The sequence below is a fragment of the Echiichthys vipera genome (genome assembly GCF_963691815.1).
Source record: "Echiichthys vipera genome assembly, chromosome: 13".
NCBI lineage: Eukaryota > Metazoa > Chordata > Actinopteri > Perciformes > Trachinidae > Echiichthys > Echiichthys vipera.
The window spans coordinates 2,203,117-2,347,295 of record NC_139838.1 but is presented as its reverse complement, the minus strand read 5'-3'; the positions used below and the strand labels follow the sequence as shown (position 1 = coordinate 2,347,295).

At 42.3% G+C, this 144,179-nt stretch overlaps 5 protein-coding genes and 1 long non-coding RNA gene across 11 annotated transcripts in view; 3 read left to right on the top strand and 3 right to left on the bottom strand.

Annotated features, from left to right (window-relative positions):
- Positions 1-1,858, bottom strand: part of mgat1b (alpha-1,3-mannosyl-glycoprotein 2-beta-N-acetylglucosaminyltransferase b) — a 21,189-nt gene extending 19,331 nt beyond the window's left edge. Inside the window, exon 1 of the mRNA XM_083925670.1 lies at positions 1,467-1,858. The gene's annotated coding sequence lies outside the window, so the exon portion shown is untranslated. The remainder of the gene's footprint in view (positions 1-1,466) is intronic.
- A 23,380-nt stretch (positions 1,859-25,238) lies between these two features.
- On the bottom strand, positions 25,239-75,713 carry vars2 (valyl-tRNA synthetase 2, mitochondrial). The gene is made up of 30 exons (XM_083925629.1): positions 75,517-75,713; positions 75,173-75,371; positions 70,270-70,351; positions 70,077-70,177; positions 62,439-62,560; positions 62,264-62,330; positions 60,839-60,936; positions 60,673-60,754; positions 59,161-59,280; positions 55,239-55,347; positions 55,065-55,153; positions 51,944-52,034; positions 51,681-51,808; positions 51,447-51,550; positions 50,491-50,572; positions 50,245-50,321; positions 49,991-50,078; positions 49,595-49,688; positions 47,829-47,899; positions 47,619-47,744; positions 47,401-47,505; positions 45,529-45,597; positions 45,357-45,435; positions 41,979-42,109; positions 37,288-37,440; positions 36,275-36,520; positions 32,295-32,406; positions 31,987-32,189; positions 30,188-30,337; positions 25,239-26,613 (listed from the first exon to the last, which is right to left on the bottom strand). The coding sequence occupies exons 2-30, from the start codon at positions 75,356-75,358 to the stop codon at positions 26,536-26,538; spliced, it is 3,243 nt and encodes a 1,080-aa protein (XP_083781755.1). The 5' UTR covers positions 75,359-75,371; positions 75,517-75,713; the 3' UTR covers positions 25,239-26,535.
- Positions 75,714-76,081: 368 nt separating this feature from the next.
- ppp1r11 (protein phosphatase 1, regulatory (inhibitor) subunit 11) lies at positions 76,082-84,418 on the top strand. 2 transcript variants are annotated; one of them, XM_083926287.1, is made up of 4 exons: positions 76,084-76,105; positions 76,227-76,340; positions 78,567-78,675; positions 80,201-84,418. In XM_083926287.1, exons 2-4 carry the CDS (start codon positions 76,263-76,265, stop codon positions 80,386-80,388), a joined length of 375 nt encoding a protein of 124 aa, XP_083782413.1. In that variant the 5' UTR covers positions 76,084-76,105; positions 76,227-76,262; the 3' UTR covers positions 80,389-84,418. The 2 variants fall into 2 exon arrangements, with proteins under 2 accessions (XP_083782414.1, XP_083782413.1); XM_083926288.1 differs by having other exon boundaries at positions 76,082-76,340.
- An 11,631-nt stretch (positions 84,419-96,049) lies between these two features.
- Positions 96,050-98,980, bottom strand: LOC310955981. Its single transcript, XR_014593459.1, has 6 exons — positions 98,670-98,980; positions 97,934-98,056; positions 97,716-97,740; positions 96,953-97,045; positions 96,598-96,646; positions 96,050-96,465 (listed from the first exon to the last, which is right to left on the bottom strand). It is a non-coding gene; the product is annotated as an uncharacterized lncRNA (long non-coding RNA).
- Positions 98,981-99,928: 948 nt separating this feature from the next.
- sacm1la (SAC1 like phosphatidylinositide phosphatase a) lies at positions 99,929-134,710 on the top strand. 2 transcript variants are annotated; one of them, XM_083925803.1, is made up of 20 exons: positions 99,929-100,027; positions 109,561-109,658; positions 109,866-109,940; positions 110,044-110,171; positions 115,101-115,250; positions 116,798-116,857; positions 116,959-116,992; positions 117,127-117,228; positions 117,432-117,517; positions 123,773-123,859; positions 123,936-124,004; positions 124,080-124,159; positions 125,672-125,770; positions 125,853-125,991; positions 127,001-127,070; positions 127,156-127,228; positions 127,343-127,436; positions 127,914-128,006; positions 128,091-128,148; positions 129,202-134,709. In XM_083925803.1, the coding sequence occupies exons 1-20, from the start codon at positions 99,999-100,001 to the stop codon at positions 129,336-129,338; spliced, it is 1,761 nt and encodes a 586-aa protein (XP_083781929.1). In that variant the 5' UTR covers positions 99,929-99,998; the 3' UTR covers positions 129,339-134,709. The 2 variants fall into 2 exon arrangements, with proteins under 2 accessions (XP_083781929.1, XP_083781928.1); XM_083925802.1 differs by having other exon boundaries at positions 123,936-124,159; positions 129,202-134,710.
- Positions 134,711-139,843: 5,133 nt separating this feature from the next.
- LOC310955489 (tRNA selenocysteine 1-associated protein 1-like) overlaps positions 139,844-144,179 on the top strand; it is a 14,693-nt gene continuing 10,357 nt past the window's right edge. Inside the window, exons 1-5 of one of the 4 annotated variants that reach the window (XM_083925310.1) lie at positions 139,844-139,975; positions 142,645-142,742; positions 142,820-142,919; positions 143,005-143,054; positions 143,172-143,303. In XM_083925310.1, coding sequence (XP_083781436.1) covers positions 139,952-139,975; positions 142,645-142,742; positions 142,820-142,919; positions 143,005-143,054; positions 143,172-143,303 — 404 coding nt within the window. In that variant the 5' untranslated portion in view covers positions 139,844-139,951. Of the gene's footprint in view, positions 139,976-142,644; positions 142,743-142,804; positions 142,920-142,989; positions 143,055-143,171; positions 143,304-144,179 lie in introns of all 4 variants that reach the window. The other 3 variants (XM_083925309.1, XM_083925308.1, XM_083925307.1) reach the window with 3 other exon arrangements.

Here is a 144,179-nt window from a genome sequence, read left to right as displayed (position 1 = left end):
GCTCATAAAGCAGTCACATGCTTGATGAGTGATAAATAAGTGTGCATAGGGTTAGGGTCCCCCCTGACGTGTGGTGTGGACAGATCCTAAGGGAATCAAAATCTAACACACTACAGTTAAGGGCGCGTTTAGCTGTTACATACCTGAGCTCATTTTTCATGTCAGTGACTTGATTTGACAATGACTTTCAAGGTGTTGAAAAAAACGGTCAGAAACTGGTCTTAAACACGTGAACAAGGTTCTCAGTTATGTCACATTTGTGACATTTCAAAAATAAATGAAAATGTGACCTTAATGAAATGTTTGTGTGATATCAATGAGGGTAGAATAACAGAAGCACCTCTGTGTGATGCAACAGTTCAACAGCACCACAAACATCCTAAATGATAAGCATAATGCTGGAACACTTCCCTCAAATACTTTCTCATTTCTGAAGGTTTATTGCAGGATTAGAACTGGTTTTACCTAGGTGTGCCTAATGACTATGTTTTCCACTGTGTTTTGAACAAAATGATAGACTCAAATTATCAACTTCACAAAGAATGTAACAACCCGAACACTTTGAAATCAAAATACACAGTTTTACTTTGAAAACACACATAAAGCAGTAAATGCAGACAGAGTAAGGCTGGGGAACAATGGGTCAAATTAAGTAGAAAGATCTTAGTATGAGGAAGAGGAAAAGAGTCAAACAAATCCTCATAGTGAGCAGAGAAGTGTCAGGGACATGAGAAAACTATAATGGAGCCAACAAGAAGAGAAGTCCAGAGCTAAGGAGTATAAAGTGGAAAACTAAGCGTACCTGAGCTCGGAGCAGCCGACAGATCTGTCATGCCTCCCTCTCCACTGTAGTGAGATAGGCTAATCTTTGCAGACTGTGGACGAGGGAGGGAGGATGGGCAGAGGGAGGGAACTGTTGCTCTTCTCACAAATTGTACCAGCTGAAACGCTATTCTTCTCTAACCCCCTCCTCTTTCCGCCAGCCAACGTGGAGCTGACTGGTAGGATGATCCAGAGGAGAGGAGGCTGCCCAGTGCCCTGCTGCAGGCACACAGGCTTCAGACAGGGGACCGTCCAGCTAACACTCCATAAGCATACACATTGGAAAAGCAATGAGGCCTGCTAAAACTAAATACTGTTAACTTCACACTGACAAAAGGGTCCACATTGCAAACAGCAGTCACGACCTGTTGAGATAAAGCCAGCTCTTGCTACTCCTCTGAATCTAACGTTAGCTGACACCCTACTGCCGGCTAGCTCAAGCAGAGCACAGTAGCTGTTATCCCGGTTTACTGTCCTCTGTGCTTACTGGGCACATTAACGGCAAGCTAAGCCGTTATGCTGACATGTTGCTAACTAGCCAGCAAGCTAACACCGAGCAGCAGCTGGGAAGGTGTTTCATTCATGCGCCGTCCTGACTACTGACCGGAGCCACGGACGGAGCAGCTAAAGTCGGTCTCACTCACCTCTCACATGCCGGTCTGAACCAGTGGGTACGGCTTTCACCGTGAAAGGAAATGAAGCTCACATCAAGCTGCAGCACTGACCGGCTAGCTGCTAACGTTTGCTAGTCGAGCCACTCGTGTGTTTCCTTCGGTGTAACATTCACAGCACATCTCTACACAGTGGTGCTACACAGTGGCTCCAGTGTCGCCTGCAACTCCATCTCTGGGTCCCATTATTCCTCCGGCTCTGCTCTTGTATCAAACCCCAGTAGCGGCTAATGTTAGCAGGCTCCAGTGTGTACTCCCGCTCCGGTACAGACTTTACACTGCCGCCGGCGTGTGTCTCCACGGTGACATGTTGCAGCTGGAAGTCGTCTCCTCTCTGCTCTGTTGTGTTTGTGTCCACTCCAGCTGGATCGACCACAGGCTGCCTCTTCTCATGTGTGATGACGGCATTTTTCACACTACACTTCCGGATTACTAGCTCGCTTAGGATTGAGTTGACCCGACTCGAACCGGGTCCTATCCGTCCTTTCTATAGACCTGATAACACATATCTGCCACAGGCTTAAAATACATACATTTTAGTTTCCTTTGTTTACAATCTCTGTAAAAAAAAAAAAAAAGAAAAAAGAAGAAAGGTCTAAATTGAAGCAACAGATATTCTGAATTGTATTCCCTAGTTTGGGGCAATGACAAAAAAAACAACAGCAACTGGATCCTAAACATCCCATAATGCAACTCAATCGCATATCTCATTAGAACCCCCTTTGTGTGTCAATTGTATTCTAATAATAATAATAATAATAATAATATAATTGGTTTGGTATAAAGACCGTAACAATTTAACAACATCAAATGCAGTATTCACATGTAACTTTCTGCTCACTGCCTAAGTTACTTTCTTATTTGTTGGGATCTTCCTATTTCTATGTCTTGTATTAGTTTAAAAAAAATAAACGGTTGGCTCCCATAGTTAACTTAACCATACACTATGTCATTCTCTGCTGCTAGGAGTCTCCCACCATCAAAACAATGACAGTGAACTAGTTACGCAACACTTACTACAACTACAACTGAAAAAGTATGGTGGCCCTGGGAGAATACCTATTGTGTTGAGTGTCAAGGTATCTGTAATGTAAAAAGGTGCATTACGTAGTCAATACATTATATATAGGAAGTAACGCGAGAGTTCGTGTGTTAGACAGACGAGATCTGAAACATGTAAGCAGCATGACTTATGCGAGTTGTTAATAAAGCAGACAAGTCGAATTCAGTAAGCTGTGTCGGCCAACAGTTTATTTGACATGGTGTCAGAAGTGCTCTAGGAGAGAACACACACACAGAAATGGCAAGGTTCAAGCCACCGGAAAACTTCAACTTTGAGAAACCGGGAGAATGGCCATCGTGGAGACAGAGATTCGCACGATTCAGGTCAGCTTCCAAGCTAAGCCTCGAGGATGCCGACGTCCAGGTTAGCACGTTAATTTACGCAATGGGCAACGAAGCCGAAAATATTTTCAAGACTTTTACCTTCACGGAGGAAGAAGACGAAAATGATTATGAGACTGTCTTGGAAAAGTTTGATGAGTATTTCATACCAAAACGAAACACAATACATGAAAGGGCATGCTTTTACCAAAGGCAACAGAAACCAGGGGAAATGGCGGAGACATTTATCCGAGCCCTGCACGAACTGAGTGAAAACTGTGAGTTTGGCGATAAGAAAAATGAACACATAAGAGACAAATTGGTCGTTGGGATAAGAGATAAAGACCTGTCCAGAAAACTGCAATTAACTTCTGATTTAACCCTCGAAAAGGCAGTGCTTATGGTGAGGCAAGCTGAAGAGGTAGCACAACAGATAACCCAGCAAGAGCAGCAGGCTCCACTGGCGGTGCAAGCAGTGAAACAAAAGAGGTTCGTGAAGAAAGGAGGGAAACCGCAGGGAGAGAGAAATTTAGAATTGATACAGGTGCTGACGTCACTGTAATGAACATGGAAACATTCAAGGCACTCAAACCAGAAAGAAAGCTGGAGCCACACCATGGCCCATTAGAGAGTCCAGGAGGAACATTGGACATTATGGGACAATTTACAGCTAGCACATTACACAAACAGAGAAAGCACATATTCAATATATATGTAGCTAGAGGGCCTACAGTTAATAACTTACTGGGCAGAGATACAGCAGTGGAGATGGGGCTGGTTAAGCGAGTACAGCAGGTGAAGGCAGCAGCCGTCCACCAGGGCACGATGAAGACCGACCCGGTGAAGATACACCTACGTGACGACGCCGTGCCATACGCTGTACACACAGCCAGGAGAGTCCCCCTGCCACTCCTATCGAAAGTCCAAGCTGAGCTACAGCGCATGGAGGAACATGGCGTGATTGTCAAAGTGACACAACCGACAGAATGGTGCGCGCCAATGGTGCCAGTCCTGAAGCCGTCAGGCGCCGTCAGAATCTGTGTAGGGCTCCAGAAGCTAAATGAGAACCTGAAGAGAGAAACTTACCAGCTACCTACCACAGATGAGACGCTGGCCAAGCTGGCGGGCTCCACCGTGTTCACATCCCTCGACGCTGCCTCAGGCTTTTGGCAGATACCGCTTCACGAAGAAAGCAGAATTCTAACCACATTCATCACACCTTTCGGGAGGTACTGTTTTACCCGCCTTCCGTTTGGGATTAATATAGCCCCAGAGATATTCCAGCGCAAAATGCATGAGCTGCTAGATGGCCTGGAAGGAGTCGCAGGGTACATGGATGACGTGATTGTGCATGGAAAGGACAAGGCCACGCATGACAGACACTTGCAAAGCACACTCGAACGGATGAAGCAAGTAGGCCTTAAGCTGAATGAAGAAAAATGTGTTTATGCACAACCACAGCTACGCTTCCTGGGCCACATCGTGGACGCCAACGGGGTTCGAGTGGACCCAGAAAAGGTGAGCGCCGTCAGAGAGTTGGATGCGCCCACCAATGTACATGAACTGAAGCGTGCATTAGGCATGATAAACTACATGAGCAAATACATACCAGACATGGCAAACGTCGCAGGCCCACTGTACGATCTCCTAAAGGGGAAGATGGCCTGGACCTGGGACCAGCCACAGCAGCGAGCGTTTCAGCGCTTGAAAGAAGCCCTCGTCACCTCGCCTGTACTGGCCCACTATGATCCACAGAGACCGACCGCAGTGTCAGCGGATGCGAGTAGCTACGGGATGGGAGGAGTCCTGCTCCAGCTGCACGGAGAGAGCTGGAAGCCTGTAGCGTACTGCTCCAGAAGATTAACGGACGCGGAAACCAGGTACGCTCAAATCGAGAAGGAATGTTTGGCGGGAGTATGGGCCTGTGAGCGGTTCCAGAAGTACCTGGTTGGCATGGACAAATTTAGACTCATAACAGATCACAAGCCGCTGGTGCCGCTGATAAACAGCAAAGACCTAGACGCGGTGCCTGTTAGGTGTCAGAGACTTTTGATGAGGCTTATGCGCTTCAATGCAAAGGCAGAGTACGCACCGGGCAAAACGTTGGTCATATCCGACGCACTGTCACGCAGCCCGCTGAAGGAGAGTTACAGCACCACGGAAGCAGTCATTGCGAGCCACGTGAACGCAGTGACACACAGCTGGCCTGTCTCCCAAAGCAAGCTGGACCGGATCAGGACAGCCACGCAGGAGGACCCACAGCTCCAGCACGTGAGAAAGCTGATCAGGGATGGATGGCCCAAACGAGTGAGTAGCACTTCACACAGTGTTAGAGACTTCTACGACATGAGAGACTCACTGTCTGAGTGTGAAGGCCTGATCACGCTGGGCTGTCGCATTGTAATCCCACAGGCCTTGAGACAGGAGGTGATAGACCGCCTACACGAGGGACATCAGAGCCTGTCCAAGTGTAGAGAACGTGCTCAAGAGACTGTGTGGTGGCCCAAGATGTCAGGGGACATTAAAAGAAAAATTGACAAGTGCAACTTTTGTCTGACAAACAGACGCACTCAGCGCAGAGAGCAGTTACTGTCAACACCCCTGCCTGAGAGACCTTGGCAGAAGATAGCCACAGACATTTGTGAATACAAAGGAAAACAATACTTAGTAATATCAGATTATTACTCACGGTATCTGGAGATACTACACTTACCAACCACAACTACAGAACAGGTAGTGAGGTCCATGAAAGCAACATTCGCCAGGTTCGGAATCCCTGAGCTTTTAGTCAGTGATAACGGGCCCCAGTATACCAGTGATGCTTGGAAAGAGTTTTGCAGGCTGTATGACATTGAACATTCCACATCCAGCCCGCACAACCCACAAGGGAACGGGCATGCAGAGCGCGCTGTGCAAACTGCAAAGCGCATACTCAAGCAGGACGACCCCCTATTGGCTTTAATGAGCTACCGTGCCACCCCCACCACATCCACGGGAGTGAGCCCGGCAGAAATGCTCATGGGGCGTAAGATTCGCACCACACTGCCGTCCCTAAAGAAAAACCTCATTCCAAAGCAGCCAAACCGTGACCTCATCCGTCGCCGTGATGAAGAAGCCAAACAACAACAGGCATTCTACTACAACCGGAGACACGGAGCGAGGGACTTGCCACCCTTGCACACAGGTGACCACGTCCTGTCCAAGCTGGACGGGGAGAAGGTGTGGAAAGGTCGAGCATCGGTGCAGCAGGAGTGCGGCACGCCGCGCTCATACCAGGTGAAGTCGCCAGGAGGAGGAGAGATGAGGAGAAACAGGCGTCATCTTCAACAAGTGCCGCCACCGATGGAAGAGGAGAACACAGACTCTGGGCAACCTGCCACAGAGCCAGAGCAAGAAACACCACAACACGGCTCTGACCAGGGACTGTGTGAGAGTAATGTTAAGAGTCCTACAGTAACACCAGAAGGACTGACAGTGACCAGGTTTGGTAGAGTTAGTAGACCTGTGAAAAGAATGGACATGTAGTTAAGCAACTCAGAGAACAGTGAATTTAAGTTACGTTTGAGTTATGATTTACATTTTGAAGTAATCTGAGAAGTACAGTATCTTAAGGTTAATGTGTAAAGACAAGAAAGAAAAGCAGTAACTCTTTTAAGTTGTTTAAACTAACAGGTAATAAGGTTTACTAATTACAAGCTTAATGTTGTGACCCCATGTTATAGAAGTATAATAATTTGAGGGGGAGATGTCAAGGTATCTGTAATGTAAAAAGGTGCATTACGTAGTCAATACATTATATATAGGAAGTAACGCGAGAGTTCGTGTGTTAGACAGACGAGATCTGAAACATGTAAGCAGCATGACTTATGCGAGTTGTTAATAAAGCAGACAAGTCGAATTCAGTAAGCTGTGTCGGCCAACAGTTTATTTGACATTGAGTAAAAGGGTGTTATATTGAGTTACACCACAAGATGTAACTGTGTGCTTTTGGGGGCTCAGAGAAGTGGGGACTTCTGGGTAATGCTAGTGTCGTTGTAGCTTGTTGAAGTAGCAACTGTTGTGTTGACATGTTGACTATAAATTCTGTAGGAGCTCCTGAATAAACGAGTATTAGGTTACATCGAGTGAGTCCGAGAGCTTCATGACATGGTGTCAGAAGTGACTTCCCTGGCCGACTGAGAGAAGAAACTAGACCTCCAAACTTGACCAAGAAGACTTTGACGTGCAAGTAAATTCTTTGTTATATGCTACGGGGAAGGAGGCAGAGCCCATATTCAGCACGTTCACATCCCCGAAGATGGGAGGGGATGATTTTGACTATTATGGAGTAGTAGTTAGGAGGTTTGATGAACATTTCGTGCCTAAGAGGAATACTATACACGAGCGTGCATGTTTCCACAGACGCTCTCAGCAACAGGGGGAGAGTGTGGAGGCGTTTGTGAGACATCTTTATGAACTGGCAGAACATTGTGATTTTGGAGCTGCTAAAGATGAACAGATAGGGATCGGATCGTCAGCAGGATCGCGGACAGCGACGTGTCACAGAAACTACAACTGCAGCCGGACTTAACACTGGAAAAGGCCACTGGTGTTGCTCGACAGTCCAAACTCATTAAAGTGCAAAATGCCTGTGACAGATCGACTGAAAATGAAGAAGAAATTCAAGCCATTCGGAAAAAGATATGCTAGTGGTAGAACTAATCCACAGTGTAAAGGCACAGCAAAAACAGATTATGGAAAAGACTGTACAAGGTGTGGCAGAATGTATGATTATGGTGCCTGCCCTGCAACAGGAAAACACTGCCGTAAATATAACAAGATTGGACACTTTTAGGGGGCTGGCACAGAGAAGGGCTATCCTGATGATGACAAATGGATACAAGATCTGCACATTAATGGGAGTACTGTACAATTTAGAATTGACACAGGCTCTTATATAACGGTAATATCAGAAAACACTTACGGGAGCCTGCTACAGCGTCCTCCCTTGAAAGCTACTAAAGCTGTTTTCACGCAGGGCAAATTTATGACTGAGTGTGTAACTAAGGGGGTGAGATACCCTTTCTGGATATACGTGATGGAAGGTCCATTCACCCTGAACCTGCTTGGACGGAAAACTGCTATTAAAATGGGGCTTGTGCACAGAGTGGAGATACTTGAGGCACATGAGGACGTTTTTGGGCTATTGAACTGTGACCCTGTGAAAAAAGTGCTCAGATGCCCAGCCCTATAGCATCACCACACCATCATTGAGGAAGTAAAGGGGGCTAATGACTGGTGTGCGCCTATGGTGCCTGTGATTAAAAAGAACAAGAAACCAAGAATATGTGTAGACTTAACAAAACTTAACAAGGCAGGGAAACGCGAGAGGTTTATTTTACCCACCATGGAGGACATTGGGGGGCTCTGGCCGGTTGCCTTCTGCTCACCAACACTGACAGAGTCAGAGCAACGTTACTCACAGATCGAAAAGGAATGGGCCCCGAGCAGATCCCTGGTTTACCTGTGACTAACCAGGTTCCTCAGTCCTCCGCTCCTGACCAGGAGGAACCCATGCAGCTAGGTTGTAGCCATTTGACTCCCACTGAACGTGAGCGGCGTTTTCGTAACAGGCTATGCATTTATTGTGGAGATCCAAATCACCAGATAGGTAATTGTCGGAGACGGTTAAACTGTCAGGCTCACCAGTCACAGGCGGGGTCCTGGTGAGCCGTTCAGGGGTTCCAAATAATCCCCGCACATAAATCTGGATGTTGTTTTGTCTTGTGAGGGCAGGGAATATTCCCTTCAGGCACTAATTGACTCGGGGGCCGACACTAATATAATTGACTGTGAGTTTGTTACCACTAACGCCATCCCCGTGAACCAGCTGGACACTCCCTTAAATGTTAACAGTCTCAGTGGGAGCGAACTCGCTCAGATCTCCGCTGACACCTTACCTTTAACTATGTCTCTGGCTGGTAATAACTCTGAGTCAATAGCGTTTCACGTTATGCCTTCCACCAATGCTCCAGTAGTTCTTGGTCTTCCCTGGCTTATCACTCACAACCCGGTCATTGACTGGTTAACGGGTCGGATTGTGAGTTGGAGTAGTAATTGTCACTCGTCCTGTCTCCGTTCAGCTCCTCCTAGTGGTCCTAGTGCTCTCAGTTCCCTTTTACCTGATCCTCCTGACTTGTCTTCTGTGCCTCCCGTGTATCACGATCTCGCAGAGGTTTTCAGCAAGACTAAGGCACTATCCTTACCTCCTCACCGTCCTTACGACTGCCCCATTGAGTTGTTGCCCGGATCTACTTTTCCCACTAGTCGTCTCTATAATCTGTCAGCCCCGAACGAGAGTCTATGGAGACGTACATAAATGACTCACTCAAGTCAGGGATTATTCGCCCTTCGTCTTCCCCACTGGGAGCGGGGTTTTTCTTTGTGGCCAAGAAGGATAAATCCCTGCGTCCCTACATAGATTACCGGGGACTAAATAATATCACCATCAAGAATAAGTACCCTCTACATTTGATCAATTCTGCATTCGAGCCGTTGCATGGCGCAACCGTCTTCTCGAGCTCGACCTCCGCAACGCATATCACCTCGTGAGGGTGAGGGAGGGGGACGAGTGGAAGACAGCCTTCAACACGCCACTTGGACACTTTGAGTATCTGGTCATGCCTTTCGGTTTAACTAATGCCCCGGCTGTGTTTCAGGCTCTGGTTAATGACGTGCTTTGGGATATGCTCAACCGCTCCGTGTTTTTTTATCTAGACGACATCCTGATCTTCTCTAAAGACTTGAATGAACATGTGGTGCACGTTCGTCAGGTTCTTCAGCATCTCCAGGAGATTTGTTTATTTGTTAAGGCCGAGAAATGTGAATTTCATGTGTCTTCCGTAGCTTTTTTGGGGTATATTGTGGAGAGCGGACAGGTTAGGGCTGACCCTGCGAAAGTCACTGCGGTGACCGAATGGCCCACACCCACCTCTCGGAAACAACTTCAGAGATTTTTGGGTTTCGCTCATTTCTACCGCCGATTTATCCATAACTACAGTCAGGTAGTTTCTCCGATGACCAGGTTGACATCTCCCTCTACTCCGTTTGACTGGTCCCCTGCCGCCAACAGCGCTTTTCTGAGTCTTAAGAAGCGTTTTTCGTCTGCTCCCGTGCTTGTGCAACCTGACACTGGTCTCCAGTTCATCGTTGAGGTGGACACTTCGGATCTGGGAGTAGGGGCGGTTTTGTCTCAGCAAACTTTGTCCGACAATAAGGTTCACCCACGCGTTCTTCTCAAAGAAACTGTCACCTGAAGAGAGGAACTACGAGGTCGTAAACCGGGAGTTGTTAGCCGTCAAGCTAGCATTGGAGGAGTGGCGACATTGGCTGGAGGGGGCAGAAGTTCCATTTGTGGTCTGGACGGACCACAAGAACTTGGCCTATATTCTGAATTCCCGTGTTTTTTGGTCGTTTTAACTTTACCTTGACCTACATTCCAGGGAGCAAGAACATTAAACCGGACGCACTTTGGCGGCAAGTTGGACCAGCCGAGGAGGAGGAGTCCGGTGTGGAGAATATCGTCCCTTCGTCTTGTGTCATGGCAGCGTTAACCTGGGAGATCGAGGCCACTGTCAGGCAGGCGCAGTGCTCGCATCCCGACCCTGGTGCTGGACCACCGGGACGCCTGTTTGTTCCTGCCAGTGTTCGCTCTCAGGTACTCCAGTGGGGACACTCCTCTCGTCTCTCCTGTCATCCCGGAATCACCAGAACCATTAACCTTCTTCGTCGCCACTTCTGCTGGAAAACCATGGTGCCAGACACTAATGAGTTTGTCCTGGCCTGCACTGTCTAGGCTCGAGGGAAGGCATCTCATCGACCTCCAGTTGGTCTTCTTCGTCCTCTCCCGGTTCCCGGACGTCCATGGTCCCACATCGCGTTGGATTTCCTTACCGGACTTCCTTTGTCACAAGGTAAAGACACCATAGTTACTATCGTAGATCGATTTTCTAAAATGGTGCACTTTGTTCCACTCCCAAAGCTGCCGTCGGGGGATACCTGCGGACATCGCTTCCGACCGTGGCCCTCAATTCACCTCCCGGGTCTGGAAGGCTTTCTGCCAGGCCTTAGGGGCTAAGGTCAGTTTATCCTCTGGGTTTCACCCCCAGTCGAATGGTCAACCTGAGAGGGCGAATCAGGGTTTGGAGACTGCTCTTCGTTGCATCTGTGCCCGCAATCCTTCATCGTGGTCTTCGCAGCTTTCCTGGGTCGAGTACTCCCACAACTCCCTGACCAGCACCGCTACAGGTATGTCCCCCTTCGAGGCGTCGTTGGGCTACTTACCTCCTCTGTTTCCGGCCCAGGAAGCTGAGATAGCCGTGCCATCCGTCCAACACCATCTCCGAAGAGTGTGTCGGATTTGGAGGGAGACCCGTCGGCGGAGCAGAACCGTAAGATGGCAGATCGTCAACACATCCCTGCACCTAAATACAGACCTGGACAAAGGGTGTGGCTGAACTCTCGCGACATCCCCCTGAGTGTCGCTTCTAAGAAACTCGCTCCTCGATTTATTGGTCCTTTCGAGATCGAAGCCTTCGTGAACCCCAGTGCTGTCCGCCTGAAGCTCCCTGCATCCCTCAGGATCGACCCAACCTTCCATGTGTCCCAGTTAAAGCCAGTAACCACTAGCACATTGGGCCCGCCTGCCGTCGCCCCTCCATCCCCCTGTATCGTTGACGGCCATCCGGCGTACACGGTCAGTTCCATCCTAGACGTGCGACGTCGTGGTCGGGGATTTCAGTACCTGGTGGACTGGGAGGGCTACGGTCCTGAGTACAGGAGTTGGGTCTCCAGATCCCTCATCCTGGATCCGTCCCTGATCCGGGATTTCTACCCGGCTCACCCTGGGAGGCCTGGTAGAGTGCCTGGAGGCGCTCTTGAGGGGGGGGGGTACTGTCAAGATCTGGTTCTGTCAGTACCCTCCTCTCTTCCTTTTTGTGGGAGTTTTTCTCCCTCTGTCTGTGTTTCCCTGCATGTGTCTTTCCCTTGTCTCCGTCTAGGTCCGGTAGGCGTCCTCCCCAAGCTGCAGCCTGTTGTGCTGATCACCTTTACCACCTTAAATACCTCAAGCTGACAGGCATGCAGCGCCGGACCGTCGTCGACCCTGTATTGGTAAAACTATTCCCCCCGGATTGGCATCCCCTTTCTCGTTGTGATTATCACGCTCCCCGGCGTAAGTTACTAATGGTGTTTGTTTTCTGTTTTCTCCATAGTTTCCCGTGTTCCCGTTTCCCGTTCGTCTCCTTGATCTTCCGTCGTCTTCTCGTTCCTGTTGTTTCCCTGATCGTCTTTGTAAGTTATTGTATTTGTTTATCTGTAGTGTTTTGCGTTTGTTTGTTTACATTATTAAACGTTTGATTTGTACTTTTACTTTTTGTCCGTGTCTGCATTGGGTCCACCTTTTGTGTTAAACCTGAACCGTTCCTGACAGCGTGCAAACTAACCATAAACCACTTGTCCTGCTGATTACCTTCTATGACCTTGACAAAGAACCTGTGAGATGTCAGCGTTTGTTAATGAGACTAATCAAGTTTAATGTCGAAGCTGTGCATGTTCCAGGAAAGCTGTTAGTGGTGGCTGATACTTTGTCCCGCAACCCTCTGCAAGATAATTGTATGTCTGACACAGAGCACGTCATCAGAGCTTATGTACAGGCAGTGATATCTACAAGACCAATAACAGTTGATCGACTGGATGCTATCAGAGAGGCTACTAGCCAAGATGCAGACCTTCAAACCGTGGCTCGCTACATCAACATGGGCTGGCCTGCAGAGCGGTCACAAATACCACACACATTACACAATTTTAATTATGAAATTATAATTATATAATTAATTATATTTATAACTGATAATGGCACCCAATTCACCTCAGCTGAATTCAGAGAGTTCAGTAAAACATACAACTTTGGACACACAACATCCAGTCCCCACTACCCCCAAGCCAATGGCGCTGCTGAAAGGTGTGTTGCCACAGCAAAACGGATTCTGCGCCAGCCAGATCCTCACTTGGCCTTGATGAGTTATCGTGCCCAATAGACGACAAAACTGTCAGACTTAAAGACCAACAAACTAAAGCTGCCTATCGCTTCTTCTATAACAGATGCCACTCTACAAAACCATTAACTGCACTAAAGCCTGGTCAGTGTGTCAACATCAAGCTCGATGGTGGAAAACTCCTGCAAAAGTTGTTGCTAAGCCATCAGAACCCAGGTCTTATTATGTGCAGACGGAGCAGGGCATGCTTGCCCGCAGAAACAGGAGGCACATTCAGGTGATGCCAGAGAGCATGTGATATGCTATTTTTGTTTGTTAACGATATGGACATGTTTTGAGTTTCAATATTGCCCTGAACAGCAGTTGACATTCGTTACATGAGTCTTTCTAAGTTGGAATCTATGGTAACAGTATTAAGTGTAAATTGTTTCAGAGAGCTCCTTAAGGGCGCACTTACACTGTCCATCTGTACCGTGCCCAAGCACATTTCACAGTTCGTTTGACCAGTGTGGCTTGCCGGCCACGGCCCGTTTGGGAGAGGTGGGCTTTTGTAAAGCACATTTGCACATGTACGAGCACGAGCAAGAGGCCTACTACAGTTCTGACATAATGTTATGTGCGCCTGTTTGGACATAGAATAAAGAAGGACGGACCATGCGCAGACATTTAAAACAATGGCAGCGAAAGGTTCACGTTGGTGTGATGCGGAGTTGGAGTTTGTACTGCAGATTTGGTCAGATGAAAATATCCAAAAACAGTTGAACAAGACGCACAAAAACTCAGAGGTCTATGGAAAGTTTGTAAACAAAGCGACGCATCGCGATAACGTCAATCAATGCGTGTGCCGTGTTAAGGCGTGATGACGTATAGGCAGCAAGAAGCATTCCGCCGAGGCCCAGGTAGTACAAACGGGCCTGGGCCGCGAGGGGAGAGGGAGGGGGAGACAAGTACCCTAAAGCACGGGACAAGGTACGGATGGACAGTGTGAGTGCGCCCTTAAAAAGGGGGAGATGTGTTGAGTTATAGGATGTTATATTGAGTTACACCACAAGTTGTCATTGTGTGGGCTTCTGGGTAATGCTAGCATTGTTGTAGCTAGTTGAAGTAGCAACTGCTGTGTTGACATATTGACTATAAATTCTGTAGTAGCTCCTGAGTAAACGAGCATGAAGTTACATCGAGTGAGTCCGAGAGCTTCATGACACCTATGTTCCCTGCTTTGTATGTGACTGGGGAACAGCAGACCTTCCTTCCCCCTAACCCTGCCCCCAACCCTAACCCTAACCCCTAACCCTAACAAAATGCTGAATTAAATCAACGACCCAGGGAACATAGGGATGACCCTGTGGCCCTGAGAGCTCACAGCACTGCAACTTAAGAACACAAATGCAAATAGACAAAACACAACCAAATTAAGAAAACTTCTTCATCAATTTGACAACAGGTGCAGCATTTAGTAAACACACTAAGAAAAAGTGCTGCAAATGGACCGCAATGAAAATGCGGTGATTCCAGACCAGTGGCAGCTGCTGGTCTTTCAAGGAGGGGAAGCTCATTTTTTCGGCCTACATCATAAATGTGTTTTTTTATTTATATGTAAATTCTTCCCTTCGTTCCTTTAGGAAAATTATCTGTGACCATGTCGTACCAACTAGGCGTCTTTTCCAAGGACTTGACCAGTGTCCTCTCAATGGCAGCAGAGCTAGGCTGCTTAAACAGCCTTGGCCCAGCTGGAGCTGCTGCGCCAGGCTACTGTGAAGTGTGACCACCTGTGAGTGTGAGCGATCGTGACGGGGGGAGCAGCTCAGCAGCTGCCGCTGCTCGTTGGGGAAAGAAAGCGCAGAGTGACAGAACAGAGTCACCAAACACAACGCTAGTCGTTTTTAACAAAGACAAAGTTTCACATCAGTAAAGTCTCCAGATCAGTTCAGAACAACAGAATGAAAAACTCGGTAAATGCTTCGGTGGATGTTCATTCTTCAAGATCGCTGATTCGTTCATTTAGCTGTCGATCAAAAAAGGATTCCGCCTCAGACAGCTCATCCAATCATTATGCAGAAGCAGAGCGTCCGGGCCAGCCCACTGTCCCATAGACCCCCAGAGACGCTGAGCCTCCGATGTGCGGGACAAAGCCCAGTATTTATCCAATGAGCATCTAGTTTGGCTGCAGTGGAACAACTCGCTCTATGCTTCCCCATTGAAGTAAGTAGAAGCTGAGTGTCCGACTGTGTAAAGCGCTGTGGAGCTGTGGGGATGAATGAGAAGGAAGTTGCTCCGGTTACCTGTGATAAGAAGCTGATTCTGAACAAAAGATGAAGGCTTTCTAGCGCGTATTTAGTCAATAAAATGTACACACAGCAGTACATATTTCACCACTTTTTCTTTTGGTGACATTTTAGGGGAAGCTGAGCTCCCTTGCAGTCTGAGAGCAATCGCCACTGAGAGGACACTCAAAAGGGATGCACACATCTGGGCACACTCAATACCAAGTACGCCAAGTCTTGTAGACTTAGTAGTTCAGACCAGTGGTGTAGTCTATGTGATACGCAGGTATACGCCGTATACCCACTGGAAAAGGTCAGTGATTTGCGTCAGTGATTTGCGTATCCTCAGGGGTTTAGTCTGGTGATAGGCCAGTATGCCCTACACTCGCTAGATATTTTTATTTTCCTATATATCCAAGCGATGCGTAAGCATACAGAAAAACATTATTCTGTGGCAGCCTTCACACATTGATTTATTCATTAAATCAACCCAGTCTGTGTTCACGTGATTTTTGGACCTCTGAGTTTGCCGTTGCCCGTGACGACAACAGCAATAAATTCATTTTGCGGGCATTCGGCGAGAGAAATGAAGAGAAAACACCAGACAACACCTTTTCAGTGCTTTTGGAAGCGGCCATGGAACCCACAGCCGTGGAACCTCTGACACTGCAGCTTCAGCAGAGGATGAAGAGAAGCCCGAGGCTACTGTAACCTATTATGATGCCAACCGGTTAGTGAAATTAGCATAGCAGGGATTGTTGGTATATTTATTGTAGCGTCCCCCAGTACATTCACAGATGGTTGGTGTGTGTGTGTGTGTGTGTGTGTGTGTGCGTGTGTAAATCTGTCAACGGATTATGAAATTTAAAAGACATTAAATTTCTAGCACTGAAAACTTTGCATTGAAAACATGTATCTGAATGGGTTTTTTTTTCTTCAAATTCTTTAATTGATTTTTGCAGACCAGAACACAGAAACAGGTAAAATACATGTACAGTACATCTAAAATTAAAACATTTCACGCATCCAACTATAATGAGTCGGTGGAGAAACATGTTTCCATTTAAGGAGAATGTTACGTCTGGCGAGCAGGGTGGTAAAGGCCACGACACGTTGTGTAGTGATGGGCAGATTTTCAGACGGAGGGAGCCCAAAAAGAGCAGTCAGGGGATTGGGTTCCAAATTTGTGTTAAGAGCCTGTTTGAGGGTTTGAAATATATCGGACCAAAATTCAGCAAGCTTCGGGGACGTCCAGAACTGCTTACAGGGGTTGCAAGCATCTCTGTGGCTAGGGTATATCTTAGCCAAGTTAGCGTTGGTAAAATGGGCTCTATGAAGCACCTTCCACTGTAATAGGTCGTGCCTGGCACAAATCACTATTAGGCAGGGTGTATTTGTCCGACATAGATGCAAAGGACGCAAAAACACCTTCGTCATACAGGTCCTAAACTTACTATCTGACAGTAAGTGTGAGCTTACTCGCCTCCATGGTGAACGTGGAATTGTATCTCATGGAAAACTAATGTCAACTGTGGTAGGAGCATGGTCAGAAGTGACTATTGGGTGATATTCACATGCATTCACGCAGTCGAGGAGATTATTATCAATTAAAAAGAAATCATTTCTGGAGATTGTGAGGTGTACAAGGAAAAAAAGGAGAAAGCTTTCCCACGGGGATTTCTAAATCTTCAGGGATCAGAAATTCCAAACTGTGATGCATATGTTTTTACTGTGTGTGCTGATTTGGATAGTGTAATCTGTGTAGGAGAAGATCTGTAAAGAGTCACATCCTGCACCAAATTGAAGTCTCCGCATATGATAATGCGATGACTGTCAGCGTTTGGGATTTTGGAGAATAGCCTTGTAAAAAACTGTTCATCGTCCCAGGTGGGCTCATAAACCGAAACTAAGACCACTGGTATGTTCTGAAGTGTGCCTGAAACAATGACATAGCGGCCATCAGTATCTAGGATTACATTTGTTGGCTAAAACAGGACCCTTTTATGAATGATGATAGCTGCCCCTCTACCTCTATCTGTAAAATTCGAGTGGAATAAGTGACTCATCCACGCCCTCTTAATACGCAGGGTGTCAGCTGATTTGAGATGTGTTTCCTGCAGAAACATGAGATCCCCCTGAAACTTCTGTAAATGTGTCAGGACCTTACCTATTTTGATCGTTCATTCCCTTAGTATTCAAGGAAATCAGACGCAGTCCAGTAACTGTCTTTACAGCATTAGCCATAGGAACAATAATAATAAGTTAGAATGGTACTGCATGACCTTAAAGTAATCTGTAGTAGTGGAGGAAGAGAGTTGGGAGCGAGGGTAAAACATTTTTTTTTTAAAAAACCCGAAAAACCCCCAAAACAAACAACATAAAACAAGACAGTAACAGTGTGACCAATCTGAGGGCTACTCCCATAGAAAAAAAACATGTTCTGAGCTCACTACCTCGAACTAACCACTATACTGAACTTCCGCGGTCTCCTCCATAAACAAACAGACCCTTAAAGTCACATGAGAATAATAATAAAGAATAAAACATAGAAATTGTAGGAGAGTAAGCCTACATTTATTATGGCTAGAATATATTAGTAGCTGAATTTAATATGAATAACTCGACTCGTTAAAATTTAGGATTTAATTTACCTCGAAGTAGGGCACCACACCAAAATAAGACAGGATGTTTATTAAACTTTGGTGAAGGTTTAATACCTGTTAGCATTTAAAGTAATTGATTGTTTAAAATTTTATCAGTCTCATCTCGAACGCGTTAGTTCGTACCACAGCTTTATCAGTGACCATCAATTTCTGCACAGAAGGGAAAACTCTCACAACGACGTAAAGTTATAAACATTTATTTGACTACCTAGCAAGGAGAATACAGGATAGTGCAACACTGAATAGAGAAGTGAAAAAGGGTTAAATGTGGATATAAAAAAGTTTAAGACCAGAGTGACTCAGACCTACGGGGCTGGTTCATAATATTACTGGCGGACTCAAACTGGCTCTAATTAGCCGGCCAACAGAACTCGGATCAGAATTTAATTAATACCATGTTTCAACCAGGAGTTGTATTAAAAGGCCAACCTTACTTTGCCAGTGATATTACAGTCGCCCTGGCGTCTTACAGTACCGATGAAGGTTTCGTAGGTCCGAGTCCCGGTGTTTGGCGGACTTGAGTTCTGGTCTGTAGACTGGGTCAGCTGCGCAGTTGGATCGGCGGGGCTTGTCTGCTCCTGTCCCGGCTTGGAGTCGGAGGTTGTTTGTGGGTTGACAAAAATTCTGACCGGCTCTGAACTAGAGTTTGATGCAATTTGTCGGCCGGACAAAAAGGCAAAGACAGCAAGAGGGGTTTTACTATACTTATAAAAGATGAAAACGTGGCGTAGAAAACTTATAAAGTTGCGCGATAAAAATAGGTTAAAACAAAAATATTTTAACAAGAAAACAAATATAAAGTAACGTCTCCTGCGAGTTTTTGAATAACAAAGTTGAACAAAAGAAACAAAAGAAAACAAAACACAGGAAGCGCAGGAGAGGGGAGAAGAGAGAAATGTTGAAGTAAAAGAGTGAGAGAGATGCAGTAAAGAGAGTGAAGTAAAAGAAAAAAAGATGAAGAGAGAGACAGAGCTGTCCCTTCCTTATCTACGAGAGGAGTGAGAAGGAGGGCTCTTTCTGACCCAACACTCTGGCTCTGAGCGAATTAACTGCTTCATATTCCAGAATTCTAACAGGCAAGATTAAACTATCTCTGGTTGATTTTACGTTATTAATCTTTCTGATATCCAATTTAACCAAAATCTTTAGGCAGACAGTTTTAACAGATACCCCTACTGAGTGAAGGTAAGTATTATTAAAACACAGAATATTTCAGGAATTAGACAGAGATTTTGCACTTCTGAAACCACATAAACATAATCACAACAAGATACAAATAATGCATATACTGTTACACATTTGCAAGAATGTCTTTGCACAGCCAGTTGCGATGAAACATCGAACTTTAACTGTTTTTCAAACTTTCAAACAAAGTCCTGTTGTTTTAGTCCTTATCACTGAAAGTCCCTCTGTCTCCAAAACAGAGACCGATCCTCCAGTTCGAATTGCGGTCAGATATTACGTTGATTTAGGATAAAAGGGTCCTTCATCCTGAAGTTCTGGGTTTTAATTACCCTAGGAGGGTTTGAGGTTGTAAAACACACCTTATCTCATATTGAAACAAGTATAAAAACGTCTTATCTCCCGCTCCCTTCCTGTGACGCTGAGCAGAAAAGATGACAAAGAGGACTCACAGGGACGAAAATCCGAGGGGTACTGGTTTGAGTCAAACCGTTTCGAGTATGAGTTTCTACCTGACCACGGTGCTTGTGTGCGCTCACCTCCGGAGTCAGATCGTTGAGAGGGGTAACCTTTCTGTCTGTTTTCTGACTGGTAAGACTGTGAGGAGTTTGGGACCGGCCTTGGCTTGGCCCCTGCAGCTCCTTCCAGCTCCAGGTCTGCGGACGGAGCGTTTATGTTCAAGACACCGGTAGGTTCTGTGGTTTTTACCATTGTTTGTTGTTGTACCCACCTGACACTCAAAACTACAGTACCTATAGAAAGTCATGATACCCTTTTGAAATAGTCACTTTTTTTGTTTTAAAGCCTGAAATCATAATACATAAAAAATATTTTTCCTGCGTGACTTATACATTTTGCCATACACCAGTCAAGTGAAATTTTTTATTCAAAAATTCTTAAAATTAATAAAAAAGGAAAAACTAGAATAGCAGTGTTGGAAAAGTGATGAGTCCCCAGATGTAATCCTTTGTGGCACTTTTTGCTTTAATTACAGCCATCAGTCTAGGTGCACCAGCTTTGTGCACCTAGACTGGGGAATAATTCCCCATTTCCCTATTTTTTCAGAAGAGAATTCTTTCTCTCCACCCTGCCAAACATGTAGACCTTGTGAAATTGTTGTCACATGCACAGATGGACCAACCTCTGCCATTAAGACTTTAAGGTCACCATGGGCCTCTTGGTAGCTTCCCTGATCTTTTCCTGGCTCGGTCCTCCAGTTTGGAGGGGCGGCCCGATCCAGGCCAGGTCTGGGTGGATCCATATGCCTTCCACTTCTGGACAATACTCTGAACGGTCCTCAGAGGGATAGTTAAAGCCCTTAAAATCTTTTTATATCCTTCTCCTAACTTGTGCCTATCCACAACTTTATCCTGGAGCTCTTTTGAAAGCATCTTTCCAACCATGGGGAATTCTTTGTGTTACCAGGCACGACTAGGAGTGGAATCCTCAAGAAACAGCTGATTTTATTCTGAAGTAAAATCAAAACCACCACAGTTGATGTCAGGTGGAGGCTAATTAACTTGGTGTGTAATCTGGAAGGTGATTGGTTAAGCCGGAAAATGTTTAGAGTGGTTATTCTAAAGGGACTCATCACTTTTCCAACCCTGCTATTCTACTTTTTTTTAATTAAATTTCAGAAATTTTTTAATTCACTTGAATGTTGTGAGGCAAAACGTGTAAATCATGCTCGGCTTTTTCAAATTTCTGTAGGCACCGTACATGCCCTTAATTATGCTTAACTTTAAGCCTTAATATAATTAAACAGGTGAGTTTCATTAAAATTCACCCCATACAGTTTTTATGCACTGGGAAATTAGTTATCAAGACCAAAACAATCTTTGTTTTGTACCAGGCTGCTAACATGTTTATTTTTGCTGTTAAATTTGGCATTGTAACATGGGGCTTAACTCGCTTTTGAAGCCAGCCTCATGTGGCCACTGGATGAACTGCAGTTTTAGGTGCAACCACTTTGGCATTTTTGCCGCTTGGGTCTACCTGTTGAACATTTTTCACTTGTAATGTACTCAATCTCCTCTTCTTCTTCTTTTTTCGAAGATTGTTTGTCAAGCCTTTATTATATAGGTCTGACAGGAAATATGGTGAGAAAGAGAGGGGGAGACATGCAGCAAAGAGCCGCAGGTCGGAGTCAAACCCGCGGCTGCTGCCTCAGGGACCTTCAGCCTCTTTACATGGGACAACTGCTCTAGCCACTGTTCCACCAGCCGCCCCAGTTCCCTCTTTTTTGACGATATTATTTAATCATGTAATATTGTTTGCTATGGTACTTGCCTTTGTTACCTCCAATATCCAATTGTGACTCTACTCTTTGAATGTAAATGCACATGCTCTGCATTGTTTTTATAATTGTGTTGATAATAATCTACAATTTCTAACTGAATTGAAGTTATTTGTTCACTCCAGTCAATCCAGGGTCCTCTAAAACTTCTAATTCAGGGTGCCTCAGTGGTTAGAGTGGGCGCCCCATGTACCAAGGCTAGAAGTTCCCTTTGCTGACAAGTTGGCGCCGCGGACGGCCGCCTCGATTTGTTTGGTCTTGTTTTGTGTACAAACACCGTTTTTGGATTCCAGCTTAACGGCGTGGACCGTGACACGTGGCTCTCCGGTAAAACAAAGGGTGGTGCAATGATGTAACGGTGATGAAGCGGCACTGTTCTCCCTTCATGGAAACTTTTATTATTAACTGCAAGCCATTCTACTCTCCCCGTGAGTTTGCATTGTTCATTCTGGTCAGTGTTTACACTCCATCGGAGGCCAGCGTGCAGGACGCACAGAATATGAATATGTTAGCTTAAATTATTTAATCAACCCTAAACCTACATTAAACTACTCACTGTTTTACTCACACCCTCGACTTTGTTTTGGCTTATGGTGTGGAAAACAATGACTTCATAGTCTTTCCACAGAATCCTATTTTATCAGACCATTATTTAATAACTTTTGAATTCATATTACAGGACTACTCACCTCTGGGCAAAAGTTTCTACACTAGATGTTTATCTGATAGTGCTATAGCGAAATTTAAGGAAGCGATTCCATCTGCATTTAATTTAATGCCTTATCCTAATATTCCAGATTCCTGCACTAATGTTTGTCTCTCTGAAATTGATCACCTTGTTGACAGTGTTGCAGGCTCACTACAAACAACACTCGACTCTGTTGCTCCTTTTAAAAAGAAGATAATGAAACAGAGGAAGTTAGCTCCATGGTATAACTCACAAACCTGTGAATTAAAACAAGTATCGCGAAAATTGAAAAGTAAATGGCATTCCACTAAATTGGAGGAATCTCGCTTTGTTTGGCAAGAAAGTCTAAAAACATATAGGAAGGACCTCCGTAATGCCAGAGCAGCCTATTACTTTAATAGAGGAGAATAAGAACAAGATTTCTTTTCAGCACTGTAGCCAGGCTGACAGAGAGCCGCAGCTCTATTGAGCCACGTATTCCTATAATCTTCAGTAGTGATAACTTCATGACCTTGGCGGCTGTGGCTCAGTGGAAGAGTGGGTTGTCCTTAAATCAAGAGATTGGTGGATCGGTCCCCAGCTCCCCCGGTCCTCATGTTGAAGTGTCCTTAGGCAAGTCACTGAACCCAGAATTGCTCCCCGTGCTGCGCAAGGGTGTGTGGATGGTTAGATTAGATGGTCTGTAGATGTCCACCAACTATAGACCTATATCTAACCTTCCTTTTCTCTCTAAGATCCTCGAGAAATTAGTTGCCAATCAACTGTGCGACTTTTTACATAATAATGAGTTATTTGAGGACTTTCAGTCAGGATTTAGAGCGAATCATAGCACTGAGACAGCACTGGTAAAAATGACTAACGACCTTCTAATAGCTTCAGACAAAGGACTTGTCTCTGTACTTGTTTTACTACGTCTTAGTGCTGCCTTCGACACTATTGACCATCACATCCTGCTACAGAGACTAGAGTATCTAATTGGCATTAAAGGAACCAGATTAGGCTGGTTTAGATCTTATTTATCAGATTGATCTCAGTTTGTACATGTTAATGACAAATCCTCCATTCACACTAAAGTTAGTCACTGAGTCCCACAGGGTTCTGTCCTTGGACCGATTCATTTCACCTTATATATGCTTCCCTTAGGAAATATTATAAGGAAGCACTCCATACATTTTTATTAGTATTCTGATGATACACAATTATTTTTGTCGATTAAACCAGAAGGAACCAATCAGTCAGCTAAACTTCAAATGTGCATCAAGGAAATAAAAAGTTATTGTACTTGGCCCCAAAGGCCTCTGAAACTCAACATCTAAAGACATTGTTACTCTGGATGATGTTGTGTTGTCCTCCAGCACCACAGTAAGGAATCTGGGTGTTATTTTTGATCAGGATATGTCCTTCGATTCTCACATAAAACTAACGACAAGGAATGCATATTTCACCTGCGTAATATTGCTAAAATTAGGAACATTGTGTCACAGAAAAATGCAGAAAAACTAGTCCATGCATTTGTTACCTCTAGCCTGGACTACTGCAACTCCTTATTATCAGGCTGCTCCAATAAGTCTGTTAAGAGTCTCCAGTTGGTCCAAAATGCTGCAGCTCGTGTACTAACTAAAACAAATCGAAGAGAACATATTTCTCCTGTATTAGCCTCTTTGCACTGGCTACCTAAAATAAAAAGTAATAAAAGTAAAATCTAGAATAGAATTTTAAATCCTTCTCCTTACCTATAAAGCTCTTATTGGTCTGGCCCCGTCGTATCTTAAAGAGCTCATAGTACCGTATTACCCGACTAGATCACTGCGCTCTGAGAATGCACGGCTACTTGTCGTTCCATCTCGTGCATCTCTGGAAGTGTCTCTCTGTCCGTCTGTCCGTCTTTTCTCTCTTTCTCTCTCCTTTTCTTCCTCCCCAACCGGACAGATGTTCGTTCTCCATAGAGCTGGGTGTGTCCGACGTTCCTGCCTGTTAAAGGGAAGGGTTTCGTTGCCACCGTACTCCACGGGGGAATTGTTGGGTCTATGCAAATCATAAATAAGTCATAGAGTGTGGTCTATACCTACTCTGTGAAGTGTTATGAAATAACTTTTGTTATGAATTGGCACTGTAAATAAAATTGAACAGGTGCAGACTGCAGCGTATCATTCGCTCTGCAGAAAGGGTGATCGGCTGTAACCTCCCTTCTCTTCAGGATCTAACTAACAGTGTGTCTAATGACAAATTGTTTATACCATTGTGTGTTAATGTACGTGCAGAGACCACCACTAATCGATTTTCCGGGGGTTTGTTGGTCCCTGTCTAGTCGTATTGATGTCCAAAACCCTCGAAGGGGAATACGGTCATCATTTACCGTGTTGTTTAACCATGTTCACTATCCCTGTATTCAAACTGGTGTTGTGTGGCAGCGTGTAATTTGTCGATTTTGTTCCTCAGAGCCCTCACCTTAGACAGGATGATGGTTGGGAGTGGAGGTTTAAACCTCCTTGCTCTACCTCGCCAGCGGATTCCTCCTCTCGATCACCGCTTTCTTCAACTCAATCTCCGCACTACAGACTTAAGGCGTTCCAGAGGGATATCTGATGCTGGTATCCAATGCTGCTGGGTGTTAGGCCCAACTGGAGTTGTTCCACTCTCCCATAGACGGTCTTGATTCAGTGTTTATCATTAGAAGCCAAAGCAGAGTAATCACAATTAAAAGGCCGAAATTAGCCATGTTTTTTTGCTGCTCACTGCATTACATATAGCGTTTCTATTTATAAAGTGCTCCATACTAAGGATGGCGTCTCACAAACAGAAAAAAACACACAAACAAGCAGAGGTCCTGCATGTGTGTCAGCCGCTAAGCAGCGCCACCATCCTCATCATCATTCCCTCCTCGTCAATATTTGCCTATATTAGCCATATAGGCAGTTATGCTAATTATGCCAAGTATGCAAATTGCCCAACTTATGCAGGTTAGCATCAGCCAGTTTCTGGATGCTAAGGACCCACATTGCACATTTCTAACATAACACTTTGGGGTCCTCAACATCTCCAGGATCACAATGCTGGAAAGTACACTGAGAGAGGTTGAAGGTTATATGACGCTACTTTGTGTTAATGTAATCAACAAAATACACAACAAAGGTATAGTAATTTTTAGACATATTTATATTAACATGTTAAACATTATACTTTTAAAGGAGCCAGTGTAGGGACCAGATCTACCAGATCGGCTAAGGGTCTGACTGATTTTGTAACTCATTATGACTGGCCGTATGTTGGAAAGTGTGTTTACAGTGAGAGCCAAGTGATTTCCTGTGGTGTGACAAGAGTGTGTGGATGATGAAGCATTTTAATTGAACTCATTTAGTGGAAAAAATAAAAATTAGAGACTGGCTGGCTAGTTAGCTACCTAACTGTGTGTCATGGCAGTGTGTGCAGATAAATGGTAAATATATATGCTTACTGCTGTAACAGCACTGCATGGAGCTCCCAGCAAAGCCAAGAGTCTTTGGTTCTTATACCAACCTCCTATGTTCTGTGACTGATGTCACCTGAATGCTGTGACACTTCAATTTCCCTTTGGGATTCATAAAATGACCGAAAGAACAAGGTCGCGGGTACAAGCGGCCGAAATGGGTTTTCTCAGGAGGGTGGCTGGAGTCTCCCTTAGAGATAGGGTGGGAAGTTCAGCATCCGTGAGGAACTCGGAGTAGAGCCGCTGTTCCTTTGCGTTGAAAGGAGCCAGTTGAGGTGGTTCGGGCATCTAGTTAGGATGCCCCCTGGGCGCTTCCCTAGGGAGGTGTTCCAGGCACGTCCAGCTGGGAGGAGGCCTCGGGGAAGACCCAGGACTAGGTGGAGAGATTAGATCTCCACACTGGCCTGGGAACGCCTCGGGATCCCCCAGTTAGAGCTGGTCAATGTGGCCCGGGAAAGGGAAGTTTGGGGTCCCCTGCTAAAGCTGCTGCCCCCGTGACCTGACCTCGGATAAGCAGTTGAAGATGAAGATTCATAAAATGGTCCCTCTTTGCTCTCCACTCTCTAGTGAGTCTGAGTGAAATTTCATTACTCTTGGATCACCAACATGAACATGTTGCCATGCTTGCTGCCTGTGTTGACACAGTCAAGTCCAGAACACACACATTACAGCAACGTTAACCTGACATGTTGGAGCCTGATTCCTCCAGATATCAAAATTCTGATATTCCCAACAAGGAAACACACTGAGTCAAGTTTAGGAAAAGATACATTCATTTTAAAATCAATATGAATGTGATCACTCTTAAAAGGTCATGACATATACTTACTGACAGATGAGCAAGGCTAACTTTCATCATGCCATCTGTGCATCTGTGAGCTGCTCATTATGCAGTACAGTCCTGCAGTATCACAGTTCGACAGTGAGATACTGCACTATGTGGTAAACATAATATTATGCCATGTATCCTTCATAGCAGTGTAAAGATCTCCAGCTCAGACAACATTATAAATAACTCATCAGGTTCATCAGTCCACACAGTTACTGTATTGCCCGCTGGCTGCAGTTATTCTGTTATTGGAGTCTCTTGCAGGACCTTCAGCTCGTCCTCAATGCTCTTCAGCTCCTGCTGCAGGGCTGACATCTGCACACACAGGAGGAGAGATGAGTCACGCCAAATTTTTCATAGTCAGATAACCATGCACTACGGCACTGGAGTAAAATGGATGGATGTTCTAAATCATTAAGTCATAAATAATATACAAATCTCTCAAGGTGATAAATACAGGAAAATGAAACAACAAAGGAATTCATCAAATTGTTAAATAATTGAAGAAAATGTTAAAAAGAAACTTAATTTAAGAATTAAAATGTTTTTGTTATTTCATCATTCTGAATGGCATAGAATGATGACATTCTGTTGGGCTCTTTATTTATTAGTAAATAAAGAGCCCAATAAATCTTGAGCCCAATAAATCTTGAGTATACAGTATTTCACTATATTTAATGATAATGTTATTGCTATGAATTGTCTTGTCCCAAGCCAAGGGACCCTGGTGAAAAAGGCTCCATCACCTTGGCTCTGGAACAGTAAACAGGGGCCCTGCCCGAGGATCTAATGCTGTGGGTCAGCATTTCTAAAATATAATCGAGGGCTTAACCCTGACATGCTTTAAAAGTGATCAGTAAAATCTTAAAATCAATTCTAAAATGAGTAATGTGGTGTTGTCTGTTTAAACCAGTGAGGAGCCTGGCTGCTGAATTCTGGACCAGCTGGACCCGTTGTGGGTGCCACAGACGCCACAAATCGCTTGAAACGTGAGTACTGTGTCGCATGATCAAATTTGTATCATATTTGGACCATCACCCCAAATGTGTTGCTCCAAATGCTTGAATGACGATGATGACGCAAACCCGCTTTGACCCAGGAGCCAGCATACAGCAGCTCGGAGGGCCAAGGCGAGACCAGGCCGCTAGCCAGCGAGGCCTGGGTGTGGCTAAAGTTGGCAGCTGGCTGCCCCGGTCTCACCTCGACACATCGAGCTGCTCTTAGCTGGTTGCCGGTTGCTCGTTGTTGGGTGGCGGTGTGACAAAACAACTGGGGTCAATTGGAGTCTTCAGGACTGCTGCTCGTCTACTCTTCTGATTGGCTGTCGTGTGACTCGCCTGAAAAGTTCAATATTTTCAACTCGCCTGTTGGACGCATTTGACAAGCTCGAAGCTTCATCGCGTTGAGCGTGTCGCGTGTCTTGAAGTCGCATTAACACATTGACTTGATCATGCAGACTTGCGTGAGTATAATTTAAACAGGTGAGTTATAAAGACATTCACTTTTGTACAGTCTTCATGAATAGGGATTATCCGGTCTGATGTAACACTCTTTCAAAATGCTATTTCTGAGTCTAAATGGCTGAACCTGTGAACATTTTATGATCACTTCTTTCTCCAGTGAAACATCTTTTCATCAATATCAAAGCGGTGAAATGACAATTCTGGAGTTTTTTTAATTTTTACGGGGAACACAGCACTGCGCCATTGTGGAAATACAAGACTTGGACCGGCTTGGACCAGGAAATTGTACTTTGAAACTGTGTTACATCACAACTTGCACCTTGTCCAGAATCTTCCCCCATCCTCTGACCCAACTCATCACCAGATGGTGATCAGTTGACAGCTCTGCCCCTGTCTTCACTCGAGTGTCCAAAACATACGGCCTCAGATCAGATGATACGATCACTAAATCGATCATCGACCTTTGGCCTAGGGTGCTCTGGTACCACATACACTTATGAGCATCCTTGTGTTTGAACATGGTGTTAGTTATAGACAATCCATGACTAGCACAGAAGTCTAATAACAGACGACCGCTCGGATTTATATCAGGGAGGCCGTTCCTCCCAATCACACCTCTCCAGGAGCCTCATTTATAAAGGTGACATATGCACAGAAGATGACAACACTCTGACCCAGTGAAACATTCAAATGAAGATATCTTTGAATAAAGGTGTGAACTGTCCAAGGGACCCCAAACTGTCAGTCCATTGGCTGACCTGACCTCTGGTGATGACATCACCATTGAGCCTATAAAACTGTATGACACGGTCCTCCTCACTCTCTTTCTTCGATTCTCTTAAATTGTCTTCTTCGGGATCCAGGGACCAGCTGCCAGCTGTCCCTAAGCCCTGAACATGGCCTATATGGAGTAGGATCATCAGCCAGGTTAACCAACTGGTTACCAACTCAACTGAGCAGAACAAAGAGCGATCTGATTCCTCTTTGTCTAAGAGCAACAACCAAGACAATAATCTTTTCTTCAACAGGCTTCCTTCACAAGGACCAGCCACTGGCATCAAGCAACGCAACTTATCTTTCCCATCTCATGGACTGGTAACTAATCACCAACTGGGCATTACTACATGTTACAAGACTTTATGAACGGCTAGATAGAACTGTTTATACTTTGTTACAACCTGAATTATAACTTCTGAGATCTTCAGCCTGCTGGCTTTTGTGTGACTTAAATTTTTCCCCCACCTCTCCTCTTTCTCTCTACACACACACACACACGCACACACAAACACATTTGCTGTTAGCTTTAGTTAGTTTATTGTGTTTAGTTTGTTGCATTTATTCATTTGTTAATAAAAGTTTGTGTTTACCATATGTCTGTTTATTTAATATTACACAAAGATGAATGAGCCAGCCTCTACTAAGAAAAGAACTTTTAAATCCTTCAACTAATTAAACTATTACATTTATCGGTGATCAACCCTTAATTAGTAGTTTAATATATTTAATGAGACTTTTATATTAGTTGTCACTCCGTCTATGACGGTGGTGCCCGAGGAACTCTGGTTTTACTGGAATAATTTTTATTATTATCTTTGATAATTATTGGTGATAACTAATATTTACGTGATTAACGATACGTTTATTGAGAATACTCAATCTTAATCTGAACGTGTGTCAAGGCCCTATATTTGATTGGTTCTCCGTGTGAAGTTTTTAACAAATTAAAGTTATTAATTTTTGGTAATTTTTCTTTATTAATTTTCTTTTGTAATTTCTTTCATTTGATAGTCACACTTTTGATCCAATTAACCTAGAGTGCCTACAGAGTTTATTCTCATAAATAATACAGCGAACAGGACAAATAATGTTTACACACCGATGCTGTTTAAGATGCCTCCATATAACAGATAGGAGCACAGTTTAATATGGTTATCATAGTTTTTATTTTTATGGCTTTTGTTTGATTTACTTTTGTTTTTAATATGTTTGTTTTTAAAATTAGAAGATTAATCAAATGGATAAGTATAAAATGGTGATGCTGGATGCCAAACTCCTGGTTACCAAATGGTGGTCCACAAAACAATGGATGATATTTTTTTAATAGTCTATGCTGTAAGTATGTATATTTCTGCTGTAACTTTGGGCATTTGAACATGAGGCTCTATGGGGATTGACTCGTTCTATAGGCCTGTTTTTTTGTTTCCAGAGTCAAGGAACTTCAGCCAAAGCTCTGGGGTTTGGTTACTCTATAGGTGGCAAACTAATGCAAGAAAAATCTGTCTGAATCGAGATAGGATGTGGCAAGTTCGACAGTCATTAGTTTTCTTGTAGTTCAAAAATCTAATACAAACTATGAACTTTCCCATTTGTTCAGATCATAAATAACCAATTATAAATAACCCTGCAACTTAGTGCCCAGTGCTCACCTTAGTGTCAATCTGCTGCCTGATGTGAGGAGGGACCTTGGTCAGGTAGTCTGGAGACTGGACTCTGCAGAGGAGTTTCTCCAGCTTTGGAAGCAACTTGTCTCTGCGCCGGGAGAGCTGTCCGATCTGTTTTCCAACGTTCTTTCCACCCTGAGAGAGCCAATCATATGGTTTTGAAACACACTAGATGATGATACGGCTACAATCCATGTCATTCGAGTTTGCATTTTGATCTTAAGGTTTAGGAGGCACACTGGACACTTCGGCGCGCATCGTTTTAAATGGAACACTGTCAATGCTTGTGCTTGTGCACGTACATACAAACACGCTCATGCTCGTACATGTGCAATTGTGCTTTACTAAAACCCACCCCTTTCAATCGCAGCCGGGAAGCACCCCTATCCTGTCTCTAAGCCTTTCACACAGCCGGCGAGTCATAACAAAGGCACACCAGCCCTGTTATTGCCATAAAATACCATGGGATGATTTTGAGTCTGAATTACACTTTAAAAGTTTCTATAGTCTGAGCAGTTTTTATATGAATTCTGTATTTCCTCAAATAAAGGCCTGGAGTCAGATATAGGATGTGGCTCTTATAACGGCCGAAGGTGTGGTCAACACAAACAAATAATGGTCTGTGAAAAAACAAGGGTGAATAAACTCCCAGGGCGTTTTCATATTATGTATAGTATGTGAACTAACCATAATTAATTTTTCCATTTTTCCACTTTAATTAAATAAAATCAACAATATCACCAGCTTGTTATTCTGAAGCGTTCTAAAGTGTATTTAAAACAGATAGAGGAAGTGTTGAGGTTGTATCAACTGGGTAATGTAGTAACTTTAACAGGGCAACCAGGAGCAGATCAGAAGGGGCTTTCATGCTAAAAAATTACCTTATCAGACAGAGGGAATTAGAAATACAGCCCTGTCTCTACTACAAGCCTGCTTAAAATAAAGGTCTGTTGAAGATGAGCGGCTGCTCCCTGTACTGACTGCAGACAACAAAGATCAAAGATCTTTGGGTAGAGATAGGCCTTCACCTTGGCTAAAACTCTGTGGAAAAAGCTAGTTTTAACAATTGAACCAATTTGTTTGTCAAATGTGAAGGAGCTGTCAACAATCAGACAAAGGCTCCGTTCACACTGCAGGTCTTAATGCACAATTCCAATTTATTGCTTAAATCTGATTTTTTTGTTTTTGTTCACATTAGTCTTTAAACGTGGCCTGTCTGTGTGAACAGCTCACGCTCCTGAAGTGACCCGCATGCGCAGTTGATCATTGATGACATCCCGCCACAACAATGTTTATGGAAGCCAACATGGCAACGACAAGCAGTATTGTAGGACTTTATGGCTTAATACTAAAAACAGTGTGTGGGGGCAGCCGGCAAATTTGAGAGTAGGTGAAATCAGGAAGGAGGAAGAGGAGAAAGAAAATTCAGATTTTAACGTTAAAGTCCCATTAAATGCGACCTGGATGTTCAGATTGCGGTCGCATTCAAAAAAATCTGATACGTATCTGATTCAGTAGCACATTTAAAAGTGGCTTAATTCTGATTAAAAAATGTCAGATTCAATGTGACTTGTGCTGTTCACACTGTCAAAAGAAATCAGATATGGGTCACATATGAGAGGAAAAATTCAGATTCAGGTCACTGTGAACTGCAGTGGGAACATAGCCGTACGATTCTCAACAAAAGGTTGTTTGTGAGAAGCTAACAGGCCAAGAATACCAACAGAGTGGATTGTGCTTATGAGAAATCTTAAGGGCTGAAGTAGCAGGAAGTTGATACCCACCTGAATGTGAAGGTGTAGCTGACATGTGTGGTCCACCACACCGATGAGGGACCCTTCAGGTGGAGGAGCGGCGTGGACAGAGGGGAGGCTGTCTGCTCCATGAGGACAGTAGATATGGAGGCTGGAGATCCTGCTTAAAGTCCAGACAGCTGACCCAAAGTGAAGGAGGACCTGGGCCTGGCTGGGTGAACACACTGCCCACACTTGGAAATAAACACATTTCATTACAAGGAACATGTTAAGTAGTCAATGCATGTATTCATTTATCAATAAGGCTCATCAATTTATTGTTTGTATAAATGACTTACTGGATGGTTTTTCTTTGGTCATGCCACACTGGGCTCGTAGCGAGCGGGCCACTCGGATCACTTCCTGTACCAGCAGGAAATCTCTTTCCTCTTCAGGGAAATGCCAGTGTGCCTGGCAGGATGGAGGGGTTACAAAAAAGAACGTATCAGCTAAAACACATGGAAAATTGAAAATCCAGCAGGAGTAAAGTACGATCAAAGATCATGTATTCAAGAGAAAACCAGCAGAGACTGGTTTTTAACAGTGCTGTCTCAGTGCTATAATTCATTCTAAATCTTGACTGGAAGTCCTCAAATAACTCATTATTATGTAAAAAGTCACACAGCTGATTTGCAAATAATTTCTCAAGGATCTTAGAGAGAAAAGGAAGGTTAGATATAGGTCTATAGTTGGCTAGAACCTCTGGATCAAGACTGGGCTTTTTAAGAAGAGGTTTAATTAGAGCTATTTTAAAAGACTGTGGTACATAACCTGCTGATAAAGACATGTTAATCATATCTAATACAGGAGGGCTAACTAAAGGTAACACTTCTTTAAGTAACCTAGTTGGAATAGAGTCTAGGAGACTAGTAGAGGGCTTTGATGCTGAAATAGTAGATGTTTATTTGTTAAGGTCGACTGTAGAAAAGCAGTCCAAGAATATATCAGGCCGTACAGTTGTTTCTAAGGTTCCTGGGTTTGAAGAAAAATTATTGCCAAGCAAGTTGATTTTGTCTCTAATAGTTATAATTTTGTCAATAAAGAAGGTCATGAAGTCGTTACTACTGAGGGTTATAGGAATACATGGCTCAATAGAGCTGTGGCTCTCTGTCAGCCTGGCTACAGTGCTGAAAAGAAATCTAGGATTGTTGTTATTCTCCTCAAATAAAGATGAGTAATATGCTGCTCTCGCATTACGGAGGGCCTTCCTATATGTTTTTAGACTTTCTTGCCACACTAAGCAAGATTCCTCCAATTTAGTGCAACGCCATTTACATTCCAATTTTTGCGATACTTGTTTTAATTCACAGGTTTGTGAGTTATACCACGGAGCTAACTTCCCTGTTTCATTATCTTCTTTTTAAACAGAGCAACAGAGTCGAGTGTTGTTCGTAGTGAGCCTGCAACACTTTCATCAAGGTGATCAATTTCAGAGAAACTAGCGTTATTGCAGGAATCTTGAATATTAGGATATGGCATTAAATTAAATGCAGATGGAATTGCTTCCTTAAATTTAGTTATAGCACTAAACTAGATGTTTCAGATAAACATCTAGTGTAGAAACTTTTGCCCAGAGGTGAGTAGTCCTGTAATATGAATTCAAAAGTTATTAAATAATGGTCTGATAAAATAGGATTCTGTGGAAAGACTATTAAGTCATTAATTTCCACACCATAAGCCAAAACAAGGTCGAGGGTTTGATTAAAACAGTGAGTAGGTTTATGTACACTCTGACTGAAACCAATCGAATCTAATAGAGAGATAAACGCAATACTAAGGCTATTATTATTAATGTCCACGTGAATATTAAAATCCCCTACAATGATAACTTATCAGATTTAAGGACTACATTTGACAGAAACTATGAGAATTCAGATAGAAATTCAGAGTATGGACCAGGAGCACGGTACACTATAACAAGTATAATTGGCTGCACAGTTTTCCAGGTTGAATGTGAAAGACTAAGAACAAGACTTTCAAATTAATTATAATTTAGTTTAGGTTTAGGGTTTATTAATAGGCCTGAATCATAAATAGCTGCAACGCCTCCTCCTCGGTCACTGCCTCGAGGAATTTGAGTATTAATACGACTGGGAGGAGTGGATTCATTTAGGCTAACATATTCTTCAGGACACAGCCAGGTTTCAGTCAGACAGAGTAAATCAATATGGTTATCTGATATCAGATCGTTTACTAGTACAGCTTTAGATGGCAGAGATCTGATGTTTAAAAGTCCACATTTTATTGTATGATTTTGTTATCACAGATTTTGTGTTGATTTGTATCAAGTTTTTCTGTATAGCTCCTCTTCTGTTCATTTTTGATCTGGTTAATTTAGATGATCGTGGGGCAGACAGCGTTTGTAAACTATACTGAGCTGGAAAGTGCTCCACAGGGAGCGCAGAGAGGTGTGTAAGACTGCCACTCTGCTTCCTGATCCCAACACTGGGAGTGTGTAAAGAAGTCAGTTACATTTGGAGGAGGAAGTGTCATGGTTTGGGGGATGTTTTCTGCAGAAGGAGTTGGGCCTTTGTACAGCTACATGACAGGGTGAATGCCAATGTTTATGTGAACCTCCTTCAGCAACATTCAATACCTTCACTGCAAATGTCTCCAATCAGCTGCAATTTTTATACAATAGAATGTCCCCTGTCACACTGCAAAACAGGTGAAACAGTTCACTGAAGCTAAGAATATTGAAACAATGAAATGTGTGGAAGAGACTGAGTCAGAATGGACCCAGATCAAACCAGAGCAGTGTGAGAAACTAGTGATGTCACAGATGTGCAGAAGTCATTCAAAGCTGTGGCCTCTACACTTCCTGTTCATTTTTGAATCCTATAGAAGAAAAAAGTGTTGAAATCTTCTCTTCTGACATAATGAATACTGTTCTCTCATTTTGATCACTTTTTTTCCACAAAATAAATGGTATTCTGTCAAATTCTGAACAATAAAAAATAACAGTATTTCAGAATAAATCAAGAAGTAATAGTATCTCCAGTGTATATTCAAACCATCAGCTACACAGTAAACTTGGGGCTTATCAAATGTTAACTGCTCTTGGAAGTAACAAAGTAACAACCCATCCGAACATGGGACCAGAAGTATTAAGAAGAGGACTGGGACAAAACACAAGAACATGCAGGCTAGCAGCTAGACATTTATTAAGAGGTACGATAATGTTAAATTAGCATTATCAAGTGAATAGTGCATGACTTTCAGTGGGCTGTCTTTAGTGTTTAGAGGCTATCTATTGATAGGAACGTGTGCAGGATTAATATCAGCTGTTAACCATCTAAATCTTCCTGAAAATGTTGAGGAATATTATTGCGTTACTGTAAACTGCTTGTCTAAATCTAAACAAAGACAGTGAAGATCATTATAGTGAATCTAGCTTTTAAATGATCAGCTGCTTTACAGCTAGACACAATACTGATCAGTGAGGCAGGACCACAGAGGCTGGTAATATTGTCTTTGTTACACTCTGCCAACAAAGCTGATTGAATTAAAACAACAGGCAGAGTATAGAAGTGACACTGGATTTACTGAGGAGAGACCTTTGGGTCACAGTATGATATGAGCAGGGAAACTCCTTTTCTACTAATGACACCTGTAACCATGGTAACTGTACACAACATGGCAACAGCTTAAGCCTGGGAATAGACGACATACAAAGCAGAAATGTACCACTAAAATAAAGAACCCTAGACTGAAACATCTGCCGTTTTGATGACTAAAACTAAACAAAAAGTAAAAATACTACAATGACTTAACGTGGAACTCAATTCTACACATCAAAGTGTTTTTTCCAGGTGTTGGGGAGTTTTACTGCATATGTAAGAAAAGCTGCATTTAGTCTTTAGTGTATCCAAAGGGAGCTGTGTGAAGCCTGACATCAAGTGATGCCACTTGTGTTGGTGGATTGGGGCCATAGAGTTTAAAATATGAAACAGATCTTTTTTTAAAAAAATATGAAATAGTTCGAAAGAAGTGAGCTGACCAGACCTATGTAGCCTGCTGCTAATCGATGCTTGATCCACTACTAGCAAAACACATTCTAATCTCTGACAGAACGATTTTTATTTTAGTTGCATTGTGGGTAACGTAGGCACCAGGTTTTAAAAAGGAAGAAGAATATGTGGAATAAAAGCGGGAGAGGTTGTTCTTTTGGAATTAGTGAGGTCTGACATTTTTTAAAAGTGGCTCAACCCCAGTGTACCCTCAGGTGAAGGAAACCTCTTGTTGTGGTTGTGAGAAGGTTTGATGGTTGTAGGCTTACCAGCTGAGATGAGCAGGGGTAAGGCTGTAAACACAGAGTGGTCTGGGCTGCGTCTCCGGGTCTGAATGGTTGAAGTCTCTGCCACAGCTCCTCCGTGATGAAGGGCATGAAGGGGGAGAGCAGGGCAAGAGACATAGACACACAGTGATAGAGAACATTTCTGGCCACCTTCCCCGTTCTGACACTGTGCTCTGTGTCAGTCTGGACCACCTCGCCCTGCTGAACTAGCACAGGCTTCACATACTCCTACAGACAGAAGAGGAAATGACAAACACTGGTTACATTTCCACATCAGGTAACTGCTCTCAGCTCAAGCCAAACACTTTGGTTTGATTGAAGCTAATCTGTTTGCACCAAGCCCCCACCACAGCGACTTCCTGGTTGATCCAATACGGAAGTGCCAAAAACGTCAATTCACTGAGTGTCCACTAGGGGCAGGTTTTATAATAGAGCAGTTTCTCATTGAGCCCCATGTTAAACAGGTCCTTTTCACAGCATCATTAAACCTGTTTAAGGCCTGGGACAAAAAAACATTCTAGTCTGTATGTTTAGGTCATATCTCCATGACAACACTGAGGGGGGTGAAGTTTTTTGTACCAGGCTGGTTTTTATTTGATTGGAGGTTAAAGTTTATGTATAATTAGGGGCGTGGCCTCTTGAGTGACAGCTAGCCTCTGTCCCTCACTATTCCTCGGAGGTATACATCAGCCAGATGGACGTATCTCCCTCCCCCCAATGTCACATACATGCCCTTTTTTGGGAAGAGGAAATGAGGCGCAGTCAAAGATTAACAAGATGGCGACTCCCGTAGGCGAGGACGATTGGATCAAGTTTAGAGAACTGACCCTGACAGGGTCATTTTTTTTAAGTCTATGGTTTGCACCCTGTCTTCCTTTTTAGATTGAGCTGTAAGGAGATTACTGCTAATACAAAGGAAACAAGAAATTATCTCATTTCTAATTTTGATGAAATCAAAATGTACCCATAATGCAACAGAAAGTTTTGCTCCTTACCATGTAGACGTCACACAGGCTGTGGACCCAGAAGGAGTACAGGGCCGATGTGACAGTGTGCAGCTCATAGGCTTCAAAGGCCTGCTCACACTGCACCACTGTGCTGTAGAGTCTGGAGCAGATCCACCGGTCCATGCTGCTCAGAGCGGTCGTCTGAAAATGGGAAAAACTGTAAAACCAGTATATTCCATACATCTTTTGTACAAAGTATCGTATTATGAAAGTGGAGCTTCAGCTGGACTTCCTTCATTGTGTCTGAATACACCTAATAATAACTAAGTAAATAGTCAACATCCTGGTTTAGACCAGAGTCTGTTTAACACACTGATACTTCTTTTACTCGTTCACTTTGATTTTACATAACTGAAAACAAAGAACACTCAAAGTGTTTAATAAAAATACTACAGAGGAAGAACAGCAATAGTAAAGTAGGACCAGAGATCTATTTGCTTGGACAGACGACGAGGTGGAACAGGAACTGAGGAACTGAAAGAAACGCGAGGATAAGGTGATAAAGGTGGTGGACAGATTGGGAATCGTTACAAAGCAAATATGGTGACATAATAAGACGGTACCATGCGCATTATCCACAGCTAGAGTAACCTGGCAAAGCGAGAAAAAAAAACACGGACACTGGAAGGAGGAAATCACAATAAGTACGTGGGTCTAGCTATTATGTTTTGGCTTGTCATGTGGGTGCCTGCATCATTATTTCCAAAAGTCTCCATTCCTGCCTGTCCAGACTAAATCAAACCCTACAGTTATCAAACTACATCGGGGTCAGCAGCGTTTTCAAACGTCTCCGTTTTAGGGGCTCAGCACACCGTAGCATAAAAGTTAAGTGTTAAAAAAAGAAAAACATATTAGTGTGGATGCAGCCTCGGCAGTGTTCTCATTCAGGACATGAGTTTCCTGAGAGTAGTATCTCCCCCTGAGCCTCTCAGTGCTGGCCTTGTGTATCTGCTCCCTTCTCGCGTAACTCTGGGGGCATGCACCATATTTTCTTCATATACTTTGATTTTGACAAGATGGCTGCATGGTCCCTCTTCCCCAAATTTAGGTAGTGATTCCACTCTGTAGCCTTTTTAGAATAGTGTATAGCAGTGATCCAGAGTGTTCATTCCCCCTGTAGCAAAGTCAATGTGCATACACACACACCTGAAGTTTCCAGCAACAATGAGCGCAGCTTCAGGATAACAGGTCTGTGAGCAGTTCAGGTCTTTGCCTGTGGTCGAATGTAGACTGCTGTAATAATGAGCGATGTCAATTTGCTTTGATAGAAAGTGTGACCTGTATTTGATTGACGATTACTCCAGATCAGATGAGCAGTAACGGTAAATATATTATTTTAATATTTCTTTGGTCACACCAGTCTTTTTTCACCATAAATAAATAAAGCACACACCCTTCTGGCTGTTAAGACGTGATTTAACACCCTTTCAAAATAGGATTTCCTGGTCCAAGTCGCAGTGTCGTGTTCCCTGTTGTTTGAACAGATCTGAGTTTTTTTTAAAAACAACGTAATTGTCATTTTACCTCTTTCTTATCTATGAAAAAGTCGCTAACTGACCAAAGAGGTGATCGTTATTGTTCACATGTCCGGCCGTTGTTGTCTGTTTTGTTTCAATGGAGCGTTTGGACCCGGAAATCATATTTTGAAAGGGTGTTCCATCAGACTTAACAGAAGGATATATGTGTATTTATACATATATGTGTGTTTGTGTGTGCCTATATATACATATAAACATATACATACAACATTCAACCTTGGGGTCCCGACCCAAATTGGGGTCGCGAGATTATTTCTGGGGGTCGCCAAATGATTTTGGATAAAAAATAATATATATATATATTTTTTAATCATAATTCGTGTAGCGTCCGACCGAACGTTAGAAGGATGATGAGCGGTTGGGCTCAAACAGGCATTTTATTACTCAAAACCAGTTAGTGTCAGCTGTAATGAGACCAAAACAACAACGACCCTGTCCGCTTCTCCCATGTCTGCCCTTCTCACTCACACATGCAGCGCACATGCAGACAGAGCTCTCTCTCTCCCCCGCCCCTCACCTCATCACCACAGAAGGCCACACGCGTTCACAGACCGTCTGACATCGCAGAACTGAAAACATTAGGCTGCTTAAACATTATAACAGTAGCTGAAGGATCGTCACATTAATATTAAATCACATAATTTCAAACAGAGAGTTGTTTTAGTTGTTTTCTGCTTTATTGTTTGTCCAAAATTCATTGTATCAACACGGCATTTCTATGATTCTGATCCGTGCATGTGAGATTCTGGTCAGTGAAGCACAGTGGGTGGGGGGGGGGGGGGGGGTAAACAAAGAAAAAGAGAAAAAAAATAAAGGTGCGATGTTGTTTTAGCCACAGCTACAGCAAGTTTGCTAGCAGGAAAAATGGCTTAAAAGGAAAAGTGTTCCAGCACATGACAGTCAGCTGCAGCAGCAGCAGGGGGTCCCAAGATCAGCCAGCAGAACCACCTGAGGAATGTATGGCACTGGGGCCGACACCGACGGCTGATAAAGGGTCGAGGCTCCGTAAATGTCAGCCCGACTTTATAAAATATGGCTTTTCCTGCACAACAAAAAACAGCATTGACTACCCACTGTGTGTCATTTGCTCTGAGGTGCTGGCACAAGAGAGCTTGAAGCCAGTCAAACTTAAAAGACATTTAGAGACCAAACACAGCAGCTTAATTGATAAGCCAATTGGATTTTTTCAGCGCAGGGAGCAAGAACTAAAACGGCAAAAAACAGTGGTGAGTGAATATGCTACAGTCCCTGCTAAGGCCCTGGCAGCTTCATATGAGGTCGCATATCTGGTGGCTCAATCGAAAAAGCCTAACATGATCGCGGAGAGTCTCATCCGTCCAAGAGCAATGCATGGAGAGAAAATATCTAACACTCTTTTAACCATTCCCCTGTCAAATGACACTGTGGGGCGCCAAATTCAGGACATTGCAAATTACATTAAAGATCAACTCATTGACAGAGTGAGGAAGAGTGGAAGATTTTCCCTGCAAATTGATGATTGCAGGTACAGCTATGAAGGGAAAATGCACGAGGATATGTTGTTTTGCTCATCACTGGAGGGAACGTGCACTGGACGGGACATTTTCAACAAGCTCAGCAGTAACATACGAAAAGAGGGACTGCGATGGGAGAGCTGTGTATCTCTGTGCACAGATGGAGCTGGAGCTATGCAGGGGGCAAGAAAAGGTTTGAGGGCCTGCGTGTTGGAGGTAGCCCTCTATGTGAAATTTCTGCACTGTATGATCCACAGGGAAGCACTTGCCGGCAGGTGTCTGGAACCAGAGCTCCGAGATGTTCTCCAAACATCAGTTAAAATTGTTAATTTCATTAAATCACGGCCACTGCAAAGCAGACTCTTTGCCACTCTGTCATGAAATGGGATCAGACCACGAAGCACTCCTCTTTCACACAGAGGTCAGGTGGCTTTCTCATGGAAAAGTTTTAAGAAGGCTCTTTGAACTGCGTGAGGAGGTCCGCATATTTTTATCAGACTGTAGTTCTCCCCTTGCTGACTATCTGACCCAAAGTGGGTCGCGAGCCTCGCATATTTAGCCAGCATTTTTGACAAACTAAACAGCTTAAACTGGTCCCTTCAAGGTCCAAACACAAAGGTCCTAACTCTAAGGTCACAGCATTTAAGAGAAAGCTGGAGCGGTGGGCTGTGCGAGTGGAAGGGGGAAGTGTTGAAATGTTGCCTGAGGTTGATGACTTTATGGAGAGTTACGACATAACCATTCAAACTATTAAGCAAATTATTGCCTCTCACCTCAGGAGCCTGCTTGAAAGTTTCAATAAGTACTTCCCAAATGATGACACGCCGGAAAAGTAAGACTGGATACGCCAGCCGTTCACCACCTCCACCGCGGATCACCTGTCCTCTGACCGCACATTACAGACCGCTTTCACTGGAGGAGTTCTAGTTGTCAGTAGCAACAGAGTACGCAGCACTGTCAAAAGCTGCAACCAATGTACTGTTTCCATTTGCATCCACATATCTGTGTGAAAAGAGCTTTTCTGCGCTGACATACATTAAAAGACGGACAGCGGTGCATGTTAAATTGGGGGTCGCGACCCAAAAAGGTTGAGAACCACTGCTTTAGCAAATAGTGTTTCCCCTACCAGTGCTGATTGAAGATCCTTCATTTTATACTACTTGTCTATGTGGCACTATGTCTATGGCACTTAAGAATAAATAATTATTATTAATTATGTTTGTACCTTTAGAAAATGTGTCTGTACTTTTCTACACGCACACACACATACACACACATATAAGATATATATATATATATATATATATATATATATATATCTTATGTTATACTTCTATTTTGCTGCTGTTGTTTTTCCTGTAAAGCATGTTGAGTAACCTCAGTGTATGAGAAGATGCTACATAAATAAACTTCCCTTGCCTTGTCGGTGTGTGTTTTCCTGTTTTGCACAACAAAGTGAAGTGTTTTATATTTTCAGTCAAATCTTGCCGTACACATACTGTATATTCACTGATGGTGATGATGAAATGATTCCAATTCTTGAAAGGTTATTGTTCTATCTCTTATGAATGTCAAGACAAGCAACAGTACAACTACAAACATATACAGTAAACATGAACATCAGAACAAAAATGTTTCTTTGCTGTACCTCTTCCAATGTTCCCACTGGTGTTGTGTTGTCACCCAGCACTCCCAGTGTGAATCTCAGTGTCTGCCACATTTTATTACAGAAGTGTCTGCAGCTCAGGACCTGAGAGATGGACAGACTGATGTCTTCTCCTGATGAAGACACAGAACATAGAGTCATACCCACAGTGTGAAGGTAAACAGAGTTTTAAAGTGAGTAGTTTTGCTCTGGTGGCACAGTCTGGGGTCCCTTTGTCCCTTCATTGGTTGGTCTGCATATCTGCAGAGGAAAGCAATCTTACCGCCTGCCTCTTCTGCGGTGCTAGCCTTCGCCCCCTGGTCTTTTACAGTCTGTCTGGTCCCGTACGTAGACATATTTTGGTGGTGTATCCGTCTAACAAGACGAACATTACTATTTGTTGTGACTTTCGGGGTTCTGTAACGTGAAATTATCAAAAGTTGCGGGAGCAAGACTCTGCGCGTCTACTCCATCTCAGTCAAACCGGAAGTCCCAATAAAGGATTTTGTAGAGTTCCAGCTTAAAATCACCCCAGGGACTTTTTTGGAAAATACACTCATCAAATAAGCCATCAAGACAATTGTTTTCATATAACAACTATTTACGGAGAAATCATGTCGCTAACAGCCAGATGTGGCTAACAGTGATTAGCTCGGGGCAGTACGGTGAAGGCATTCAAACGTCTTTTTTAACCACTAATACTGGTCAAAATAACAGCAAACCTCTGCAGTAGCACGAGAAGAGTCCCTCCACAGAAAACAAAGCACCAACAACGTAGTTAGTGAACCCAGAGTTTATTAAAAGAGGGTTTTAAAGACTTACCTACTGGCCCCAGTACCAGCTCCTCTCATAGTAAAGTCCATTCAAGCGGATTACCAAAGTCAATCCAAAAGGAAGGAGCCCATAGATGATTTATCCCAGAAAAACACGTAAACTTTGTGGTTTGTGTCAGTTTGGTTAAATATAAGTTAATAACAGATGTTGGAAAAGTCTCAGACAGTGAATTTCCTTGCAGCAGTAAAATGTCCTGTGAGGGGGTGGGGGCGTGTGTTGACCAGGCCACAGGTAGAGTTAGCATCAGACATAGCATCAGTCTCGGTGTGGGGGCATTTTTTGGTGTGGTTATCGTCTCAAAAATACCATATCGGTCAGGCCCTGCTTTCCTGGAACAACAGTAATGTATTAAAAACTACTACTTACTTAACACTTACTTTTATTGTACATTATTGTACCAACCCAAGTAGAGGTCTAATCAGCTTAGGTAACTGAAAACACCTGTGTGGGTGTTCAGGGGCTTTAAATGTTTGGGTCTACGCAGTGTTTCCCACAGAGCAGGTATCAAAGTGTGGTGCAGGGCCGTACGGAGACCTTTTGAGGGGCTCTTTAAAGCAGGGGTTGTCACTAAGGTTTTTAAAAAGCACAAGTACAGGTCATATTCTACTTGCCTGAATGTCAGGTTCACTTGCCCTAATAAAACCAAAAACCTGTTAAACAATAATGAGCATAATTTAATTACACCTTTTAGCAGCTCATTTCAGAGAGATCATGGCAAGAAATGCGTTTCTTTTTTTAAATATTGATTATCAAGAGACGATGATGATGGTCAAAGAACTGCTACAAACAGATGAACACATTTCATTTCCTATAAATTCTTCACAATAAAAGTCCCCTGATTATGTTGTTATTTAAAAGCTTTTATTCTGAAGCAGCAACATTAGGAAATTATGCTTTGAGGTGGGGCGGGCGTGTTCTGGCCCTAATCAGCCTACTGAGGCATTCCTGAAATTATTTACGTAATAACTTGCTCCGCACAGCTGCCAGCCTGTGTCACTTACAGCGCGTAGGACAGGAAATCAGTGGATGAAGATTCACAACTTCTTACACTTCCAAAAGACAAAACTGAGTTAGAACCGCCGATAAAGAGGTCGGAGCAACCAACCTGCTGCGGCCGCCGCCGTCAAATTCAAAAGTAGAGAGCACCATCCTATTAATTTTTCATCTCAACCAACTTGAATCATCACACATTCTATTGTTGGAAAAAAAATCAATCAATCAATTTGTTGTGCTCAATGTTGATTCAGTGGGGCTGCGCCACACATTGGTGTATGTATGGGAAACACTGACTGCGACATAAAATTCCTCAGTAAATAGCTCACTCCTAAAGCTAAAACCTTTCAAGTAGTTGTTAAAGGGTAATTCTGGAGTAAAATCATCTCATGGTGTTTTTCGGCACTTACATACATCAAATAAACCATTGAGACAGTTTTTTTCATGTATAAACTATTAACAGAGAAATCCAGTATAGTCGCAAACGGCCGAATGTGGCTAACAGTGATTAGCTTGAGGCAGTACGGTGAAGGCATTCAAAGGTCTTTTTTTAACCACTAATACTGCTGAAAATAACAGCAAACCTCTGCAGCAGCATGAGAAGAGTCCCTACACAGAAAACAAAGCAGCAATTGGCTCCTTCCTTTTGATTGACTTTGGTAATCCACTTGAATGGACTTTACTATAAAAATGTATTACACTATCTACCAATTCTAGAAATGATATTGAATGATATATATGAATAGCTATATGACATCATTTCTACATCACTCCAAGTGTAGGAGCATAAATGCTGTTATTTTTTGTTGATAGAATAATTTAAGTTCATTAGAAGGATTAAGTATAAGAATATTTACATAGTGTACAGTTTATACATATGGTATGCTTATAACGGAGCAATATGTTCACATTTTGGTAAATACAATATTACTGGACAGATTTATTTTTGTTTTGCGTAGACTGCACCTTTAATATGTCACTCTCGCAAGTGTTTTGTGGGGAACGTTAACTTTGTGGTTAGTAAGGACAAGCGGGGAGTGGAGCCGTAAAGTTTTTTGATCTCTTCTCACTTTTTCCATGTATAGGACGCGATTCATTTTCATTTCGTGACAATTTATTTTTCTGTAGTTTTTCCTGCATTTTTGAAGTAAAATATTTGAAGTTTTCCAATTGGCTTTCATGGATTATTCGGATGTGGACAAATGGAAGAGTGCTATGAGCGTCAAACTGAGGCTTCACCACCTACACCAAGCATTTTTTTCCTGTGTTATATGTTATGTAAAAAATGTTTTCACAATGGCACATATCAGAAAACATATTGAACACATTCATTATCCTATCCTTTCAGGCATAAGCATAGCAAACTGGGGTATTTCATGGAAGAACAACAACCAGAAAACAGATCTCTAGTCCCGTCACTGCAAGTCCCTCACACGTAAATCTCTCTTTTTCCTGCAACACTGAGTTTCACATTCTCACAGCTCTACACATTCATTCACTCTGACAAATGGTCTTCCTGGTCAGATAAAGTGAGCACAGGTGGGAGTCACTCACCCTGCATCTTGTGAGAACACAGGGCAAATCTCAGAGCATCAGTCCCACACTGAGGGATACCTGTAGGGAAGTCTTTTCTCTGTGGGAAAGCAGATGGAAGGGACAGATAAGAGAGGAAGTAATGAATGTGCTCAGTCAGCCAGAAAGAAACAGATATGAGAGGGGAGCTGACCTGTGCTTCCATGGCAACCAGCTGCTCCCTGGGGTCAAGGTTTCCCTCTTTCACTTTCTCTTCAAGACTCTGGGAGGAAACAAACGACTAAATGTATTTTGAGGGAATGAGAACAGACAAGTGTCTCAGTAGGTTGTCTTCTACTTACAGTACATAAGCTGGACTCTGACACTATTATCCTTCTCACATCCCAGAGAATATATGATGCCACTTTTCATGAATTCCTACATTACATTTAGGGCCCGTCCACACGTTTTCCTGTAACCACACAACTTTAGTCCGGTTTTGGTCGACCATCCACACAGCCGGCGCTATTGGAGCCTGAAAACGTGATCTTTTGAAACCGAGTCCCAGAGTGGGAAGATTTGAAAACGCCCCCCATGGCGTTGTCGTCTGGACGGTGAAACCTCACACTTTGTTAAATGATGGCGTCATCGCCCCACCTCCGACCTCTGACCCCGCTGCGTCACATAACAACAACAGTGCTGTTGCGTGAGAGGACAGAGACGGACCCGTAGACTGTTTACTGAACTGGACTCTGAGCCACAAGCATGGGAATGAATTAGGCCGAGCACAATTTTCTCCCTTTTTCCTGATGCTCTGAATAAGGAGCTAAACTGCTCTCTAGGCTCTTTTTTAAATCCAGTTCTAAGAAGGTGTGAAAAGTCTCTAAATATAGTGAGAAAGTGGCGCCTGTGAGTGCTTTGGGAAGGGGAAGGGGCTCCCAGCAGCACCCTCTGCTCAGTGAGGACATTAACTGCAGAGTGATCGGTGCATCAGAGTCCAAAACAGCACAAAAGTCTCCAATAATACCATATTGTGTATTTCTGTGGCAGTTACAGCGCCACACCCAGGCCTGGCATATGTACTACAGCGTTTTTAGCCGGTTTCACTGGTTTCGTGTGGACGCAGATATTTCTTGAGTCGAGTCCGTGTGGACGGTAACCCTTTTTAGAACAACGGGGTATAAAAAGATTGTTTTCGATCGTGTGGACGCACCCTTAGAGTTAGAGGTTTTATTTTTAGGAATGAGAACTTCCTTTTTTAAAACTGTACTTCTACTCTTTATTTGAGTATATTTTTGAGCCAGAAATCTACTTTTTACCTCGCTACATTTTCCATTTATACCTTTGTTACAACTAGTCTGCTCTGAATGCAAGGATCTGCTCTTAATCCGTCCAATCTAAATAGAAGAAATGTTTCTCTAGAAACTAAATTTGAATCACATAATTTGAATAATCTCACGCCCGATGTCAGCTGGGATCGGCTCCAGCCCCCCCGCGACCCCGACAGGGACAAGCGGTTGAAGATGAATGAATGAATAATTTGAATAATATTGTTTAACTTGAATAATCAAACCAAATCAAATGTGAAAAGCATCATTTTGAATTTATTAGTTTGCAGATGCATTCAATAAACTTGAAAGTGAATATAATATTATGAAACTGAATTCGGTTTCTCTTAAACTGTATTTAGAGACTCTCTATGCTTCACAGAACTCTCATTCTTGTATGTTTATCTGACCACAAATGAGACAACAATTATCTAACTACTCGGTCCCCTGCTATAGAACGGTTGGAAATGAGAAGAGAGATAGGCTCAGAGAGAGATCAAATGTTTTTGTTCGAAAATGGGAGAACAGGATGATGAAAATACTTATGGACTAACTGATGTATAACACTAAAATACTGGATTTTATATACAGCCTTCTCTCTTCTTTTGTTTATTTTCTTTTTCTATTTTTCTGGTTGTAATAATGGTATGCACAAATAAACTTAAAGTTAAAATAAAGAATAAAAAGCATGGGAGCCCTTCCTTTAGTGTGATAGACCCCAGCAGTCATCAACAGTAACATGTCCGTGTGCTCCCTACCTGCAGAGAGGCTCCATGTATCACATCTAACGGGTCGATGACATTTCCCAGAGATTTACTCATTTTCCTGCCATGTTTATCTCTCACCAGAGAGTGAAACAGAACCTGAAAGGCATGTTGGAAAAAGGAAGAGAGAGAGAAAAACAGCAGGATGGGCTGACATTAAGAACGATGTTTGTATAAATATGGTTTCTTCTGGCTTTCTCATGATCCAAAACCTGTTTAAAGGGCAGCTGTCCAGTCAGCTCTGTGCCCAGCATCACCATCCTCGCCACCCAGAAGAAGATGAGGTCACTGCCCGTCTCCAGAATGGAATTGGGGTAGAAACGCTGAAGGTCAGTGGTCTGTGGGAAGTGAAGGTGTGCTCATAATACAAAAGGACAGGGCTATTTACTGAGGAGGATGTTCTGCTGGAAGAAGTGTAGTACCTGCTCAGGCCAGCCAAGCATCGCAAAGGGAAACAGCCCAGAGGAGAACCAGGTATCCAGGACGTCAGGGTCTGACACAGGGAGGATGCACATGGAGAGAGAAGGAAAAGGTAGTGTGTATTTACAAGAATGTCAACTCGACCAGAGCAGCACGACAATGACAAAAATATGTAGTGCTAGTTTTTTAATTAGTTGTTACAGGCCATGACAACAACGTTGGTATTGTTTTCACCTTGTCAGTAAGTCAGTCAGTCAGTCAGCCAGTCTGTCTGTCTGTCTAACCCTGAACCCCGCAGATCGGGTTGTTCCCAGTCTAGCAGATAATCAAAACTGCACAAGTAAAAAACAATAATCACTCTGTTATGTTATATATTACACAAAGGAATGAAAACAGGACGCATACACATACATTAAAGGCATTAAACTTTGGAGAAACCCAGTTATATTTTTGAATGGTCAGGAATTAATCCCTCAATTTCCCCTGAGACGGGAGAGAGCTGTATCTACCTCTAACACTTCGAGTGTACGAAGTGTTAGAGGTCCGGGCTCTGATAAAACTACAAACACTAGTTCATCCTTTTTCAAAGGGGGTGGGACCCACTGATGTTACAGACCTATTACAGATCAGTGGGTGGGACTTTACTTACCAAAACTAACATCTGCTATCCTACTTGGAAGCTTAGCTAAGCTAAGCTAACAGGTGCTGTGGAGAAAGCTGGTGAACTAACAACAATGGCAGAAGGTTCTCAGTCTGATGCGGAAGGAGATTTAGAAGATCTGGTGCTTGAATCAGATGTTCATGGCGACCCTTAGGAGCTGCGATATAGTGACGAGCAGCTGATGCTGATGGAGGAACAGGAGGAGTCTACTGCAGCTGCTACAGCCGAGTCAGAAGACGTGCCTGTCGCTGACAAGGATGAGGTGCATTATGGGAGTTGTTGTTTTCAATCCACAAGCACCATAAGGTCACTGTCTTTTCTCGGTCAAGGAGGCACCAAATTAGAAACGTTTGTTACATTCCGACTACATATATATACAGTATATGACCCACTTTAATACAGATTAATGTTTCCACCAGTGAAGGATTCCTTTAAAGCTATGGTCTACGATTTGGAATATTGGTAATTAATTAATTATTTATATAAACATCATTTATATGTCGATTATGGTCCTGTAGTCCGATTTACACAATATGAATATGAAATGAGCAAAAAGAACCAAAAAAACCCATTCAGTCTATCAGCCTTAGGCCTGCATAGAAATTGACCAGTGGGAGCCATCCGTCATGGAAGGCCGAAAGGCCCCTCCTCTCCACCCGTCTCCCCTGCTCCTCGTCATCCCGCCTCATCCCCTCCCACTCCCCCTCCCTCTCTTAGCTTAGCAGCTCTGCTACCGGAGCTTCTGTTACCATGGAGAAGGAAAAGACCAATACCAATAAGCGGCCTCTGCTCGCCCCAACGACGAAGGTTGGAAGAAAATGTAAGTGGATGCTTTTTTCAAATCTCTCTCAGGCGCTCAACTGATTTTCAGAATGTAGAGCAGAGCTTTAATGGAGAGATGTCAGAGCGAGGGGGCCACCCTGGAAACGCGCTCTGAGCCTTGCTCAAGGGCACCTCAGCACTGTCCCTCCTCTCAGGCTATCAATCCACCTTCATGCCTGGACAACCAGTGAAAGTGGAAACATATCAGTTGTGATAGTAGCAGCAGGAGCCTGATGGATCATTGATACTTGTACTGAGTGAAGGGGTAGGACAGAGGTGGGTCACCCTGAGTCAAAGTGATGGCTTCTGGCTTCACTCCATACTTGACAGCAGCTCTGTGTCGGGCCTCATCCTCGTTCCGTCCCCAAACCCACTGCTCCTACCACACACACACACACACACACACACACACACACACACACACACACACACACACACACACACACACACACACACACACACACACACACACACACACACACACACACACACACACACACACACACACACACACACACACACACACACACACACACACACACACACACACACACACACAAAGTTACACACAGTCATTTAGCCACTTATCCATTTCTATACCCATTTGATCTATTCAGGTTTGCATTGGATGAAAGGGCCTGAACAAACCCAACACGAGCCAAACAATTTTACAAAGCCAACCTCTTGTTTGTCAGTAGAATGATGGAGCTCCACTTGGTAAGCAGGGATCTGATGACCCCACCAAAGCTGCCTGGAGATGCACCAATCACTGGGAAGCAAACAGAGATGTGCATTGTTGACAACAGCTCATTCATCAGTAGAGTGGTGTCATTTCATCACACGATTAACAACTACACATGCTGCCATTGTTCCTCCTCATACCAATGTTCACACACACATGAATTTGGTCCAGGTCAAAGGTCAGGACAGCCTACCTGATGTTGGACAGCCAGTTCTTCCATGTCTTGGTGTAGTAGTGAGGGATGATTTCCAGCTGTTCGTCCTCCACAGCCTGACAGGGGAATAAATCATCTAATGGCAGTGTTTCATTCATGTTTTCAAAGAGTTCAAGGATAAAATCACTTCACTGGACTGTTTACGTGACGGAGCTACACAAGGATACTTGAAAATATGTGATGTCACTTCAAACTTTGACCCAGATGTCAATATGTCCACCTTACCTGCATAGCTTTTTTAGCCATTTCATTGCAGGAGACGAACCACTGCTTCTTTAGAAGAGGTTCAATGATGTCTCCAGAGCGGCTGAGACGAGGGGGGAGGAGAAACAAATTACACACATTACACATTAGAACATTACAACAGGACAGGGCAGCCTCTATTGTCTGGTTTTAGGAAGATGAAGGAACGCAAGAGGAAGCTGGTTGTAACATTCCTGGAAATACCTACAGAGAGCTGCAGGAATGAGTCCTAAAACCAGGAAATGTGTCAGCATTTTTGCGCTTCCGTTTCCCTTGTCTGGAAGGCAGTGGTTAGATGTCTGAAATAAGGTCTGTGGTTGACACAGTCTTAAGGAATGTTTGGGTCTACAATATAAAATTCTTCAGTAAATAGCTCCCTCCTGAAGCTCGAACCTTTCAAAGCTGGTTGTTAAAGGGTAATTCTGGTGTAAAATCATCCCATATGTTTTTCCGGCACTTACACACATCAAATAACCCATTGAGACAGTTTTTTTTGTGTAACAACTATTAACGGAGAAATCCCGGACAGTCGCTAACACCGATTAGCTCGGTATTACGGTGAGTATCACGCACGCACGCACGCACGCACGCACGCACGCACGCACGCACGCACGCACGCACGCACGCACGCACGCACGCACGCACGCACGCACGCACGCACACACACACACACACACACACACACACACACACACACACACACACACACACACACACACACACACACACACACACACACACACACACACACACACACACACACACACACACACACACACACACACACACACACACACACACACACACACACACACCTTTGCATTAACAGAGACACATGCACAGACAGTTAGAGACAGTTACAGATAGTCAGAATAAGTCTGATGGTGGTTGTTTGTACCTGTGCGTGTGTGTGTGTGTGTGTGTGTGTGTTCCTCTACCTGCAGACGGGTAAAGCCATGGTGTGACTCTTCTTTCCTCTGTACAGCTTCTTCTCAACAAGAGCATCGATAACGAGCTGTCTGGCATCAAAACGCTTCACTCCCTTAAAGTAGACACAAAATGATAACACACACATCAAACCTGCTTTCTAACATATCCACCTTCATGGAATCTCATAAACACCGCACACAGCAACACACACTTTACATATAATAACAGTGGTGATCATGCACCTCCAGCCACTGTCCACAGTGGGGCGTCATGGTCCCATCTCCTCCAATCACAGTAAGGCGTGGCAGTGAGTGTCTCTGTGACAGCAGGAAGTCAGTGCGGTCATGAGCAGGGGTCACCTTCACTGCACCTATAAAACACAACCAGCAGCAGCAGCTCAGAAAACACAACAGCAGTGTGTGTCAGTATGAAGCCTCACTATCTATCAGCCATTTTAACAAGCTGGGAGGCTGCTGATGTTTTTCATGAGCAGTGTTGCTGTCACCAGTTCCCAGCTCCATGTCCACCATTGAATCAGTGATGATGGGCAGGAGTCTCTTGGTGAAGGGGTGTCTGCACTGCTTCCCATGAACAGCCTTGAACACAGAGCAGAGATATGAGCACAGTTATATGAACACTTCATGTTGTAATTTTGTACTATTCACATCAGGTGTGCATGGTGGACATCTTGCAGTTGGATGATATAATGATGTACATGTGCAACATGTATCAACTGCTATACTATTAACATTGCAGACGTCACTTTAATATCTTTGATTGTGCTGGATCAGTGTGATGAAAACCAGTTCCTTAAAGTGTAATTCCGGCGTAAAATCATCCCAGGTTTTTTTTTCAGCAAATTCGGTCATCAAATAAGCCATTGAGACTTTTTTTTTGTGTATAAACTATTAATGGAGAAATCCAGGAGAGTCGCTAACAGCCAGATTTGGCTAACAGTGATTAGCTCGGGGCGGTACGGTGAAGGCATTCAAACGTCTTTTTTAACCACTAATACTGCTGAAAATAACAGCAAACCTCTGCAGCAGCATGAGAAGAGTTCCTACACAGAAAACAAAGCACCAACAACGTAGTTAGTGAACCCAGAGTTTTGAAATTCTTACCTATTGCATTCTTCTTCAAGCACACCTTCTTTGGGTTCTTCGGGTCAGAAGCTCTTCTAGGAAATATGAAGTTGTCCTTTTCCAAATGTTTGCTGCAGACACAGTATTCCCTCTGCCTAAGCGTCTCCAATGTTCAGATTTAAAACAATAATCCACTGGTTTATCAGAGCACGGTCATCGTACCGTAATGACAGCCTATTAAGTATCTGGGTTGTCAGCTTTCATTTTTGTTTCGCAGTTGAGAAAGATACAAACACGAAGCATTCTGTCTCTCTTCACTTCTTGTTTTTCCCTGAGCTTCACATATAATGTGCGTCTTCCAGCTAAACACGCCCTCCGCCCCCTGAGATCTGCGTAACGTTTCGGTGCTGCAGGACAGATGCTGTGTGGGACTTCTTTAAACCTTTTACTATCTATTATTAACTTATATTTCACCAAACTGCCACAACCCACAACGTTTGCGTGTTTTGCTGGAATAAACCATCAATGGGCTCCTTCCTTTTGGACTGACTTTGGTAATCTACTTGAATGGACTTTACTATGAGAGGAGCTGGTACAGGGGCCAGTAGGTAAGTCTTTAAAACACTCTTTTAATAAACTATGGGTTCTCTAACTACGTTGTTGCTGCTTTGTTTTCTGTGTAGGGACTCTTCTCATGCTGCTGCAGAGGTTTGCTGTTATTGAGCAGTATTAGTGGTTAAAAAAGACGTTTGAATGTCTTCACCGTACTGCCCGAGCTAATCACTTCCAGCTGTTAGCAACTCTCCGGGGTTTCTCCGTTAATAGTTGTTACACAAAAAACAATTCTCAGTGGCTTATTTGAGGACCAAATTTGCTGACTAATCCCTGAGAGGATTTTACGCCGGAATTACACTTTAACCATACTTTTTTCCATATCAATTTTATAAACTCCATTTAAATAAGAATTTACAACATCATGGTACAACTCTTAAGTGGCATTTCCAGCTCTTTTACACCCTTACATCCAACTGCACTGTAGTCAGGCCTCAACACACACGTGAGCCCTGTCTCTGTGTGTAACAAAGTGTTTTCCTGCAGGCCTCTACATGTAATATTAGACAGCCATCGGCAGCACTATGTTTTTAAATCTTGTGTTAAAACACATTTTTATTATTTGGCTTAGGCTCACTATGAGAGTTGCCCTTCTTAATGATTGTCCTTTTGTTTTTAAGTGTTTTTTTCTTTGTATTATTTTCTTTTGTGTTGTGCCATCTTTGATTATTCAGTAGTTTGGTCGACTGTTGTTTTAAATTGTGCTTTATATATAAGACTAAGGAGGATTGGAATTGGATAAGATCTTGGTACGAGCATGCTGCATGCCTATTGGCTCACTGACACTTATGAGGTTTACTTCATGGGTATTGAAATCTGTGTTGAATGATTTTTTTAGTCTGTCTGTGTCTGAAAGTATGGAAGTTCAGTAATTAGACCTGTTTGTCAGGTGTGTTATTCACAGGATTAATATGCGTTAAAACGCATATCATCCCCATTCCCGTACACTGGACATGTGCGTGCTGGAAACGGAAAGCATATTGTCGTAGCGTTACTCTGAGGGGAAAAATCATGGATGTATAAGTTGTAACTATAGAAAATCATTTGGAGGAAGAACAACAATAGTGAAAAGTAGGAACAGAGATTTCTTTGCTTGGACCGATGACGAGGGGAGTCTGAGTGGTAACACTGGTGGAAAAAACATGACAGGCTGAGAGTTGCACATACGGCAGCATATTAGAGCGGGTACCGGTGGCAATATTCATCACCAGAGGAAGCCCTGGTGTGGTGTATACAGATCAGTGATACTCCAAGACTGAGTCCCTAATTCAAACTTGGTACAAACTTGGGCAGAAGAAATCTTCAAACAAGACAAAACAAAAAGCAGCAGCAAAAAGCAGCACCCAAAAAAATCCCAAACTCAGAACCTACTGTTTGTTTAAAAAAAACATATGTGTGAAAAGTTTGTCAAATACTGTATAATTTACCAAAAAGTCACAGATCACTATATGTGCAGTAACAGTGCAGCATATTACCACTGCACATGTAAACTGGCCGATACAGAGGAGTATCGGAAGGAAGAAAGACTCTGTGAATACTGTGATTTAAACGTCATGGAGAATGAAATTAATTTCATTTTTTTACTGCCCTTTATATAATGACTTACACCAAAAGTTGTTTCAAAAAGTTGAGTCTCCTGATGTTGATTTAACAGGTTTGGAGGGCGGAGCTTTGATTGAACTTCTTTTTGATAAAGTTTATGCATTTTCTGAATCTGTGTCCAAAGAGGAGGAGGAAACTGACGTTTGAGAGAAAAACTGTGTTTATGCTCATGGGTTGTTTTGTTTTGTTATTTATGGGGCCATGTCTGTGAATCTGCACATATCCTATTCTACTTTATTTTTATTATATATATATATATATATATATTTATATTTATGACCAGACACGGAAATAAAAATTCCTTCACTCATTTATTCATTTGGTACTAGCCTGATAGCGAGGATCGTCAGGGTGAACAGCTACAGCCACGTCTCCCAGCATAGTCTCAGGACGGGTGGTGGACACTGCCACCTCTCCATCTAAAAGACAGAGAATAAAGAACATAAAACAGAACAAGCCCAAGCACTACATGCATCAGATTTACAGACAGTCAAAAATAATCACCATGGTTTTCTATAGGGTACGCAAAGGTGAGCATTGTTCCAAACTCCACCTTGTTGTCATAACCAGGAACAGACAGCATGGTCGGCCCGGACAGCTCCTTAAGGTCCACCTGGCAGCAAATCACAAGCTGGCTACCATTCTCTACACGTGTACAGTTTTGTTATTACAGCAAAGAAATACAGAAACACATGAATGAGGATTCTGTCTAAAACAACTTACAATAGGTGGACAAAATAAGAGAAATGCTAGGGATCAAAGAGTGAATATTAGATGTGTTTCATGCTGCTGTTCATGAAACCACTGATGGTTAAAGACACCATTGTCTGAGGCATTAGAGATGGAGCATGTGCACCAGTGGGCAGCACATACAGTATCATGGTTTGAAGCTTTCTTCTTTCAGTCTGAAGTGCATCACTTAAGCCTGAAAGTCAATTATTGACCATGGGAATAAAATCTTGACCAAAGGTCCCCTTACTATCTTCTTCCAGAGCTTTCAACCACATCTGGCAGTCAGTCTCTCTCTCATGAATGGAGTTCACTCAGTTGTGTAGAGGAAACCCACTCTCACAGTTCACATACCAAAGATCCATTCTTACTGTAACTCATGTGATGAGATATCTCCCTGACAACTGAGGATATTCCTTCTGGGGACTGTGAGATAAGTGGACCTTGAATCAGTATGAGAGTCACGCTTTACAACTCAGAAACCGTGAATGGCATATAATGATGCATGCAGTTTTTGCATCTAGTAAGAAACAGAATTAGCCCATCCCTGCACCCAGTTCAGTTGCAGTTTATATTCATACAGTGTTTTTAAGTGTATTTTTGGGCAAAACATGGATGCTTCACACATATCTTCAGATCTCTGAAGGTCACTGTCACCTATTCTGTATGAAACATTATGATGTCACAGTGTCTGTTGACCTCCGAAATCTGTTCAGTTCATCCTTGATTCAAGTGGGCATTTGTGCCAAAATGGGACAAATTCCAATTCCAGGTGTTTCTGAGATATTGCGTTCACAAGAATTGGATGGATGACCCAAAAACAGGACGCCTCCGGTCATGACTTCAAACAGACAGACTGACCTCAATGTTTTGATGCCGGACACACAAAATAAAATGTAGTCAAAAGCATAACTGACTGTATAACAACTGCTTATGCATAAGTAAAATCTAAAAATAGAATTTTATCAAAAGTAATCAGGACTTGAAAACAGCTCATCACTAAAGATTTTATAAAGAATAGTGGAAAACACTGCAGTGTGTGGATGTACAAAGCTGACAGAGTTCTTCCTTTATAGTTCTCTGCAGAGCCACCTATTGGCCAAATGGCACCAGACGTGTCAGGACCACTCAGACATTAAATCTACATATTTCATTGTAGCAGGAGATCTGAATCTCACTTATCTCATTTCAGTCCTACCAAGCTTTCATCAGAGCGTAAAATGTCCAACCAGGGGGGAAGACACATTAGGTGGCCACAAATGTGATCAATGCAGACAGGACTGTCCCATCACCTCTCTTTGTTTATGTTGCCTGCCTACAAGCCACTCATCAGTACAATTAAGCCAACAAGCAGAGAAGGCAGAGTTTGACCTGGTGCAGCAACAGCACAACTACAAGACTGTTTTGAGCGCACTGACTGGAGTCTTTTTTGCTGACACAGACCTTGATCAGTACACCTCATCAGTATTATCATATATCAAATTTTGCAGTGAAAATGTCACCACTGTTAAGAAGACCTGTGAGTTTCAGAATCCGGAATCCTTAGCTGAACAACAAAGTCAGGACCCTGCTACGGTGCAGGGATGCTGCTTAAAGAGCCAGTTACATCACAGCCTATAGCCAATCAAGCGGAAACCTCAAATGTGGCATCAACAAAGCAAAACATAAAGAAAAACTACAGAAAGGCATACAGGCCATCACAGACTACAAACGTGAGGACAATCACAACGTTAGCAAAGACCCTTCACTAGCAGAAGACCTCAACGTGTTCTTTGCCCGCTTTGACATGGATAACAGTGAGTCATCATCAACCCAAGAAAGGCAGCTGGTCCAGAGGGTGTCTTAGGGCAGGTACTTCAGTCATGTGCAGACCAGCTGGCAGAAAACTTTTCCCTGAACCACGCTGCTTTCCCAACATGTCTCTAGGCAACTACCACCGTGCCTATTCCCAAACAAAGAAGCATTAGTTGTTTAAATGACTATCACCCAATTGCACTCACCCCGGTGATAGCCAAATGCTTTGAGAGACTAATAATGGCCCAGATTAAACACTGGCCTACCTGGCCAACTGATCAACAAAAGATGCAATCTGTGTCACCCTCCACACCGCACTGGAGCATCTAGCAGGGTTCCTACACATTTCTGTTTCTAAACTCCAGACTTTTCCAGACTCAAATTTCCAGATTTATCTTTAGTCAATATTAAACATCTGAATGCCAACTGCTCGATGCTAATTATGTCAATAAATGGTTTTAAAATCCAATTTTTAACACGCATGTTAAATTCTGACTATGTATGCCATTATGTCGCCAAGCAATTATAAGACACTTTTACCAACGTATTGAAGCTCATATAAGTGAATGAATTAATAAGTGAACCTGTAACTCTACAGACAGGAACAGTAGAGATGGATAATTAAATTAATAACTGAACCTGTAACTCTACAGACAGGAACAGTAGAGATGGATAATTAAATTAATAACTGAACCTGTAACTCCACAGACAGGAACAGTAGAGATGGATAATTAAATTAATAAGTGAACCTGTAACTCTACAGACAGGAACAGTAGAGATGGATGATTAAATTAATAAGTGAACCTGTAACACTACACACAGGAACAGTAGTGATGGATAATTAAATTAATAAGTGAACCTGTAACTCTACACACAGGAACAGTAGAGATGGATAATTAAATTAATAAGTGAACCTGTAACACTACACACAGGAACAGTAGAGATGGATCATTTAATCAATAAGTGAATCTGTAACTCTACACACAGGAACAGTAGAGATGGACGATTAACCAGGATCTACAAAAGAAAACTCAAGTCTGTGCTTAATTGGCTTTAGACAGTATGTTTAGACAGTAAACATACTGTAAAATAAATAAAATAATGATAAATAAAAATAAATCATAAATAAAATGTAGACGACGTGTTTGGAAAGAAATCAATAATGAGAATCGCAGACACACAGCCAACAGCTTGATTAGTTTCAGATCATCTTCAGGTCGACTGTGTTGTGTTAGTAAACGTGTTTGTATATATGAATGTATTTTATTTTAGAAAGAGACATAATAGTCTGGAAACAACACAAACATTTTTCCAAACTCTTTTCCCTTTTTCCAGATTTATCTAGACCTGAAATGACACACACTACTTTTCCATAGTTTTCCATACTGCGTAAGACAGATCTGACATGTCCTGACACAAATGTGAGATGCTCTTATTGGATTTTAGTAAAGCGTTCAACACTGTCAACCCTAACAGCCTAGTGTCTAAACTTCATGGACAGGGCCTGAACACAACCATCTGCATCTGGACCCTGCTTTTTCTGACCAATCCCCCCAGACTGTCAGGCTGGGAAAACAAAAATCTCCCCCCTCATCCTGGACCCTGGTGTCACCCAGGGCTGTGTCCTGATCCCTGTACTGTATACCAGTTTCACACATGACTGTCTACCTGTCCATGCAACAAACATCACCGTAAAGTTCAGTAAATACTGTATTTTGTAATTAAGATCATCACATTATGAATCCTTTTCTGATGAGCATACAGGGGCTGATGGCTGCTGAGTGAGGAGGAGCCACTGCTGGTACACATGACAAAGGAAGACTCTTACTTATTTCATAGATGTGCTATCCATTATTTTGTCCACCTGTTGTATTTACTGTGTTTCCACGTGCAGCTGTTTCACCTCAATGTCAGAGATGGCAGATTCCAGAGCACAGCTCCAGTTGACCAAAGCTTCGGAGCGATAGATCAGACCAGAGTCACACAGCCTGACGAAGGCCTCGGTCACAGCCCTGCTGAAACCCTGAGAGCACAAAGTGGTTCAACAGGATCAGAAAAGCCTACTCAGCACTCCTTACTGCCACGGTACACTTCAGTGTGCTGAAGCATGCAATAATAAGCTTGTATTATATGTACTCATGCCACTATTGGCAATAGCAGATAGTGGTTTAATCATTTCATTTATTTAGAATATATAAATATAAATAATGAACTTTAAAAACCATACTTCACATACCGTTACATACTAGCAAACTACTTTGATGTGGATACATATGGAGTGATAAACTGTCTGCTCAGTTCCTATTTATTGAGTGAAGACTGTAGGAATAAATGTGTCACCCAGAGTAAACGTGGGAATTTATCGTCCTTAAACAAAAGGAAAGCACAGACTGACAGATGGTGTTTCTATATGGGGAGTGTCTCATCCTGCATATGAAACAGACATTTTCAAACTGAAGTTAGGGCTCTGCGAGGACAGTTGATGGGTCACTTTTGTATTTGTGTTTCCAGGTATTAAGTGCTGTCCTGGGATTATTTTATTGTATTATTGTATGATGGATTGTTTATGCACAGACTGCATCTCAGAATACCTCTCCTGGCCACGTGGTAAAATGATGATTCACTATTAGTGAATCATCATTTTACTTAACTGTTATATTAGTGAATCACTAATATAACAGTTCAGTAAAATGATGATTTACTAATATAACAGTTAAGTAAGCAGTGATATATTGGCATTTTAAACAAGACAGGTAAGAACAGTCAATGATTCCCTGTGCAGTACTTTTTGAATGATATGATGAGCCTCTACAAAGTTGTGATTTATGGTGGCATGGTATGAGTTACAAAAAACCCAAAACACTTTTGTGCCCCCCCCCCCCCCCCCCCCAATCCTGACATCGGATCTGCACCCCGCCTGGCCACAGACTGTTTAATAAAGAGGGGCGTAGCTTCCAGGGCCCTGTTTCAGGAGGCAGGATTCGTGAAAACTCTGAGTTTGTTAATCTTAGATGACGGAAACTCTGTATTTTTGTTGTTTTTCACAACAGCCTGAGATTGTGTGTGTGTCCTGGGGGCACCGTGTATGTTTAACCTTTACTTAACCAGCTAAAAGTCTGATTGAGATTCAAATCTCTTTTCTAAGAGTGACCTGGCTGAGGAGGCTGCATGAACATAGTTCCACAAATAACACAAACAATACAAACAGAAAAATACAAAAGCCCTCAAATGCAATACAGGAAAACAATCATAGTGAATTAAGGTATCAATTCAAACAATTTCAACAAAAAATATTGATGACATTGACCAAGAGCACTGTGTTCTCGATCCTTTCAAATGCACTTCAATTCTCCCACGGTGATCAGCTCTGACACTTAATGACTATGTGAGTTATCATATAAGACTGGAATCTTACTGGCTCCATGGTGAAACACGCTCTGCTCCAGTCAAGAGAAGATCCCAGCCTCCTCAGCTGGTGGTAAATCTCTCCTCCTTTCCTGGGACACAAGGGGACAAAAACACTGGACATGGTGTCGACCAAACAGCGGATGAAAAGTGATGATGTGAACGTGAAGACTCACTCGTTCTTCCACTTCCACACCTCGCGTAGAAACTCCTGCCTGGTGAAGTCCTGTCTGCGTTTCCCTCCTTCCCTCAGCAGTCTCCTCTCCACCACTGTCTAACACACACACACACACACACACACACACACACACACACACACACACACACACACACACACACACACACACACACACACACACACACACACACACACACACACACACACACACACACACACACACACACACACACACACACACACACACACACACACACACACACACACACACACACACACCACATGAAGTGTGCTTGTCTGAGGTGCTTCTTGATTAAAAGACTAAAAGCTTTGAAAGACAACTTCTCATTTGCATGGCTTTAAAAGATGTCTTTTATATGAAGGTGCTGTTTTTAATGTAATTTTTCATAAAGGAGCACTCCACCTATAGTTCAGTTTACTCTCTATAATGTTGTGTTCCAAACGCCCGTGTTTCTCACAGCTTGATTGCATACAAAGAAATGAATTTGTGGCGGGCAACGGCAATCAAGTTCGTAAAAGTAAAGGCCTTTACACACCGGAGCCGTCATGAATAAACAACACGAGAAAGTGTGAAGGCTCAGAAAAATCAACCTCGTATGAAAGAGTTACGTTGCTTAATCTCTACGTAATATTTGCATTCTGTGAGAAAGTACTCATGACAAAAACAACTGATTAAACACAATATCTCGATGAACAAATTAATCACAAGTAAAAAAAAATGGCGCCATCACTAAAGCCTCCATTCCACCTAAAGTCACTGGGAACAACAACTTTTCATGGAACTAAAAGGTTCCTTCAGCCCATCGTTGTCTGTGTGTCCACCTCAGTCTGAAGACTTGAAGAATATTGGGCAAATTAGTCCTGATGAATGAGAAAGAAAATGAGAGGACGAGGGCTGCTGGTCCGTATTACTGCTGCTATCAATTGGCTGCATGTCATTGGCACTGTCAGGGATATAACAGCGATTTCTTCTGTCAGAAATCACAAATAAAATTAAAATTAGGGAGCAATAATGCCTCTAGCATGTAGCTAAACAGCAGCACTTTCTACCTGAGCTGTGCGTAGCTGTTCTTCGTTGGTGTGCCGTGCCTGGAGCAGATGACCTTATTTGGAAATCTGTTCAGGTTTGACTTTGACGTCAGACCACAGAGAAAGTAGAAAAAACTGTCTGAAAGAAGGTGTAGACAACAGTCTGTGTCCTGAGCAGATCCGCTCATGGGGGTTAGACTGGTTACCCATAAACACGTTTACCTCATTATTTGAAACTCGACATGTTTAGCGTGAACATCCGACATTATAACAAGATGCATATAAGGACATGTGAAAATTGAGAAAAAGAGAGGATTGAGAAAGTGTGAGTGAACCCCAGACTGCCATGGGAGAGGAGGAGAAGATGTCATACCTGTGTTGCGATACCTGCATGGTCACACCCAGGGACCCACAGCACTCTGTAGCCCTGCATCCTTCTCCTGATGGATGACAAATGGATATTTTACTGCTCCACGAACAGATAAGCCTTTTAAAACAATCGGACTCAATCTCTCACACAACATTCTGCATATCTTGTTGTCAGTTACCATCGAACCAGAGCGTCCTCCACAGCCACAGTCAGAGCATGGCCCAGGTGCAGAGTACCAGTCACATTTGGTGGAGGGATACACAGGGAAAAGGTTTGATCCACAGAGTGAGACAACTTCTCCTGAGGGACATGGCATGACATCGTGTTAAAGTTTGAAAGCATGAGAAATAGACAGGTTCTTCTTGTCCATCAAATCCAACTGAAATGTCATGTTATAGTCAAAATCATCTCAAAGTGATTGAAAAAATGTTTGTTTATATTTCTTAATTATTGAAAGTAAACACAATATCTTAGCTGTTTTCATAAAACAGTAACAAAGTTCTTCAAAGGGTGAATCTGTAGAATGAGCTGCGCAGCTCCCTCTAGTGTCTCAAGATCGTAGTACCAACAACAAAAAATAATTCCAGAAGTCGGGTTGCCAGGTTGGTCAGACCCGGCCCAGGAGCCTACAGGAGACCAGAGTCTGTTTGAGCCTGTTTGAACCCATCCCCTCCAGCAAATCACACCATAAAAACAAGGATTAGAGGAGTTTGACTGAGAGATAGCGTTAGCCTTTAGCATTAGCTGCACCAGCTAAGTAAAGCTGAAAGTGATGGCGTTTCTCTCCTTTCTCTCAGTCCATGGAGTGAATGCTTGGTCTATATTGACTCTGGTTTTTGCCCGTCTCCGGTGAGGTCCTTCAAAGCTGTGGCCTCTCCACTTCCGATTCATTTTTGAATCCTATAGCCCAAAGAAAACATTGTTGAAATCTTCTCTTCTGACACAATGATTACTGTTCTCTCATTTTGATCAATGTTTTTTTTTCACAAAATAAAGGTTTTTGTTTAATTGCCTTGTTTATTTTAAAAAAACATGTTGGACTGGCGGTTTGGCTGAGATGAAGTAGAGGAGTGTTGAGTCTTGCTCCTGCACCTTTTGATAGTTTCACATTTCAGGACCCCGAAAGTCACAACAAATAGTAATATTCGTCTCCTCTGACAGGCCCACCACCGAAATATGTCGACGTATACGACCAAACAGACTGTAAAAGACCAGGGGGCGAAGGTTAGTACCACAGATGAGGCAGACGACGAGTTCAGCATGGCGGCCAAAGTTAGCCTTCTGGAAGAGCACCGCAAAGCCCTATCCACTGACTTCAAAGCCTCCATTTCAACGCTCGAAGAAAAGCTGGACCATGTCCACCCTGCAGTATCCGAGTCGCTGTCATGTTATCTGGAGAACCGTGAGTTGATGTGGTGCTAACTGTATAGCTGTTAACCAGCCCCACACTGACACTTCTTTTTTGGACCGTAGCATTAGTTGCTTATATATATATATCGTGACTGTTAATAGTTTTGAACAGAAATCACTAAGCGGACATTCTAACACACTACGGACATGTTGATCCGAGATCTGGTGTTTTCTGATGTTTTTGACTTCCCATTTTTTCACTTTATTTTGTGTCTGCTTACACTATTATGTGAATTCAGATTATTCCGAAAGTGTAAATGCGGGTGGCAGAAGGTGACTTCATTCAAAGGACTGCGGATCCACCAAGAGAGAATGAAATGTGGGAGGACTCCCAACCAGCATGACCGCACTGCTTCGGCAGGTCAGACGGAAGAGACCCAAAGTCAGGTGACAAACCACAGTGCAGCGGGACCCAGCAATGTTGAAAGGGAAACCTCAGGGGACGCAGGAGAGGAGATGGAAGCAGCTCCCGAGAATTATGTTCATGCTGTCCCCCCGAGAGTCGCACAGCCAGAGTGCCAACGCAAACATCCAGAACGGCGCAAACAGATCAAGTGGCCAAAGGCAAAGAATCAAGAGGAACGGCACAGGCTTGACGACCACCTGAAAGGAGTGCTGGAGCATACCCTGCAAGGAACAGTTCAGCGTAAACTAACCTCGCTGAGCAACATCAGGTTTGGAGAGTGCTTGACCAAGCGGGCCTCAGCCCAGAGGCAGAAAGGCCGGAGGGAGAGATACATCGATGAGCTTGTATCCAAAAGGCGCCAACTGCGAAAGAGGTGGAGGAAAGCAGCCCCAGAGGAAAAAGAAGGCCTCAAGGTACTGTGGGATGACCTCAAGCAGAGGCTTGCCAAACTGCGTTGGGCAGAGAGACTCAGGAAGCGCCGGAAACGGAAGGAGAAGGAAAGAAAAGACTTCTTCAAAGATCCATTCCGATTTGCCCGTCAGCTGCTTGACGAAAAGCGCAGTGGCAAGCTAAACATCTCGAAAGAGGATCTGGAACAACACACATTAAGGGCCAATACACAGATGCAGCCAAAGATCTACCACTTGGCTCACCAGGCCATGTGCCACGTCCAGACTCCCCCAAAACCCCTTTCGACACCTCCCCACCCAGGCTGAGTGAGATTAAGGATGTCCTGAAAAGGGCCAGATCAGCCTCGGCACCAGGACCAAATGGGCTCCCTTACAAGGTCTATAAGAGCTGTCTTCAAGTGACAAAGATCTTGTGGAAAGTCATGAGCGTCGCTTTGAGGAAGCAATCAATTCCAAGGTGGACTGCCAGGTTTTCCGGGATGTGTTGAGCATGCATCCATGATCTGGGAGCAGATACAGCGCGCCAAAAGAGAGAAGAGCGACCTGCACGTCGTATGGCTCGACCTTGCGAACGCCTATGGCCCAGTACCACACAAGCTGGTTGAGTTCACCTTGGAATTCTTCCACATACCAGCGAGTGTCAGTAACATCATAGCCAAGTACTTCGACAACCTGCACATGTGCTTCTCCGTAGATGACTACATGGCAGCAGTTGGAAGTCGGAATCGCAATGGGCTGCTCCATATCTCCGATCCTCTTCGTGGCAGCGTTTGAGGTGCTGCTCATCGGAGCGAGGCAAATGGCCAGAGGCCTGAAAGCATCCATGTACCGCTCTGAGAGGGTACATGGATGATGTGACAAACATCTTACAAACCGCCCCATGTACAGCACGACTCCTCAAGCATTTCGACGAACTGACAGTCTGGGCAAGGATGAAGATCAAGCCTGCCAAGTCCAGGAGCCTTTCGATCAGAAAAGGGATGAGGGATGACAGGAGGGTGTTCAAAGCAGGAGGAGAGAACATACCACTCCTGGCAGAGCAGCCCATCCGAGGCCTCGGAAGGGAGTATACATCAGAGCTCTCAGACAAGCAGATGGGGAGGACGGTTCAGAAACAGCTGAGAGAGGGGCTCGCAAGGATCAACAGCCAACTTCCTGGGAATCTGAAAGTGTGGTGTTACCACTTCAAGGCCGTGTCCCAGGGCAATCAGGGAGCATGGATTCGCTGGGAGGATACCATCAACAGAGTCATAACCTGGGCCAACATCTGGCGAACCTTACAGTCACGGCTCAGCTTCCTCGTAAGGGCAGCGTATGATACCCTCCCATGCCCTCGAAACCTCGCCCAATGGTTCGGAAGCGAGGGCAAGTGCTTCCTGTGCAGCAAAGACAATGCCGGTCTCCAACACATGCTGTCAGGGTGCAACATCGCGCTGTCGCAGGGGCGCTTCCGGTGGCGGCATAATCAGGTGCTGAGGAAGTTGGCAGAGCAGCTGGAGAGATGCAGAGTCGGGGCGAACATCTCCTCGGACCCACCTCGGCAAAACATGGCCTTCATCAAACCAGGGGAGGCAGCGCAGAAGACAGAGGCTGGGAGGTTGGCACGTCTGCTTACCCCTGGGAAGACCTCAGAGCTCCTCCGTGCTGCGGGAATGACCGGATGCAGCCTAAAAAAGGCCATAAAGGAGTTTGCGGAGGAGGCAGAGAAAGCAAGTTTCTGGACGTGGTTACGGAGGAGGGACAGTACTTGGGGCTCAACACCCCAACATGTGCGTGCCACGTCCAGACTCCCCCAAAACCCCTTTCGACACCTCCCCACCCAGGCTGAGTGAGATTAAGGATGTCCTGAAAAGGGCCAGATCAGCCTCGGCACCAGGACCAAATGGGCTCCCTTACAAGGTCTATAAGAGCTGTCTTCAAGTGACAAAGATCTTGTGGAAAGTCATGAGCGTCGCTTTGAGGAAGCAATCAATTCCAAGGTGGACTGCCAGGTTTTCCGGGATGTGTTGAGCATGCATCCATGATCTGGGAGCAGATACAGCGCGCCAAAAGAGAGAAGAGCGACCTGCACGTCGTATGGCTCGACCTTGCGAACGCCTATGGCCCAGTACCACACAAGCTGGTTGAGTTCACCTTAGAATTTCTTCCACATACCAGCGAGTGTCAGTAACATCATAGCCAAGTACTTCGACAACCTGCACATGTGCTTCTCCGTAGATGACTACATGGCAGCAGTTGGAAGTCGGAATCGCAATGGGCTGCTCCATATCTCCGATCCTCTTCGTGGCAGCGTTTGAGGTGCTGCTCATCGGAGCGGGGCAAATGGCCAGAGGCCTGAAAGCATCCATGTACCGCTCTGAGAGGGTACATGGATGATGTGACAAACATCTTACAAACCGCCCCATGTACAGCACGACTCCTCAAGCATTTCGACGAACTGACAGTCTGGGCAAGGATGAAGATCAAGCCTGCCAAGTCCAGGAGCCTTTCGATCAGAAAAGGGGTGAGGGATGACAGGAGGGTGTTCACAGCAGGAGGAGAGAACATACCACTCCTGGCAGAGCAGCCCATCCGAGGCCTCGGAAGGGAGTATACATCAGAGCTCTCAGACAAGCAGATGGGGAGGACGGTTCAGAAACAGCTGAGAGAGGGGCTCGCAAGGATCAACAGCCAACTTCCTGGGAATCTGAAAGTGTGGTGTTACCACTTCAAGGCCGTGTCCCAGGGCAATCAGGGAGCATGGATTCGCTGGGAGGATACCATCAACAGTCATAACCTGGGCCAACATCTGGCGAACCTTACAGTCACGGCTCAGCTTCCTCGTAAGGGCAGCGTATGATACCCTCCCATGCCCTCGAAACCTCGCCCAATGGTTCGGAAGCGAGGGCAAGTGCTTCCTGTGCAGCAAAGACAATGCCGGTCTCCAACACATGCTGTCAGGGTGCAACATCGCGCTGTCGCAGGGGCGCTTCCGGTGGCGGCATAATCAGATGCTGAGGAAGTTGGCAGAGCAGCTGGAGAGATGCAGAGTCGGGGCGAACATCTCCTCGGACCCACCTCGGCAAAACATGGCCTTCATCAAACCAGGGGAGGCAGCGCAGAAGACAGAGGCTGGGAGGTCGGCACGTCTGCTTACCCCTGGGAAGAGCTCAGAGCTCCTCCGTGCTGCGGGAATGACCGGATGCAGCCTAAAAAAGGCCATAAAGGAGTTGGCGGAGGAGGCAGAGAAAGCAAGTTTCTGGACGTGGTTACGGAGGAGGGACAGTACTTGGGGCTCAACACCCCACTGAGGTCAGTTGCAGGTAGTGGCGTGGGGAGACGTCCCCACAGTGCCACTGCCCCCCCACCTCGAGGTGTCCTGGCTTTGGGGGCGAAACATCAGTGAACGTTGGCACCAGCTGACGACCCTGCAGCTGACCTTAAAGTGCACTGGAGGAGGTGCGACAGGCAGAGATGCTAAAACTGGTCCACTCATCTTCGATTTGTGCCAGGCACGACCTATTACAGTGGTAGGTGCTTCATAGAACCCATTTCACCAACGCTAAACTGGCTAAGATATACCCCAGTCCACACAGTGATGCTTGTAACCGTTGTAAGCTGTCCCCAGCCGACCACGCACACATGTTCTGGACGTGCCCGAAGCTTGCTGACTTTTTGTCCGACATATTTCAAACCCTCAAACAGGCTCTTAACACAAATTTGGAACCAACTCCACTGACTGCTCTTTTTGGGCTCCCTCCGTCTAAAAATCTGCCCATTACTACACAACGTGTCGTTGCCTTTACCACCCTGCTCGCCAGACGTAACATTCTCCTTACGACTCATAATAGTCGGATAGGTGAATTTTACAATGTCTAAGGTTAGAGAAGTTAAGGTTTTCACAGAGGGGATCTTTGACAGCATTCCACCAAACCTGGGACCCACTGCTGACTTTCATTAGTATTATTTACTTTTTTTTTTACTCTACTTTGTCTCATTGTACCTGAATCCTTTACTTATGTTAAATTTTAGTTAATTACCTTGTCATTTACTGTGACTACGTCTCACATGGTTTGTTGGGAGGGATAGTGGCATTCGTGTTGTTTTTTTTTGTTTTTCTCTTTCACTTTAAAGCAGAAGCTCCGACTCAGTATGCAACTGTTTTATTTTTATTTGCCTGTCCTGTGCCTGTGCAAAAAACTCAATAAGGAAATCTGGAAAAAAAAAAAACTACTAGTACAGCAGTGCTATAGCCACAGGAGATATTCTATCAAATTCTGAACAATACAAAATAACAGTATTTTAGAATGAATCGAGTATTAATACTTTGTTCTCTAATTTTGATCTCCAGTTTATAGTCTGTGTTTTATCTACAGTAGATGATGGTTAGCCTGCCTCCAGTTTGAAGAAGCAGACAGGAGTATTGACACACAAGCTGTAGACAGAGGCAGCATTTAAAGTGATTTTAGACACCGAAAATAACCTGTCAGTTTAAGTGTATTTTCACTGCTTAACCTTGCTGTCAGACAGTCCTGTTACACAGGGGAAATGTAGCTGTTATCTATGCTCTTGCTAAAGCCACCAAACTCCATTGACAAAACTGTCATTTTAACTCACAGAACACAGGAGTTGCTGTTCTACCACTGCCTCAATCAGTTAGTTTTGTTTGTTACTAACTGTGTTCAGTTGTATGTGATTTTGTCAGGAGTTTAGTGGCTTTGGCAAGAGCATAGAAGTTTCCCCTTTTTTTCCTGTGTGGCTTTAAAGTGTGGCTTTTTTGTGTGGTGTGTCTGTACAACAGTGAGGTCACTGTTTTATGGAATTACACAGTAGAAAACATTTTGAATGGTTATATACAAATAACTTCTCTATCTACGCAAAGAACTAACAGTATTCTCAGTGTGAATGCAGAATGCAATTCCATTTCCGTTACATTTCAGTTAGACATTAAAGATTCTGATACATAACACGTATTTTACATGACAGGGTCTACTACAGAGGCCTTGAGAGGAAAGAGAGGTTTGTTTTTTGCTCATCCATTTTCTAAGTCTGATCTAAATTCCTGTAAGAACGGGTGCAAAAATGTTTTGTTAGGCTCATGTTTCTTTTTTCACCTGTGAAAACAGGAAAAAAGGTTTCAGCAGGGGACTTATCTTAATCAGGGCCCAATCAAGTGTTTGTTGTTGTAATATTAATTTTGGTCACAAGAGATTTTAGGACACCTAGTCAACAGCATGGGTCCATGGCAGTGGTGCACTCTTGTGACTGAATTGAGTATTATAACAACACTTTTAAATGAGCTTGACTTTATAATTTCAAAAATGAGAAGCAAAAACACCTTATCATCCTTCCTGAAAAATCACCTTCCAAAACTTTTTTCACCTTTCTTTGGCGTTTTTTGAAGTGTGGTTGTGTGAGGTACTTCTCCGTAGTCAGTGTTTTTCCTGACTACACAGGAGAGAAAACGATTTCGCTCAGACTTTGAAAATAGTTCACCAGAAAAAGAATCCTTAGCTGTGCTTTTTAAATAACTTTATATGTGAGGGCCATTACTTTAGTTTTCTGATGACAGCATTATTGAAGAAGTGTTGCTTTGTTCTAAAATCCTCACATGCTGCTCTGGACCAAAGAATCCCTCTTTCTCCCACCACTGATACCAGCTGGACTCCACGTACTCTGGACTGTAAGAGGATGGAAACAGCACGCTGGTGTCTGAAAAGAAGAACAAACTTGTTTTCGTCTGGAGAGAGACACGACAGGTAGACAGGCTGGTGCTGCAACAGCAGAGACAGGAAATCCCTCACCTTTCTTTGTCCCAGGAGGTGTTTGAGCAGTGTACTCTATCTTTTGTTTCTCGCTCCACCTCATTACGTTACCTTCAGCAGCCTGCAAACACAAATGTCACACTTCAACTGTTAGACTCTGTGCTACAGCATTCACTCCATCTTAGCTACTTCTGTAACACATCTGACTGGACTGGGACACTGTGAGCAATGTTACAAATCAATGAACCATGATATAAAACCCTTATGTGATTTGCCTCCCCGTGATGATGAAGTACTAATTTACATATAAATTAGGGATCGACCCATATGGATTTTTTTTTCCATCAGCCATAGCCGATGACCAATACGGACTGCCGATTTTCTTGAGCCGATATTCGGTGACGATACTACATCTGCTCCCTCAATTTACATCATAAAAATTACACAATGATGATGACAAGTCTCATTTTAAAAAAACAAAAACATTTATTGAACTTGAAAAAGTATCAGCGAACGCAGCAGCCCGCATGGGCCGATGCCGATAAACCTAAAAAACAAAAATATTGGCCAATAATATCAGCCGGACGATGTATCGGTCTATCACTAATATAAATCATATATAGTGAGTTGATTGAGAGTGAGACTCATGAGACTCATAACATGAGTGAGTCTAAAAGCATTAAAAAAAAAAACTACTGTAAATAATTGGTTGTTTAATGTGTACATTTGGACAAAAAAATGAGGACACTACTACAAATCACTACTCCTTAGAGGCTCACCGTATCATTAGAAAAAGTTCTGCACAGTGAATCATTGACTGTTCTTACCTTTCTTGTTTATTTGTCCTCAACAGCCAACAGAGTATCACTGTTTACTTTGTTATACTGTTATATTAGTAAATCATCATTTTAACTGTAATATTAGTAAATCATCATTTTACTGAACTGTTATATTAGTAAATCATCTTTTTACTGTTATATTAGTGAATCATCATTTTAACTGTTATATTAGTGAATCATCATTTTAACTGTTATATTAGTAAATCATCATTTACTGAACTGTTGTATTAGTAAATCATCTTTTTACTGTTATATTAGTAAATCATCATTTTAACTGTTATATTAGTAAATCATCATTTTAACTGTTATATTAGTAAATCATCATTTACTGAACTGTTATATTAGTAAATCATCATTTACTGAACTGTTATATTAGTGAATCATCATTTTAACTGTTATATTAGTAAATCATCATTTTAACTGTTATATTAGTAAATCATCATTTTAACTGTTATATTAGTAAATCATCATTTACTGAACTGTTATATTAGTAAATCATCTTTTTACTGTTATATTAGTAAATCATCATTTTACTGAACTGATGTATTAGTAAATCATCATTTACTGAACTGTTATATTAGTAAATCATCATTTTACAGAACTGATGTATTAGTAAATCATCATTTACTGAACTGTTATATTAGTAAATCATCATTTTACAGAACTGTTATATTAGTAAATCATCATTTTAACTGTTATATTAGTAAATCATCATTTTACTTAACTGTTATATTAGTAAATCATCATTTTACTGAACTGTTATATTAGTAAATCATCATTTTAACTGTTATATTAGTAAATCATCATTTTACTGAACTGTTATATTAGTAAATCATCATTTTAACTGTTATATTAGTAAATCATTATTTACTGAACTGTTATATTAGTAAATCATCATTTTACTTAACTGTTATATTAGTAAATCATCATTTTACTGAACTGTTATATTAGTAAATCATCATTTTAACTGTTATATTAGTAAATCATCATTTACTGAACTGTTATATTAGTAAATCATCATTTTACTGATCTGTTATATTAGTAAATCATCATTTTACTGAACTGTTATATTAGTAAATCATCATTTTACTGAACTGTTGTATGAGTGAATCATCATTTTAACTGTTGTATTAGTAAATCATAATTTTAACTGTTATATTAGTAAATCATCATTTTACTGAACTGTTATATTAGTAAATCATCATTTTAATTGTTATATTAGTAAATCATCATTTTAACTGTTATATTAGTAAATCATTATTTTACTGAACTGTTATATTAGTAAATCATCATTTACTGAACTGTTATATTAGTAAACCATCATTTCACTTAACTGTTATATTAGTAAATCATCATTTACTGAACTGTTATATTAGTAAATTATCATTTTAACTGTTTTATTAGTAAATCATCATTTTACTGAACTGTAATATTAGTAACTCTCATCATTTTATTGAACTGTTATATTAGTAAATCACCATATTAACTGTTATATTAGTAAATCATCATTTTACTGAACTGTTATATTAGTAAATCATCTTTTTAACTGTTATATTAGTAAATCATCATTTTAACTGTTATATTAGTAAATCATCATTTTACTGAACTGTTATATTAGTAAATCATCATTTTAACTGTTATATTAGTAAATCATCATTTTACTGAACTGTTATATTAGTAAATCATCATTTTAACTGTTATATTAGTAAATCATCATTTTACTGAACTGTTATTTTAGTAAATCATCATTTTACTGAACTGTTATATTAGTAAATCATCATTTACTGAACTGTTGTATTAGTAAATCATCATTTTACTGAACTGTTATATTAGTAAATCATCATTTACTGAACTGTTATATTAGTAAATCATCATTTACTGAACTGTTATATTAGTAAATCATCATTTTACTGAACTGTAATATTAGTAAATCATCATTTTACTGAACTGTTATATTAGTAAATCATCATTTACTGAACTGTTATATTAGTAAATCATCATTTTACTGAACTGTTGTTTAGTAAATTATCATTTTACTTAACTTATATTAGTAAATCATTATTTTACTGAATGTTATATTAGTAAATCATCATTTACTGAACTGTTATATTAGTAAATCATCATTTTACTGAACTGTTATATTAGTAAATCATCATTTTACTGAACTGTTATATTAGTGAATCGTCATTTTAACTGTTATATTAGTAAATCATCATTTCAACTGTTATATTAGTAAATCATCATTTTACTGAACTGTTATATTAGTGAATCATCTTTTTAACTGTTATATTAGTAAATCATCATTTTACTGAACTGTTATATTAGTAAAATATCATTTTACTGAACTGTTATATTAGTGAATCATCTTTTTAACTGTTATATTAGTAAATCACCATTTTACTGAACTGTTATATTAGTAAATCACCATTTTAGCTGTTATATTAGTAAATCATCATTTTACTTAACTGTTATATTAGTAAATCATCATTTTACTGAACTGTTATATTAGTAAATCATCATTTTAACTGTTATATTAGTAAATCATAATTTTAACTGTTATATTAGTAAATCATCATTTACTGAACTGTTATATTAGTAAATCATCTTTTTAACTGTTATATTAGTAAATAATCATTTTACTGAACTGTTATATTAGTAAATCATCTTTTTAACTGTTATATTAGTAAATCATCATTTTAACTGTTATATTAGTAAATCATCATTTTACTTAACTGTTATATTAGTAAATCATCATTTTAACTGTTATATTAGTAAACCATCATTTTACTGAACTGTTATATTAGTAAACCATCATTTTACTGAACTGTTATATTAGTAAATCATCATTTTACTGAACTGTTATATTAGTAAACCACCATTTTAACTATTATATTAGTAAATCATCATTTTACTGAACTCTTATATTAGTAAATCACCATTTTAACTGTTATATTAGTAAATCATCATTTTACTGAACTGTTATATTAGTAAATCATCATTTTAACTGTTATATTAGTAAATCATAATTTTACTGAACTGTTATATTAATAAATCATCATTTACTGAACTGTTATATTAGTAAATCGTCATTTTAACTGTTATATTAGTAAATCATTATTTTACTGAACTGTTATATTAGTAAATCATAATTTTAACTGTTATATTAGTAAACCATCATTTTACTGATCTGTTATATTAGTAAATCATCATTTACTGAACTGTTATATTAGTAAATCATCATTTTACTGAACTGTTATATTAGTGAATCATCTTTTTAACTGTTATATTAGTAAATCATCATTTACTGAACTGCTATATTAGCAAATCATCATTTTACTGAACTGTTATATTAGGAACTCATCATTTTACTGAACTGTTATATTAGTAAATCATCATTTTACTGAACTGTTATATTAGTAAATCACCATTTTAACTCTTATATTAGTAAATCATCATTTTACTGAACTGTTGTATTAGTAAATCATCATTTACTGAACTGTTATATTAGTAAATCATCACTTTACTGAACTGTTATATTAGTAAATCATCATTTACTGAACTGTTATATTAGTAAATCATCACTTTACTGAACTGTTATATTAGTGAATCGTCATTTTACTGAACTGTTATATTAGTAAATCATCATTTGAAGGGTCTTCACGTAAAGTCTACTCAGCCCCAGTTCTTCGCTCCATTTTCCTTTTCTCCCAGTGTATGGGACTACTTTATACATGATTCACTGATATGGATGAATATGAAAATATGAAGCCTTTTTTTAAAGCCTGCTGATCATCAGCGTCTGTGTAAGAAACTCCCTGTTCATGTGTGTTGTAATGGAGCAGAGCAGAGATGGATGTGGAGTCAGAAGTATGTTTGTCATACATTATTTTATCACCATTTCAATCATTTCTGTTTGGATGTGAATCTAAAATGTGAAGAATGTGAAGTCTGAAAACACATTTGTTAAATTTTAATAATTTAGGGTATTATTCGGGGGAACAGTTCTCGTTGTTCAGAAACTGAACCTCAGCCATGGTGCCTTTCTGTGTGTGGCTGTGGATGGATGTGTGCACAGCAGTTGTCTTCAGTTGGTTCTTACTCACACTGTGTTGCCCTGACAGTATGGCCTCCTCCCGCTCCCTTCTACGCCTCTGTTTCTCTGCTTGGGGCCGTGGGGAATAATTGGACTGGGATGGAGAGGATGGAGGCTTTGGTGGGTTGCCGGAACAGAGTCTGGCCGGTCCTCTTCCTGACAGCCTCAAACTTAAGACACGACCTGCCCTCCACATCCTCAATAACACACTGCGCCAGAAAAGGACACACAGAACCATTCACGTCACGGAAAGGTCGGCTGGTGATAGAGAGAAGCCATCTTACAGATTAGCCACCCGTGAAATACGTGTATTTACGAGGACAGTTCATAATTCAGCTGGGTATGATTACTTACTGTGATTTAATTGAGTACTCAGTAATGCTAGCCACGACCTTTTAACACAGACACTTCGTCATTGTAAGCCCGAGAAAGTGCATTTCTATCATTTCTTATTGTACTTAAACATTGTATAACCTCGGAGACTAATGTCATTCCGCATTACTCTGTTATCGTATAGATTTTTTCTTTGATTCCCGACATGTGGATGTTATTTGTTGACGGACTGTTAAACCTTCACGGACAACCGGAAGTATTCCTCAGTCCGTCTGGAAATGTCTTCCCCACAACACTGCTGCTCTCACTCAAACCTGCCCTTCAAAATAAAACGACACATGGAAATACTGTCCACCCCCCCCCCCCCCCAAAAAAAATCTATATTTATGTCTTGAATGCTGTTTCATTACATACATAATTGTATTAACTAATACAGTGATTTGGCGTGATTTGTGTTTGTGCGACACAATAACTCGCACAGCTGATGCTAGCTGTTTGAAAACAGTTTGAAAAGATGAAACTTCCGTTTGGAGTGGGACCAACTAATTTTACAGCTTGACTTTGTGTTAGTCCCTGCTCACCACCGTGTAAACCGCCTCACACTCTTCAGGTCAGCAGCCTTCAGTTTGAATACAGTCTGGGATTTAAAGGTGTGTCGTTGTAGCTATCTTAAAGTGATATTACAGACACTGTCTGTCACTGACAGTCGACTCCGGTTCTTTATTTTAAAGCTAGCTAACGGTTGCGTTAGCAAAGTAGCCTCAGGGATGGCGGAGGTTCCCGGGACATCAAGTGAGACGATAACGGAGACTGTTGAGACGAGCACGCCGCCGCCGCCCCAGCAGGTAAGCAGGCTGGCTTTGGGGACCTTTTCAATGTTGTGCTAACCAGTGTTACTGCAGAGCACAACCCGTCGGTGGTTTCCATCAGTGTAGGCCTGCAGACAGCGTTCATGTCATCAGCCTGGGATGGTAATAATCTGCTGTGTGAAGTTTGAGGACGAGGCCTAATGACTTCATTAAGTTCTTCTCTTCTAAAAGGACAGTGACGTTACTAGCGTTAGTTAGCGAGGGCCGCTGACATTACAGCAGGCGCATCCAACGCATGTGCAAATGTTCTCATGTATCGGAAAAGAGGAACACCACCTGAATGAAGAACTCCAGTGTTATTTAAGTGGGCGAGGGAAGTTGGGTCTGTATTTGTGAGCAGGAGCTGCTCTCTCTCAAAGCCAGACACCAGAGAATCAAGTGTGGAGCTGCTCCCTACACAATGAGTAGATACCGAGTTGGTTTCGTGATGTCAGTTGTGAATCAGAAAATGTTCCCATACACTCGCAGCATCCTCCTGGGTGCTCTCACTGGCAATCCACTGTCTATTTATCCTCGATGACATCACAGCTGTGAGTTTTAGCTCAAACTCTAGCTGTTGGATTTGGGGAGAGGTGCTCATGTACGCGTATGTTGGACTGTCTTGGACCATAGGAATAACAGGTGAACAGATGTCCGTCCTCCACAGAGCTGGGTCTGTCTGACGTTCCTGTCTGTTATAGGGAAGGTTTTCGTTGCCACCGTACTCTACAGGGGAATTGTTGGGTCTATGTTTATCATAGTGTGGTCTTTACCTAGTTTGTAAAGTGTCCTGGGATAACTTTTGTTATGATTTGGCACTATAAATAAAATTGTATGTATTGTATTGAACAGGTTTGAATTTGAAGCTCTGGCATATGACCCCTTTCAAATTCCGAATTCCATTACTAGGCAACAGCCTTGCTTCTTGTTAAAGCTTGAATGTGTGGAATGAGCAGAACAGCTCCATCTAGTGTCTCAAGATCGTCATCACAACAACCAAAAATAATTCCAGCAGTCGGGTTGCCAGTATCCTACAGCAGATCGGAGTCTGTTTGAAACTGTTTGAACCTGTCCCCTCCAGCAAATCACACCATAAAAACAAGGATTAGAGGAGTTCGACTGACAATTAGCGTTAGCACTAGCCGTTCCAGCTAATTAAAGGTGAAAGGGATGTTCGCAATCAAGGAGAAGCGTAGCCATTTGGGCGTGCGTTTTAATGGTTTCTCTCCTTTCTCTCAGTCCATGGAGTGAATGCTCGGCCTATATTGACTCTGGTTTTTACCCCTCTCGCTCACTCAGCTGCTGGGACAAATATCGCCCCCTTCACTGAGGCTCTGAAGCAGCTGCAGGATTGGCAAACTCCATTATACCCAGTGCCAGCCTACAGTAGCTGCACCCAACAACAGACAACCCTGGCAACCAGCAACGGCCAACGCTATTGGCTGCTACCATGGAAACACAACGGGATAGAAAGTCATTGTCAAAACCAGTCAACATTTTTTTTTTAATATTAATTCAGACTAAATATATTTTTTTTTATGGGAAAGTAATACTTTCATTCTGTACTCGTCAAAACTTTCATTCTGTACCCGTCAAACCGCCCCGGGTTTTTGTTTTTTTTGTTTGCATCTTTGAAAAGGTCTATAAGGATATTTTAGACAATAGTGTTGTGCCTACTTTGGGTCGACAGTGGTGTTGGCCCTTTACAGTTTCAACATGACAATGTCCCCATGCATTAGGAAAGAATTTTTTTTCCCAGTTTGGTGTGGAAGAACTGACCTCTACCCCATCATAAAAATGATTTAATAATTTATCATCTTTCAATGGTATCCTATCGTGATGTGATCCTTTATCAAGAAATCATGATACACAATTACAGTAAACAACACAACAAAACTACTATAAATTGATAATAACAAGCACATACTAACTCAGAATTATATTTTATAAAATGAGAAATACTTAGTATTTGACATTGTTATGTATTATATTCACACAGGAGTGTACAAAGAATAGGCTTTACCATGTGGTCATTTCATATAGGCCATTTTTTTATTGAATTACCAGGAAACATGCTGCATCGGGTTGGAGATCAAAATAAGAAAACAAAGTTTTAATACTTGATCAAGTCTTAAATATAGTTATTTTTTATTGTAAATTATTTGATAGAATATCAGCTGTGTCTATACCACTGCTGTACTAGCATGTACCACCATCTTCCAGGAGGGACGGAGCCTGACAATCAAGCTGAGGAAGAGGAAGACTGAGAAGAAGGTGGAGTGGTCCAGTGACACTGTCGACAACGAGCACCTAGGAAGAAGGTCTTCAAAATGTGAGTTCCTCTTCCTCATCAGCCATTAAGGAAGCACTTACTTTTCTGCCAGCAAAGGGTGATTAGAGCTGCCTTTAAATGCTGCACAATAAATCTTTTTTTGGATCGTCAGAATGAGAATTTTGTTTTTAGTTAGTTGAAAGAGAGAATCATTAGAAAACTGCACATTGAGATGTAACTCTAATTCTTTATTTATTTCCGCCTTTTGTGCTGAAAATGTTCAATAAAAAAAGTTGGACATAATTTCCTTGTTTTTTAATTCAAATTTCAATTCTTTGTTGTATTTTAGCAGTATACTGAAAGCAGCAGAAAGGCACAACTCAGTACTTAATTATCTGTTTATCACAAGTTCCAGCGTTGTCACAAAAATCAACAGTTATTTAGTATCCCCTCATATCATGCTGCCCTGGTCTGTTGTCTATTTTCCCGCCGTATGACACCACCGTATGACACCACCGTATGACACCACCCTATAACTCCAGCGTATATAACTCCAGCGTATATAACTCCAGCGTATATAATTCCACCGTATACAATTCCACCGTATATAACTCCAGCGTATATAACTCCACCGTATACAACACCGTCGTATACAACACCGTCGTATACAACACCGTCGTATATCACACCGTCGTATATCACACCGCCGTATATCACACCGCCGCAGTATCACACCGCAGTATCACACCGCAGTATCACACCGCAGTATCACACCGCAGTATCACACCGCAGTATCACACCGCAGTATCACACACCGTATATAACACCACCGTATATGACACCACCGTATATGACACCACCGTATATGACACCACCGTATATGACACCACCGTATATGACACCACCGTATAACACCCCAGCAGTATAACACCCCAGCAGTATAACACCCCAGCAGTATAACACCCCAGCAGTATAACACCCCAGCAGTATAACACCCCCGCAGTATAACACCCCCGCAGTATAACACCCCCGTATATAGCACCACCGTATATAACACCACCGTATATAACACCGCAGTATAACACCACCGTATATCACACCCCAGTATGACACCGCCTTATAACACCATCGTATAATACCACTGTATATCACACACAAATATAAGTATGGTTGACATTAAGATCTAAATCACTCGCTCACTCTGCACACTCCTTCCCACAGTGACTTATCCCCCGCACTTTATTAGGTAGTATTCACCAACTGTGGTTTTCACTAACTGCGTTATATTGTCTCTGTACTCTGAACATTGACTGTAAAGTCAAGTCTAATCTTATCTGAATCGAAATACTCTCCTTGATATTCAGCTCTGCCTCTTCATCATCCTGCTCAACTCCATTTATCGAATCAAACAGTTGAAAAGCTATTTTTACCCCACGCTCCCTTTAGTTCCTATTACTGAACGGAAACATTAGAACAAGGTGTCATGCTGTATTTTGAATTTCAAACTGACAAGTAGGAGCTTTCAGTGAGTCAGTGAAGGCGTCATCTGCTTGGATCAGTCCTAACCGTGTGTGTTGTGTTCCAGGTTGCTGTATTTACGAGAAGCCCAGACAGTTCGGAGAGTCGTCCTCTGAAAGTGAGGGAGATGATGATGATGATGAAGGCTGCGGCAGTGCTCACTGTATCCTGGGTCACGGCAGGAGAGGCCATGGACAGAGGGGGGGTGGAGGGACCACAGTGCCCCCAAACTCTGGAGGGTCACACACCCACTAATGAGCACTGAAGGCTGGTGGTGGGAACTGAGGGGGTTCTCACCATTACAACGATACATTAAAATCCTGCACTCTTTTTTTTTTTTAAGTTTAGTTCCATCACTGAAGGACAGGTAGGCCTGATGCTGCATCCCAGCCCTGAGTCACACACTCCAGCTGCTGGAGCAGGATTACAGAGCAACATGGATTATTGAATTAGCCCAATTGGAACTCCTGCTCTCCTTTCAGCAGCTGAAAGCATGCCCAGTACTCCGCCAGCTGATATCCATAACCTGGAATGATAACTACAGGTTCACATTTTAAATTTCTTAAAAAGAACTAGTGCTTAAAAGTCTGAAAAAGGAGGCGTACTGGGGTGATAATAGAATTAAAGAGGACACATCAGACCTTTTGCATGTTTTAGCTCTTTTACTCCAGATCACACAGTGTGCATTACATCACTGCTGAGCCTCTTCCAAAGCAAAGAGTACAACAGTGGAATCTTAAATGCTTTCCTAATCGATTTCACAATGACATGACAATAAACTTTGAGGTTTGGGATCGATCACAGTGAACATCATGTTTGCTTTTATTTTAGTCAGAGTTGTTATGCGGAAATGAAATCAAGGTTGCAACTGATGACGTTTTTGTCAACGCTTAAACTGCGGAATATTCTATCAGTCATTTCTGTCTAACAAATACTGGAATATGGAGAATAATGTTCACCACACGACCCAGGACAAAGGGAAGCCTCCCACCCTCACACTGCAACGGCGAGAACCAGCCAAAAGATTAGCTGTGCTCAGTTATCATAATGGTTGCAGATTAATTTTTTCAGTCTAGTTATTTACATTTTGTGAAATCAGCTCATCTCTTTTATCATTTAAAAATATAGATATTCATTTTTTGTTTGCCTTCAGATTGTCACAAAAAAGAAAAACAGTTAGTTGTTAGAACCATAATAGGGCTTCTTAACAACAAATACATGACAGATTTGTTTTTTTTTAAATTATTTTTTGTAGACACAAAATGTATCATCAGCCAGCACTTACACCGGCCCCATCTGTAACTTTATCTACAATAAAAAAACAGAAATTATTACATAAAACCAATCAAGTTTTTTTTGTTGCCTATAAAAAGTCCAGCTGAAAGAGTGCAGAAAAAATGTGATTTTCCCTTTGAATTAGTACAGAAAATAAAACAGAAGATGTTCGTTTCAGTAAGCTAATCGAGTGAACTCCACTTGAATTAATGTGGGAATCACCACAATCTCCACCGCCCACCAGCTTCAAACGGATTTCTCTTGTACGCCGTGAGGACGTTTGTAGTCTCATTTGCCCACTTGATAGCAACCTTTTTTTGAAGACCTGTACAAGTGGAGCATTTACTGACGTAGAACAGAACGTTCAAATCTCTTCGGCCTGTGTTAAACATGAGATTTTTTAAGGCATCAAACCAAAAACACATTCAAAAATCCCACTGACTTCCAGACAAAGGAACAGGAAGTGCTAAATGCTAACTCATTTCTGGGTTTCAGGACTCGTTCCTGCACCACTCTAAATTATGGACTATACCAATGTTTTTGCATGTTTTGGCCCTTTTACTGCAAATCCCCTCTCTGTATATTACGTAACTACGGGACACGTGATGTTTATACTGTTATAAAATGAGAGGAAACCAGCGGCTGCTTATTGAAAACCCTAAAACAGTATGGAGTGTTCTAGAAAATCATCAGTAATGTAATGTGTTGGTGATTTGTCATGAAGTAGCTTAAACCTATAAAAGCGTGAGTTCTTGTCCCCAGCAGCACACTGGACTGTGTGACTTGAGGCCATCAGGTGCTGCCTGGCTGTGTGTTTCCCTTCTGACAAAGTTTCACACTTAATTGTATATAATACAGCACACTGTTCTTTGGATTCTCTCTGCTTCATTCTACTCTAGCAGCTGGACATGCAGCGGGCCACAGTATGTGAGGATCACAACAGCATGGACTTCTCTATAGCTGAGGGAAATTTTACTGTTTCTGATTCGTGACCAGTTTTAAAGGTTGAATATGTAGAATCTGTATTAAAAGCTACTTAAAAAAAATAAATAATAATACACCAATGGGGTGTTTTGAGGGGTACGGAATGAAAGTATTGCTTTTCCATAAAAAATATATTTAGTCTGAATTCATATTTTTTTTTAAATTGACGGGTTTAACAATGACTTTCTGTCCTGTTCTGTTTCCATGGTAGCAGCCAATAGTGTTGGGCATTGCTGGTTGCCAGGGTTGTCTGTTGTTGCTACAGAAACAAGAATCCTTTGGAGTTGAGAGCTAGCTTACTAACGTTAGATACTGATGTCAAATGAACTGATGAGTCCAAATGAGTGGGCCCCCTGAATGATTCATCACTGACATGGAGCAGGCTGATCACTGACACACTCAGCCACAAACCTGGCAACCAGACTGCTGGAGTTATTTTTTGTTGTTGTCGATGGAGCTGTTCTGCTCATTCTCTATATTCAACCTTTAAAGTTGGTGCTAACTTGACACCAACAGATCAGATTGCACAGGACTGCAGTGACAGTGTTACTTCAGCAGCATCACCATCACGTGTTGTTGAGGATCCTGGGCCCTGTGCTTCAAATGTAAATCACTTCATTCACAAACTTCTTCAGAACTGTTTTACATTTTTTTCTGAAGCTGTTGTCATAGCAAAAAAATAATAACAAATCCAATCAGCGATTTCATAGTTAGAATAAGGAACTGATAAAAGGTTCAGGCCGATGTTTTGGGAGATACCAGCTAGTATATTGTCTGACATATTATTAAAACATTTCAAACTCTGATATGAATATCACTCTTGGGCTAATGCAGTATTGTTGTGAGCATGTGTGAAGGTGAGGGACAGTCCCCCACAGCCATGACACCATGCTGATTCTAAAGAATAGTTTGTTGCTATGGTGTAACCTCATCTGACAGAAGCATATATCCTACAGCAATACTTCAGAAGAACTGAATTAGCTGGATGACTTCAGCTAATATTGCATTGTGGATTAGTTCAACCCCATAGGAAGAATGGGGCCTGGGACATGTGAAAGCTTCGATTCTTTCTGCAAAGCTGTAATGACTTACATCACTCTATTTGTTAGTGCATTTTCTGACCCCGTTAGATTGGATGAGACTTCACTAACAGAAGAGTGTTGTTATTTTTGACTCTAAAATCCTCTGCTGGCTTTCATTTGCTTGATTGATTTATAGATAAATCCGTTGGATCCACTGGACAATCGCAGAACTGAGGACATTTAGTTTTTCCCAGACTTTTCTTTGCAACAGATGTTGATGAGTGGAGTCAAAATGGTGGAGGGCTTACAGCAGAAAGAAAAGTACATCTCTGTGAATGCACTTATTCCCGTCACTCCTTGGCCAAAGCACCCACAGGTTCCCTTTAAACTCAGCTGCGTGTGGGTCTGTGAAGTGTATTTGAGGCTGCTCCGCTCTGCAGGACGACTGACTAACAGTGGTCTTTGATTGGAGCAGCAGGCTGCACTTACAGGATGGAAGTGATCGGCTCTGCAGGACAGGGGAAGGTGCATGACTGCAGGCCCAGGCTTTGTACAAAATTCAAATGACAAAGGCTCCATCATCATCATCATCATCATCATCATCATCATCATCATCATCTACAGCTTCAAACTGTTTGATATGTGACAGTTGTGTGAGTTACACTGTTCATCCATCACACCACCTTCTGTACTCTCTATACACACTGACATTGTTACATATGTACATTGTTCTTGTACTGGTAAGGCACCTTTCTGTATATACTATTACACATAATGAGATCAGATTTAATGTGAATTAAAGTTTTAAACTGGCTTACAATTGTGTCTTATATATTACATAGGACAGTGATTCCCACAGGAATAATGATTTGGCTGAAATAATTTATCCACATACTGTATATACAGCCCCGTGACAAGGGTCTTTGATGTGCCGGTAGGGGCCAGTGACTGATGGCAGCAGTCAACTTAAAGGTTAAATATGGAGACACACTAGTGTCTCAAGATCGTCGTCACAACAACAAAAAATAAGTCCAGCAGTCGGGTTGCCAGGTTGGTCAGACCGAGCCCAGTAGCCTACAGGAGACCAGGGTCTGTTTGAGCCTGTTTGGACCCGTCCCCTCCAACAAATCACACCATAAAAACAAAGCTTAGAGAAGTTCGACTGACAGTTAGCGTTAGCCGTTAAAGATGAAAGTGATGTTAGCAATCAAGGAGAAGCGTAGCCATGTGGGCGTCTGTTTTAATGGCGTTTCTCTCAGTCCATGGAGTGAATGCTTGGCCTATATTGACTCTGGTTTTTGCCCGTCTCCGCTCACTCAGCTGCTGGGACAGCCCCTTCACTGAGGCTCCGAAGCAGCTGCAGGATTGGCAAACTCCATTATACCCAGTGCCAGCCTACAGTAGCTGCACCCAACAACAGACAACCCTGGCAACCAGCAACGGCCAACGTTATTGGCTGCTACCATGGAAATACAACGGGACAGAAAGGCATTGTCAAACCTGTCAATTTTTGAAAAAGATATTTATTCAGACTTAATATATGTTTTTATGGAAAAATAAATACTTTCATTCTGCACCCCTCAAAACGACCCCTGGGTGTGTTATGTTTTTTGAATCTAGCTTTTAATAATAAAGATTCTACATATTCAACCTTTAAATAAAGCATCTTTTATTTCCTCAGAAGATGAAATGTGGGAGAGAGGACAGTTTTACAAAGATGCATCAGGTTCATTCTCTGCTGTAAAGCATCAATCCAAAATGATGCAGTGACGTCCCTTTACAGCGTGTTCCCAGCAACCTTTAGCTCATTCTGTGGGTTTTACAATCATAATTGGACTGTTATGGTTGAGTCCCAGAGCTCCAGCGGTAGGCACGACACCCACTGAACACTTCCCAGCATCAGCACTATTACAGTAAGAGACGAGCTGGTGAACACAGTGGAACATTCAGAAGCTAAAGGAGCAGATAAGAATTGATGGAGCCAGAAGCAGAAAGGATTATACGTTGAGGCCCTGTTCTGAAAAAGGTCCCAGTGAGGGTAAGGTAAAGCTGATACTGTGCTTACATGGTACATAATCCTTCATTCACCTGTGGTTAATGAAATGAGCACATAGCAGACCTGGGGCCAGATGGTCTTCCAACATAATAATAGATTACACATATGGAAACAGGGTCAAGAGGCCCAGCAGCTTGAATGTTAGCCTAAAACCATTCATCTAATGTGTGAAACAATATATAATACAAGTTTTGCTGCATATTCATTTATGAAATTGCCAGATTCACCTTTTCTCCCAAATGTCTGAATGTCATGCTGCCAAATGTACAGAAAGTAACTGTAAAACAAAGGGGTACTCTGTAATGTGAGCCTGTGGAAGACCGACCACCATTTGACTTCAGTCCAGATGTTGATAAAGCTGCTGGAACACTTAGGAGACAAGCCTGGAGCTCACGGTCCATCATCTGATGTCTGGATAACTTACTGGAGTTAATTTATCACTGTCACATTGTTTCATTTCATGTAGGACTCCAAAGAAATGAGTAAAGCAGACAATCTAATATAAGAGAATATTTATTTAGCCAGTGGGAGCATTTCACATCAGTGTAGTGTTGGCTCGAGATCACATGGACAGTCAGAGTTCACAGCAGTTACTTCCTTCCTACACCATGGCTATCAGTGAGGTCCTTCCACCTTATTTAAGGAGGCAGGACAGAGTTGTGATCCAGCACATGCAGGTGTGTTGGCTGCTTATACAAAAATAGCTTTCCTTACAAGAGATGATCAGCATTAAATGCTCGATAAAAGCAAACAATGACTAAAAGGCAACAGAGGCTTGAGACATTACGTCACCTTCTTGGGACTCAAACTGTTACTAGACTTTTGGGAACATTACAATTATATTGTGTGAAAAGGCATCAATGCTGCCACAGTGAACAGAAAATGTGCACTCAGTGCACTCCTTAGCATAACGTGAAAATTCAATTAGCAGATAATGTGCAAATTCATTTTAGCTTGTGTAGATTGTCATATTGCAGGAGAGGCCTCTTTTATTAAATGCGTTAGCTATTATTAAGCTGACCACCAAAAACACCATTTATATTTTATATTCATTTGTAACAATATAAATGAAAACACAATTCAAATTAATTAAAAGGCCGCAATGTATGACTATTTTTCATGATCCAATAAACTGCCAATTACTTTCTGTATTAGTGGTTTGGGTTTTAAAATGTAAAAAAAATGGAATTCACAATTTCTTAAAGCCCTAGGCATCATCTTCAAATGGTTTGTTTTGTCGTACTGACAGTGCAGCGGTGGGTCAACTGAGAAGCTGCAACCAGGAAAAATGACCGCAACAAGCACTCGATCATCACAACAGTTGCAAATACTCAAGTTGACTGTTTCAGCTCCAAATTCAAAATATCAAGTCAAGTTTGCAATTTCATTCTCAATGATATTCCATTCAGTGTCCTGTCATTATGGTGGGGTGTTCCATGTGCTGCTTAGGAGCACACTTTAAATGACTTTTTCATGAAGATGGGATTTGAACATTTTTTATTCTAATGGTGTCGGAAAAATTGAGAATGAATCATTTCAGTGAGATGAAATCAAGATCAAGTCAAATGTGGTTAAATATGACAGGACTGTTGGGTGCAAAACATGCTACTGTGCACTAAAACCAAATGGGATGTTTGGTCTTTTCAGTTCTGTACCTTTAAATCTAGAGCATGGCAAGGAAGTAAAAGCCCATAAAACACATCCCTTTAGGGAAAAGTTAAGTTGAAACAATTTGTATCATGGCACAGGAAATGACATAAGGCCAAAAAAGTGTTAACAGAACACATTCAAATGTGCTGCTGGTATTACATATTAGGAATCTCAATCTAATCATCCATGGACTGAAAGTTCCACAGGTCAGACACCAGTGACACTTACACACCCTGCTGTTTCACTTCAATATGTGAACATACTGTACATAACGTAGAAAACAGATTACACATTCAGGAAATGACACATGCTGTATTGTTAATTTAGAGCTGAGAATGAGCAGCAACCATCACTGAGTGCTGAAACCACTTCCACAGCAACAATGCATCAAACATTGCATTCCTTTCAATCAGTCTTCAGTCTAAACACACTCATTTGATTAGGAAGACACAAACTGGAGGTCTAGATCTTCTGGCTTAGTGTGTGTGTGTGTGTGTGTGTCTGTCAACTCTGCTGACAGTAGTTGGTCTGTCGGCCCAGACCATCACCAACAGTTATGTTGTGTTCACTCGGAATCAGAAATCGCAAACCTCATCTTCTGATTCAGGCTTGTAGTAGGGGCAGAAGGGGGGTGGGTGGGGTGTGGGGTGTGTGTGTGTGTGTGTGTGTGTGTGTGTGTGTGTGTGTGTGTGTGTGTGTGTGTGTGTGTGTGTGTGTGTGTGTGTGTGTGTGTGTGTGTGTGTGTGTGTGTGTGTGTGTGTGTGTGTGTGTGTGTGTGTGTGTGTGTGTGTGTGTGTGTGTGTGTGTGTGTGCTTACTGACTGATGTCTAAGGCTAAATGGTCAGGGGTGATTGTTTCTACCTATTCATCTATCCTCTCTGACTTCCAATCATTGACCAAATTTGGATTTGAAGAAAAAGGTACATTCACATTCCCCTTCTGCTCAACAAAATGACCCCAAACTCTTACTTGGCAAGGGATGTGATGTCACAGGTCTGATGTGGATAATATATAAATATTAAGCAGCGTATTATTGTACAAAACTTGGTGGAGCCAGCTAGAGACGACACCAAAACAGGAATTGCATGCTTGAATGTGTGTGTCTTGCAAGTGTCAGTTGAAGTTAGAATGTTAAGTTAAGTTAAAGATTGGATGAGTATACTGTATGCTGGGGACACAGGTCATATGACTGAGCCTTCAGTGACAAAGTTAGCGGCCAAAGACCGAGCCAAATTGTAGCTTCAGAACATCCAGTCACTCAGGCTTTTTGTTAATGCAGTGGTTTGGATTGGTTTGCGTGGTGATAATTTGGGCTGTGTCTTTGGTTGTTTTGGGGTCAAATTTGGGCATCATCTGGGCCCACAGCAGGTGACTGTCTCATGGTTAGTCATGAGAAAAGTAGCCACACAAGACAAGATATAAAATTCCCTAGATACTTTGTATCTTTCCCATTTGTCTTGAACATTCATGGCCCATATCATCACTGACTCCGATTATAGGAGCAGTTACTGAATGGTGTACTGCTATCAATGTCAACATTCTGATGACAACATTAAGTGAGGACAGACATCTATAAAATGCACATCAATAGTGTTGAACACAAAGTGACATGAGTAAAACTTCTATTAGTTTATGATGAATGTGCCATACAATCCCTTGTTGTGCAGTGGAGCAGTGTGTGTGTGGTTCCGCTGGAGGACCTCTGAAACAGCTGGACTGATGTTGGTGGACTCCAGAACAGAGGGCAGCTTCTCCCCGTCTGTGGAAAACATAGAGCTTTGTTAATAAGCAGCCGTGGAAAACACAGTATTCTGACACTCTGACACGTGCTGGGTGCGTACAGATAGTCTTTGGTCGATGCAGGGAAACCTGCACACACCCTGCACTATCATCAAAACAGGTCAAATATGAACTGCACCACAGGAGACCGTACCAGGAATTTATCTACTTTGTTTTAGACTTTCAACTTTCATCTGAATTTTGCAGCTTTGGCCATAATCTACATGTCAGTAATAACATTGTACTCTCAGAGAATACAGTCAGTAACCTGAAAACGTTCTGTCCCCGGCTAAGGGAATAACCAGATTATTGAACTTCCCCATGTATCCATGAGAGGGGGATGAATGGGGAAATGACGGAGTAACTCTTCCTCCGGTACAGTTGGTGGAGCTCCACCAACATCCAGCTGGACTGAATACACCTTTATTTCCGGTTCACCTTTGTCAGAATCACAAGCGTGAGGAAATCAGCCGACTTTTGGACAGAACTACGACAGAAACGGGTCTTCTTGGTAGTGATGTTAGTTGCCATGGCGAAATCCTCCCTCGGTTTAACGGTAATGCCCTATTTTTGTTTTTTTGTGCATTAAAACCTAAACCAGTTGAAAGTCAACAAACATAATGGGCAATAAGTACCATTTGTTCAACAAGCATAAACGTGCATCATAGTTTGAGCAGAACCAGCGACTTTTCCCCGGCACGTTGACAGCCCTCGATTTGTTTTTCTTGTTTATAGATTCTTTACTGTTAGTTTAACGTTCAGTTCCAGATTGATATATTCATTTAGGTGTTTATTACTCTGAGACGGATGTTCAGTTATCCAGATTTATATATATATCTCACAGTAAAACAGTTGCTGCTAATAAAGTCAGAGCTTATTCATTTCCAACAGTTTTGAATTTTTTTGCGGGGAGATGAATTATATCGGCCGATTAATCGGCTATCGCTTTTTCCTGCTGCAAACTATTGTTATTATATTGTCCTTTAAAATTCCACTATCGGCCGACCTCAAGTTTCCATGCAGGAATAATTGGGGTACTGAAGGAGTTCTCTAGGTCTGTTAATCAGGGTATGAAAACTTGGATTTTACCAGGGTATTTGAGAAACCGGAGTATGCCCTTAACCAGATTATAATCAGGTTTTTGTGAGTGACATCATTAAAACAAACGACCAAAGTCTGACTGGTCAAAAAAGCAGACACAAGCAGTCAAGATGATCTGCCAGGTTGGAAACAAAGTAAAACACCTCTTGCTTCCACCTTGACTTACTGCACTGTAGTTGTGCATGCGCACAGTTTCCTGTTGAATGAGGGATGAGTAGTGACATTTCAGGTGTGCTCACTGAGATGATATAAACGCACTGTTGGTTTGTTTCCAACCCGTCTGATCCTCAGACTGCTCCACCTGTCACTCACTGTAGCGAGTCACTGTATTCGCTGATCTCAGCCATTAATTTTGGGTACAATGTTATCATGACTGACATGAATTATAACTGCAAAAACAAGACCCAATAATGATTGTGAACCAGAACCATACTTTAATAACAGCTTAAAACTGATCCCATGTGGAAAGCAGAAGAACTAGCATAGAACAGCCGTTTTTGGTCATTGCCCTGCTTGGGGTGCACATCTCCAGACAACCCACCAATGGCCCTCTATACATCCAAATGTAAGGCTGGAACTATAAATGGGTACAAAGGATATTTATCTCAACAAATTGTATTCAATAGTTTCTGATTTCTGGCTAATGGTTGTTTGGCCAGACGCCAAACCCCATAATTATCTGTGAACAGACAATTATGAAAACTGAAGCAGTGGGAGATCGGAGGCCTCAGGCAAATTAACTGAATTATCCTAGCTGCTTTCACACCACTCAGAAAAACCTCACACTTGTTTTCTATGGTTACAGGATCAAAATAGAGTCCCTTAATGTGGGTGTATGCCAGCTGGGAGAGCAGTTCATATGTATTTGACCTGTTCTTCTTACAGTATCTGAATTAGAAAACTTAAATAGCCATACATTAAGCCACTGTGTCATATAAGTTCATTCCAGCCATCATTGAATAGGTGCTTTATGCAATATAAAAAATACACCAACGTGCATGAGCACACTAACCTTTCTTTGGCTGTCACACAAGACCCGAAGTTCTACACGGCCAGGTGCTACAATGCAACAGCCCACTCCCTACACACACCGATCTCACCACGATGGCAACTCTCCCTTTAGACCTGAGTGGTAAAATGGTAAATGGACCTGTACTTATATAGCGCCTTTCTAGTCTTCTGACTACTCAAGGCGCTTTCACACTACTTGTCACATTCACCCATTCACACAGATGGCAGTAGACATCTACTTACCATTTAATCTAACCATGCACACCACATTCACACACCCATGCGTCGCACAGGGAGCAATTCGCGGATCAGTGTCTTGCCCAAGGACACTTCGACATGCGAACCGGGGGACCGAACCGCCGATCCCTCAAATGGAAGACGACCCACTCTTCCACTGAGCAACCTTCAACTGAACTGAGAGTGAAGAGTGAGAGTGAGCTGCAAAAGATACATTCCAATGAATGCATTCACTAACAAGGGTTCACATGAGGTTGACAAACTCTTCAGTACAAAGAGGAAATACAAGAGCATGATCTGACTAAAGAAAGGTCAAAATCACTCACACTGACAGTATGGCTCTATTGACAACTCAAAATAACACCTATTTCAAATATTGCTTCATGTGTTGTGGTCGCTATGGATCCAGAGTCTTTTACTATGGCTGTCCATAGTGATGGGCCTGCAGATCCAGCTTAATATGCATCCTGGAGGTTTGCGGTTTACCCAAACTGGCATAGATGCCACAGACCTACACCTAGCTTCACCAAGTCAAGATGTGGATTAAGATGTCAGTTTTAGCCTAACCGACCTAATAGTCAGGTTCACTATATAATTTCGTTGGAATTTTTGGGGGATTTGCAACCCTATATATTTTTGGACAGGTTATTGTATGAGGTATCAGAAAACCAATGCTGGTGGTATAAGGCGGCCATATTGGAATTTGAAAAAATGGAGACAGTCAAACCTAAGTTTTGTAATATCTCGGCTTTCTAATCAAGCTAGATATATATTTTCAAGGTCAGGGAATACAATGGTGGGAGTTACAATGCTAAAACATTTTAAAACATTCAGAAAACCAATGCTGCCATTTGCACAGATGTTTATAAGGCGGCCATATTGGAATTTTTCATTCATTCATTCTTTCATCTTCAACCGCTTGTCCCTGTCGGGGTCGCGGGGGGCTGGAGCCGATACCAGCTGACATCAGGCGTGAGGCGGGGTACACACTGGACAGGACACCAGTTTATCGCAGGGCACATAGAGAGTCATCAATTAACCTAACACGGGCATGTCTTTTGAATTGTGGGAGGAAACCCACACAGACAAGCGGAGAACATGCAAACTCCATAGTAGGAACCTGGAACCTTCTCGCTCTGAGACACTACACCACCGTGTAGCCATATTGGAATTTGAAAATGCTAATTATATTTTTGCAGGGCCAAGGAATCAAATGGTGATAGTTACAAAGCTATTACATTCTACAGCATTAACCCTTTAATTGTTGTTTTATTGCAATATCTCTGTAATCAAAAGGTGTTTTCATTTTTATATCATTTTATTAACATTTTAATCTGATATTGGCTGTGGCTGATATTTATTGTGGAAACTTGCACATCTCAAACCAATAAGATGTGTGCTGAATGAAAACATATAAACTTAATGTATATTTGAGAATAGATCTGAACACCAAGTAGCTCCCATGGCAATTCTGTATTTAAAGTGACAGTCAGTGCATATGAACATGTCAACAAGGCAAGCTGATTAAAATCTGCTCTGGCATCAACTGCAGAGAATTTTCATGGGAAAACCAGAGCTTTCACGTCTGTCGAAAGAGTATAATGATCAGTTCGGCATGAATGCTGACAGAATCACAGAGCCCCATGAGCGTGGGCAATCAAATTAATTCATAAAAGAACTTGAGTTCACATGATTTTTGCATGTTTGTTTGTTTCTTAAATGAATGAACACACACACACACACACACACACACACACACACACACACACACACACACACACACACACACACACACACACACACACACACACACACACACACACACACACACACACACACACACACACACACACACACACACACACACACACACACACACACACACACACACACACACACACACACACACACACACACACACACACACACACACACACACACCAGAATATAAGGTTTGCGATTTCCTATTACGAGTGAACGCAGCATAACTGTTGTTGTTGATCTGGGCCTACAGACCAACTACTGTCAGCAGCGTCACTAACATGAAGACTTATTTACATTTAGAGGGAATGTCTCCACAGACACACAGATGTGAATACTCAGCAAAGAGGCAACAAGTGCTTTCATTAATGGGTCACATGATCAATCACTATTGTTTTAACTCACTGTGTGATAGAGAGGAACTTAAGACAATTAAATAGATAGAAATCTTTCGGAGTACATGAGATTTTTTTTTTACCAGGTGGTTAAATGTAACAGACGAATGAAGGAGCTTACCTTAAATTTAATTTGTCTTCACCTTGTCCTTGACAGACACAAGCTTTTCTTTGTGTTCCCTGCTGTCTTTCATTCCTTCAGTTTCTTTGCCCTCTTCGTCATTTTCTTCTTTTTGTTCCTCTACACCAAAGATTACACTCTGTCGAACACTGACAGAGATCACCAAAGCCTGGATGATGCCATAGATCAGAGCAAACTGAGGGAGATACTCCTGGATCAGCCAGAGTAATCCTGCCATTCCAACTGTGGAGACAAAAAACATGGCCATGCCATGGAACCACAGCCTCAGAGGTCCCTGGACCCCCAACACCTCCAGGATCAGCTTAGCAGGGGGGGACACAGTCCACAGGAAGCCAACGACAAACAGATCAAACAAGTGGCGGAGGAAGTTGAAACAGATGTCGTAATGCTCCGGAAGGATTTCCACCTTCAAGCTGTGCGCAAAAAGTCGAAAAGGAGAGGTCAGCTGAGAGGAAGGCGGTGTGGGAGACGGAGGAGGTGTTCCATAGTCGGAAAAGTCCCCATCAAGATCACAATCCCCCACACCTCCGTTCTGACCATTACGTTTCCTTCGTCTCAGCCCGCTTGGTTCGGTCTTTTTTGACCAGGAAAGGTAAGAAGTAGAGAGATATTTATTCCACCATCTGGAATTTGCACCTGTCTCCTGTTTCTCTGTGCAGAGGACTTCAGTTTCCACTGGCTGGAGCTTCTCCTGAGCCTCCCAGTACTCCTCAACTGGACTACTTTGGTCACTTTGACGTCTCCACCCGCCCCAGATCCAAGAGGTCCACCCCCTGAGGCCGGGTTTCTGGCCCTCGGCTGTGGTATTCTCTGACACAGCACTGCTGCCCCACGCGCGCACCCACCCCCATGCTCTGCCCACCACGGCTGTCATGCTTTCTCACGCACCTGGTTGGCAGTTGACTTTCAGTGGTAGACACACTTGTCAGCTCCTCTCACTGACGCTGCCCGGGGAGCTATGTGAGCTGACTGGAAAAGCTTGCATGCACTGCCAGGTCACTTATGAAGTTGGAATACTTGTTCACAAGGATTGGGGCCCAGGGAAAGTGACGTCCTCACGCCATAGACACACCTGTGGGTGTGTTTGAGCAGTTCAACAGAAACATTACTTATAATGCTCTTAATAGAGTTACAGCACATAGAAGTCGAGCTTATCGACTACATGTCTTTGATTTTACATGGCAACCTTGCTTTCAATAACTAATAACTTTCAAATATGCTCAAAAAGCAGGTTAGCACCGACTGGTTTCAGGTGACTCGGTTTAGTGTCCCAGAACGCCTGGAAGCTCGACAAGTGTGTTTAAGTCCTCAGTCTGCCGAAACATTCATACCTGCAAATAAAGGAAAATACGTTTACAGTTGGTTTAAACAGGAGCTCAAACTTCCTTCACAGTCCACGTCAACACCAGTTAGCTAAAGGAATGTGAACGTTACACAGGTGACAACGGTACTTTTCAGAGCTAACGTCCACCTGCTGTGACACTGGTTAACTAATGCCAGCTGGTTCAACGTTTACCAACGCATTTTAAGTAAATATTTCGGAGTTTCGGGGTCTCCAAAGTATGGCAGCTACTATTAGAATAGATACTTGCTCACCTTCAGCGACGTTAGCTCGAGCTCGTCTGGCAGACCGTAAGCTAGCCCTGCGGTTAGCAAAGAAGTCGACACAGACAGAGATCCGTAACTTCTGCTGTAAACACAAACGTGTCTATCTTTTGCATTTGGATCAAGTCCTCTTTCCGATGACAGGTACCATTAACGGTGCTGCTAACCAGCAAAAGCCACGGTGTCGGAGAAGGTCCGCCCGAAAAGTCCAACGTTAGCTAATTACAGAACAAAGGACACGGACTACCGGTTCGGTTTAAGCCTTCAAAATAAAACCATAGTCTAAGTTCACTCACGTACATAGGATTTGAGCTTTCCACACAAGGATGCGGCCCTGGCTAAAAGAGCGTCCCTTTAACTCACAGCCACGGTATAAAGGGACACGGGTGCAGAGGGTGCGGTCTCAAACCCGACAATGGCATGTAATCAAGTGGTCACATTGCTGCAGGCCACGTGGGAAAATGCCATTTATAGTTTTGACTCTCAAACACACAACCTTATGGAAGTGTGTTTCCTTGTTTTAAAGGACAGGTAAGTCGTTACTGCACATGGACTTGATAAAATGTAGCCGTTAAGATTGTTGCACGTGTGTATGGACTCTCCACTCCATCAGTTACTTAAAACGTATTGGTCAAAGGCGATTACACATCAGTCCTGCTTTACGTTACCCCGCATGTACATTGGATGATTCATGGGCTAACGGGGTTGTAATTTAGCTACAGAAATATATCTACAATTCTTCTCACTGCATAAGTGCACAGTAACAAATACATTTTATAGTACTTAAGTTAATTAACTTTTCACCTCAAGGTATAGCGCATTCTAAAAGGCCTAACGCCGAATTTAGCTTGGTCATTCATAATAAACATGCATTTGATGAAAAAAGAAAGCCTCCAGCTCATGTCAATGATTTGAAATTTATTTGATGCCATAAACAGTTGAAGGGAAAAGCAACATACAAACACTGGAAACAACTCTTAACAGCCTGATTTATGGGAATGCATCCAGACAGTTAATGCTTCATGTCCTGATAGGTTCTTTAGCTTTTGCACACTACAATTATACAAGTATTCACTGGCAATGACCATTTCAGGCACCCGACTATGTGAAAACAAGTCATGCAAGCAAGCGCCAACTCTGACAATAGTGCAAGTTGATAGATGGCTACTATAAATTAAGTAATGCATTTGTGTACAGTACTGCAAATCAATAACACTTTTGTCTAGCATATTGACAGCAGCAGGCAGAACCGTTGGGGGGCTTGATATTGACCATCTTTGAGGCTCGGAGAAGTACCCTCAGAAGTTGCAGCACCTGTGAAGTGACATTAAAACATAGGTTTAATTCTCAGCACTGGACTTCAGCAACAGTCAACCTAAAGAACAAGTCTACTATAGACTGTAAGGAAACTCTGCAAACCCCTTAATACTGTGCATCAATACCAACCTGGTCCATTTGTGCCTGAATGTCCTCCAGCTCGGGCTGCCAGTCATCCCTGACAGGAGAGAAATATCAGTGATCACCAGCATTTGGCTACCACAAATATACAACAGAAGCGCCAACAGTCAGGTCTCAGTGCGCTGCGAGTAGACTTCAGTTAAGATCAGTTGAACCAAAAACTGAATCATCATTGACCGAACTCAGACAAAGACCAAGCACCATTTGTCCGGTCTATTAATCAAGCATTAGAAAGTTCATAATTTATGCAACTTTAATATTGCATGCAATAGCCCAGTAGTCCCTGATACTTTGATCCCATAGTGAAGTCCTGTTCAGACAAACTCATGGTCACCCAGCTTACCCTGAAAAATGGATCCATCCTTGTGGGGGCCAACTTCCAGAGAAGGTGCTTACAGCTGTGGAACGGTCATACCAACTCCAGTATGTAGATAGGCTACAAGGAAAATTCACATCATTAACACCACCACCACATGGTAAAGAAGGACAAGTTCAAGGACCCACAGTTGTGTGGAGGTTTTAGCCCCTTTACTGCAATCACGACAAGCTTTGAGGTTTTACCAGATAGTTTTCAAAGAGACTTATTACAACTGGCTCTGTTTCTTAAAACAGGCTTTGGATCCTACAAAAAGCTCCATTATACTGAGATGGCAGCAGAAAACATTTACTTCTTTAACCACCCCAGTAGATGAAGTCTAACTTTTCCAAAACATACTATGAGAAAGTTAGAAGAGTTGGTTTTGTAATTTTGGTGATCCAAACCTTTGAATTACTATGAAAACTACACTGCAGTCCCCGTCACTACACCGTGAATACCACTTTATTAAAAGCAGACATGTTTTAATGATTAACTAAACATTTTTCTGGTGTCTGAAAGTTCTCATGATGTGGAATTGAAAAATAAAACCTGCCGCATACTCTGAAACGCTTCCAGAAGTACATGATGAACAGTAAAGGGCTTAAAACCTACCATACCCCTGGTGTGGTTATGTGGTCAGTGCACTGTGAAACATCTTCAAGCTTTTATCAGAGACTCTAGTCTATGAATCATCATTCCACATGGAAATAAAGAGAACAGAACATAATTCTAGATCCCCATCACTTACCTATAGCAGTCTCCATCTGGTCCAGCTAGTGAGGAGAGAGAAGAGTGTATTAGAACCAGTTTTAACAATTGCAGATGGGTTTAAGAACCAGTAACATGCATGCTCAGTGCACTGTGAAAGAGCTTCATGGTATATTCAGAGACTCTAGTCTAGTGAATCATCACAGTAGCATATTGGTTTTCATAGCATCATTTGTGGCATTCCACCCTGCTACTTACTGTGTCAGTGAAGGTAGGACTACCAAGTGCTGTAGTACAGCAGTCAGCCAGGGGGTGACAGCATTCCTTCAGTGCTGTGAGGGCCTGAGGGTGGAGCAGCAGCCATGTTTAGTCAGTGTGATCCTGAAACAGCGGAGGGGGCCAATTCTCTTAGTCAGGCTTTAGAATGCAGATATTAGAATTCAATGTAGGCTGGTTCCCTTCTCATGAAAACATTTTCAGAGTAAATGTTCTGCACCAGTTAACAAATGCATGAAAACTAACCACCATTTCTGTGGCTTGTACTTTTGTATAAAGAGCACACATCTGTGGTTATCATAGAGACAGAAGTCTCATTATCTCTTTTAAGGGGAGACACAATCCCAGGAGTTTTAAGTTTTACAAAACACATTTCACATGCAAAAAAAAGCCACTGGAAGGCCATCGTGTAGAATAGTTTTGTAAAATTAAATGACAAAAGCCCCATTTAAGGAAAACATTTGTATTCATGTCTCCATTTCTAAAACCCTGGCACTGAAACCCTTTGCAAACACAAGTCTTAAAAAGGACGCTAGTTCAAGTAGCACATGTTTTCACTAGTTTAGGGATTAATAAATAAGTGTTTTTTTAAGTAGATGTGTCATTTACTATATCCTATAGGCCGCAATTCCTTTAATTCGGATTCATGTTACATTACTGTATCCTGATAAGTAACATACATTACTTATTCATTGTTACACACATGCACTTTACTCACCCTTCTCTAGGAGGTCCTTGTAGTCTTCGGCGTGGTAAATTCAACGAATAGCCCCTTGGGTGTTAACGGAGCTCTGGGTCAGGTCCCGCTCTTCTCCATTACAGAGTCTTCTCGTGGCACCACGTGCTCCGTATGAAGAGCCAGTGCAGGCGCTGCCGACAGGCCCATTTTGCAGGGACTGGTACAGAAGTCTACTGACACTAAAAAAGCTTCACATTCACCCCTTTTTTTTTTTTTTTTTTTTTTTAAGATATAACCGTTTTATGGCGTGAAACCCCCAAATGGCGTCTGGTCACTGGCTATTGCTTAGAGCGCTGTCAGGAAGAGGCTGAGCAACTGCCCGGACACGGCTTATATACGCTGGTCCTTCACAGCACCCGCGTGCTTTGGGTGTCCTGGATAATGCCTGTCGATAATGCAACTATTTATACAAATACCACGAATTAAACGTATATTTCAAGAAAGAGAAAGTACAATAACGTCACGTTTGTAATACATAATGACAATTCACATATAATTAATATGGACATGTTTTTTTTCTTTTAGGAAACTTTATGGTTAATTTGAAGAAATGAGCAAGTGAACAACGTGTTCACTGCATGATGTTCATTTAAGCAAATGTATTTAGAAATTTTGAGGTCGTTTTCATAGTTCTAGAACGAAAGGGCCAAATACACAAACTACAAACAAAGTTATCTTTGAGTATTAGCTTCTATGATTAGCCTACCCGATATACGAAGTCAATAGTAACGCTGCGTAAGTAGGACATGTGTGGTTTATTTTTTGTATATCATAATATAATAGTTGGAATTCAGTTATCATATACAATAAAGGAATTACAAGGCATGCCTAGTAGTTTATACAGTAGGCCTACTGGACAGTACAAACAAAGTCATTCAGAGTTAAGTCATGACTGAAAAGGCACAGGCAGAAGTATAATGCATGCATATCCCAGTTTTTATTAATTCATGCCACCCTCCAGATATAAAAATAAAAAACACTTTAACAGGTGTAACCTTTAAACAATGCTTATTTAAAAAACTATTCTTTTGAGCACCAAAAGTGGGCAACGGAGGACATACATGACACACATTCAACCTCAACTCTGCTGTTTTCACACATGAAAACGGTGCCTCCTTTAGGTGCAGTGATTGAACTACAAGACTACAAGTACCACCACGACGCCTTTCATGGGTGCCAGGTTCGCGTGCTGTGGAATGGTGAACGGCATTTCAGAACATTGCGCCCTCTATGGGTTATGAAGCCTGGATCTGGCAACACGCAGACTCTCTCGGCTGTCGTCACTGAGGTCAGGTAGACGGAGCGAAGATGGCGACCGCCTACGAGAGATACAATTTGTAAGTACATATGATGTAGTTACTCCTTTTGAAAATGCCTATTCTTTTTTCCAAGTCAGATATAAGACAAGCAAGAGGCGAAGCTAATGGCGGAGGTGACGCCGGAGCGGGAGTTCAGAAGCAGCGTTAGTGTTCGGTTAAATGACACCGCTGCTGAAGTTCGCTGACAGGCACGGCTGTAATGTTAGAACAGGGACAGTTAAGTTCACACCATACTCATTCATTATGAACACAGTTGTCTTGGATCATATATACCTCAGCAGAAGGTGTATGGCTGATAAATGTTCCGTGATTTAATCACCAAACGCCCCGGTGAGGGGCTTTGCTGAGTGCGAACAGTGCGGTACAAAGTTAGTGGACCTAGCTAGCAGCAGACGCTGGTTGTTAACGATACGTTATGGGTTGGTCGCTTGGTCGTCAATTAGAATGGCTTCAGGGTGTTTTGTCGGTTCCATTCAGGGGTGGCGACGTGACAGTGTTCTTATGACACACATTTATTTTAAACGTAACGTTATGTTAAGTTGCTTTTCCCTGTAAAAGCCTCTGTCTGTGAACCGAACACTGACATTTGGTGAAATGAAACATTGGTTATTGCCATCTATAACTCATATACAAGTTGACAGAGCTCATTACTTTACTAGACACACCCTTGTTCAAACACATCACCGCATGCACAGTGCGAGCCACCCGGTCCTACCAGTCTTCCTACCAAATACCGTCTGAGTGTCACCTGACGACTCTAGCAGGTTCCGATGGACGTTTGAACTGACAATTAAAGGCGCGGCGATGTGGGCTGGGTTATCTCCACACGGCTCTCATGGACACTTCAACAATACGTGAAATACCGCTGTTTTTCCGGTCACATGTACTAACATTCTCTGGGTCTGGAGCAGCTATCAAACAGAGACCAGAGAAAGTCCGACTCCAACACACACAAAGGAAGAGGGATTTCCTTCTTTGCTCAGAACATATTGGTTAACTGCTATATTACTGTTTACTGCAGCTCCTTTCAGGGATCATAACACTCTTTTGTATTGTATTGCATTATATTCTGGCTGGGCACACCCTCACATACACATATGCATACATACATGCATACACACACACACACACACACACACACACACACACACACACACATATAACAGCAGTATACTACAAACCTGGAGTGGACATGATTGCTATCGTTGTACATACAGAGAAGGTTTGCCACAGAAGTTTCTTTTATTCTCTAGTTTGACACCCATAGTCATTACCTTTTGCAAAGTCACAAGATCTAGGGAGAATCAAAGAATGACACATCACATGAAAATCCATCTTGTCAGACTTCAAGTAACGGGTATGTGCTCAAAGCATAGTCTGTATAATATAATGGATGTAGCTTCTGGGTTTTAAAAGTGAAGGTGGGGCAACCAGTGGCACAGGGGTAAGAGCAGTCGCTCCATGTAAAGAGGCTGAAGGTCCACGAGGCAGCGGCCGCGGGTTCGACTCTGACCTCACCTGGACCTCACCCATTTCCTGTCTGTCCTATATAATAAAAAGCTTGAAAACTGCCAAAAAAAAGAAGTGAATATTTTTTTCATTACCGATTGACATGCGCATCTTTTGCACACGCTTGGTCAAATGAGTGCCGCAGCGGCCCGGGATAGATTCCGACCTGCGGCCCTTTGCTGCCACCTTAAATGTCAAAATTATAACATACTCTTTGTTTCATCGTCTTTCTTGAATGACATACATTTAAAAAATGGTCAGATCGATGAAGGCTTATAAAACTGTCTGAATGTCAACCAGATTATTCAAACTGAAATCTGTTTTTCTCAGAGTGCTAGACCGCCTTTCTGGTAGGGGTTGGGGAAAAACTCGATTCTGAGCAAAACGCAGAACTCTGAAATGCGGAGGTGCAGTGCCGGACAGTCTGTGGCCTTGCACACAACAGAAACACATGACACATATTGGCTGAGAGAGAAATACAACCGGTATCCTCTGCATTAAAAGTTAGTGTATGGAAGCACTTCCACCCAACTCGGAAAAGGGGGATCGAGTAACTAACTTGTCAGTTTTGCGTCTGTCCTACTACATCTGGTCTCAAAGATTTTTTACTGACACAGCGATCTGCTCACACTATAACAAGACGTAAACCCCTGGGTTGAAGTTAGTTTTAAGTTGGCTATTTGGCGGTTATTCACTCCAGACCAGCCACAACTTTACCGAGGTTTACCCAAGCCCCCATCACACAGAGACTTCCTGGTTGATCCAATACTGAAGTGCCAAAAACGGCAGTTCTCTGAGTGTCCAGTAGGAGCAGTTTTCTTAATACAGCAGTTTCTCATTGACCCCCATGTTAAACAGGCTGTGTTTACAGCATCATTAAACCTATTTAAGCCTATTTTCAAAAACACATTCTAGTCTGTATGTTTAGGTCATATCTCCATAACAACAGGGACAGGGTGAATATTATTGGACCAGGCTAGTTTTTATCTTATTGGAGGTTAACGTTTATGAATAATTAGGGGCGTGGTCTTTTGAGTGACAGCTAGTCTCTGGCCCTCACTTCTCCTCGGAGGCTAGATGTCAGGACTAGCATCATTAGCATGCTATCTCCATCATCTAAACCTGGACTGTGGTCATTAGTGTGGTGGTGTTACTATAAGTGACAATATAGTTTCCTCTTTGATCAACTTTACAAACAGATGGTTTAGGAGCACACTGTGTTAACGTTAGCTCTGTTATGCTACTAAAATAGCCGCACTTGCATCATGACTTGCAGTACAGCCTGCTATCTATGACACATACACTAGATGCTTATCTGGAGCAGCGGGAGGATTCAGGCCATGAGGGTCGGTGTTTTACAGCCTATGAGCATGGAACTGTGTTGAACACCATTTAAAATCAGAGATCATATATGCTGCCTGCACTTCACTCCCGGAGCCGGTTTAATCTCTGCTAGAGACATGGGAGTGCCTGCACTCGCCTTCCACTCCCGTTTTTTTTAGAAACTTGTTCTGTTAGCCTAGCTCCCGGGCGGTTGAGCTAATGTGAGCTAATGTGGCTAATTCAGTAAATGTTAGCGGCCGTATCTCCCTCCCCCCATGAATGCCCTTTTTTGGTCAGAGGAAATGAGGAGGAGTCAAAGTCTGACAACATGGCGGCTCCCGGAGACAAATATGATTGGATCAAGTTGAGTGAACGGGCCACGGCAGAGAGGCTACATCCATTTTTTATACAGTCTATGGGTTTGATCAATCCCACTTAAAACTAACTTCACCATGTTACCAAAACCAAAGTCATGGAATCAGTATAGAAAGTGGGTAGGATAGCTGTTTTTATTTACTACAAGTATGTTGCTACAGGCGGACTTTACTTTTTTGTAAGTTCTGTGCAATGCAGGGATATATGCTGGCAAATGTAACCTTTCAATTGACTTGCAACATCTCTTACATTGGTTTTATAAATAAAAGATTTTGGAATTAAATTCATCATTGATCACTTTTCTAAAATAGTACTTTTTCTCACTATAATTCTGTATGGAAGAAAAAAGATGCCCCAAGATACATCGATAATCGTTTCATCATCGCATCACAGCCCTCTGAATAATAATCATGAGGTACCTAGAGATTCCCACCACTACGTTCTGGTGCATTACGTATGTGATAATGATCGAAACCCATTCAGGGTGATGGGTCCTACATCCCCTCCGGAGTCTGGTAAATCCCTCTGGGGACTATTGTTTTGGCAGTTTTTTCAAGCCTTTACTGTATAAGACAGACAGGAAATAGAGTGAGAGAGAGAGATGGGGAGACATGCAGCAAAGGGCCGCAGGTAGGAGTCGAACTTGTTGCCTTTTTTGTAAAGGAAGTTGGTGGGCACATTTGACCTAAATGGAAACACGACTAATGGTGAAGTACCTTAAAGCTCCATTCTTTCTAATGTCCAGCATCGGGAGACTCCATTGTCTCCAAAAAGAAGTCAGTGTAAAGTCAATGAGAAAATGAGCCTAATTCTCACATTATTTATTCAGTAAACATTTTCCTAATGAGTTTATGGTCTCAATTAGGGCTGCGGCTATCGAATCTTTTTGTGATCGAGTATTCTACCAATTATTCCATCGATTAATCAAGTAATCGGATGAACGTGCGTGCGCGTGTGTGTGTGTTGAAGGCAATACACTCGTGATTAACCATGAAAAAGAAGTTTGCTATTTAAACAATTCAAAGTGGTGCCTTAAATTCTACCTGACACACGCGTTTACTCAAACAGGTTTCAAAGATAAATAGATTCATTAATAAATTAATTAGAGATGGATATTATCAGGAAGAGCGAGCCTCTCTCTTCCTGTTTACTGTAACAACAAGCAACGAACAAAACTCCACTGACGCATTACTCAAACAAAACTATAAAGACTGATCAGGTAGGTAACGTTATGTTTAACATTCATAAAAAAATAAACAGAGGCGTTCACCAGGACAGCTAACGTTAGGCATTCTCTTCCTGTTTCTCAGTAACTGCGGCAACCGCCCTCCTTAAAGTGGAACAGCTGCGCTCAGTGAAGTGGCGTTAACAACGGGCAGCTTTCAGCTCAGACGCTGAATCATCCATGTCGTGCTGTTGTGGTAGAACAGTTCTACTTCACAGTGGACACATTCCCCCTTTTGGCTTCTTTTTAAGAGTGAAATGATCCCAAACTTATTCTCTGCCTTTTTAGCGCTGTAGCTAACATGACTCTCTCCATATAAATTTGGTTCCTCCTTGCTTCCCTCATCCATCTGGTATCGCCCGACTGGGAAGTGATTTCAGGAGGCTGGGTCTTATCAAAAATCCTTGCATATGATTGGACAAACCACTTGTCTGTCATCTTTATTGACGTGCTGCTTCAACCACTCACATGGAAACCAACCCGTGACGCTGATGAGAGTGACGCAGGGAAAAGCCAAACAGAACAGCCGACATGGTTTCCACCAACAAGAGAGCCGTTCTCTGGTGTTCTTTAAAGAAGAAAGATTCTCTAGATTGGGAAACACGGATGAAACAGCAGCATCCATGTTGACGTCTGCGTCCTCGATGCAAGCCGCTATTGTTGTCTGAAGCAGAACAGTCGTTTCTCTGCTACGTCACATCCATAAAACGCTGCCCGGCGGTCCTGATTGGCCTGACCCTTTTTTGCGGACCCTGAAATCCCTCTGCAGTGGGGCGATCCCAGGTGGTTGAGTGGAGCTAGGCGGAGTCAAGACGGAAGCAAGGAAACCAAAGTCATCTGGCGAGAGTCAGGTTAGGATGTAGTGGTGTGCATCCGCAAAAAACGTCCGTGTGGAATAATGATCCCTGCGGAATAATGAACCCTGCGTTGAACAGGCCACATAACGCACAAGATAGGAATCAAAGGAATCCACGAGGCAGAGATTTTGTCTGGATGAACTTTTGTAACTCGAGTAATTGTTTTAGCCCTAGTCTCAATCTCTAGTTTCAAGTCTTCAAAATACAACAGCATGATGTTTATTTAGTAAATTCTGGTCCTAGGTAGAGTCACATAGACAAAGCAGAGGATGCTTTAGGGCAGGGCTACCTTGGGACCGACAGGATAAAAGTTTAGTATTACATATTCATGGCACTGTGGACATTACAATAGTTGTTGTGAACTTGTTTTGTGTGTTGTCTTCACTCTCTCACAGTTTGTTTTAACAAAGTTAAACTTTGGGGCATTATTAAGCCCCCCTCCTGACAAGCTAGTTTGACATGGTTGGTACCAATTTATATATTAGATCATTTAGTTTCATAATATACTGCCATGCAAGTTGGATTCATGCTGTTCTGAATGAAAACCAGTGGCTTCTTGGAATTTAAGAATAACCAATCCCAAATGGGAGGGCAACAATAGGGTGTTTGTGTGGTTCTGTTATTACAGCATACTGGTCACATTCTTCTGCTGCAGGGATTTAAAGCTGTGCGTTACTCAAGCTGTTGCTATAATCTCTGGTCCATTTAACATGTTGAATGTGGCTTTAAAGGAAACATGTACCTTGCTTTAAAGTCCCACTCCAGACAAGTCTTTAAAGTATTTTAAAAAACTTCTCTGCAATGAGAAATATTTTGTTTAACATGGATTTCCTACATAGAAAGTAAAAAAAACTGATGGAGCACATTGAGAGATATTGCATCTGGCCTCGCCCGCCCTCTGCTGCTCACCCTTGTATGTTAGCGATCTGCACTATATTATAGTTTCAGTGTCCTGAACCCAGCATCAATCAGAACCACACTAGGATGAGGAGTCTGTTGTCATTGAAATGGTGGACTAGCAGACGAATCCGAATGGTAAGTTTAGTTAGCATTAGCCTTAGTTTGTGTTATTTGTAAGCTTTATAGCTATGATGGCAGTGTGTTTTAGTGATATGTGTCGTTCAAGAGTGAGCCGACTGTAAGAGCCGATTATTTTGCAGGAAGAGGCAGCTCTTTATTTTGATGGGCATAAAGTGTCATCATTTAAGACTTTGGCTTTATTTATTTGTTTGCTGTGATTGTGTGTTCAGTTGTTAATTAAAAAAAAAAAAAAAAGCATAATAGTAAGGCTTTTATAAAAAAAAAAACACTGAATAATAAATAGCTTACCGACATACAAACCATTCATAATTTCTAAATTAGGCTAAATAGCAGGCTCTGAGTGATACTAAGGGCGCACTCACACTGTCCCACAGCCCCGTTTGTACTCACACTGCTGGGCCTCGGCCAATGCTTCTTGCTGTCCATACGACATCACGCCGTAACACGTCACACGCATTGATCGCGTGTGTGTGGCTTTGTTTACAAATCTTTCCACAGACCTCTGAGTTTTTGTGCGTCTTGTCGACTGTTTTTGAATATTTTCATCCGACCAAATCTGCAGTTAACACTCCACCTCCGCATCACACCACCGTGAACCTTTCACCGCCATTGTTGTTGTTGTTAAATGTCCGCGCATGGTCCGTCCTTCTATTTTCTATGTCCGAACAGGCGCACATACTGCTACCGCCGTAGGGCTCGTGCTCGTGCTCGTGCTCGTGCTCGTGCTCGTGCTCGTACACGTGCGCACGCTCGTGCTTGTACATGTGCAAATGGCTCCGCTAAAGCCCACCTCTTTCAAGCGGGCCGTGGGCGGCCCGCTGTCGGCTGTTATGCGCGGAACGGGTGAACTCACACTGCCTAAACATACTAGGCTTTAGCTGAAAAAACGGTTTTGGCCAGGGACAGAACGACAAGAGTCATTTGGGAGCCAAAAGAACCGGATTTTTGAAAAGAGCTGGACTTCCCATCACTAGTGTGTTTTCTCTCTGTACTGAGCTGGAGGTTTCAGGTTTTTTGATCGTGTTGTGTCAAAGTTGTTCCCCGTTGAACAGGGTTTCACATATTCGACAGCTATTATTGACTAGTGATGAACCAACTAAAACTGCCCGGAATATGTTTCAATCTCAGAGCTCAGAAGTGCACATCTCCTTCGAAGAGGAATGTGAAAACACATCAATAGTTCTACAACTTTGAACAGATACAAGTCTCTATACTCAATGTTAGACATTTTAGAGCACAGAAACAGAAGAAAAACATTTTGAGTGGAGGGGGACTTTACGTTTCGTAATTAACTATTTCCTTCAGGTGACTTCAACAGTCTGATAGTAGAGAAAGACAGAAAATGTAGTGAGAGAGTAAGAGTACATCCACATGATCATAAACAATCTTTTTTTTTCCTTATCGTTTTCCATCCACACAACATCGTCTCAAGAATCGAAAGCATTGAAAACGGCTCAAAACACTGTGGTACACATGCCAGGCCTGTATGTGGCGCTGTAAGTCTGCCACAGAAATACACCAAATACGGAGAAAACCAGACAAAGCATGTGTATAAATGAGAGGTCCCGGGGTTTGAGGTTGGGTTGAGAGCTGGGGCAATGACATCATCGTTTAACATAACACCTGGAAGCGCATGTCAACGCAAAGGCGGCAAGACTTTTTTTATCCACTCTGGGACCTCTGGTTTCAGGCTCTCATAACGCTGCTTCAGAATGGGCAATTAACCAAAACGATAAAAATGTTTGCGGTTTCAGTGAAACTGGCTTTGTCTGGATGGCCCCTGAAAGGATAATATGAAAGAAGGTCCCAAGCTGGAATCATACTGAGACTGGCTAAGCATGGTACTCAACTCAGACCACTTGGCATGGGAGTTGAAATCTGACAAGATGGCGACTCCCATAGGCGAGTACGAATGGCTCGACTTGAAATAACTTCCATTGACGTAGAGCAGGGCTATTCAATTCATTTGGAATTGGGGCCAGTTGACGAAAATGAGCCGAAATGAGGGGCTGGAAAAATATGAGCATCACATTAATAGATATTGTAAAACACTACAGCGACATAGGAGTACATATAATGTCTTTATTTTATCAATGTAAATATTAGTCATAGGCCTCAAAGTTCAACAAGCGTGTCAAAAAACAATCCTTAAATGAACAAACCTGTTAACCAGAGGTTTTCACTCAATTATTGGACTAAAGTACAAGTTTGAGGCGCTTCTCCTTTACTTGAGTATTTTATTGACATGCTACTTTATTCTTCTACTCCTCTACCAATCAGTGGAAATATTCTACTTTTTACTCCACTGCATTTATCTGATTACTTCAGTTACTAGTTACTTTACCAGGCTTACAAGTACATATGAAACATTAGTTTATTCATCAAAAACTGGACTGACAAAAATGAACGTAACACAAATGCAGAGTAGCATTATTTTTCTGAAAATAAATGCCTTATCAACTTATTCTCTTTACACTCAGATATGGCTGCAGAGTAAACACAGGCTTCACAGAGACAGAAACAAAAACTTCTTTGTCCGTTCTCTGGTGAACTGACGGTTTTCTGTGTCTCCCAGCGCGCCGGGATTTGACGCGCTGACATGGTAGCGCTGAGATGGATACGAGAAAACAAAGGGGTCATGAATTACTTTTTCACACAGGCTTCTACTCAAAGGGCCAGGACATATTCCCTTGCGGACCGGATCCGGCCTGGGGGCCACCAATTGAATAGCCCTGACGTAGAGACTTTATCCATTTTTTATACTATCTATGGTGAGGACTGGAGCAGCAGCGTTCTGAATTACCCGTAGCTGTCTGATGTTCTTTTTAGGGTGGCCTGTAAAGACACTGTTACATTAGTCGAGCCTGCTGAAGATAAATGAAGTCCTGCTCACACATAAATCTTTTAATCCTCTATATATTCTTTCCTCGATGGTTGACTGACTATGTAGTTGTTTTAATGTGGCTGTTGAAGTCCAGGTCTGAGTCCATGATTACACCTTAGTTTCTGGCTTGGTTTGTGTTTTTTAGCATTACCGCTTCAAGCTGGGTGCTAACTTTTAATCGTTTTTTTTTATATTGTTAAAAGATTATATTAAAATATACAGATATTTTCAGCAGGTGAGTCCATAAGCCACAATGTGCTGCTTGGTGAAGCTGATTTAACATTTGCAAGCTGTAATTTTATCATTGGATGAAAAACTCTCCCTTGTTCTCTCCCAGGCACACAACCCCAGAGAAGTTCTTCATTGAGGCCTGCGATGAGGGGGCTGATGCTGTGCTGGCAATTGACAGGGTCTCAAATGAGATGACTCTCACAGGTAGAGATCTATGGCAGTGTAATGACTGTCCATCACTGACACTCCGTGGTTTAAGCCATGGTTCACACACACACACACACACACACACACACACACACACACACACACACACACACACACACACACACACACACACACACACACTTTAGTTTACCAGAGTTGTTTTATAAAGCATCTAACTTGTTACCAACTGTGGTGCTTTCACAGGTAAAAATGATGTGCCTCCCTCAGCAGTCACCAGACCTATTTGTGGCATCATGGGAACCGTTCGCCTGGTAGCAGGTAGGTACCATGGCGATTCAGCATTGGGTTGTCATTGCTTTGTTGAGCATGTCTTTACGCCTGCACAGTAAAACAGCTGTGACTCACCACTTTCACCACACAGGGATGTACCTGATTGTCATCACCAGGAAGAGGAATGTGGGCAGTCTCCTGGGCCACGCGGTGTGGAAGGCTGTGGATTTTGATGTGATCTCTTATAAGAAGACAGTGCTGCATCTCTCAGAGATCCAGGTCAGCAAGACTATTCACTTGAAATCTGCACTAGACGAGGTGTTTTCTTTTTCATAGTTCTAAGAACCCCCTTTTTTACAATGTCTGCACTGCAAGAACTAAGAACAGTAGATAGCTACTTTTGTAGCTCCTACTTCAGAGTAGGTACTCTCCCAACACAAGAGGAACTTTTATCGATGATTGGTCAAACCCATGAGCCAATACAGCACCAGCAACTGTGATTTTAAACCGCTAACTAACTAGCCAGCTGCTAAATGAGTAGCTATCACCAGATGAGTGACAACTCATAAATGAAAGCATGGCAGAATTAGTAAGCTAGCATTATCTAACTAGCCTGCCATTCACTAGTTAGCTAGCTAAGCTGTTAATTCCATCATACATATGTTCATGAAACACTGGTTACAGAAAATGAGCTGAACAGTGGGCTGGTGGCCAGAGGCAGCGCTGGGTCAAATAATCACTTCTACTCTCTGACTACTTTACTAAGAGGAGAGTGGACAGTCAGTTAACTAGCCAGCCCCAGAAATGGACAAGCTAGCTAGGTAACTGTAGTCTGCCGGTGATTGAGGCAGAGGGACCAGCTGGCTTACTTCACTTCAGTGCTCCTATTGTGGGTGCAGAAGCCAATACAACAAAGCCCAGGTACAGCCCTGTTTCCAAAAAAGTTGTCCCTCTGTGTAAAATGTAAACAGAATGTGATTATTTGCAAAACATGGAAACCTCATATTTAATTGTATATAAGACCAAGGCATCATATCAAATGTTGAAACTGAGAAATGTCATTGTTTTTTTTGAAAATGATAGTACTATTTTGTATTTGATGCCAGCAACATGTTTCCAAAAAGTTGTGACGATGGCAACAAAAGACTGGAAAAGTTGTGTAATGTTAAAACCATGACCGTTAGGTCGCGAGCTTTGCCTTCCGGCTCAGCTCTCTTTTCGTCACAACGGTGCAGTAGAGCAACTGCAACACCGCCCCTGCTGCTCCGATTCTCCGGCCAAACTCACGCTCCATCGTCCCCTCACTCGTATTATGATCCCGAGGTACTTGACCTCCTTCACTTGGGGTAAGGACTCATTCCCTTCCTGGAGTAAGCAATCCACCGGTTTCCTGCTAAGAGCCATGGCCTCAGATTTAGAGGTGCTGATCCTCATCCCAGCCGTTTCACACTTGCCTGCGAACCGATCCAGTGAGGGCTGAAGGTCACTGACCGGCGATGCCATCAGGACCACATCATCTGCAAAAAGCACAGACGAGATCCTCAGCCCACCGAACTGCAACCCCTCCCCACCAGGACTACGCCTTAATAACGAACAGGATAGGTGACAAAGCGCACCCCTGGCGGAGGCCAACCCCCACCGGGAACGAATCTGACTTACTGCTGAGGATCCGGACACAGCTCTCGCTTTGGGTGTACAGAGATTGGATGGCCCACAGAAGTGACCCCCTCACCCCATACTCCCGCAGCACCTCCCACAGTATCTCCCGAGGGACCCAGTCATATGCCTACTCCAGTTCCACAAAACACATGTAGACTGGATGAGCATACTCCCAGGCCCCCTCCAGGATCCTTGGGAGAGCTGGTCCATTGTTCCACGTCCAGGACGGAATCCGCATTGTTCCCCTTCAATCTGAGGTTCGACTATAGGACGAAGCCTCCTTTCCAGCACCTTGGAGTAGACTTTACCAGGGAGGCTGAGTAGTGTGATACACCTGTAATTGGCACACTACCTCTGGTCCCCCTTTTTAAACAGAGGAACCACCACCCCAGTCTGCCACTCCCTTGGCACTGTCCCAGACTTCCACGCAATGTTGAAGAGATGTGTCAACCAAGACAGCCTCTCCAAACCCAAAGCTTTCAGCATTTCTGGAAGAATCTCATCAATCCCTGGGGCTTTGCCACTGTGGAGTTTTTTGACTACCTCAGTGACTTCCGCCAGAGATACTGACAATGATTCCCCATCAGCCTCCAGCTCTGCCTCTACAAAAGAGGGCGTGTTAGTCGGATTAAGGAGTTCCTCAAAGTGCTCCTTCCACCGCCTGATTACCTCATCGGCTGAGGTCACCAGCGTCCCGTCCTTACTGTAAACAGCTTGGACGGTTCCCCGTTTCCCCCTCCTGAGATGTCGAATGGTTTTCCACCTTGGTGCCGCCCGAAAGTCCTTCTCCATGGCTTCTCCGAACTCCTCCCACACCCGCTGCTTTGCCTCTGACACAGCAGAGGTTGCAGCCTTCTGGCCTGTCGGTACCTTGCAACTGCCTCCGGAGTGTTCTGGGATAACATATCCCGGAAGGCCTCCTTCTTCAGTCGGACAGCTTCCCTGACCACCAGTGTCCACCACGGTGTTCAAGGGTTACCGCCCCTTGAGGCACCTAAGACCTTGAGGCCACAGCTCACCGCTGTAGCTTCAGCAATGGAAGCTTTGAACATTGCCCACTCCGGTTCAATGCCCCCAACCTTCACAGGGATGTCAGAAAAGCTCCGTCGGAGGTGTGAGTTGAAGATCTCTCGGACAGGGGCCTCCTCCAGACGTTCCCAGTTCACCTGCACTACTCGTTTGGGCTTACCTGGTCTGTCCAGAATCTTCCCCCATCCTCTGACCCAACTCATCACCAGATGGTGATCAGTTGACAGCTCTGCCCCTCTCTTCACTCGAGTGTCCAAAACATACGGCCTCAGATCAGATGATACGATCACAAAATCGTTTATCAACCTTTGGCCTAGGGTGCTCTGCCACCACGTACACTTATGAGCATCCTTATGTTCGAACATGGTGTTAGTTATAGACAATCCGTGATTAGCAGAAGTCTAATAACTGACGACCGCTCGGATTTAGATCAGGGGGGCCGTTCCTCCCAATCACACCTCTCCAGGTGTCTCCATCATTGCCCACGTTGGCGCTGAAGTCTCCCAGCAGAACTATGGAGTCCCCTACTGGAGCCTCATGCAGGACTCTATTCAGGGTATCCAAGAAGGCCGAATACTCTGAACTGCTATTTGGTTCATATGCACAAACAGCAGGCAGAGTTTTCCCCCCTACCACCTGCAGGCGTAAGGAGACGACCCTCTCGTCCACCGGGGTGAACTCCAACACAGCGGTGCTCAGCCGGGGGTTTGTGAGTATCCCCACACCCGCCCGGCGCCTCACATCATGGGCAACTCCAGAGAAGACTAGGGTCCAACTCCTATCCAGAAGTACCGTTCCAGAACCTAGACTATGTGTGGAGGTAAGCCCCACCATATCTGACTGGTAGCGCTCCACCTCCCGCACAAGTTCCGGCTCCTTCCCCGACAGAGAGGTGACATTCCACGTCCCCAGAGCCAGCTTCTGCTGCCCGTGTCTGGTCCGTCGAGGCCCCTCACCTTCACTGCCACCCGTGCAGCAGCGTACCCGACCCAAGTGGTTCCTCCTGCGAGTGGTGGAGATGGAGAGGAGGGTGGTGCCACGTCACTTTTTCAGGCTGATCCGGCCACCAGGCACTCTCCGGCGAGCCCTCCGTCTTGGCTGGCTCCAGATGGGGGCCCCGGGCTTCCTCCGGGCAGGGTCTCTCCTCCTCTTCCTTGTTTTTCCATTGAGTCTTTGTGAACCATTCTTAGTCCGGCCCCTCGCCTTAGACCACTCTGCCATGGGAGACCCTACCAGGAGCACTAGGCTCCAGACAACACAGCCCTTAGGTTCACAGGGACAGACAAACCTCTCCACCACGATAAGGTGATGGTTCCCGGAGAGGCTTCTATTATTAGTATACTAATTGAAAGCGCAGCCTTGGCTGAAAACAATGTGACTCATGGTGAAACACTGTATTCAGTGTAGAAACAATGGACTGTTGTATGTAGTGGATTAGATCAGCAAGTACAAACAAGTCTGTCAGTATAATCACTGGTAAAACAGGAGGGCAAAGAGCTGATATAGTGAGAGGAATGAAAGAAAGTAGATGAGTGAGTTAACAGTGGAAAGGTAGAGGTGTAAGTGTTAACTGGCTTAGCAGACAGATCCTATTAGCCCAGCAGAGATGCACAAAGCTCAGAACACATGAAAGTCAGCCCTATTGGTTTCCTCTTGAAAAGACTGAATGGAATGGTGGAAATGTGCGCTAAGCCCCTTGTTGTTACTGTTGCTATGCCTGTAAAGGTGTCCACTCTAGCACAGCACATTTAGTTCAGTTTACAGTGATGATGATGACAGATTACCATTGAAATTGTTAGGCCTTTTGGTTGGACTGCAGCAAAGCAGAGCTTGCCCTAATAATTTGGATGTCACTGAGTAACTGGGTGGCGAAATACCAACATTTTTTGAAGATGATGTCCATTTTGATTCTGTTTTATAAAACTCAATCATTGTGGAGCTGGGCAAATGTGCACAGTTAGAAATGCCTTAAACTCCCTTTGCATATCGAAAGTTGTGCCCAGCTCAGCTACTTATTAGACCTGTCAATGAAATGTGGCAAAGAAAGTGCAGTTTTTTAAGTTTATTTTGTATGATTGACATATTACAGTGCTGTGTAGCCTGAAGAAAATCAAAACACAGTCAGGGAATCAGGGAAATCAGCAAACAACCTAAAAACAATATGTCCCATCTCTCAACTTATATTCAGACTCCTCATTATAATATTCTTCGCAGCTTCAGTTGTGTGTACACCTGGTCTGCGTGAGGGTGTACATTTTCACAGTAACCCTAGGCTTTCTGTTACCTTGCAAAGATGGTTCATGCAGTGCGGTATACGGAAGAGAGAGCTGGTATCAGATTGGTCCTCCTTATTGGCAGATGGTAAATAGGGTTGTGGTATCAGGAGAGGAAAAGTATAGTTGGTGCCTCCCTTACATATACATCCCCAGTATAACACATGAGTATCCACTTCCCTGCATTTGAAGTGCATCGTCATGAGTTTCACTGAAAATTAAAAGTCTGTTTTCTTTCCTCCTCTAGTCTCAGGAGAATAAGACTTTCCTGTCCATGATCAACAATGTGCTGACTACGGACGGCTTCTACTTCTGCACTGACTACGACCTGACACACACTCTGCAGAGGCTGGCCAACACCAGCCCCGACTTCCAAGAGATGAGTCTCCTGGAGAGGGTGAGACGCCCAATAAAATACTTTACAGAATCCCCACTTTATTATTGTCCATAAGTCATAAATAGTGTTAAACAGGAGTGTTTTTGGTCAGAAGTGCCAGAATAGATCCTGAAACGAAAGAGGGTTTATGGTTGTGTTCAGTCATCTGTATCACATCTGTGTTTGTGGCATGTATGTGTGTCCTTGTGCACACTCTGGTAGAACAAGACATATCAACAATTCCTTTATACAAATGCCTTTGCTCCTTGATAGAATATTAGAAAAGGCGATAGTATTTTATTTGGATACAAATTTTGCAAAACCCAATAAAAAAAGTTTAAGGCTGTATATAAACAGCAGTAAGTCATGAGTCAGGGATAAAGTGACAAAGTATTTTTGTTTCTTTCTTTGCTGTGAGCAAATCCCATATACAGACCCAGACCAACAATTAATTGAACTAATATCTCTTCTTAGCTGTTAATACACAATAATTAGCCACATCCTTCCACTTTTTTTTTTTTTTTAAGATTTTTTTGGCAGTTTTTCAAGCCCCTTATTATACAGGAAAGACAGGAGAGGAGGGGAGACATGCAGCAAAGGGCCGTAGGCCGGAGTCGAAGGACCCTCAGCCTCTCCACATGGGGCGACTGCTCCAACAAGCCACCGCACACTGTTGCACTTTTGACATGTACCTGTAGTTTATTTTAACTTAATCCAAAATACACCATTCTGCTGCCACAAATACTCACCAAATGTGGATTAATCTGCTGCTGAAAATAGTCCCCAACAAATGTATTCTGTTTGAGAAATGAGGCAATGCCTGAGCTGTTAGAGCCAAGTGTATTAGCTACACTGAGCTAAAATTAAGGCAGTCTAATACAACAGTTCTGCAATAAATCCTCTCTTAATGCAGGTTCTAATGTTTGGTTTTTGTTGAAACAGAGACATCAATTTAACTGTATAATCATTTTGGAGGCAACACTTTGTGGTGCTGTTAACTTGTATTTGGTTCTACTGACGGGTGTTAAAATAACAGAAACAGATCTCTGTGTAATGCAATACAGTTCAACAGCATAACCGACGGCATCCTCCAAAATGACCAAATCAGCGCACAGTTGAATGAACAAGTGAACATTCATAAAGGACTGCTGTAGTAGACTGTGTTAGTTTTAGCCAGGTGAAGCTAATACATAAAGATACTCACATACTGAGTGAATGTGTGAGTGGATTTTCAAGTTTTGCGTGTTCAGTAGAAACCAATGGGTTTGGGCTGAGAGCCAGACTAGAGAAGTCAGAAAGTATTGAGAAACTGGCACATTAGTGGTTTTGGTCTGTTCTTTGGATTTGTTGACAATGGGTTGTAAAGGAGTTTTCTGTATATGGACGTTTGTTTTTTGAAAACAAATATGTGATGATACATTAACTTGCGTAAATAAACATTCACAATATTCACATAATTAGATCTATAAATAATTCATATATAAGAAGCTATGTTTTAATTGTAGTTACTTAATCATAAGCTAGTGATGATTATGAAAATGATCGTGTGTTGATGTCGTGGTTTTCAGGCAGATCAGAGGTTTGTGTGGAACGGGAACCTCCTGAGAGAACTGGCTGCACAGCCAGAGGTAACACATATGACTGTTGACACGTGGCCCATTTGTTTTTCACTGAATGTTTCTGTACTTTTTTGATTTTCATTAGAATAACTTTCACTATTTCCCCATAGCTTCACAAGTTCGCACTTCCTGTTGTCCATGGATGTATCCTTTTTTACTGAATGTGTAATATTTTCTAATGGAGCATGGGCCATCTTTTCTTCGACACACTGTAGATAAGAGAAAATAAGATAAGATCAATTCCTGAGCGACATTTATCCTTGACACTCCTGGTCCAGTCATCGTCATGAAGCCATGTCGAATAAACGGAAAGATCTTTGAGTGGATCCTCATATCCAGGAGAAGCTGCTTCCGGGCTGGAGTCAGATACTACGTTCGAGGTCAAAACCCCTGAAGCAATGTATTTGTTGAACTGCACCAAACATGGCGGAGTTGCATATTGACTTGTGGAGAGCAAAGTAGCTGATAGCCAACACACTTTCATACACAGCATGCATGTACAGTTCCAACAGAAGGTCATGTTGTCTGCCTCACACTTGACATGGATTGCTCAGGGATGTTTTCTGTCCCGCTGTCTCCACAGGCATCGACTCTGAAGGCCATGCTGCAAACTTTGTGGAGACTGAGCAGATAGTTTTATATGAGGGAGCAAAGGCTTCATTTATACAGGCAAGTATGAGGGGCTTTCTTTCTTTTGCAGACTATTTGAACTGTGTCTCATTTGTACCTTGTCTTTCAACATCTTTCTGTGCAACCTTTTGTTCAGTCGATAAAGTATTTAAAGTTATTACAAGGAGTTTTAAGTAGTTATGAAACAGCCTCAAGTTAATACTGATGCCACTGTATGACCAACAAGACCATCAGTGAGAACACTGGCTCTTAGTTCAACACCGAAACATTTGACCAGAAACTCCTTCAGCTCAGACTCTAGCAAGGAATCCAGCAGTGACCAGCCCACTGTGGACAGACCCAGATCAGGCTTCAAAATCAAAATCAACGCCTTCCACCTGCAGCCGCACCTCCTCCTCCAGCCAGAACCAAAACTTGCTCCACTGGTCCCAGCTGATCCAGAAGGAGCCAGCCAAAGACAAGATGGTGGTCAGAAGGATCTTTTATGTGGTCCAAGACAACCTGTACATCAACATCTGGATGTTCCGGTGTGTGCCAGCAGATGGAGAGAAGCTACACGGCAGTCGGGTCCGTCTACGGCTTCAGGACCTGGAGTTCACCCAAAGGTCCTGGAAAACAGTTGGCCAATTTTGCAGTCATAGAAAAAGAAAGAAGATATTGTGTTGTCCTGGGAAATTATTTCAAGATTGTACGATTTCTCTTTCCCTGAGAATGGATTTTGCAGAGCTCCAACTTCTGTTCAAGATCAATGTTCAAATCGTAATGTTAGTTTATGGTCTGGAGTTTTTTTTATCTCGTGGAAACTTTCTGTTTTATCAGAGTTAGAGCAGGCGTGGGTTAGACCCCACAGTGCTTCCCCTACATGCATCTGAGCTGTGCCGCTCTGCCTGAATTATTTTATTCATAAATAGTATATACGCATATACAGTATACTGTATATTTCTTTTTAATGAGAGGAGGTGTCCATTCTAACAGCACACGGGTGTCTGACTGTTGCGTCTCAATGACACTCTCTGTCGACAGTATGGAACAAGCTGTAAAATATGCACCTGGAAAACAGATATGTCTTGCGCACTCCTAAGCAGCGGCGTCACTTTAAAGGCCCGCCATCTCCCCTTAAAAGCACACACGCACGCACGCACGCACGCACGCACACACACACACACACACACGAGAGGAAAAGAGAACTACACGTATCATAATGAATTAATGAATCACCTTATTAAGTATTAATTAGGCAAATTAATTATTCCTCGTTAAAAAGGGGCACCACCACCGTGTAGACAGGTAATGTGGACTAAGCCCGATGGAAACCTAGTCACCTGCAAGTTTCTCTTATCAATTAATTGTATCAATTAATCTCTATGAATTTCAATCTGAAAACGTTTATTAAACAGTGACCTCAAAACTTTGCAAAACAAAATGAAAGCGCACAGACAACAACTGGGGTTTAGATGGTTTTACTACAAAAAAAAAAAGAATATATATATATATATATATATAATATACCGTACATGATGGATTATGACATGAAATGACACACATGAGAATAACACTGAAAATGAATGGGCATGGTAAAGTATATGATATGGAAATACAATTTCTAATCATACCTTTATGGAAAGTAAAGTTTAATATCAAATAGCCAGTGGTCACCAGATCTGCTCATTAAAGTACCAACAACGTCACCTCACCAACTGAGCTTTGTAAGGGGCATCCAAGAGGAAGAAGGTGTGTTTCACAGCTCCAGAGCAGTCTTCCAGACGTGCAGAACATTGGGTCTCTCCCGAGGGGCAGGGCTGGCAGAACCAGGTCGTCAGATGCCAAGGAGTGGCCGACTGTCCAACAGGACGGCATGCGACAGCCTCTCGATAGGGTCACTTTTGTTGTGATCCCTAAATCTTCAGCTTTAAGCCAAAAAGAGTGTTTCTGGACACTTCTGCAAGGACAGCTTTGATAGGTGGATGAGAGTTGGTCTCCTCTTACGAGCTCTTGGTGAGTACTGGATTTTGATATACATTTTAAAAGAGTAACTATGCGTTGTTGACTAAAGCTTAATTTTTCTGGCCGGAATAAAAATAAGCTTGTTCTCAAAACACAAGCACTAACAAATAAAACACTGAACTTCGTTGGAAAGAAGTTAGGCAGAAAGTTACTTATAAAGCTAAAGACGAAATAGATAGATTTTACAAAATAAAAGACTGTACAATAGACAAGACTAAACTAAAGACAAAGAAGAGTAATACAAGAGAAGAAGGATGCAGTGAGGAAAAGAGGAGACAGCTTGGATCTGCTATCTTTAAGTCCAGTTCTACGGTGTGGTCCTGGATAATGAGATGCATTCATTTTCCCGCTGAAACTGGGAGGAACGCCCTCGTTTCTTTGTCCCCAAAGAAGAGGATCGGTTTTCATATGAATAAAGCAAATCAGACCAAATGTATGAATTCAACAGTAATTAAGCACAGTAACACATAATGTGAACGTACTCTTAGTCAATAATCCTGTGGGAATGTTGCCAGTGACACATTACATCAAGACATTCATTAAAATAATAATTTGGTGATAGTGACTTAATATATCTTAATAATGTGTTAAAATAACATCTTATATGATAATATACAATATGAGCGTATCAGACATGCATGCAGACTGGGGCAAACTTACATATCACAACAATTCTGTAACTTTGGTGTTAGTTGTCAGAGTCGTTTCAAACAACACAAAATACTTTTACAGCTTAATAAAATACCCATTATAACAAGTTACACTATTTTAATACGGTAGTTGTTTTTTGAACAAAAAGCTACAAAGCTGTTGGAGCAAACGGGAACTCATGTTAAAAATTGGAAATAAAAGGCTGCCAGAGCTTGGAGAATTTCTTGCTGTTGCGCTGTACAGTAAATCTAAGATTGAGGTGTGCCATCACCTCTTCTACCCACTGTTTATGAGAAGACAGTGTTGTCTTAATCTAATTAATTAGGATCAATCTCCTAGCCAGCAGTGAAGTGAATGCTATTGCCTTTCTTTGAGAGATTGTTAGTCGAACTCCCCGTGGTGCCACACCAAAGATGGCCGAGGAGGTCCTGGCTCTATATCTTTATTATAAATGAATGAGAATGTTCTAAAAAATTTGGCGCAGAACTCTTTCAGCCTGGGACAAGACCGGAACATGTGGCACAAGCTGGCACCTGTTTACATCTGGTGCAAGTCGGCCCCCTGATACATTCTTGCCAGTTTGTCCCTTGATAAGTAAAGTCTATGCAACACCTTGGACTGTATCAATCTGTGTCTCACACATAGCGAAGAAGAGTGTATTAGTTCCACTGCCCATCTCCAGTCAACATCTGATATGTCCAGCTCTAATTCTGCCTCCCACTTCCTTTTTACACTATGAAGGGAAGGGGAAGCCACCTTCTGAACATTCACATAGAGCACGGAGACCGTCCCTTTAAGAGTGTCCAGCAGCCCGTCTATCCTTCCACTTTGTGGTAACTCGATGGAGAGGCTGAACGACTTTTTCACAAAGTCTCGATCCTGGAAATATCTTCAGTAATTGGTCATGGGGGGGGATCCCATAGCCCTGTTCCAGCTGAGAGGCAGACATGAAAGTACCATCTTTAAAGAGATGTTTTTTAAATCCCAAATGAATTGTTGAAATTTCGATGGTGTTAAAGTGTTTTGTTAATGTTTGTGTGTCCTGATTGTGAGCTGTAATAGCCGACGGTTAATTTATTTCACGAGCAAGTGACAGAAGTAAGCTTGTAAGTAATGGTTTTTGGTAATTGCAGTTGGCTCTCTGGCTACCGTTAGCACCTCTTCTGCTTCTTCTCCTCCGGTAAAACATGAGCGCAATGCATTGTGGTATGCAGGATGTGGGTATTTTATAGTGGACTATACACTCACCGGACACTTTATTAGGTACACCTGTCCAACTGCTCAACGCAAATTTCTAATCAGCCAATCACATGGCAGCAACTCAATCCATTTAGGCATGTAGACATGTCTAAGTATGGTAACCAAACATTGAATGTATTTAAAATATTTTGAACTAACGTCGAAAAAAAACTGTCTAAAATAATAGTTTATTTTCCTCTTAAAGAGTATAACTACATTTAAAATGGCTGTCAAAATCAGTCTTGGTGATATTGGTCACTCATAACTGCTTGTTTGTCAAATCACGTTTTAATTTCCCTATCCCCTAAAAGTATTGAATGTCCAAAGAGCCATTTCCAGCAGTGTGTGCTTTGCAGGCTCACATTTTTTCCCCTGCACACGCGCTTCACCTTCACTGCTACAACCATCCTAGGGGGCACACTGCTCCATACACTGAAAGTCTTTGCCATACTACCCCGGGATTGACACAGATCTAAGGCCCTTTGCTGCATGTCGCCCTCTCTCTTGCTCCCATCTACTGTCAACCTCCGGCTTACTATCCAAATATAGGTATGAAAGGCCCAAAAAGACTTCCACAGAGACGAAGACATTAGTGTCTGTCATGACATCTAGATCATTACTGAAAATGGAAATGGTCCTGGAAAATGATCTCTAGAACAGAGTGGAAACTCGCCTGCTTCCTGGGAGCCTACACCGACACAACGATGCTAGAGGCCCAGGGGGTACTGCTCAACCTGCTGGAGGGAAGGGGGGCACGGAAGAACCAGGACTGAGCAAACTGTCTGACCCCACTCCAGTCAAATGAGAGGTTTTCTAAAGGGAGTCTGGCAGCTGCAGATCTTTACAACATCAGATGATGGTGCTTATGGAAACACTACCCTTTGTCCACAGGGGCCGCCAAAATCAACAAAATGAAACTTCCTTGTAGTAACTTTAAATTTGAGAAGTGCAAGATTTCAGAAATGGCTTTTTGAAATGAGAAATTGAAAATGAAATGGTTGGTTTTGGCCAACCTGAGGCCGCAGATGAGAGCCCTGCTAGACCCTCTGCAATTTGCTTACCAGCCCCAAAGGGGAGTTGATGACGCTGTCATCTACCTGCTGCAACAAGCCCATTTGCACCTGGATGGAGGAGGAGGTACTGTAAGAATCACATTCTTTGATTTCTCTAGTGCTTTTAACACCATTTAGCCACTGCTACTGGGGGAGAAGCTGCAGGTGATGGGAGTAGACAACACAATGATCTCCTGGATTACTGACTACCTGACAGGCAGGCCACACTTTGTCCGTATGGGCAGTGTTCTGTCTGATGTGGTGATTAGTGATACAGGAGCTCCAAAGGGGACTGTACTGTCTCCTTTCCTGTTCACCTTATACACCACTGACTTTCAGTAAAACACCGGGTCGTGTCACCTGCAAAAGTTTTCTGACAACTCGGCTGTTGTTGGGTGTATAAGTGAGGAACAGGAGGAGGAGTACAGGGCACTGGTAGACAACTTTGTGAAGTGGACTGGACAGAATCACCTGCGGCTGAACATCAGCAAGACCAGAGAGATGGTGATAGATTTCAGGAGGAAGAGGAAGACGGCTTTCCAACCTCTTTGCATTCTGGCAAAGGAGGTGGAGGCGGTGGAGGATTATGGAAATTAATTAATTAATTAAGTACCTGGGTGTTACCATCAACCACAGACTGGACTGGAGATCTAACACTGAAGCTGTTTACTTCCTGAGGAAGCTGAGATCCTTCAACGTGTGCAGCAAGATGTTGGAGATCTTTTATCAGTCTGTGGTGGCCAGTGTACTTTTCTTTGCTGTGGTTTGTTGGGGAAGCAGCATTGGAGCCAGCGACACCAACAGACTCAACAAAGTGATCAGGAAGGCTGTCTCTGTGATTGGCTGCAAACAGGACACTCAGGAGGCTGTGGTGGAGAGGAGGACACTGAAAAAACTGTTATACATCATGGATAATCCTCTCCACCCTCTCCAACTCACACTGGTCAGACAGCGGAGCACCTTCTCCAGAAGGCTGCTTCAGCTTCGCTGTCGTAGCAACAGATACAAGAAATCTTTCCTGCCACAATCCATGACTTTTTATAATAACTCTCTCACCTCTGCCTGACAGAGAACTCTGGTCTCTCAACTGTTTTGTTGTATATATTATTAATGTTATAGTATATTTTGCACATTTTGTTGTATATATTATTATTGTTTATTGTTTATAGCACACTGTGCACTGTATATATACACTATGTATATATTGGATTCTATTTATGTTATGTACAAAGTGTTTATTTGCTGACCCACTACTGCTGCTGTTACAAAATAATTTCCCAGTCTGGGATCATTAAAGTCATTCTATTCTATTCTATTATTTAAGACATACATTTGTTTTCATCCTCAGACACGAGGCTCCATGCCCTTTTACTGGAGTCAGAGGCCCAACCTCAAATACAAACCCAAACCTATCATCAGCAAAACCACCAATCACGTAAGAGCAACGTTTTTTTTTTTTTAAATGGGGAGGTGTGAAAATGTTATGCTAACCACTTAGAAACTGTGTACAGCTGGATGGTTTCCAGAGGCATTTTGACTCTCAGCTCCTCATCTACGGGAAGCAAACAATTCTGAACTTGGTGAGGACCCCTTTCAAGCTTTTCATTATTTGTTTAACGGATAAGCAAAAATTAATAAGATTTGTGTTTTTCCAGGTGAATCAGAAGGGTTCAGAGAAGCCACTCGAACAGGCCTTTGCCAAGATGGTGTCTGGCATGAACAACGGTATGCTCAAGTAAGTGCAACTCAGTGGCTTCTACAGTTTTTATGTTAAGTGGTACACTCTTATGATGGAAGTCAGTGCTTTTACATGCACTTAAGTAGCCAGGATGCTTAGAGAAATCACATGAGTAACCAAAGAATACACTGTAGTGACCTGGCTACTGTAAATACAGTATGTGTATACATGCAGCTGGTCAGTAATGCCATTTATCCAATACTTCAGACCTTTTACAGGTAGAACACATTGATCTGTAATTATATGTCCGTTCTCTCAACTTGATCCTATCGTACTCGCCTCTGGGAGCCGCCATCTTGTCAGACTTTGACTTCTCCTCATTTCCTCTTACCAAAAAGGGGTTGATGTGACTTTGGGGGGAGGGAGATACGTCCATCTGGCTGATGTTTACTGAATTAGGGGCATAAGCACCACCGCCTGTGAGCTAGGCTAACACAACACGTTACTAGATAAACAGGAGTGGGAGTCAATATTTAGATTTTCTTTCTGGGAACGGTAGACACTTCTTTTTATTTTGGAACAGGATTTTTTTAGAGGGCAGAATCTGACAGGGAGGTCAACCTCTAGAAGAGTCAAGTGCAGGCACTCCTGTGTCAGTCTCTAGTGGAAAGTGCAGCCAGCATTAATGATCTATGATTTAAACTGATATTCAACACAGTTCCATGCTCATAGACTGTAAAACACCGACCCTCACAGCTTGAATCCTCCTTGTGCTCCAGATTAGCATCTAGTGTTTGTGTCATAGATAGTGGGCTATATTCAAGCCATGGTGTGCAAGTGCAGCTATTTAATTAGCATAACATAGTTAACACTTTGTGTTCCTAAACCATCTGTTGGTACAGTTGATCGAAGAGCAAACCAGAGTTAGCATGCTAATGATACTAATCCTGACAACTAGCCTCTGAGGGGAAGTGAGGGCCAGAGACTAGCTGTCACTCAAGAGGCCATGCCCCTAATTATTCATAAACTTTAACCTCCAATAAAATAAAAACTATCCTGGTACAAGGAAATTCACCCCCCTCAGTGTTGTCATGGAGATATGACCTAAACATACAGACTAGAATGTTATTTTATTTTCAATTATGCTTTGAAAACGGCCTGTTTAACACATTTAACATGGAGGTCAATGAGAAACTGCTCTATTATGAAACCTGCTCCTAGTGGACACTCAGAGAACTGAGATTTTTGGCACTTCCTCATTGGATCAACCAGGAAGTCACTGTGGTGGGGGCTTGATTAAAAGCCCAGTGTCCTGTATACATGGCAGAGAAATCTGCATTCTCCTGGAGAAATCTGTCTACTATCCCCTAGCCCGATTCTGGAATTCAGGTTTGAGAAGTCATCTTTGTGGAGACTTGAGACAGACTTAAACCACTTACTTTCATTTAGTTTTGTAGTTTTTGCCTCCTCTGTGACAATGAACTTTAGCCTCGACAAAGAAACATGATTAACATTTGTATTCCTAATCGGACTATAGCCCTTTGACACAATGGTTTCCTCTATCCTCAGCTACATAGCCTTCGACTTCCACAAAGAGTGCAGCCACATGAGATGGGACCGTCTCCAGATCTTAGTGGATGCTGTTGCTGAGACACAAGAGGAATATGGGTGACTTAACCAGTAGCTGTTATGGGTTGATATCTCTTGTTGTATAGTGTGTGGCCATATTCTGACTTTTCTCTGTGTGTAGTTACTTCATGCTGAGCTCAGAAGAGAAAACGGTTGCCCAGCAGAGAGGAGTCTTCCGCAGTAACTGCATGGACTGTTTGGACAGGACCAATGTCATCCAGAGCCTGCTGGCCCGACGCTCCCTACAGTCTCAGCTTCAGGTATCTTTAAATGCATTGTTCTTAGAATTGCAATATAATCATACAATACTTTGACAATGGTAATGTTGGTACTTTCCCAGCATTCAGGGTTCCTGCTGATTATTTAATTTCTATAACATGTTGGAATTCGGGAATTCAAATTACATACAGCTTTTTAGAAAAACCCTGCATACTGTATCATACCTTCCACAGGGTGTCTGTAATGTCCTAAGTTTAAAATTTAGCAACAATTAAGGCCCTTGAAAATGATTACAAAGTCTTAAACCCAAGTTATTACATTTTGTATCTTGTTTTCAGTATGCACATTTGTCCGTAAAGGTTGTACGCTAAAGTCATGTCAGCGTCATCTGCAGCCTCGACCTTTGTGCAGGGCTTTCGTCTCTGATCTAAGAAATTTGTCTGGGACAGGCAAAGGTGACAAAAGTCTTATAGTGTGTACTGACACTAACTTAATTGACACTGAAATTGTTTCCAAGTCACCATATTTAAGTTAAACAGTAACTTAAATATGTGTCTGAAAAAACTGTGTCAGAAATATGCAATCCAGGAATCCAGTTCATATTTGATCAGCGCTGTCTAGTTTCACAGTTTGATTGAGTCGGAGCCTTGGCTCTGAGTGGTTGTCGGTCACGCGCAGTGGATCTAGCAGATGGCATTAGGAGCAGACAGGAACACAAGATGAAGGTTGAGCGACATCACTTTTTCACAGATCTGTCACATTGTGCTGTGGGGATAAAGTGACAGCCTCAGTATTTTTAACAAAAAGTTAAACACCAGCACCTTTTGTGTGGTGCATTTGTCGAGTCTATGATTAAGATGAGATGTGCAACCGGACAAGCCAAGGCCTGGGTTACTAATTAGATCGAAGACAGATGACAGTTTTCAGCCAGTTGGGGAGTAAATCCCATTTTTGTCACATACACACTCTTTTTTTCACATTTCACATCCTGCTCACATTGAGAGGCCTGAGTCTTATTGACCAATATATGGGTTGTGCCTGTGTTCACAGAGGATGGGGGTTCTCAATGTGGGTCAGCGGATTGATGAGCAGGCTGATTTTGAAAAGATCTACAAAAATGGTAATGTCTTCTTGTAACTGCACTGTTAGCATGTGTGGTCTGATTAGTAGAAACTCACTGTTCTCTGTATGTGCTCTGTAACCAGCATGGGCTGACAATGCTAATGCATGCGCTGTACAGTACGCAGGAACTGGAGCCTTGAAAACAGACTTCACAAGGTACAGTACTGTAACATCCTATCGAACACATCTCATTACCAATGTGTGTTGTTTTCTGGAGGCCCCCGCAGTAGCATCATGGCTGCTGTTTATTCAATTGTATCTCTCCACCAGGACAGGGAAGAGGACCAGGTTTGGGCTGCTGATGGATGGCTGGAACTCAATGATCCGCTACTACAAGAACAACTTCTCTGATGGCTTCAGACAGGTACGGTGTCTATGAAACCATCTGTTGTAGATGCATCATCGTTGAAGAAAGTGGTACAGAGCCAGAAAAATCCAGTTTCAATCTTCATGTCCAATCCCAGACTGCTGAGAGAACTTTGCAGTAAACCAAACTAACACGGTGCAGTGCAGAGAGCAAGATATCAAACGATTTAATACATACACAGTAACAACATTAGGATTTAATGACTGCACACCTTCTCCAAAGCAGAATCTTTTTAACAAGATTGTGGTGAAATGCACAAATGCATTGTAGTCTTGGGGAAATGAAAATGAGCATGGACTTTGACATAATACCCCTGTGAATCTCTACTTCCTGCTCATGGCACACTTTTAGCTCCAATCCACAAATAGCAAGCTTTACCCCTGTAACCTGTCATGTTAATATTTACTGAAGCTGCATGTGAAATGAGCCCCAATACGTGTGTCCAGTCAAGGTGGAAATGTGTTTTTTTTTCAGGATTCCATTGACCTGTTTCTGGGTAACTTTGCTGTGGATGAGTCTGATGGACCCACTCCTCTTCGGGTGCAGAAGGACTGGAAGTTCCTCACGGTCAGTATTTCAGCATTTTCTCTCCTATCAGCAGCAGTTAATGTGGGTGTAAGTCTGATCCTTTGAATCCTGCTCTTTTTGCAGCTGCCCATCATTATGCTGGTGGCATTTTCCATGTGCATCGTCTGTCTTCTCATGGCTGGTAAGTTCTTGTATAAATACATTATAGTTATAAAATGAGAGTACAAATGAACAATATTTGCTGAATGAGAAGTCAGTCCCTGCTGGATATTGGAGAGCCTCTCAATTTTGTGTCAGAAAGTTGTGGGGGAGGGTATTTAAGATGCTGTTAGACAATCCTACAAGCACTTAGCCTGAAGCTTTATGACACCGTCATCCCAACTAAGAAGGTGTTAGAGCCAGTTCCAGTCGAATGAAGTTATTTTCCTGAGCTTTAACAAAGACATCAACCAATCATGTTGTTACTTCACTGATAACGATTATAAAACAACAACCCAGAGGTTTGTTACTAGACTTCATACATCCATGGATCAGATGAAAAACTGTTTACTCCTTCAACCAACAAAGGCAGCGCAGATAAATCCAAGTCTTCCGTGCTTACCTTTCACAGTTCTAGACACACACTACGTAGTTAATTGTTTACCAGAGGGTACTCTAAGGGTGCACCTCTGCTTTTTTAAATGTCTGTCGCGGGGAACAATCGTGTATATAAATAGACATCAGGACAGCCGTCAATGCTTGTGCTCATACATGTGCAATTGTGCTTTACTAAATCCCACCTCTCTCAACCGGGCCACGGTCGGCAAACGAGCCGTGCCTGGGCGCAAAACAGTTGTACTCTGTACACTGGACAAACTAGACTTTAGCTGTGAAGCGTGCTTGGGCACGATACGAATGGACAGTATGAGTGCACCCTAATTCATTCATATCCTACAGTAGTTCAGTGTTGGCTTCTCCTGCTTCAGCTTCATGACTGGGGTCAGAAATCACAGGAGGAGACACTTTTATTCTGTCCTCTGGCCACAGTCTCTGGAGCTAACCTCTGTCACTGCACTCAGCAGTTTTCCTAGAGGAAAAACTGAAGCTGTATTTATTAAAATAGAAGTGAATGATCAGACGTGAGATACATGGCTGACACACCTCCTGTGTAGGCACTTTTTTAGCTCAAGAGCTCGAGCTAACAGGCTCTTGTTGCTTTAAAAACCAGAATGAATGACTGCAATTTGTCTTCTAGGTGACACTTGGACAGAGACCTTGGCTTACGTGATGTTCTGGGGGGCTGCTAGTGCGATTACAGCCACTATCATCCTGTTTAACGGCCAAGACTTCGTGGACGCTCCCAAACTGGTTCACAAGGAGAAGCTGGACTGAGTGTGTGTGCGTGTGAGGAGTATCTGGGCCCAGCAGGTTCATATACCTTGTAATCTTCACCGTCTTCTTCCCCAGGTCTGCACCACTCAAGACTGGTCTGCTGCCTCCATACTGCCCTCCAGACTTTCTCATCTAAAACCAGTTTTCTGCCATTTGTCGACAACATATTTGACCTTCTTCAGTTGCACACACTCCTTTACATTTATTGTCCTACATTCCTTATACTGTACCTTTAGGTTTGTTTGTTTGTCTATTTGTTTTATGGTGTTAGGTTGTCAGTTATACAGAGGGTCCGTGATGGCACTTTATCCCTTTCAGTGCTCCACAAAACATTTAATTTCTAACACTATCGCATTTTTTTATGTGTTGACCATTCTTAAGATTACCAGTGTGTAAAAATGTTATAACTATATTTTTCTATTTTGCTTCATTACACACATTTTAGTTAGCGGCCCTGCACACCCACACAGGAGTTTTAAATTACTCTGGCTGATGAGTCAGGTTGAAGTCACCAAAGTTTACATACTAATGAAAATGATAAAGGTTGTAAGATGTCCTGCCCTAACAGGTACAACAACACCAACAGCAGAGTGAAGATGAAGGATGAGTCAAGTATCATTTATCCATGCACACAGTCTTGTTTTTTTAGCCATTTGTGAGCAGTACATCAAGCTGAAAGCACCATGTAAAGTTGATATGGCAAACATGTTAGCAATCAGTCCCTAACCTTATTCATTGGGTGTTGGACAGCTAGTGTACAAGGGGTTATCAGAGCTTCTTCACTGCAAACAGTGGCATGCTGCTGGAAATTATATCTGGAGTTTTGCAACGAAAATAATTTCCCCCTGGTATTATCAAAATATTTCTGTTTCTGATTGTGATTAGGTTAATAAGAGAAAAGTTTTGTGTCCATCACCACAAAGGACCCCGTTCACATTAAACATAGTCATTGGATCCATTATTAAAGCTGCAGTCGGCAAGTCTGACATATCAAGTTGACTTGGTCAAATTTAGAATGTTTCCAACTCTCACGCTCCTCCCCCTCTACCACTGAGCTCCTCAGCTACCTCCCATCGAGTGCTCGTCAGTGCGTGTGCACCAGATTTCTGCGAACGCGCCCTTGTCTTCTCTCATCATTAAAGGGCATGGAGTACATGCTACACAGAGGTAGGCTGGCTAACCTAGATAGTAACTGCTAACGTCATTTAGCGTAGTGTCTGCGATATTGTAACATGTGCGAGCCAGGATCTGTGGCATGTGCACAAACTGAACTGTACTGAGTGAATATGATCAAAGAAATGCTGCAGGCTGGGACTTTAATATATAAAGCAGCTTTAAAGATACTTAACATACTTCTATTCATCCTAAACAGATGACTTATGTCAACCCTAAATAGTCACTCTTCAATATGTGGCAATTTATTGACACTTATGATGCAAATAACTGATGACTAGAGCACAGTATACTATATGTACATGTTTTGAATGTAAGAAGCCTTACAAACTTGCATATGAAATAGAAATATTTGGCTAATCTGTATGTAACTGAACATGTCTTCCTTTTAACTTGGGAGCGTATTGGTGATGATTTTGCACTTTGGAGAACCATGAAAGGTGCTGCCTGCATACTTCTATTAATTATGTATCCATTTGTATTGAGTGTCAGTACTCACTGTCTGTGGTTGTTTGTTTTTCTAACCTGCTTCTAGACCTCTGCATCTCAGCCCAAATTCAATTTGTTCAGTAATTTGAAATAGCTCTGGTGCTCATATTTTTATTTAAAACCCTGTTGCAGTTACCAATTTAGAGCTTTGTAGACAGCATTAAGAATGAGGGTGTAGTCCGCCTTCGCCCATTGGCTACATCGCTACATCTATGAAAAATTAGATTACAATGAGATATATCTGCACAGGTTGTTTTAAGGCGCCTTACAGCTGTTGGCATTTTCTTTCATTTCTTTTTTCATTTTCATTTTCTGAGGAAACCAAATTATGGTTACGTTTTCAAGACCTTTGTCTGTGATTCATGATTTAATAGTGTTTCATTAGTTAGAGAGATTGTTTACTTATTGAGTTTTAAATATCTTTCATAACACCTTTATTTGCTTCCATGTCAACTGATTGTTTTTTTCAATCAAACGGAAGCGATATGTCTAGCTTTGGTGTCGTGTCTGTGGTAGAGGGTGGTCGGGGTTTTCATGACAATCAGAGAAATATGTAATTCCTGTAAGTCAACTTATAGCAAAAGCTGCGTACAGTCCAATCTCTAATTCTTGATTTTTTGCGAGTATTTTTCTGTTAATATGTTTTATAGATCATGGAATACAAACCAGAAGGATCCACTGGGTCCATAGACTTATATGAGTCTCCTGAGAAATGGGAGATGTGAGCAGTTCTTCAGAGGACCCAGGTTCATTTGATTGTCCAAAAGCCTGTTCGTCCAAGTGTCCCAGTCTCGATCCATGGCTGCACACACTGCTAGCTTTAATTCCAATGTTATCTTGTTTTTTGGACATATGGACTTAGATGTCTCATGTGAAGGGAACAGGCTTCTGTACTTTGTGGTCTGTCCATGTTGGGTTTCATCATTCCTCTCATTTTTGATAGAGAGGTGTCCCAAACAGACTGAGGTGAAAGGAAGAAGGCCTACACATAATTTGTTTATGATGACCACCATTTGATATTAAAATCTCATGTTATAGCAATCTTAATAAAAAAATATACATGCACCACAAAAATATAGTTTCTTACTGTATCTTAAGAATACTAAATAAATGATGTTGTGGTGAAGTGAAAACAGTTAATCTTAACGACGATTATTAACAATAATTAAATTGAGATTTTAAACCTAAAACTTATTAGTAATCAACGGGGCTCTCGGCTTCCATAGTTTACCGTGCACTTGTTCAATAATGTTTGTAATCCCAGGGGTTTAGGGTCTGTGTTGCTCCTGTCCAGAGGAGGAGACCAAATCCAGCCTTCCAGCTGCCCTGCAGTGGAGAGTGCAAAGACGTGAACGTTTCGTCTAATATTTTAAGATAGGATTTGGCTTTGAAACCTCCCTCTGACACTGATAAGGTTGGTGAGATGTACTGTAGTTTGGGGGAATTGGTCACCATGCCTTCTTATTCTGTGTATCTTCTTATTTCTCATGTCAACTGTGTGGAGTTTTCTATTCTGTGTTTAAGATCATTAGTGCAAACATTATCTCATGTATCAGATCATACCAACAAGTAGTACAAACCATTGGAGAAGTGATTGATTGATTTTTTTTTTTTAAACTATTGTTCATTTTGTCAAATGTTTATCAAACTACTCTGATCATGCAAGTGTTTCGAAGAGGCCGTCCGATCTTGATCTTAAAGTGAAATTCCGGCGTAAAATCATCCCATGATCTTTTCCGGCAAATACCCTCATCAAATCAGCCATGGAGACAGTTTTTTCCGAGTATGAACTATTAACGGAGAAATCCGGGAGAGTGGCTAACAGTGATTAGCTCGGGGCAGTACGGTGAAGGCATTCAAACATCTTTTTTAACCACTAATACTGCTGAAAATAATAGCATCCTCTGCAGTAACACGATAACTTGTGGATATTAAAAAAATAAATATTAAAATTGGATATTAAAATTTAAAAAAAACTTTCAGCTGCATCGTATGGCCTTACCAGCAAATGGAGCTCCAGGGTCATTTGTTGTGGAGTTGCTAGTAAGCTACTTTAATAAGTGGACATTAAGCAAAGTTTGGTTGTTTTTTTTGTCAGTTGCATTTCCCAAGCTCAAGACTAAACATTCACCCTCATGTGTACTGTGTGCAGTGGAGACATAACCTTGTATACCTGTACATTTAAATATGAGTTTTGTATTTAAAAATGTAATGCAGTATCATTTGTGGGTGGAAGTGATGGTTTTATCCGGACAAACGATGACAGTCAGCAGCACTTTATTTGAAAAAGTATGTTGACACATTGTACCCTAATATCATTATATTAAAAAACAAAACAGTAAAAGATCAATAGATGTGTATGTCCATCCTGTACTGCTGCAGGATTAAAGTAGTCTGAAGGTTCACAGCATACTTTGATTTGTTTTGGATGTGATCATTATATCTCTGCTGTTTTTTGTATGTATATGGTTTGATTGTAAATAATATAATATATTTTAGGGCCTATAACATGTTAGTTACTGTGACATAAAAACCTGATCAACTAAGGTGTAGCATGAGCTGTGCAGTCAGTGACATGACATGACTTTCAAACCTTACTGTACTACAACAAGTTGTACTCCTTTGGATCCAGGGCCTCTGGGACTTTTAGAAACCTGGGGGATATCATTTCTCCACTTAAACTTAAAGTGATGCGTAAAATCATCCATGGTCTTTTCCTGCACTTCCATACATCAAATAAGCCATCGAGACAGTTTTTTTTTTTCCGTGTATAAACTATTAATGGAGAAATCCAGGAGAGTGGCTAACAGTGATTAGCTCGGGGCAGTACGATGAAGGCATTCAAACGTCTTTTTTAACCACTAATGCTGCTCAAAATAACAGCAAACCTCTGCAGCAGCATGGGAAGAGTCCCTACCCAGAAAACAAAGCACCAACAACGTAGTTAGTGAAGCCAGAGTTAATTAAGAGTGTTTTAAAAACTTAAAACTACTGGCCCCTGTACCAGCTCCTCTCATAGTAAAGTCCATTCAAGTGGATTACCAAAGTCAATCCAAAAGGAAGGAGCCCATTGGTGCTTTGTTTTCTGTGTAGGGACTATTCTCATGCTGCTGCAGAGGTTTGCTGTTATTTTCAGCAGTATTAGTGGTTAAAAAAGACTTGTGAATGCCTTCAATGTACTGCCCCGAGCTCATCACTTTTAGCCACGTCCGGCTGTTAGCGACTCTTCAGGATTTCTCTGTTAATAGTTCATTCATAGAAAAAACGGTCTTGATGGTTTATTTGATTTGTGTAAGTGTCAAAAAAGACAATGGGATGATTTTAGGCCGGAATTTCACTTAAAGGAAATAATACTTTTATAAAATGAAACACACTGACGTCTGTTTGCAGGTTGTACTTGGGGTCATTAAAAAATGGTTTAAAGTTTAAAGCACACAAACATATTTTGTTTTCCAAGTTTTCAAATGATGTTTCCACCCTGTGCAGTACTGCTGATGTTGGTGTGTTTTCTGTCTGAGGTTTGCCCATTAGTGTCATATATTGGGAACATTGGGATTGTAGAGCTATAAATGTATCTTTTCCAAGCTCTAAACAACATAAGTCCTCAAGCCAGAATCTGTTATCTAATTTATTTGAGAACATGTCTGCGATCTTATGTTTCTCCTCAGCAGTCTTCAGTGCTCTCCCTCCAGAACCAGACTTCATCTATAGTGCTTTTTCCACTGAAAGGGTTCCGGTCCGGTTCGCCCATTAGAGTTTGAACCGGCCACAGCATTTTCAGCAAAAATAACTTGGTTCAGAACATGAAAAGTTGGTTCTGAACTAGAACCTGAAAATAGCTGGGGGTTTTTTCAGTGCAAACCAGTTCAATCGTGACAACATCAGTGGTACCCCTTTTCGACCAAGGCATTTTAAGGGCTGGTTCAGAGCCGGTGCCCAATCTTGGACCAGTTCTTCCTGTTTCAGCAGCCAAAGAACTGGCTCTGGGCCAGGAAGACTGGTTCCAGAGCGGCACCAACTCTTTGCTGGTCTTGAATCCGCACCACTAAGTCTTGCATACTTTAAAACATGTGATTTTAGAACTACGTATTGTGTCTAGAGCTTTTATTGTGAAAGGTTAGAACGGAAGAAGTGAAGGTATCTGTGCTGCTTCTGTCAAGGTTAAAGTAGAGAACTAGTTTTATGTCTGCACACAGCAGACCTCTGTTGTCTCATAATCCTCTGCAGTAAACAACACAATGTGATGATGAGGAAATCACCAACTTTCAAAATAACAACTTTCATATATGGAACTAAATAAGGAGCACTCCACATTAATGCTGCTGAATTATGGCACATTCAGGTCATTTATGCACCCAATAACACACTACCTGGCTCACTGTAAACTATTACTTTTACTGCTGTTGAGCAGTGTGCATGCCCTCAGTTGCTGACACATCCTTGATTACAATGGTTCTGCACAAAACTGATGGAAACACAGGCTGCATGGTTCACTAGACAGCACCAAGGTTCTAATGATTCTGAACAGAACAGGTTCAAGAACATGTTCCTTGTCGGTTGAAAAGCGCTACAAGTGGTTTCTGTAACTGTCAATAAACTCCAGTGAACACACACAGATTACTATTAATTCAATTCAGTTTTATTTACAGTGCCAAATCTTAACAAAAGTTATTTCAAGACACTTTACAGAGTAGGTAAAGACCACACTCTATGACTTATTTATAATTTACATAGACCCAACAATTCCTCCGTAGAGTACGGTGGCAATGAAAACCTTCCCTATAACAGGCAGGAACGTCAGACAGACCCAGCTCTGTGGAGGACGGACATCTGGCTGCACCGGTTGGGGAGGAAGAAAAGGAGAGAGAAAAGATGGACAGAGAGAGACACTTCCAGAGATGCAAGCAACCAAAGAGTCTTAGTAACTATAATAATATCTATAGTAATGTGAGTATGACTTATATTTTATGGCAGTTAATATAGTAGAATAGTAGAAACAAGCACAGCTAAGGTGATAGATTATGACAATGATAGTAATTATGTTGGTAAACATGATCAATGATGCGTAGTGGTTATAACAGCTACGATACAGCGAGACACACCACTGATGGTGTTTTTATGGCTATAAATGTCTATAGTTTATTAGACTATTGACAGTATATATGACTAATAGTTATAATAGCAGCAGGAAGCGTCATGCAGGACCACGGCAGCAGGCAACACCACGATCAGCAGAGACCTGAGAGACGACAAAGCACAAACATTACGCCACCTCGTGGCATCTTTTGTTTATGGTTGAATTGTATTGTGTTCTACTGAGAGGTGACGCCCTCATACTGTAAATGGGCTGGACACAAACACAACATATATTATGGAGCTTAAATTGGTTCAAAATTCCAGCGCACAAAATAATGACTCACGCGCGATCTGTTTGATTTCACATGCACAGATATTAACCATCGCGAGAATCCGTTGAGCTCAACAGGATCTGCTCGAGGGTTATTTCTGCGCTCTTGGTCACATTATTAACTGGAGAGATGCAGCTTCCGCTCGCTCGTGGAGAGCTTTGAGCTCGCTCGTGTGTGTATGAGCCTGTTTGAACCCGTCCCCTCCAGAAAATCACCAATAAAAACAAGGATTAGAGGAGTTTGACTGACAGTTAGCGTAAGCCGTTAGCATTAGCTGTTCCAGCTAAGTAAAAATAAAAGTGGTGTTAGCGGTCAAGGAGAATGACGTTTGAATGGTGTTTCTCTCCTTTCTCTCAGTCCATGGAGTAAATGCTTGGCCTATATTGACTCTGGTTTTTGCCCGTCTCCGCTCACTCAGCTGCTGGGACAAATAACGCCCCCTTGACTGAGGATCCGAAGCAGCTGCAGGATTGGCAAACTCTATTACACCCAGTGCCAGCCTAGAGTCGCTGCACCCAACAACAGACAACCCTGGCAACCAGCAACGCCCAACGCTATTGGCTGCTACAATGGAAGTACAACGGGACAGAAAGGCATTGTCAAACCCCTCAAAAAATAAAAAATAAAAATCAGACTAAATATATTTTTTAATGGAAAAGCAATAATTTCATTCTGCACACCTCAAAACGCCCCATTTTAACATTCATGCTGAAAACAAAGCAAATGAAAGAGTACCTTAACCCCCAAACCACTTTTTTTCACCTGAAGCAAAAGGATTTGAAGTTTACATAGTATTATAAATCTGCATAGACTGGCCTCTATTGGTTCAAACTTGCTATTGCGAGTTTAATATTTGCTGATATGGAGGCTACACTGTATATGGAGGCAGTTTTTGTCGGCTTTAAATAATCAATAGAGAGAGAGAGAGACACACATTTGTTTCATTGAAGAGGTGAGAGATTAAAGTTCTATTTCATGTCCTAGATAAATGGATGAACCGGAGTGTCATCAGCATATTCACAAAAGAAGCAGGAAATATCAGCACCCAAAGGTGCTCAACAAGCTTTTCTCTTCATTGTTTATAGAAAAAACTGATAAACATGGAAAATCCATGAATGTAATAATAGCATTCAAGACAAAAATGATGAAAGCCATCCATCCTCTGAATGCTCCAGGTCTCTAGTTTGTGGTTGTAGAGTTCCATGAGGCTGTGATGATCCTAGAGCTCACAGCAGATCATTTTAGACACATAATACTCTCACTCCAATGAAATGGCTGCTATGGAGACCAACATCATCACACATGAAGACCACTGGACTCACTGAAGCCACAAGAGTCTCAGCTTTACAGTCACACACAGTTTATGGACCCCAGTATATTACAGTACTCCATGTATACTGCAGGATTTTGCCCCAAACTGTGTGGATGATCATAACGTGGGCATGTGTGTAAAGAGGGGACCTGGGGTACTCATAGAACCTATTATAATTCACATATCTTGAGGTCGGAGGCCAATTTTCCCCACACCAAAAAAGGGACTGGGATTAAATCTTGGTTGGAAACCACTGGACTAAACAAACTCATATAACGTGATTAAAACAAGCTGCAACAGACACGCTGCATACACATGAATGCATCAGTGTCAACAATCCAACTGTCATAAGCTACATGATAATATATTATTGTAAATAATATGTACTTTTGATATCTGCTTTAAATACATTTTACAGCAAACACTTTTTTTACTCAAGTGGGATTTTGAACGCATGACTTTTCCTTGTATCGGAGTATTTATACATTGTTGTACCGGCACTTTTACTTAAGTAAAAGATCCAATGTCCAAGAACTCAAATGAGCAGATAGCTGATTCAATGGAATCACACTCGTATCAGTAATTACGTCTTCCATCCATCCATCTCCAACTGCTTGTCCCTGTCGGAGGCGATCCCAGGGGTCCACAGGACACATAGAGACAAACAGAGACGGACAAACATTCACAATCACACAGCCAATTTAGAGTCACCAATGAACCTAACACGTGCATGTCTTTGGACTGTGGGAGGAAGAACCCAGAGAGAACCCACTCAGACACGGGGAGAACATGCAAACTCCACACAGAAGGGCCCCAGCTAAGATTCAAACCAGCAACCCTTTTGCTGTGAGGCGACAGTGCTCACCACCACACTACTGCGTCGCCTTATTCCATCTTAGATATCCATAATTCCATTTCTCCTCGTCACAACTGAATTCTCACTAGTCAGAACGATCATTTAAGACATCCACACTGACTTTCTTCCTATCTACCATCGTCCTTTCAGACATCCACAACGGCATTCTTGCTACTACAGATGACCTCACTGTTGCCCTTCATGTGTGTTGGGCTTTTAATTCTAGATAACCACAATTCCATTGGAGATATCTCGAATGAACATTCTGGATATCTGTAATGTCATTCTTACAAGGGAAATTGCAGTTGTACATATCCGTAAAAAAATTACAATAAATAATCTTTTACTAATCAGAATGTTATTTGGACAGTCCTAATTACATTATGGATGTTTGGAATGGTTTTTCATTTGGGATATCTGAAATTAAAATTATGACTAGTACCAATTGGATTGTAGATATGTGAAGGGGGAGTTTTCCCTAGTAAGAATGACATTACAGATATCCAGAATGTTCATTCTAGATATCTGTAATGTAATTTGAATATGTAGAATTAAAAGCCCAATACACGTGAAGGGCAAAGGTGACGTCATTTGTACTGGTAAAAATGTTACTTCAGATATCTGAAGTGTTCTTTTTGACCAGGAAGACTTTCACTACAGAGATCTGCAAAACATGCACTCTGGCTATTACGCTTGCCATATCTGTTGAGTGACGTCATGACGCAATGTTTGTGTAACTTCCATGGCACCTTCCGGCGTTCACTACAAGGCTAATGGAAGGAGGCCGGGACACCAAAAACATGTCCCGGGGTATGACGCATGCGCAATAGAATAAAGTGATGCTTTCTGCTCAGACAGAACTTTCAAATGGTTGGCGATATTTACATACAGTTATTACATATATTAAATTATATTTCCATTATTTTTAAATACAACGTATTTGAAGGCATTGGTGAAATTAAACAATCGCCCCCATGTTTTTAATGATAGTTCTTTTTTTCAATATTTACATTACTTTTTTTTTTTTTTTACATGTTCCAGAGTTATACACAATGCAAATTGTATTTCTAAATTTAGAAATGATAACATCAATTAAAATGTACATACTTTTAAAAAAGCAATGAAGAATAACAAAAACAAAAACTTATGCTCGTTCTATGACTGTTTTTGTTCTCGGCAACTACAGACCAGATGTTACTGCGCATGTGTTAGATTACAAAGGCGCAGATACTGTTTGGTTTCCCGACCTCTTTCCGTTCGCCTTGCTTCAATACTCTGCGACGCTAGTTAGCATGTGCAGCCTTGAAAGTTCAGCTCAATTTACAAGTTAAATTATCATTCCACTGACATTAATATTCACACACTCTGCATCAGAATGAGCACGCTATGGATGGGGAACGTGAGTTATTTACTACTTTTTACTGTGATAAATAATTTGGTCCCCATGTTAGCTTTCTTAACACAAGTCCCTTAGGCTAAGTTAGCTAACGCTAAATTGTATGAATGGAGTGTAACGTTAATTCCAAACTCTCAGAACTTTAATGTGCTTTGTTTGACCAATAACACTTTGTATCGACTTGTGGAAAGACCAAAGTATTTTGTATTTGTGTCACACCCTTGATGCAACACGTAGCACTCAATCCAAAGCCCAGCGTGTTCAGCTGGGTCCGCTCCTCTCTACGGCACTGATGAAGCGAGAGGCCCCAACGGGGTTGATGTAACGTTAGTGAAGGGCAGCTTGGCTGATGAGCCCTCTGCAGCACAGGCTGTTTAACTGGAGTTCTTCCTTTTTCCATGCTGGGAGGTGTTCATTTGAGACTGTGACTTATGGAATCTGAGGCAACTCAAGTCACTGTTTTCATGCAGCTTAACAGAAAATAAGACTTGGAAGTTATAGACTTGAGACATGATGACTCTAATGACTTGCCTGTGTTCATTTTATGTATTCAATTAAAATGTTATGTTTACTCTATTAAAAATGTCCCACATTGTCAATGTTTATATGACGAGTGTCCATGAGGGCTGATGTTAGCAAACGTGGGGACAGAGATATATTTTGGCCAATAGTATTATTAGAAAGGTACAATACCATATATTTTCTCTTTATAAAGACTGGATAACTGCAGCTCAGGGGTTTGACTTCAGACTAGTGAAGGGCAAATGAAGCATCATTATTTTCAGAGCACACTAGATGGCTCTGTCTGTTCAGCAAAGGGTTGAAAATACACTGAATTACCGTTACTTGAACCTTGTACGTCATCTAATGGGGTCAACAAATATAACCAATGGTTCATGAAGCCTCATTCGGATATCACTACTTAGAACTTGACTTCCATTATCTGATGGTGCCTTTAAATGGAACTTGTTAACTTGTGGACTCGACATGGGAAGTCACATACACTATATGGTCGGCATTTTAGCGGTGCTGTTGCTAGGCAACGTCACTGTCAAAATGGATGCCAAAAAAACTTCTCTAACAATTTAGCTAGTGAGACGGAAAAGTAACGTTAATGCAAGAAATGAGAAGGCTTAATGACAGGGGAAAAGTTGAGGCTGTTGGAAATATCAACATTTAATCTGAGATTTTATAATGTTACAAAGAACAACATTTTACAGCTAAAATTGCAATATATCCATCGCCATCCATCGAAAAACAAATATATATGGCCTCCAAAATCTTTGAAAATGTCAGTAAACCATGAACTGTCAGCAAATTTCCACTTATGAGGTTGTGAATACGATTTGGGGGGCTTCAAGTGGGCTCATCTCGTAAACAACAAACACGACCCCAACTGAAGGCCCCATAAGGACTCGACCAATAAAAAATGGCTTGGGACTGAATGCCATGAGTCACATGTCTGTCTAGCAAACAGAGATCAAACCAGGTCCTGTACTACAGAGCAGGAATTGGGCTCACTTCAGGATTAACCCTGTGTTTTTAGGGTTCTGACAGTACTTCACTTATTACCGGGATATCACCATGGTAACTTATGCTGCACACCTTACCTGCTTCGGCGCAGCCTACCGACCAATCAGTTTTCTCTAACAGCCAAAATACATGGGGAATGGACACACAGTGTACGTTAGGTGGGACGCAGCAGATTTTTTTTACCTGCTACACAGACTCTTAGTAGCTGTGGTTCCTGTCGGTTTCACTGTGTGCGTGTTGAGTTTTTCCAAGTGCCAATGCAGTTGCTGCTGCATGTTTGGAAGTGTAAGCTTTATTTACTGGTACTGAAGTAATTGACTAGATCATGTTCTGCTACCTCACGCTATCCTCTGGTATAATGAGGTTTTTATCTTAGTCGTTTTAAACAGATTGTACTCATATTTTAAAAAGTTCTCTGTAGCTTAATAGGGAGAAAAAAATAGACTGCGTAAAAATAGAGTTGAGCGCTTGTGCTCACGTCTTCCATGCCCCCCCCCCCCCCAATGGCACCCCCCTGCCCCCCTTGAAAGTCAAGTTAAATAATAAAGAAACTGAAACTTATCAGAGATCCTTTATTATTTAGTTTGAGAAGATGATTCACTCCTACAAAAAACAACTAAAACAGAATTAAACAAACTGAAGTTCTCTTTTTATTTAGTTGTGCTTGAAACCAATAAGCGATTTTTGATTTAACTTTGAACTGTTTCTGTTGGAGAACATTATTTGGACCTTTTGGACAATTATTTAAAAGACATTTTCTGATGCAGAGTGTGGATCACTGTGCAATACACTGATTTAATGTGAGTTTGGATTGTGGCTCTGATTATTGCTTGTATAATTGTGACCCTTCTGTCTGGTGATTTTTAACACCTTTTAACACTGATTAATTTATCCATGTGGGGATTGACCTTTAATACCTAACCATTGAATTTTCTGAACCTACCCATTAAATTGTCTGATTAAACATCGACTGGCACGCTAACAAAGGAACATTCAGGCAATCTGCTACAGTGGAAACACATGAAAACCATGATTCCTTTAATTCTTGTCAACCCACCACCCCCAATGCTGTATACCTGGTAGAAACACTGTGACCACTATTTTTTTTTGTTTTTTTCCTATAATCTGCTGCTGTGTAGCTGGAGACCTACATGGATGAGAAGTTTATCACCAGAGCCTTTTCCACCATGGGTGAGCAGGTGGTTAATGTGCGCATCATACGGAACAAAATGACAGGGTAAGAACTCTATCTACAAGCACTTGTCTCTTTTGGAGTGGTTCTATTCTGACTTTAAACAGGCTGTCATCACCCAGGGGTGCCCTGGGTTACTGTTTTGTGGAGATGACAGATGAGGCCACAGCGGAGAGGTGTCTGCGCAAAATTAACGGAAAAGCCTTACCAGGAGCCAGTCCGGTATGAAAATTGTTCATACAGTAGTTCTGTTTTTGTCCTTATCTCAGTTGATGGCATGGTGGCCTTAAAGGTTTCTATTTCACAGCCCACAAGATTCAAGTTAAACCGAGCCACCTTTGGGAAACAAGAAAGTGGGTGAGTCTGAAGAGAGAAGCAGGACATCAAAAATGACTATTTGATGACAAAGTGTTCATTGAGTACTCCTTCCATTGACACATCAAATGTCTTTGTGGTTTGCTCCTCTTGCTGCAGTCAGATGTATTCTCTGTTTGTGGGAGATCTAACTCCAGAGGTGGATGATGGGATGCTTTATGAGTTCTTTTACAACCGCTACCCTTCCTGTCGTGGTGGAAAAGTGGTGCTGGACACCATGGGCAACTCCAAGTAAGTATTGAATAATGAGAAAACATGTTAAAAATGTATCAGGCATGCAAATCACTCACCTTTTACGCGAAATTCGCCTTTTTGAAACCGAAATGGGTGACCTACACTCTAAGGGGCGGCCGGTGGCACAGTGGTTAGAGCAGTCGCCCCGTGTAAAGAGGCGGAAGGTCCTTGATGCAGCAGCAACAGGTTCGACTCAAACCTGCAGCCCTTTGCTGCATGCCCCCCTCCCCCCTCTCACCACATACCCTGTCTGTCCTGTTAAGTAAAGACTTGCAAAAACTGCCAAAAAAAAATAATCTTCAAAAAATAAACATTGACTTTACAACCACGAGAGCATGGAAATATTAGCATGAAGGGCCTTGCATCACTGGTATTTTCTCTGGGAAGGTCGGGGAATACTGCAATCTGCTTGGTTTGTGAAGTGTACAAGCAGTTTGCTCGTGCAGAACAAAGCACTCTGAAGCTGAACAGAAGACCCCTCGCCGATTTGTAAAGTTGAATAGCTAACGTAGTTTGCCTGACTGAATTTGGTGAGTGATTTTTCAATCATTTGAATAATTTCAGGTATATCTCAGTTACCCAGCAACTCTGTTGACACAGGTTTAACGTTAGCTACAGGTGATATATCACTAGAAGAATTAAAGCTTGCTGAAGTTAACAAGCCTCAGGTGAAAAATTAATTAACTGCGAAAGCAGGCCATGGAGACACTGGTCCAGGCAAAGAAGAAAAAAATTAGACCCTTCTAACCCCTGCCCAATCACACCCAATTTCATTTGGTCAAAACACGTTTTCAAAACCCATATTAGACTCACTCTTTAAGGGCTTGGTTTTTTCATTCTGCTGCTGATTGTGCTTTTAAAGTTGTGCTGTTG

Bases quoted from the DNA above. Each gene is read 5' to 3' on its own strand.
- vars2 (XM_083925629.1), bottom strand. From the start codon at position 75,358: ATGTGGAGGGCAGGTCGTGTCTTAAGTTTGAGGCTGTCAGGAAGAGGA. The intron at 70,178-70,269 runs GTGAGGGATTTC...TCTTCTTTTCAG, and splicing joins ACCTCCTGGGACAAAGAAAG to ACACCAGCGTGCTGTTTCCA. The intron at 26,614-30,187 runs GTGAGCACTGGG...CTGTGTGTGCAG, and splicing joins GGCAGCAGATTGACACTAAG to ATGTCAGCCCTGCAGCAGGA.
- ppp1r11 (XM_083926288.1), top strand. From the start codon at position 76,263: ATGGCGGAGGTTCCCGGGACATCAAGTGAGACGATAACGGAGACTGTT. The intron at 76,341-78,566 runs GTAAGCAGGCTG...ACCATCTTCCAG, and splicing joins CGCCGCCGCCGCCCCAGCAG to GAGGGACGGAGCCTGACAAT. The intron at 78,676-80,200 runs GTGAGTTCCTCT...GTTGTGTTCCAG, and splicing joins AGGAAGAAGGTCTTCAAAAT to GTTGCTGTATTTACGAGAAG.
- sacm1la (XM_083925802.1), top strand. From the start codon at position 99,999: ATGGCGACCGCCTACGAGAGATACAATTT. The intron at 109,941-110,043 runs GTAGGTACCATG...TTCACCACACAG, and splicing joins AACCGTTCGCCTGGTAGCAG to GGATGTACCTGATTGTCATC. The intron at 125,771-125,852 runs GTGACTTAACCA...CTCTGTGTGTAG, and splicing joins GAGACACAAGAGGAATATGG to TTACTTCATGCTGAGCTCAG.